Source organism: Geotrypetes seraphini, chromosome 11, assembly GCF_902459505.1.
Source record: "Geotrypetes seraphini chromosome 11, aGeoSer1.1, whole genome shotgun sequence".
Taxonomy (NCBI): domain Eukaryota; kingdom Metazoa; phylum Chordata; class Amphibia; order Gymnophiona; family Dermophiidae; genus Geotrypetes; species Geotrypetes seraphini.
The window spans coordinates 73783925-73913171 of NC_047094.1; the positions used below are offsets into that span (position 1 = coordinate 73783925).

The 129247-nt window shown below is 42.4% G+C and overlaps 1 protein-coding gene across 1 annotated transcript; it reads right to left on the reverse strand.

Moving 5' to 3' along the window:
- Window positions 1–2597: 2597 nt before the first annotated feature.
- Window positions 2598–117536, reverse strand: LOC117345759 (phospholipase A2 inhibitor and Ly6/PLAUR domain-containing protein-like). Its single transcript, XM_033914878.1, has 5 exons — window positions 117436–117536; window positions 105505–105624; window positions 105132–105284; window positions 31475–31621; window positions 2598–2948 (listed from the first exon to the last, which is right to left on the reverse strand). The coding sequence occupies exons 1-5, from the start codon at window positions 117485–117487 to the stop codon at window positions 2830–2832; spliced, it is 591 nt and encodes a 196-aa protein (XP_033770769.1). The 5' UTR covers window positions 117488–117536; the 3' UTR covers window positions 2598–2829.
- Between the last annotated feature and the right edge of the window lie 11711 nt (window positions 117537–129247).

A 129247-nucleotide genomic window follows, 5' to 3' on the forward strand; every position in this document is an offset into this window, starting at 1 on the left:
TCAATATATTTGTGAGTGACATTGCTGAAGGGTTTGAATGTAAGGTTTACCTTTTTCTGGATTATACCAAGATTTGTAACAAAGTAGACACTCTGGAGGGAGTGGAAAACATGAAAAAGGATCTGTACAAGTTAAAACAATGGCCTAATGTCTTGCAACTAAATTTCAATGCAAAGAAATGCAGAGTGATGCACTAGGGAGTAGAAATCCAAGGGAGCTGTATGTGCTAGGCGGTGAGAGGCTGATATGCATGAACAGGGAGAGGGACCTTGGGGTGAATGTGTCTGAGGATTTGATAGTGACAAAACAGTGTGACAAGATAGTGACCATAGCCAAAAGGATTCTGGGCTTATAGAGAGCAGTATAGCTAGCAGAAGAAAAGAGCTGTTGATGCCCCTGTACAGGTTGTTGGTGAGACCCTCTTTGAGTACTGTGTTCAGTTTTGGAGGCCGTATCTGGCTAAGGATGTAAAAAGTCTTGAAATGGTTCAGAGGGAAGCGACCAAAATGGTATGGTACTTGTGACAAAAGACATACAAGAAGATACTGGAAGACCTGAATATGTACAGAGGAGAGGAGGGACAGGGGAATTATGATATAGAATGTTTAAATACTTGAAAGGTATTAATATAGAAACAAATCTTTTCCGGAAAAGGAAAAATGGTAGATATAGGAATAATGTTAGGAAATTTTCATGGAGAGGGTGGTAGATGCCTGGAATGTCCTCCCGACAGAGGTAGTGGAGATGAAAACAGTGAAGAAAGTCAAAAAAGCTTGGGATGAACACAGAAGATATCTAATTAGATAATGAATGCTATAAAACAAACTCTGGCCAGTATTGGGCAGTCTTGCAAGGTCTGTGTTCTGTATATGATGATTTGGTTTAGGATGGGCTGGGGAAGGCTTTGATGGACCTGGGGGTACTGATAGATAGGACCCTGAAACTGTCGGCACAATGTGCGGCAGTGGAAAAGAAAGCAAATAGAATGTTGGGCATGATAAAGAAGGGAATCACTAGTAGATCGGAGAGGGTCATAATGCCGCTTTATAGAGCAATGGTCAGACTACACTTGGAGTACTGTGTCCAACACTGGTCTCCCTACCTAAAGAAGGATATAAAACTGCTGGAGAGGATGCAGAGGCGAGCAACGAAGCTAGTTAAAGTTATGGAAAACTTGAACTACAAAGAACGACTTAAAAATCTGGGACTTTTCTCCCTTTAGAAGAGGAGACTGCGAGGGGATCTGATTGAGACTTTTAAGATAATAAAAGGAATCGACAAGATAGAGCAGGATAAAAAGTTATTTATGATGTCAAATGTGACCAGGACAAGAGGTCACGGACTGAAGCTGAGGGGAGACAAACCCAGGACAAATGCCAGGAAGTTCTGCTTCACGCAGTGTGTGGTGGACACCTGGAACGCTCTCCCGGTGGAAGTTGCTGCGGAACCCACCGTTCTTGGTTTTAAGGGCAAGTTAGATGCACATCTCCTTGAAAGATGCCTAGAAGGATACGGGTGACTAAGTTTTTGGGGGGTTTGGTTTTTTTTTTTTTGTTTCGCCAGGTTACACCTGGGTGGGCCTCCGCATGAGCGGATCTCTGGACTTGATGGACCTAGGGTCTGATCCAGAGATGGCAGTTCTTATATTCTTATGTTCAGTGATTTGGAATAGAGAATGACACAGGGACAAAATTTTCTCCGTCCCCGCTGGAACTTATTTTCCCATCCAGTCCCCAACCCATTCCTGCAAGCTCAGTCCTCATCTGCGCAAGCCTCAAACACTTTAAAATCATAAGTGTTCGAGGCTTGTGCAGTTAACGCACAGCTGACAAGCATGGGGCAGGGATAGGGACAGCGACAAAACTTGCGGGGACAGGGCGGGGAACTTGAGTTCCTGCAGGGATGGGGACAAATTTGTCCCTGTGTCATTCTCTAATTTGGAACATGAGAGCAGTGCTAGGCAGACTTTATGGTCTGTATCTTGCAAATGACAAGATGGTTAGGATAGGCTAGTGTAAACGGCAACACTGGTGGACTTCTATAGTCTATGGCCCAGAAATAGCAAAGAAAAAAGCCCAAAACAATTTAACCATAAATATATAATGCATGTGACTATTAGGCAGATTGGATGGACCATTTATCTGCTGCCATTTACTTTGTTACTATCCCCTTCCTTTACTAATGCGTAGCGCCGGTTTTAGCGCTGGCAGCGGCAGTAACTGCTCCGATGCTCATAGAATTCCTATGAGCATCAGAGCAGTTACTGCTGCTGCTGGCGCTAAAACCCACCCTACACATTAGTAAAGGAGGGGGTATATTAGGTAGTAACACTACAAGTGTCAGCAACATCAGTATAGCTTATCGGCACTTGGACGACCTGTCTTTTAGGTTGTCCAAGTGCCAATTTAGGCGGGTTTTTAGACGTATTTCTGTTTCAATTGTGAACCTCTTAGCTCTTAAAGTTAAAAACATAAATCCTTTGAATATTAGGTCTAAAGCTTTTATCTGCTCAGTGTATGTTAAAGTGTCTGCGTGTATGGTATGTTGATTAACAAAGCAATAACACATGAATGATAAGGACAAAAGATTATAGTCAATCATTTATTTATTTTTTCCTTTGAGTATTTAATTAACTATTGATTTTAAGGTAATTCCATACAAATCTTGAGAACTGACAAACTCCAGGATCTAGGACTTCAAGTATGGCTGAGTCCAGTTGGAATGATCATAGTAGTTAATCTTAGTTTAATCTAATCAAAACAATTGCAAAGGGAAAGAAAAGGCAGCATCTGATCAAGATATGAGATTGAAGAGATGCTTTCTGATGTGTTACATACAGGTGAAATTCTTAATTTCAGTGTACGTCATTCCTTTTAGCAATGGAAGGCAAATCTCACAGCATCCAGTTGAAATGCATCCCCGTGAGGCATGTTTTCCAAATGGAAGACCTGTTCAAAGAGAGAAATTATAAGTCATTTTTACTGCTCAAAGCATGTTCAAATGGAAGTTTCCTCCTACCTACTGTATTATGTTACCCATCCTCTTATTTAATCATATGACCACCATGAGCTCACTGAACCAGTCGTTTAGAAGTCTTGTCGATGTGCTTGTTCATCCAACTACTATATACTTACCTGGCCAAGCTAGTGCATATATCATAACTGAAATCGATCATTATCATCCTTTGTTCCAAGATGTACAATAATGCTTGATCTAGCTTAATTATAGACCATCACTGGTACATTTTATTTCTACCAAAAATGTAAATATGGCTTGAACTATGACCTATGTTTATAACATATAATCACCTTGATTTTCTATGTAACAATTGTAACTCCTTTAAGCTATATGTTTTAAAAAGAATTGGGGGGGGGGGTATCTTCACATCAGTGAATTTTTAAATACCAAAATAAGAACACATCAGGTTAATAATGAGTGAAAATATCAAATGGCCTGTGGCTTTTGTCAAAGGTGTACAAATGCTTTAGTTGGACTACAATGGATCCATCCAAAACCAGGAAATATATATTGAAGTAATAGGAAGAACAGTTTGTGACTCAACATATATAATGTATTTAATATAACATCCTTGTCAAAAAATATATGTTGGGTGCACTCTTCGTTCAATAAAATCAGATTAACTGAACATAAATCTACAGTAGAGTCTGCACGGAGAATGATATAGTTCCCTTAGTCCACCATTGGCAATTAATGAGACACTCTATGACATCAAATGGTGCATATTGGGTACAGTGGAAATCAGGTGGGAGGGTGGTAACACTGAGAAAATATTTAATTGGAAAGAACAATTCTGGATTTTTCTTTGAAATGCCCTAATCCCGGGGGGTCTGAAAGAAGAGTTGGACTGGTTGTCGCTGATTTAGATATCTGATTGGTCTGCAGTTCGCTGATGTTACAAATAAGGTGTCAGTTGATTAAACAGCAGATAAGTTCTGAAAAATGCTGTGGTAATTTGTAATGAGTGACATGAGCAAGTGGGCATATGATGTCTTTTTTAACGGCAGTGCTTGTGCCGTCTTATTTAAATGTCTATTTAAAAGAACATTAAAAGAACGATTGTTAGAATGAATTTATAGAAACATAGAAAAACAGAAACATAGGAACATGATGGCAGATAAAGGCCAAATAGCCCATCTAGTCTGCCCATTTGCAGTAACCATTTTCTCTTCCTCTCTCTAAGAGATCCCACGAGCCTATCCCATGCCTTCTTGAATTCAGACACAGTCTCTGTTTCCACCACTTCTTCCGTGAGACTTCCACACAGCTACCACCTTTTCTGTAAAAAATGTATTTCCTTAGATTATTCCTGAGCCTATCACTAGAGAATGACACGGTGGCTGTTACCCATGGCTAGCCGCCAGTAGCCGCGGGTAACCGCCAAAACGGTAGGGAGAAAGTGCTCACCACGGGTATGGGGACAAGGCCATCCACCACCACATAGAGCTTAATCTCTGCAATTAAGGGAGGGAACGCGCGTGGTCACCAATTGCATGCAGCCCCCTCCCTCTTTCCTACCTACCAATCGCCATCATATCTATCTCCTTCCCTCCTACCTACTGATTGCCTCCCTACCTACCTATCGATCGCCACCGCATCTATCTCCCTACCTCCCTTCTCCTTACCTTCGTGGCGCGTTTTAATTTAATTTGTTGAAGCAGCCCAAGCCTGAAGTCGTGTGCATCTGTGGAAGCTTCTCCTCTGACGCAACTTCCAGTTGCGTCAGAGAAGAAGCTTTCACAGATGCACGCGACTTCAGATTCAGACTGCTTGAACAAATTAAATTAAAATGTGCCACGAAGGTAAGGGGAAGGGAAGGAGATGCACCGACTGTGCGAGGGCTGCTGAAGGGGGGTGGAGAGAGGGAAGGAGTGGAAAGGAACAGAGGCTGAAGGGAAATGGGGAACAGAGAGTGGGACTGAACATCTCTTTCTCTAGTTCAGCAACCAGAACTTTGATTTATAAATGTCAATTGTACAGAATATTGTTTCTTTTTATACTTTAAGAAAATAAGTTCAGTATAAAACTATTCAAGGCTTGTGTGTATGGGATCAGATGATTTGCGGGGATGGGGACGGGGACTGAGCTCGCGGTGCCAGGATGGAGATGGGAACAAATTTTTCCCCGTGTCATTCTCTACCTATCACCTCTTAACTTCATCCAATGCCCTCTCATTCCAGAGCTTCCTTTCAAATGAAAGAGACTCAACTCATGCGCATGCATATTTAGGAAACTACTCAAGATGCAACTATTTGTAGATGTCTTTTTCTAATCAATAATTGCCCTTCCTGGCAAAGCTGATGAACTATTTACGACCTTTATTAACATGGTTTTAGTTTGTAGATATGATTTTTGAGGATTATTTGTATGTCTATGTCATGATGATTTTGTTTTTAAATTATGCACGTAATTCTGCAAACCATTTAGTTTTAAATGGTATAGAAAACTTTAAAATAAATAAAATAAATATCTTCCCTCTCCCACTTTTCCTCTAAAGTATACATATTGAGATCTTTAAGTCTGTCCTGATATGCCTTATGATGAAGACCATTTTAGTAGCCTTCCTCTGGACCAACTCAATCCTTTCTATATCTTTTTGAAGATGCGGTCTCCAGAATTCACAATATTCTCTTGGGGGGCATGGCTTGGATGCAGAGCAAGATGGACAAGTGATCTTACAGCTCTTCCCTCAAGTTCACAAGTCAGTTAATTTATCAGTGAGTTAGATTCGATTTTCCTCCTAAAAACATAAGAACTTGCTCTATAACAACTTTATAACAATTTATGGCTTCCAGGAGGTAAACCAGACTGGATGCAGCTTTTGCTGCGGCAGGCACAGCCAAACGGCCTAAGCCGGATCCGAATACGCCTTTAAAAGTGCCTTTCCTGAAAGACTTGGCTGTAATCCTAGAGCAAATGATGGTGGAGCTGCGAACCATAAAAGAAATGCTCCAGGAGAATTCAGCGAAGTTGAACACTGTTCAAGAAGAAGTGGTTAATCCCTCACAGCAAATGACGGTATGCAAAGCTCATACGGAGCAACTAGAACATCATGTATCAGAAACTGAAAGCAGTTTAAACCAGTGCAAATCTGATCATAAAATAGTGGTGCGTCTAACAAAGGAACTTGAAGATGCCAATAATTGAAGTAGAAGAAATAACATACAATTATTGGGTCTTCCAGAAGGGGTAGAGGGTCCAAGCATGATACATTTCTTAGAAGAATTTTTACCTAATTTGCTCTCCCTGAAGCTGAAGTTTCCGTTGGAAATTGAGCAGGCCCACCGCATACCATCGCGTGCAACTAACAAACAAAACGGCACTAGATGTATGATTTTCAGGGTTCTTCGCTTTCAACATGCTTTGGAAATTTTAACTGCTACCAAGCAAACTAAAACCCTGAAATGGCAAGAAGCTAAAATTTTGTTGTTACCTGACTTTGCTAAATTTACAGCTAATTTGAAGAAACAGTTTCTACTCCTCCATCCTCAGTTGCGGCAGCTGGGCGCTACATACGGGTTATTATATCCAATAGTTATGAGGATCACTCATAACAACAAAACTACATTACAAGATTACATAAATCAACATTTGGAACCCATGACCTGAATATATAAATTGTAAAGTTTTTCAGTGTTGATGAGGATATAAATAAAATCTACAAACTTTGTCCTGCTTTTACAATTGGATTTCTCTGTTCCTGGGGATGCTTCATTACAGCTTTAAATCATAGATGACAGTTGGTTAATACTCTACAAAGGCAGCGATGCCCTACTGGTCCTACTTGACCTCAGCGCTGCCTTTAATGCTGCCGACCATCATCTCCTCTTATCCAGACTCTGTGACCTCGGAATCAAGGACTCAGCCCTCCAATAGTTCACCTCCTTCCTTCACCAAAGAACCCAAACAGTCCTACGAGGGCCGATCAAATATGACCCCAAACCTATCAAACACAGTGTTCCCTAAGGCGCCTTTTATCCCTCCTCTTTTTTAACCTCTATATCAGACTTGTCCTAGATACCCATCCAAACACACATGCAGAACCCACCTGTTCAGCTCTCCTACTCTAAAGGCCTGACGCTACAAAAGATATCTAAATAGAACTCTCGCCTTTCAAGCAGGTCAGATCAATAACTGGCTGGCCCACATCATCTCATGTGCCCCATCCTACCTAAACTTCAGGAAACTACTAAAATCTAATCTATTTACCAGATTTACAACCTAAACGCCCATATCCACTATATATACCCCCTTGTTATACCTACATTTTTTAGATTTATCCTTTATGCAGATTGTCCTGATCTTCTTTATTGTACTTTTTTGCTCTAATTGTGCCTTTTCTCTGTTTACTCCATCTTTCGCTGATTGTACCATTTTTCGCTGATTGTACCATTTTCCCTGATTGTACCTTTTTTTTCTCTGGCACTTAGTTTCTCTGACTGTACCATTAAAAACCTTCGCTGACTGTCCAGCCCTTCTTCACCGCCTCAAACTACTATGGCTTTTGCGGTATATAAGAAATAAATTATTATTATTATATAGCCCAGAAGTACAACATCAAAATTCACTCTTATGCCGATGACATCCAGCTACTCCTCCCACTAGGTAAAAACTGATCATCTCAAATTGATAACCTCCAACTCTGCCTCTCTTACATAAAAACCTGGATGTCAAACAACAAACTACAGCTGAACACCTCCAAAACCGAACTCTTATGGATTAGGAAAAAAAGTACCAAATACACACGCCCAGCTCTATCATGGGACTCTACCTCACTAACAGCAGCAGATCAGGTACCTAGCCTAGGAGTAACATTAGATGGTCACCTGTCCCTGTCCACCCACATATCTCAAATAGCCTCCACCTCCTTCTACTACCTCCGCCAACTGAGAAGAATCAAGCCTTACATCTCCAAATCTGACCTAGCCCAACTCCTCTACGCCTATGTTATCTCCAGGATGGATTACTGTAACTCCCTATTTAATGGAATGGCCAAAAAAGATCTCAAATGCCTCCAGTGCGTAAAAAACACAGCAATCCATCTCCTGCACAACCTCAACTACCATGACCATATATCCCCAGTTCCCCACGCAGAGCACTGGCTCCCGATCAACCAAAGTTGTGCTTTCAAGGCCCTGGTGATAGCACATGAAAGAATCTACGCCACCATCCCAGCATACATAGGATCCAAGCTAACCCTGTACACCCCCATCCGCCTCCTCCACTCTGAAACGGAGAAATGCCTATGTACCCCCAGGAAGGTCTCTCCTGTCAGAAATCGCCCGCAAACGCTCCTACAGCCACTTCATCCCCCATCTATGGAACCAACTTCCCCCACAAATCATACTACAGAACTCTTTGATGACCTGGAAAGCAGTAAAGACCCTCCTTTTCAACTGAAATTCTAACTGCAAACTACCCCTTGACCCCCTTATATTCCCCCTCCTTTCTGCATTCTCCTGTACTTAAGTTGCTGTGTAGTCTTTGAACTGTCCAAATTGTACTTATCAAAGTTATCGAATACAAAAGAATGATCAAAGAGAAACGCTCCAAATATTATGCCCAATCAATCAATAGCCCATCCCTGAACAGCAATAAACTCTTCAGATTAGTCAACTCCTTATTTGACATCAACTCATATAAAAGCTCACCCACAGACCTTCCTCCCTCCCCAACAAACCTAGCCAAGTACTTCGCCAAAAAAATTCATAACTTAAAAACCTCTCTTGCAACAACAAACACCACCCCACTAACCAACCTACCTGCCCCAAACAATGAAGGTTCAACTGCAGACATGACGTGGAATCGCTTTGAAAACCCAGACTGGAACCTATTTCTCAAGCTATACTCTAAATATTCCAAATCCAACTGCCTACTAGATAACTGCCCACCCTCCATCATGAAAATAGCTCCCCCCCCTTCAAAGTGGAGCTCTTCAACTGGGTCACTTTCTGCCTGTCCACCGGCTACTACCCGCTGGAACTCGGCCACATCCTCATATCTCCAACTATCAAAAACCCCAAAGAACCACTCTCCACAGCCACAAACTACAGACCCATTGCCAACATACCCCTCTTCCTCAAAATCATGGAAGGCCTTGTCAACCGGGACCTCATGTCATACCTCGAGAAGTTCGACATCCTTCATGACTCCCAGTCTGGATTCCACACTAACTACAGCACGGAAACCGTCCTAGCATCACTAACAGACTACCTCCTCCAACTATTCTCCCAGGGAAACAGCGCTCTGCTACTACAGTTCGACCTCAGTAGTGCCTTTGACCTGGTAGACCATGACATTCTGCTTAGTTGCCTCGATTCTATAGGCATTTCGGGACAGGTACTAACTTGGCTCACAGGCTTCCTAAAAAACCGCACCTACCAAGTCCACAATGAGGGAACCTACTCCCATACCTGGTCCAATCCCTGTGGAGTTCCACAAGGCTCCCCCCTATCACCCTCCCTATTCAATATCTACATGGCTTCACTGGGACACATGCTATCTGCCCGAAAGCTGAAATCCTACATTTATGCAGATGGCATTACAATTGTCATCCCCATCTCCTCGCTATCACAAGAAACAGAACAGCACATCTCTTCAGTACTCACCATGGTCGAACACTGGACCACCCGGTTCAAACTAAAACTAAATCCAGAAAAAAATAAACCTTTCCTTGCAAGTCCCAACCACAAATTAACAACCACCACCCTACAACTCAACGGTCTAACTTACCCTATCAACCCCACCATCAAAATCCTGGGAGTCATCCTAGACCGCTGCCTGACCTTCGAAGACCACACCAATGCTCAGGTCAAAAAATGCTTCCACACCCTCTGGAAACTCCGTACCATCAAACATTACTTTGACCTACCTTCCTTCAGACTGCTGGTCCAATCCCTAATCTTAAGCACCCTGGATTACTGTAATATCATATTTGGGCTCCTACAAGAAAACCATCAAACGTCTGAGACTCATTCAAAACACCGCCGTTCGCCTAATCTATGGCCTCAAAAAGTCAGACCATGTCAGCCCTTACTACAGAAAACTTCACTGGTTGCCAAAAGAAGCGAGAGTCATCTTCAAATTCGCCTGCCTCTGCTTCAAAATCTTAACTGGCATGTCCCCGATATATCTGTCTCATCACTTCACGTTCCCAGGCACCAATCGAACGCGCAATGCCTATCTGTTTGCTTACCCATCCCCAAAGGGATGCACCTACAAAAGATTCCTTAATAGAACTCTCTCATCTGCCCCATCTTACACATCCTTCAGGAAATCTCTCAAATCTTACCTCTATGATAAATTTCTCAAACCCCTCCCCCCCGAATAACCAAACTCTAACAGAATAACCAGAATATAACTTTCTTTGCATAGTAATACATTTCAACCGCATTATACAGTCTCTTGCATCATATCCTGTTCTATAAGTCTCTCGCACTGTATTTTCACTGTATAAATATCTCCGCTGTATATGCACAGACTCTTGCATTGTAAATTTGCACTGTATCTTCGCTATATAAACACCCATGCTGAATATGTACAGTCCCCTGCCTTGTAAACTGCTCTCAACTGCATAGTACATTCCCATGCATTGTATCTTCGCTGTGTATGTACAGTCTCTTGCATTGTAAACTACTTTGAACTGTTTGTGGTATTGCGGTATACAAAAATAAAGTTATTATTATTACTTAAGTTGCTGTATAGTCTTGTACTGTCCAAAATGTTTTCCATTGTGAATGTTGACTTGTAACCTCTTCTGAGCTACTGGGAAGATAGGATAGAAATTGAAATAAATAATAACTATTAGTTTCTCTTCCCAGAGACATTATAACGATACTGCTGAAAAGATAAGAACAAGAAAAGAAGAAGGAAAGATGCTATTCGAAAGATTATCTGATTTAAAAAAGGGGGGAAATTGGCATTCATTGAAGCTCCATGAAAATTAGGAGGATTCCCTCGTTGTACTTTGATTTATTTTATCTATATCATTTGGTTAGTATCTTTTGGGTACATTATTTGAGATACTTTAGGATTGGCTTTTTTATTTTATCTCAATATTCTATCGCTTTTGTTTAGTAAGATATATGTATAACAGATTAATGTCTTGAGTTTTATTTAATCTGTTCATGTTATGACAATATCTTACATCATTGTAATATTAGTAATTTTCTTTTAATTATTATTCCTTATCTATGATTTATGATATACTTCTTTAGTTTAATTTAATTCTGCTACAATATTTTCTAAGTTATCCTGTGTGGTTACTACAGCTATTTATGATTTCAATATCTCATCCTAATAGATTAATGTCTTATACTCATTTAATCTATTAGTAACACTGTTAGCAGTAATTTGTAATTCCAACAATTTTTTTATTCTATTTGTTTAATTTACAGGCTTTCTTCATTATCATTCCTTGCTAGCAGATTAATGTCTAGCTTATTTAATCTGTTAGCATCAATAACACCCCTATTATTTTTTTTTTACTTTTTTAGTAATTATTTATTTCTTATTTAATTAGTTGGTTAAGTTTGTTAAGTTATTGTGGTTTATAATTTTAAGATATCTTCTTAACAGATTAATATCTTAAATTTATTTAATCTATTAATAATAATAATACCATTATTAAGATATCTTTCATTTATTCATTTTATGGTCCTTGTTTATTCTTCTACTTTTTGTTATTAGATTTTTCTAACAGATTGATGTCTTTAGCTTATTTAATCTGTTAGTAGTATTAACATCATTACTACAGTACCTTTAATGTATTTATTTAATTTTTCCTGGTTTATATTTTAAGATATCTTCTTAACAGTTTAATGTCTTTAGTCTATTTAACCTGTTAGTAACAATAACACCATTACTAAGATATTTTTCATTTATTTAATTTATGGCCCTTGATTATAATTTAATTTTTCTGGGTTTATAATTTTTGATATTTTCCTAATAGATTACCGTAATGTCTTAAATTCATTTAATCTGTTGGTAGTAATAATACCGATATTAAAACATCTTTCATTTATTTAATTTATTGTCCTCGGTCATCCTCTCTCTTATTATTGTATTCATCCTAATGGATTAATGTCTTTAGCTTTAATTATCTGTTAGGATTAATAATACAGTTATTATTCCTTTAGGATATTCATTCCTGTTTAGATATAACCTTTCGGTATCATTTTAGATCTTTCCATATCAGACCAAGGACCTTAATTTCATTTAATTTCTTAGTATTAGCAACATTATTATTAATATTTCTTTTTTTGAATTCATTTATTTTAATTTCTGGTTATTATGTTTTCACTTTACATCTAATCTAATTATAGAATGATGAGATTTGTTCCAAACTGATTAATGTCTTTAGCTAGATTTAAGCTATTAAGGGAATAGAGTTTTCTCCTTATTCCAAACAGATTGTGTCCTTAGCTACATCCAGTCTATTTTGGGAATAGCAGTTTGTTTTTGATCTAAATAAATTAATATCTTTAGCTTATTTAATCCCTACATTGATAATATCATATCATTATTATTGTTAAGGTTTTTCCTTGTTACAGCATCATTACTATACCATTATTTCTTCTTTTTTGATTGAAGATCTGGATGACTAAATTTTATTTGGTGTATTTTGAACTGTGTTCAATTTTGCTGTTTGTGGGAATGGCATTCATTGATTGTTATATCTTTAAGCAATGATTGGTTAGAGTCAGCTCCTTAAAATTTAAAATTTAGTTTGAATTTAATTTTATGAAAAGGGCAAGATTTTTGTAGACTTCTTAAGGGAGAATTCCTGGTGTAAGGGGGAAGATGGAGAATGTGAGTCTTCATGCATGCACCAAAGTATATGGGTTATTTCAGAAGGGTGGATAAGAGTGGGAAATGGGGTTTTAAAAGGTTGGGGTCCTGGATGCATGTGGAATTATATTTGAAGCTGGTGGGAACTAATATGCGTATTAAGATTCTAGTTCCTTTGAATCTAACTAAATGGTTTTAACATTTTTCTCATTAAATGTTAATGGACTCAATCATCCCATCAAAGGGAAAAAGATACTTACCTTTTTGAAAAAACAACAAGCTGATATATATTTTTTGCAAGAGACTTATTTGTCTGCAGGAGAAGCATTGGTTTGTTTTTTGTTGTTTTTTTTTGCTTCAGCTGTAGGAAAAAAGGCTGGTGTGGCAATTCTGGTTAATAAGAAGATATCTCCTAATTTTGATGACGTTCATGCTGATCCAATGGGTAGATGGTTCTATGTTACTATGGCTTTAGGAAATGATACTCTGATGCTTTTTAACCTTTATGCTCCTAATACTAATCAGGTGGATTTAAAAAAAAAACTCCCAACAAGTAATTCTTTCACTTGCTACGCCTAACTTAATTATTGCCGGATGCTTCAATGCTGTAGTGGACCCATATATGGATAAGCAACCTAGTAGACATATGAAATCTTTGGGTTTAAATCATTTTATGAATATTTGTGGTTTAAGAGATATGGCGGATTCGTAACTTTAATGCTCGAGAGTTCACATTTTGCTCTCAAGTACATAAATCATTCTCAAGAATAGATTAGTTTTTAGTATCAAATCATTTAATTCATCAGGTTTTAAAAACAAATATAGACCTTATTATTATTACAGACCATGCAGGTATCTGAATCAAATATCAATTTACTAAAGAAGAGCCTCAGATACCTGTCTGGAGATTTAATAATACATTGCTTGCTGACTCAAAATTTCTTGACGAAATACAAATAAAAATTAATGAGTTTTTCAGATTAATACCTCTGTGGAGATATCTTTAGAATCCTTGTGAGATGCCTTTAGGGCAACTTTAAGAAGGCAGATCATAGCTTATTCAGATCATGTTAGGAAGTTCCTTAGACTTGAGTTTTCTAACTTAGAAGAGATTATTTCTGACCTAGAATCAAAATTGGCTTTACAATGGAATCAAGTAACTTTAAATGCCCCGATGGCTGCTAAATACAAATATAATACTATTAGCTCACAAGTGGCTAGGAAAGATTTGTTCCTTCAACAAACAGTGTATTATAGAAGCTCGAATAAGGCGGGGAGAGTGTTAGCAAACTATCTTAAGGCTAGAAAACATAGCGAAAAAGATTGTGGCCATTAAAGATGAAAAGGGTAAGATTCATACAAATATTTCTGATGCTCTTAGCTTCCCCTAAAAAGGGGAGGCAACGGTTGACTAAAGAAGCAGGAGCCAGCACTAAGAGAGAAACGAGCAAGAAGTAGAGAGAGAGAGAGAGAGAGAGAGAGCCAGCAGTAGCGAGATAAGAGCAGGGAGCAGAGAAAGAGAGGAAAAGCAGAGAGAGATCCAGGGGCAGAGGCGAGAGTATGCTCCGTCCACCACCACCGAGTCACCATCCGACCTCCCCCTTAAAAAGGGAGGAGCCAACGGCTGACTAAACAATCAGGAGCCAGCACTAAGGGAGAAACGAGCTGGGAGCAGAGAGAGAAAGAAAGAGAGCCAGCAGTAGGAAGATAAGAGCAGGGAGCAGAGAAAGAGAGGAAAAGCAGAGAAATATCCAAGGGGAGAGGTGAGAGTAAGCTCCGCTCACCCCCACCGAGCTCCCCCTTAAAAGGAGAGGAGCCAACGGCGCGCAGCCATTGGGCGCGTGGCAAAGGCGCTCACCTTAGCGAGAGCGCCTTTGCGAAGGAGGCTCAAGAAGGAGCCAGGAAACCAGGCCGCCCAGCAGAGTGACCTAGAACGTAAGCTACAAGTTCTATGTTTTTCTTTTTTTTAGCTAGCTGCAAAGCAGACACCACTTTTCACACACCACACACCAAGAGAGGAACCAAGCACTCACCAATAACACAGCAGCACCAGCAGAGGAACCAAGAGAGGAGGACTGAAAGCAGGAAACCAGGTCACATCCAGCCGACAGAAACTGAAGGTTCGCAACAGATAGCCCAGACAACTTCAGAAGGGGAGCAGGAAATGATAGCCCAAGGAAGTCAGACGATGAGCTTTCCAGTCTTCTGCACCAGCTGCAATATGTATGACTACTTCCCCTCAGGGATTCGGGCATACATTTGCACTCGGTGCATGGAGCTGGATAGCCTGAAACGGCAAGTACAGCGGCTAGAGGAGACAGTGATGGAACTAAGAGAACTCCTCACCTTTGAAGATGAAATCCTAACAGGAGAAGTTACTAATGGAGTCCAGTACCAACACAGAGATCAATGAGCTAGAGAGATTCATTGAGGAAGCCCACCAGCAACATGTGGAGGCCCCAGGGCTGGAGAACTATACCCAAACAACCCAGGAAGAAGGCCTAGATGAGACAAGAGGAGACACCACTACAATTACTGATGGGTCTGAACCAGAGATAGAGGGCGACCATTCACTTAAAGGAAGAAGGAGACTGCATGGGGATGTATCACAGGAGAGAGAAGATCAGCCCTGCACCATGGATGTGGACTTATGACCCCCAAGGAACCCCCAAATAAAGAAAATGGGGATCATTGTAGGAGACTCCATTATACGACATGTGGACAGCCATACCACAGGAGGAAGAGAGGATAGATTCGTCACTTGCCTGCCCGGAGCAAGAGTGAAAGATGTGGCCAACAGGATCACCAGAATCATAGACAACGCAGGAGGAAAGGACACTGCTGTGCTTATCCACGTGGGAACCAATGATGTGAACGGACGGAAGTATGACAGGGAAGAAATGAAGGGCCAGCTCCATTCACTCGGAAGAAAACTGAAAGTCAGGGAGGTGAGGTGGCCTTCTCCGAGATCCTCCCAGTATCAAGAGCAGATGAGAAGAGGCAAGAGGAACTGCGAGCGATAAACGCCTGGATGAGAAGATGGTGCGAAGAAGAAGGTTTTGACTTCATGCACAACTGGACGGCGTTTTGGGGAAGAAACAGGTATTACAGAAAAGACGGATTACATTTCACCAAGGAAGGAGCAAGAGTATTGGCAGGCAACATGAAGAGGGCCATTGAAAAGGCTTTAAACTAAAGGTCAGGGGAAAGCCGACGGTACTGACACAAAAATTGGCCTTTATTATCGACCCCCAGGACAGGCGGAGGAGACAGACTTGGAAATTATAGAGGAAATCAAACAAGGATGTAAAACAGGCAGTGTGATGATCATGGGAGACTTCAACTTCCCGGGGATAGACTGGAACCTGGGAACCTCGAACTGCGGCAAAGAAACAAAGTTCCTAGAAATGATAGGGGACTGCTTCCTAGAACAAATGGTGGGAGAGCCGACGAGAGGGAATGCCACTTTGGACTTGGTCCTAAATGGCATTACTGGTAAGACTAAAGAAATTGAGGTCACGGTCCCGCTAGGGACGAGCAATCACAACATGATCAACTTTAAACTTGACATCGGGAAGGGAAAACATATCAAAACCTTAACCACGACCCTCAACTTTAAAAAAGGAAGATATAATAGCATGAGAGCCATGGTAAAAAAAAGGCTCAAGAAAGGATATACACAATTAAAATGGTAGCTCAGGCATGGTCCCTACTGAAAAATACTGTCACAGAAGAACAAAATTTCTACATTCTGCAGATATCCAAAGGACGGAAAAATAAAAGCAAAGGAGAACCAGCATGGCTCACTAAAGAGGTGAAGGATGCCGTAAGAGAAAAGAAGAACTCCTTAAAAAAAATGGAAACGAGAAAGAACAACAGAAGCTTGGAACAGCCACAAAGACGATCAGAAGCAATGTCACAAGGCGGTGAGGGATGCCAAAAAGGTCTATGAGGAGAAAATAGCGCAAGAGGCCAAAAACTTCAAGCCCTTTTTTAGATATGTAAAAGGGAAAAAACCGGCAAAAGAGGCAGTGGGTCCGCTGGATGACCAGGGAAGAAAAGGGTACATCAAAGAAGACAGACAAAATGCAGACAGACTAAAATCCTTCTTTGTGTCTGTCTTTACGAAGGAAGACATTACATCAATACCTGAAACAGTGAAAGTGTTCAAGGGAGAAACAGAGGGCAACCTCACCACAGCAGAAGTGGATTTGGACCAGATATACTACCTGATCGACAAACGTAAAAGTGACAAATCCCCTGGAATGGATGGAATTCACCTGAGAGTTTTAAAGGAACTGAAGGTAGAAATCGGAGAACTACTGAAAAACCTTGCTAACCTGTCAATTAGAACTGGACAGATACCGGACGACTGGAAGATAGCAAACGTCACCCCAATTTTCAAAAAAGGATCAAGAGGAGAACCGGGCAACTACAGACCGGTGAGTCTTACGTCTGTCCCTGAGAAGATGATTGAAGCGCTGATTAAAGATAGCATAATCCGGCACTTGGATACACACAACCTGATGAGAGCCAGTCAACATGGCTTCAGGAAAGGGAAGTCATGCTTGACAAATTTACTACAATTCTTTGAAACAGTAAACAAACAAATCGATAACGGGGAACCAGTGGACATATTATACTTGGACTTCCAGAAAGCGTTCGACAAAGTCCCACACGAAAGACTTCTCAAGAAATTACAAAGCCATGGAATAGAGGGAGACATACTAATATGGATAGGCAAATGGCTGGAAAACGAATGCAGAGGGTGGGCATAAATGGGAAGCTCTCAGACTGGGAGAAAGTGACTAGCGGTGTGCCCCAGGGATCGGTTCTTGGGCCCATCTTATTCAATATTTTCATCAACGACCTGGAAGAAGGAACATCCAGTGAAATCATCAAGTTTGCAGATGACACGAAGTTATGTCGGGCAATCAGATCACAACAGGACAGCGAGGAACTACAGAGAGATTTGAGCCAGTTAGAGAGATGGGCAGAGAAATGATAGATGAAGTTTAATGTGGAAAAATGCAAGATAATGCATTTGGGCAGAAAGAACAAGGAGCACAAGTATAGAATATCAGGTGCAACTCTGGGTAAGAGCGATCAAGAAAAGAACCTGGGAGTACTGATAGATAGGACCCTGAAACCGTTAGCACAATGTGCGGCGGCAGCGAAGAAAGCAAATAGAATGTTGGGCATGATAAAGAAGGGAATCACGAGTAGATCGGAGAGGGTCATAATGCTGCTTTATAGAGCAATGGTCAGACCATACTTGGAATATTGTGTCCAACACTGGTCTCCCTACCTAAAGAAGGATATAAAACTGCTGGAGAGGGTACAAAGGCGAGCAACAAAGCTAGTAAAAGGTATGGAAAAATTGAACTACAAAGAACGACTTAGAAAAATGGGACTGTTCTCCCTTGAGAAGAGGAGACTGCGAGGGGATCTGATTGAGACTTTCAAAATAATAAAAGGAATCGACAAAATAGAGCAGGATAAAAAGTTATTTATGATGTCAAATGTGACTAGGATAAGAGATCATGGACTGAAGCTGAGGGGGGGACAAACCCAGGACAAATACCAGGAAGTTCTGCTTCACACAGCGAGTGGTGGACACCTGGAATGCTCTCCCGGTGGAGGTTGCGGAGGAACCCACCATTCTAGGATTTAAGGGCAAGTTAGATGCACATCGCCTCAAAAGATGCATAGCTGGGCCTCCGCGTGAGCGGATCACTGGACTTGATGGACCTAAGGTCTGATCTGGAGATGGCAGTTCTTATGTTCTTAAGTTTTGTCCCAGTTTCTGAAATATTACAAAGCTCTGTATTCTTCAGGGACAGGTTCAAGTCATTTTAAGAACATAAGGACTGCCACTGCTGGGTTTAGACCAGTGTTCCATCATGTCCAGCAGTCTGCTCACGCGGTGGCCCTTAGGGCAAAGACCAGCGCCCTAACTGAGTCTAGCCTTACTTGCGTACGTTCTGGTTCAGCAGGAACTTGTCTAACTTTGTCTTGAATCCCTGGAGGGTGTTTTCACCTATAACAGCCTCAGGAAGAGCATTCCAGCTTTCTACCACTCTCTGGGTGAAGAAGAACTTCCTTACGTTTGTACAGAATCTATCCCCTTTTAACTTTAGAGAGTGCCCGCTCATTCGCTCTACCTTGGAGAGGGTGAACAACCTGTCATTATCTACTAAATCTATCCCTTGGTTTGTAATACGGTTACATTAGTAACTGCATCAATATTTGATACAATAAACATAGCCTGCATCTTGTACATTTTGACCTGCAGTTTTTCTTTTGTTTTTTGCTTGTGTTTACTGCAGACCCTGTTGGATTTTTTTGTTATGGTTTGTACTTTAGTAAGTCATCATAGTTTGCCCTTTTTATTTTTCCAAGTGGATTTCCACTAAATGGTACAAACTAATAAATAATTATCTTTCTAGAAAACCAAAAACAAGTTTAAGGGATATATGGATTATGGAAATACAACAAAATATCACTGTTACTCAATGGCCCCGAATTTGGACTTGAAGGATGCGTTGTACAGCATCAGCATCTGAAACAAACTTTATTTTTTCTATTATATAGAATATTTTGGACCCCAGTGGGAACATTAGATCACTTTTTATTTTATTATCCATTGATACTTAGGGCTCCTTTTATGAAGTCGCATTAGCGATTTAACACGCGTAATAGTGCACGCTAATTTGCCGGCTGTGCTAGCCGCTACCGCCTCCTCTTGAACAGGCGGTAGTTTTTCAGTTAGCGTGAGGGTTAGTGCGCGCTAAAAAGGTGCATGTGCTAAAGCCGCTAACATGGCTTCGTAAAAGGAGCCGTTAATTTCTGAAAATTAATTTGGGGCAAAATTAGTTTTGTTTTAGGAGTCTCTCTTCCATTGTCTTATGATGTGTTTCTTTTTGGTTCATCTTTGAGACCTAAAAGCCCAATTGATAATAATAAAGATAGACTTCTTATAATGACTGGTGTGGCCATACAACTAATTATTATAAATTGGAAAAATTGGGATAGTCTAAATTCTACATTTTTGTGGGAAACGCTCTGTTTATATTACTGGTATGAAAGAATGTTAGCAGAGCAATCAGGCAGGATCAAGAATTTTGAAGAAATTTGGGGTCCATTGGATTCATTTGTTATATAACTTTAGGATTAGTTAATTAACTACCAGATTCAATTTGTCTTTTTTATTTTTCCACACACATCCAGGACGGGAGAGGGGGGAGGGGGGAAGGTGGGTTGGGTAAATAGATGATTCATGATTAAACAAGTATGCAAGTGCTGTTTATTGATTATTGAATGTAAATGTTGCACTTTTTAAAAAATTTATTCATTTATTATTATTTCAACAAAATAAACTTATTGAACAAACAAAAGCTTTTCCAAAAATAAAAATATTCAAAGAAAATGAAATTGGCTCCATCGCTTTGTCTACCTTTAATTTAGCTAGACCCTCATGAATACAACCCTCTGAAAATCGATCAGGGTCTACCACTCTTCTGTCCCTATTCTCATTTGTCTCCCGCTCCCAGTGCTTCAGTCAGAACAGAAATATTTGTTAAACAATTCAGACTTTTCTTTATCAGCTTCTACATATTCCTCCGCTTCACTTTTGAGCCTCACAATGACACTTTTGCACTTCTTCCTATTACTAATATATCTAAAAAAAATCTTGTCTCCCCATTTTACCATGTCAGCTAGTTTTTCTTCCATTGGTATCTTTGTTTTCCTGACTTCTCGACCAGCCTCGCTTAACTTTTCCAGATATTTTTGCCCGTCTTCCTCTTTCTGCAATCTTTTATAGTTTATGAAAGCTAACCTCTTATTCTTTACTTTTGAGAACCAAAGCAGCCTTCTTTTCTTCTTACTTTTAATTACTTGTCTCACAAATAGGTTTGTCACCCTTACAATAACTTCTTTCAGTTTTGCCTATTGCATTTCGACTCCTTCCAGACGTTCCCATTCAGATAACAATTCCTTGATGTAATCCCCCATCTGAACAAAGTTAGTTTTTTTAAAAGTCTACAACTTTTTCTTTCGAATGATTCCTCTCTATAACCGTCTTAATATTAAACTGTACCATGCAGTGATCACTAGATGGCAGATGATCACCCACTGTAACATCAGAAATACTTTCCTCATTTGTAAGCACTAAGGGGCTCGTAATCAAAATTTTAAAAGGTCCAAAAACCAGCCTAAGTTAGCACTTGGACGTCCTAATAGTAGGGATGTCCAAATGCCGATAATCAAAATGAACTTTCTGGTTGTGCAGCTGCACTTCAAAGCTGCTGTGCATCCAGAGAGCAAAAGGGAGTGTTGGGAGGTGGGTTATGGGCGGGAATTAGGGAGACTTCAACCTGGACATACCCCAGCCATAATCAAAGCTTTCTTAGAAAGAACTTAGAAGCCGGCAGTTAGATCTGTTTGAGTTGTGTCTAAGTTCCACAAAGGTGCCCAAAAAGACAAGAAGACCACAGGAGGATTTAAAGCATGACCCCCTTACTTCGCCAGTGGTTACTTACAACCCCCTCCCACCACCCAAAGAACAAAGAAAAAACCAAAACCCATAGGCTTCCCATCAGCTGATCGCAGCAGAAGGAATCACCATCAGCTGAAGGGTTTCGAGGATTCCTGGCGGCTCAGCTGATGGGGATTCCCCCTGCCAGGATTAGCTGAGCTGCGGAAACTTACACCCTTCCCCTGAAATCCCCCCGATATCCTATATAAGCCAAGAAAGGATTCTCAATTGCAGCAATAAGGGTAGAGTCTCATAACCCTTGAAGGAAAAGAACCTCAGAAACCCACTCAGAATCCGACACAAGGTAAAATTAGTCTGAGACTTATCGATTCTGACTTTCTATCATTGGTATTGTTTCACAAAAAACTGGAAGGTTTTGCAAAATCAATGCTGTGAAATACTACCTATTAGAAAGTTGCAGACACTGAATGTAGAACTTGATTGAATGTCCTTAAGTTAATAATACTATTGATAATCTCACTTAATAAGCTTTAAAATCGCTGTTTTTTTTTTTGTAGCTTGAATGGAGTGACCTTTGAATGGATAAATATTAGTGATTGTGATCCTATGGTTGATTGCCACGCAAACAATGAAAGCAGTAAGTCTTTTTAATGGAATTTAAGACACTGTCATGTCACAGCATATTGGCGATATGAACAATGTAAACGGAATGAATACAAGTAAAAAGATCTTGATATTTATATATGTCATTGGATGAATATGATGGATATTATTTCATAGACACCTATATATTTGTTTCAGAAGACCGTTCCCTGATGTAGATTTTGTTGTAAAACATGAATGTCAGCTACGGGCCAACATTTCAACTCAAAGTTAAGTGCTATGATTAATGGTCATTTTTAAGAAAATTAAGAATACAATAGTAAAAATGCTTTAGTACAACTTTTGAAATATAAAAAATGCTTTAGAAAGATTTTTGAATATATTTTGGGTTAATGAGGAAGCCGAGCGGTGATAGATCAAAATGAAGAAACTTAGGACTGGATTCTGCAACCAGTGCCATTGCTGGTGACTACCTTAAAAGCACTGCCAATCTCGTGTCAGTCACTTAATAGTGCAGGGTATAGAATTGCATATCCAGCAAACATAAGCGCTGGAAATGTAGGCCAGGGTTTTCTAGGCATATGTTTTTGGCACCTACCTTTGATGTGAATAGTGCCTGTGTAGGCGCTTTAGACCACCAAGTGCCACTTCCGGCGTTAGCCATGCCCACGGTGGTATTAGGCAGCCTGCAGTGCCTATAGAGACGCAATTCTGGTGCTGAATTTTTAGGTACTGGAAGGCGCTTTGAAACTCAGTTAAAAACGTTGTTTCAATGGTGTTTTTTTTTCTGAGCTTGGACACCTACTGACGTCTAAGAAGTCAGCACTGGTTAGAGAATCTGGACCTTACTTTTGAGTGTCACTTCTGAAGCCATTATGAAAACAATAGATGAATTAATATCTGCCTACCTGTTAAAGAATTTGCTATAGTTTAAGTTATTTTGATGATTTATAGAAGCTGACTGAAAAAAGATTTTGACCAACTTTAAAGGATTTAGCAGGCTGAATATCAGTTGGTGTTTCTTTTTTTTTTTTTTTTTTTTTTAAAAAAAGATATCCAGGTATGGGAAGGTTTCAGTCATAATTTATTTTGAATTTCAAATTAGCGTGCCATGTATTTAACCACTGGTAGAACTAGTGAAATTTCTGTTCACTGTCTCTCCAAAGTAGAAAGATATCATATATATATCACTTATATAATCTTATTTAATTATAAAAAAAGGATGTTCTTTCAAAATGTTTTTTTTTTCTGACACCAAGTAACATATAGCACATCTAAAGCTATTGAGACCTCCATTGTCATGCCTTTAAACTGTTGGAAAACATTTTCTCAAAAACAAAAATAGTTTTTGGTTAAAGTAAAGGAATACGAAATATTGGGAATACAGGCAGTCCCAGAGTTACAGATGCCTGACTTAAGTACGACTCGTACTTAAGAACGCAGTTGCAGCTTCATTTGATGTCACTGAGCAGTATTTCCAGTGCAACAACCTTAAAATCTACATGTTCTGAGTTACATACAAATCTGACTGAAGAACAGCTTTAATAAATGTAACTCATTCTACATAAATATGTGGATCTCTTTCTTAGCGTCTCCTTAATTATGGACAACTAGTGTTTAAGCCCGTTACATTAACGGGTGCTAGAATAGATGTCTGTCTGTCTTTCTCTCCCTGCCCCCTGTCTCTTTCTTCCTTTCTTTCTCCCTCCCAGTGTCTGTTTCTGTTTCTCTCCCTCCTGCTGTCTCTTTCTTTCTTTCTTTCTGTCTCTCTCCCTCCCGCTGTCTTTCTATCTTTTTTTCTTTCTGTCTCTTTTCCTGCCCAGACCCTCAGTGAAGCCACCTTCCAGCTGTGCTAGCTAAGGGAACCCTTGCCCTTTCCTCAATCCAGCTGTGGCCAGCTGCCCACACACCTGCCCAGCTACACAACGGGCAAACGTGTCTCGTCCCTCCAGACTCTGTTCGTTCACCCTTGGTGCTGGATCGCCACCTGATGATGCTCTGCAGGATGCTCATGAACTGCTGGGACATGGCGAGCCGAACTGAGCATCAGCGCACAATTCCGCACTCCTCCATGCTTTCACTTTCTCCGGAGTAGGGGGGGAAGGCTCTTTTAGCCCTCCCTCGCCGAGGTGGTGGTGGCCCATCCCATTCGTGTACTCTCTCTCCTACCTGCCCTCCAAATGCCCGCTTCTCTCACCCACCCAAAGCCTCTCTTCTCCCATGTTTCTCTTTTCGTCACCAACCCAGGCCCCAACTCCTACTCAGGCATCTGCTTCCTCCCCCACTCAAATATCATTCTCCTTCACCCTCGTCTCATGATTAATTATCTTGCTCCTGCCCCCAGGTGACCATCTAACCTGATGGTTCCTTCTTTGGACAGTTGGAAGTGATCTCCCCCTCCGCCCTTGCTCCAGGACAGTTTACTTTGGGTGGGGGGAGGGATCACAGCCGCAGGCATCAGGAGTTTTTGTTGTTGCTTGTGGGGGGGGAGAAGTCCCATCCTTCCCTGCCGCAACCGGAAGCGCCCCTTTCCCCTACGTGCCAGCGATTGTTGTTTTTTTTTTCTTTTGGGGTTTTTTGGCAGACAGAGAGAGGGCGGGAGGGAGGAGTGGCCACCGTGGTCATCGCCAGTGGCTCTGGGTTCGCAGCATCACCGAGGGAGAGCAAAGTGTAAACTGCCGCATGCCCCTTCTATTCTACTGCGCATGCGGAGGCATGGAGAAACAGAGTTTTAAGTGCACATGCGCGGCTAGGGTTTTATTATTATAAATGCTTCTTTTTGTGGAATGTTTGTGTATAGTGAATCTATATCCACTGTTACTAAATGATGTCAGACACCAGTGGAACAGCCAGTCAGCCAATTTAGAGTGGGTCGGAGCCCAAGAAAGTTGGGCCCAAAGATTTACCTCTTCCTCCCCTCCTCTAGCATTCCCCTTCCTCAAAGCCCCACCAGCATAAGACTTCCACCTGGCAGAAAGAGCACTATCACCCTATGCTTCTGGCAGCTGTGTCCCAGAGTCGCTGACACTGCCAGCCTCTGCGCCTGTATGCAAACTGAGCAAGTTTCACATTTATTTAAATTTTGATACAAACGCTTATAAAAAAATTTCAAAAGCGAGTTACATATTAACAATAAGGGAAACAAATAAGTCATAAAAGCATTCTAATGAAAATTTAATCTGAATCTGATAGTTTTAATTTTCGAATGCATCCTTATAAAGAAAGATTTTCAAGGAGCTCTTGAACTTATCTGCTATAGATTCTTTTCTAAGGGCTCGTTTCACTAAGCAAACCGATCGTGTACCAATCGGTTTGCGACCTGATTTCCCTCTGACCCGATTCACTAACCTGTGTAGTGATCCGATCCCGATCCTCCCATGCAAATTAGTAAAACCCCATGCAAAATAGCCAAACGATTGATTCACTAACAATTGCTTGGCTATTTTAAATCGGGTTTGAGTTACCAACAGGTCTGCCTATCTTTTTTATTCATTTTTTTCCTTGGCACAGATATTTTGCGTGTGTTACACACGCAAAATATCTGCCCCATTAAAAAAATGAAAAGACAGCAGACCTGTCAAAAATTGGCCTAGGCCCCCTCCGACATGCGATTCCCCCCAGCAACCCACAAATAGCAGGAGGGATGTCCACTCCCTCTTGCCACCACCAAACGCTGCCCTCCCCACCTGCGTGAATATGGCAGGAGGGATGCCAACTCTCTCCTTCCACCAACCGACTCACCCCCCCGACCAGGACGGGACTCACCCCCCCGACCCCCCTAGCCAGGCTCCCCCATACCTCTAAGTTGGGAGCAGGAGGGGTGCGCAGCCCTAAGGAAGTCCCTGATTGGCTCAGGTGCCTCAGGCCCCTCCCAAGGGGGGAGGATCCAGAGGTACCTGAGCCAATCAGGGCCTTAGGGTCCTCCCTGTGCATCACATGATGCACCAGGGCAGGGCCTAAGACCCAGGCAGATGCATCGCTGGAGTCAGGAGGAACAGGAGGGACAGAGCACCCCTCCTGCTCCTAACTTTTAGGTACGGACGGTGTCGTGCCGGGCTAGGGCTGGGCCGTGCCCATCACAGGAGGGGAGGCCTATGAAGCACGAGGGACTGAGCACCCCTCCTGCTCCAAACTTTTAAATACGGGGATGTCGGGTCAGGCCATGCTGGTCAGGGGATGTGCCAGTCGGGAGGCTTTTTTTTTTTAACATAAGAACATAAGAAACGCTTTCACCGGATCAGACCGAGGTCCATCTAGTCCGGTGCTCCGCACACGCGGCGGCCCATTTAGGTACTCCTTTTTGGAGACCCGACTTTACCGTATCCCTCAATATGATATGCAAGAAGGTGTGCATCCAACCTGTGCTTGAATCCCAATACAGTAGTCTCCGCCACAACCTCCTCCGGGAGAGCATTCCAAGCACCCACCACGCGCTGTGTGAAACAGAACTTCTTGACATTTGTCCTGAACCTGCTGCCACTCAGTTTCAGGCTATGACCTCTTGTCCGTGTCACATCAGAAAATGTTAGCAATGCAGCTTCTTGGTCTATTATATCAAATCCTTTTAATATTTTAAAAGTCTCTATCAAATCCTCTCTCATTCTTCTCTTCTCGAGGGTAAACAATCCCAGTTTCCTGAGTCGTTCTTTACAGCTCAAATGCTCCATTCCTTTGACAAGTTTCATGGCTTGCCTCTGCACTTTCTCCAACAGAGTTATATCCCTCTTGAGGTATGGAGACCAGTGTTGGACACAATATTCTAAGTGCGGTCTGACCATTGTTCTATAAAGTGGCATTATGACATCTTCCGATCTACTCGTGATCCCCTTCTTAATTATGCCTAACATCCTGTTTGCTTTCTTCGCCGCCGCCACACATTGTACCGATGGCTTTAGGGTACTGTCAATCAGTACCCCCAAATCCCTTTCTTGTTCGCATTTTGCTAATGTCACCCCCAACATCTTATACTCGTGTTCTTTGTTTTTCCTTCCTAGATGCATCACCTTGCATTTGTGTATGTTAAAGTTCATCTGCCACTTTGTTGCCCACGTTTCAAGCTGGTTCAGATCTTTCTGGAGGTCCTCGCAGTCCCTTTGAGAGTCAACCGCCCGACATAGTTTTGTATCATCTGCAAACTTTATTATATTGCATGTTGTTCCCTCTTCTAGATCGTTTATAAAAATATTGAACAAGATAGGCCCAAGAACCGAGCCCTGGGGCACGCCGCTAGTCACTTTCTCCCAATCCGAGAATTTCCCATTTATGCTAACCCTCTGCCTTCTGTTTTCTAGCCATTTGCCGATCCATCTGTGCACTTCTCCTCCTATTCCATGGCTTAGTAGTTTCTTCATAAGCCTTGCATGTGGGACCTTGTCAAACGCTTTCTGGAAGTCCAAGTAAATTATATCCACTGGCTCTCCACTGTCCATTTGTTTGTTCACTTTCTCAAAGAATTGTAGTAAATTTGTCAAACATGACTTCCCTTTTCTGAAGCCGTGTTGACTAGCCCTTATTAGATTGTGATCCTCCAAGTGTTGTACAATGTTATCTTTTATCAGTGTTTCGATTATCTTCCCTGGAACCGATGTGAGGCTCACAGGTCGGTAGTTTCCTGGATCTCCTCTTGATCCTTTTTTGAAAATTGGGATGACATTTGCTATCCTCCAGTCTTCTGGTATTTGCCCAGTTCTAATAGACATGTTAGCTACAGATTGTAATAATTCGCCAATTTCCACCTTAAGTTCCTTTAATACTCTTGGGTGAATTCCATCCAGTCCAGGGGATTTGTCGCTTTTTAGTTTGTCAATCTGAAAGTATATCATGTCCAATGTCACATTTACTGTTGTGAGGCTTTTCTCTATACCCCCGGTGAGTATCTTCCCTGTGGTTGGCACTGTTGTAATGTCCTCGTTTGTGAAAACTGAGGCAAAGAATGAATTTAACCTATCGGCAACCTGTTTGTCCTCTTTGATTGACCCTTTCCTTCCCTGTTCGTCGAGAGGGCCCACTGACTCTCTTGCTGGTTTCTTTCCTTTTATATATCTAAAAAAAGGCTTGAAGTTTTTGGCTTCTTGCGCTATCTTTTCCTCATAGACTTTTTTGGTGTCTCTTACCACTTTATGACACTTTTTTTGGTCGATTTTGTGACAGTTCTAGGCTTCCGTCGTTTTTTCTCGTTTCCATTTTTTAAACGAGTTCCTCTTCTCCCTCACTGCATCTTTCACCTCATTGGATAATCAAGCTGGTTCTCCTTTGTTCTTTTTTCGCCTTTCTTTGGATATCTTCGGTATGTGAAGATTCTTTGCTTCTGTGATGGTGTTTTTCAGTAGAGACCATGCTTGATCAACTGTTTGGATGTCCGCTTTGCCCTTCTTGAGCCGTTTTCTAACCATAGTTCTCATGCTGTCGTAATTTCCTCTTTTAAAGTTAAAGGTCGTGGTTCCAGTCTTAATTGGTTTCCCCCTTCCGATGCCAATGGTAAAATTGATCATATTGTGATCACTTGTCCCTAGCGGGGCCGTAACTTCTATATCTGCTGCCCTACCAGTAATGCCATTTATGACCAAGTCCAGGATTGCATTTCCTCATGTCGGTTCTCCTACCATTTGTTCAAGGAAGCAATCTCCTAATATTTCAAGGAATTTTAACTCCCTTCCGCAGTTTGACGTTGCCAATTTCCAGTTGATCCCCGGAAAGTTGAAGTCTCCCATGATCGTCGTATTTCCTGATTTACATCTACGATTAATTTCCTCCATCATTTCTTGGTCTGTTTCCTCAGTCTGTCGCGAGGGTCGATAATAAAGTCCAATTCGTATGTCTGCTTCCTTTTGTCCAGGAATCTTTATCCAGAGTGACTCTAGTTTACCATTTGCTTCTGTCTCTCCTTCTCTAACAGACTCAATTTCTTCATGGACATACAGGGCAATACCTCCCCCTTTTTGCCCAATCCTATCTCTTCTGTAGAGTTTAGATCCTTTCAACACCGTGTCCCATTCATTCTCTTCATTCCACCATGTTTCTGTTATTCCTATGATACCCAGTTGTTTTCTATTTGCTAATTCTTCCAGCTCGCCCATTTTGTTTCCCAAGCTTCTGGCATTCATGTACATACATTTAATTTCTGTTCATGCCAATTTACTGGATATAGTGGTTCTCCCATCCTTTTTTGTATCCATTTGATCTTTTTCATCGGCTCTTGTAGTGTCCTCGTTTTCTTGCCCTATATCAGTGTGGTTGCTTGAATTTGCCTCCTCAGGATATCCTGGTGTCCGGGCCATCGACCGATTGTCGACTGTCGGCTCTCCCCTGATCTCTAGTTTAAAGCCTTCTCAATGGACTTCTTTATGTTCTCAGCCAGGACTCTCGCTCCCTGTTTGGCGAGGTGTAGTCCGTCCTTTCTATGGAACCTGCTTTTTCCCCAAAATGTTGTCCAGTTTCGCACAAAGTCGAAACCCTCCTCTTTGCACCAACGCCTCATCCAGGCGTTCACAGCTCTCAGTTCGTCCTGTCTCATTGCATCCGCTCTCGGTACCGGAAGGATTTCCGAGAAAGCCACCTTCACCTCCCTGACCTTCAACTGCCTTCCAAGTGAGCGAAGCTGGTCCTTCATTACTTCCCTGTCATACTTCCGTCCGCATACATCGTTGGTTCCCACGTGGATGAGCACTACAGTATCCTGTCCTCCTGTTCCATCTATAATCCTGGTAATCCTGCTGGCCACATCCTTCACTCTTGCTCCAGGCAGGCAGGTGACCAGTCTATCCTCCCTTCCTCCTGCAATGTGGCTGTCCACATTTCTTATTATAGGATCTCCGACTATAATCCCAATCTTCTATAGTTGGAGGTTCCTCGGGGGTCTTAAGACCGTATCCTCAGCGTAAGTCATATCTTCTTTCTTCTGTGTCACATCCTCAGATGGTCTTTCGTCTGTGCTGATTGGATTGGTGCCACTTTCTGCTTCAATTATTCCACCCTCCTGGGTTGTTTGGTCGCAGATCTCAAGCCCCGGGATCTCCACAATCTGCTGGTGGGCATCTTCGATGTATCTCTCCAATTCTTCAATCACATCACTAGTGCTAGACTCCACAATCAACCTCTCCTGCGTTCGATTTAACTCTTTATTGATGAGAAGCTCTTCTAGTTCCTTCATCGTTCCCTCCAGCAACTAGACTTGCTGTTTCAGGATTTCCAGCTCCCTGCACCGGCTGCAAATGTATGCCATAGTCCCCGAGGGGAGGTACTCATACATACTGCAACTGGTGCAGAAGACTGGAAAGCTCATCTTCTGGTTTCCGTAGGTGCTCATAACCTGTTCCTCCTCCGAGCTGCCTATGCTGTATGTGTGATGTATGTGTTAACCCTCTGTACCAGTAAGTACCCACGAGTCCTCCTACCAAATTAATTGTCCTCCCTTTGCCTCGACCAACCACACGAGTTTGTATGACAGATTACTACTTAGTTTTGGGATTAATTCATTTGATAATTTGTTGGCCTTGCTTCCTGGCACTTCCCTAAGGCGTCTTCGCAAAGGTGCTCTCGCTAAGGCGAGCGCCTTTGCCGCTCGCCTTCACCGCGTGCTGAACGGCTGCGTGCCGTTGGCGCTCTCCCCTTTAAGGGGGAGCCGAGTCGCAGTGCTGATGACGCGCTGGGGTGGGCGGAGCTACCTCTCGCCTACCCCACACTGCCTGCGACCGAGTTAGCCTCCCTTGCTGCTTGTAATTAATAAAACTAAAACTTCTCACAGTGCCACTGCTCCGTTTTCTCCTTCTATTTTGTGGCCTATTAAAAAAAATGAAAAAAAGAAAAAAAGCTGGCAGAAGCCCTGACAGCAATGACAGGAGGCTGCTTCTCCCGTTACTACTGTCAGGGTTTGCTCATGCTCAAAGATCGCTTTCTACCGATCTGTGCCGTGGGGGGGTGGGGGGGGGTGTCAATGATCATCCCCATTTGTATGCAGGCCTTTTGTGAATTTGTCAGCCTGCATGCAATCAGAAACGGATCGGACACGGAATCGGGGATTAGTAGATCTAGCCCTAAGCTAGGCCGGAAGTGAGTTCCATATCAGAGGTGTGCTGACAGAAAAGATCTTGTTACGTCTGGTGCCAATGATCTTTAAAGAGGGTACAGAGAGGAGATTTTGATTGGTTGAACATAGGGATCTAGGAAGTGTATGAGGTATTAACAGTCTGTCTAAGAAAATAGGAAAGTTTGTCTGACGAATCTTGAATGATAGTAGGGCAATTTTATAGAAGATATGGTGAGGGATTGGCAGCTAGTAGCACGAGAGATGAGGCAGCAGTTGTTCAGAATCACTGCTCTTTCTGCTTGAAGGAAATCTTTGCTGGTGGGGCTTGCCACTTGCGTCCCTTTCAGCCATGCCAACAGAGCATTGATTTTGGGTGGGCCTGAGAAAGGCCTCATGGACCTGCACTTTGGCAGATAAACTTTTTGAAATGAGTAGAGCATAAAGTTATACAATATTTGTTTCTCATTATCTGAATGTGAGGACTGCAGGGATCAAGTGAGCATGTCTTCAAACCACATCCTGAAATCTGCAATACATACCTGGTCTCCTGATAGTAGCACTAAAATAGTAACATTGTTCCTCTTTCCCAGTACACTTCATGATTCCATTTGGACTACATTCATACGAACTATTAGTATAGCAAGTAGGGCACTCCAATCCATTCTCAGTGAGGTTTAAGGGTGGCACTAAGAATAAATAAAGAAACAAATTTCAGTGGATTTATGTGTTATAATATAAAGTAACTAGTGTTTAAACCTGTTACATTAACGGGTGCTAGAATAGATGTGTAAACTTTTAGTACAATGGGGCACTTTCTTTCTTTGCTTCCTTCTCCTCCTGTCCAGCATTAGCCCTTCTACCTTCCTTTTACCTCCCCCTGTCCAGCAGCACTCCTTCCCTGCTTCCCCTGTCCAGCAGTAGCCCTTCTCCCTTACTTTTACCTCCCCCCTGTCCAGTAGTACCCCTTCTCCCTTCCCTGCCCCCCCCCCCCCCCTCTGCAGCATCCGCTAGCACACAGGTTTTGGCTTATTTGAGAAGTCTCCCGTGTTTCCGGAAGCAGCCCTGGCAGGGCTCGCCTCAGGCTTCTTTTTCAGCTGGGGAAACCGCCGCACACAAACCACCGCAGGCTCCTTATTTCACAAACCGCAACTGCCACAGGCTCCTTATGTTGCAACACACAAACTGCAGGCTCCTTTTTCAGCTGGGGAAACCGCCACAGGCTCCTTCTATTGCGCATGCATGGCACGGCACTACGGAGGCACGGAGCACAGAGATTGACGTGTGCATGCGCGCTAAGGGTTTTATTATAGTGGATATCTATCCAAAGTTTCTTAATGTGAAGGCCCAAACCTTATTTAAATGTTAAGACTATTTTTGTGTGTGTGTATTCAATATTTTTATTGTGAAAATTATTTGAAGAATCAGAAGCAGAAATAAAGAAACATCGTATAAGCGGTAAGGAACTGAAATACAGTAAAACCTTGGATTGCAAGTAACTTGGTTTGCAAGTGCTTTGCAAAACAAGCAAAACATTTTATTACATTTTAACTTGATATACAAGCAAAGTCTTGCAATACGAGTACATATAGTATACACACATCACAACTGAGCCGATGGTTCTTCTCTCTCTGACGCTGCAAGAATGTAGTAACTGTTCTAAATGAGCGAAGTCTTGCAATACGAGTATATACAGTATACACTCATCACATCATCACAACTGAGCCGATGGTTCTTCTCTCCAACGCTGCGGGAGTGTAGTGACTGTTCGAAATGAGCGAGGTCTTTCAATACGAGTATATACAGTATACACTCGTCACATCATCACAACTGAGCCGATGGTTCTTCTCTCCAACGCTGCGGGAGTGTAGTGACTGTTCGAAATGAGTGAGGTCTTGCAATACAAGTACGTATAGTATTTTGTATTAAAGTTTTTGGGTTGTGGAACAAATTGTCTGAGTTTCCATTATTTCCAAAGGGGAAATTCACTTTGATATATGAGTGCTTTGGATTACAAGCATGCTTCTGGAACGAATTATGCTCACAAAACCAAGGTTTTACTGTATACAGCAATAGTTATCTAATGTCCATCAATACAATACTAGTCAACATTCATGCATACAAGAACACAATCAGCAGGTATATACAATCACAGATACAAATAAAAGAAACATCAGTAGAACACCCAGTGAGTAGCTAGTAAAGCCCAACAGTCCAGCTGCTCAATATTACAGCCCCAATCTTAGTGCCTATTTGACAAGCAGGGAGAGTCCAGCCGTGATCTTCAAAGTGGTCACGTGACCGCTCAATATTACAGCCCCCAATCTTAGTGCCTGTCTGACAAGCAGGGAGAGTCCAGCCATCATCTTCATAGTGGTCACGTGACTGCTCAATATTACAGCCCCAATCTTAGTGCATGACAAGCAGGGAGAGTCCAGCCGCAATTTTCAAAGCAGTCACGTGACCGCTCAATGTAAGCCCGGTTCGGGAGGCATTTTAAAAGGAAACCGCTCAGCAGTTGGGTTAGCAGCTTTAGTCAAGTTCTGATCGGCAGGGTGGAGGTTATAGGAGGGTGGAAACAGGTATGTATACAACATTTTGCTATTAATTGTAGATCAGTAAAGAATAAAATCGCGGGCATTATTTGTTAGTAAATAAAGAGGTGGAGATTGTATGTTTTACGGAAACATGGATAAAAACAGATGAAGAAGCTTATTTATATCAAGCACTCCCTTCGAATTTTGAGTTTTTCTCTCGTTTAAGGTCATATAGGAGAGGGGGGAGGGATAGCTATTGGTTATAAATTGTCGCTACACTTGTTTGAATTGAAGGTAGAGTCTTTTTTATATAAGGAATTATTGTTGGTTCAAATTGGGAGGAGAAGGCTGACTTATTTTATTGTCCTCCGTGATTGCCAGTCAAGACATGGAACAATATATATCAGACTATAGAGAACTTATCAGTGAGATTCAAGGTTAATGATATTGTGAGATTTTTAATATTCAGGCTGATATGGTGAATGACTATAAAACAAATTATTTTCAGGCCTTGTTAGTGGATTTGAAGTTGGAACAATGGGTTAAGGTGACAACACATCAAAAAGGACATACATTGAATTTAGTTTTGACTTCTCATAATATAGGAGATAATTCTATACAGGTAAAGAGTGATCCAATTTCATGGAGTGACCATTATGTAATCAGTTGGAACATAAATTTGGATATTCAACCTGATAATAGTTCTAATTTAGAAGGGTTAAAAAAATACAGATCAATACTCTCTTGAGTTAAATGAAATTTCACCTCTCTTTCTTAAATTCCCTCCGGACTTTAAGAGGCCCCATTAATGAACCAGGCAGAAACATGGAATCAGGTGTTACATGAATTAGCACCATTAAAGGTAGGAAAATCAAAAATAACAAATGGTTTCATGAGGGTTTGCTGTTACTTATATAAACTAAGCCAGACAGTGGACCATTGGTCGTCATCTAATTGCATACCCATGTCCTTATGCCACACTTCTCTAAGACCTTTAGCAGCACAGAATTTATGGCATCGCAGACCCTTATACCTCCCCTCGCTTATACGTAATCTGATTAGAGTGAGAAAGAAGGGAGACTTGTAAGTAAGTATAACAGTTGTCAGAAGCTTCCGCAAACAATGCGTAAGTTGCAGCCATCTGAAGAACTGATTGTGGGGGGAGGCCATGCTGACGGCAGATATCCTGGAATGGAGTCCAAGCATTATCCTTGTAGAGCTGATCCACACACCAAATGCTGCATCTTCTCCAGATAAGCCAAGAAATTGGCTGTTTTTGAATTTGTATCATGGGGTTACTCCATAGCAGGATAGACTAAGTGCTCGCCCATCGAATTATGGATGAGGAATGCACGTCTATGATAGCTTGAATAGTAAAGTCTAAAACAGGGGTAGGCAATTCTGGTCCTCAAGAGCCGGAGCCAGGTCAGGTTTTCAGGATATCGACAATGAATATGTACGAGATGGATTTGCGTGTACTGCCTCCTTGAGATGCAAATCTATCTCATGCATATTTATTGTGGATATCCTGAAAACCTGACCTGGCTCCGGCTCTCAAGGACCGGAATTGCCTACCCCTGGTCTAAAATAACAGAAGGGGAAGTTGAAGGTGTTTTTTCCATGAAGGGGCGATAGCACAATGGAATAGTGTCATTTTTTTATTCAAGCAAGTACCAGGTAGAAGATGGCACCACATGGAAAAACCATCTTGCGCCATATCTAAGTATATAGGCCAAGTGATAGGTGTAGAAGCAAGGAAAACCAACTCCCCCCTTCAGAACTCTAGCCTTCCAAGAACATCATCTAAAGCTGAGCAATATTTTCTCACGCTCCTCATCCTACCTAAACTGCAGAAAATTATTAAAAATTAATCTATTTAACCGATTTGTAGCCTGACACCTTACCCTACTCTTGCTTCCAAAGACCTCCCTCCGTACATTCCTTCCCGATCTCCTTACTTTGATCGTTATTGTACCAGTTCCTTGCTTACATATATTAATTGTATCTGTATCTGCTGATTGTACCCATTCGCTGACTGTATCTGCTGATTATACCCTTTTGCTGATTGTACCCATTCGCTGATTGTCCAGCCCTTCTTTATTGTAAACCGCCTAGAACTATTACGGCTTTGGCGGTATATAAGAAATAAATTATTATTATTATTTGTGACATTTCAGTTTATGGACACTAATTTTAGGGGTCTTGTTATCCCAGAGGAAAGAGAGCAGTAAAGATTCCATCTGTTTATAGGTAGCAAGTAAGGTAGCATGCTGAGGACATAAGTGACTATTGGAGTGACCATCATCTTGATAGTATCAAGTCTGCCCCACCAAGTGAGCTTGAGGGGAGACCATGCAGGTAGTAGACGATTGATGTTAGACAAGATGTATTCAACATTGTATGATACAGTCTTATCCATGGTGGGTTCAAAGAGGATGCCAAGATATTTGATTCGATTAGCAGTCCAATGAAGACCAACAGATTCACTCAGGGCAAATGATAGGCATGATCTCGGTTTTAGATAAATTAATTTTATAACCGGAAACCAGCGAGTAAGCTTGAATGGTCCTTAGAATATGTTCAATTGAAGTCAGAGACCTATATTGTACATGAGAATATCGAGCTTCACTTCAAGTGCATCCATGCGGAGTCCCACGATTTCAGGATTTGTCCTAAGGGCTATCAAACGAGGTTCCAGGGTAATATTGAATAAAAAAGGTGACATCCCTTGAGATACTGGACCAGTTGGTGTCTGAACTTATTCACAAAATTTTACTGTACTGTTACCATTGTAGTACTTGCACTTACATTCTCTCTTCGTCCACTGTTTCACTGCTGTACTAAGATGTTGTACATTGTTCTTTCTTTTTGTACCATACTTAAAACAATAAAACTTATTGAATTTAAAAAACCTGAGATCTTCAAACAAACTTCCTAACATTCACTTTATAAAATTCTATACTCTGAATGTCATTCCATTTCATGTTTTATTTAATTACTTTTATTTGCTAAAAGTTTTTCCAACTATGTCTACAATTTATACCAAAAATAAACAAACAATTACAATTATAAAGTGCAGATATAAGGTGCAACGTGTAATCATGTGCAAAAGGAAAAGCAAGACTGAGCTGTGGTTATGGTAAATTCATACAGTTCATTTAGTTCATTAGTTAGTTTTCAAATGTTCACTTTTGTATCAATAAGCACTTACCTCTCTGCTTGACCAATCCAAATCCTCTTCTTCTCAAATCACCGCGGCTCATTAGCTTGACCCAATATGTGATCAATAGTGTCCAAAACCCATGAGGTCAAACAATGTTAATGTTCATTGCAAAACGCCAGTTATATGTTCCACTCTCATTAATCGCCAAAAGCTTCCAATTCCAGATGAGTTTCAGTTTTGTCCATCATCAGAGAGGTTTGGAACGTAAATACTATCATAATGATAACATCCATAAACATTCTAAATTGCACTTCATTACTATAATTCATATGCTGCAATAAAACCTAACAATTTCTATAATTTAATTTAATTCATTTTACCTGACAATGCTTCTAATTCACTTATTCGGTTGAGAGTTCCAGCTAGGTTAATCGTTGAAATGGGTAACCACCAAGGAGCTCCTTTTCAGTATAGAGACTCCCGGTCATTTGACCGTCAATGGACCTATCCACTACTATCATTTTTATCCTCAGGGCTGTAATCCAATGGGGTTCTAGCTTATTTTGGCAGGCCATTCAACTTCATGGTTGAGGATCCATGGTTGTACGGTGTGCCAATTAAAAGATAGCTTCTGTTCCTTATAGAGTAAAGACTGGAACAAATCACCACCATGAGGTAAAATTACCTTAATCATAATTGTATAATGTAATTCACTTGACGTATTTCCAGCAGTGATCCAATGCTTAGTTAACGGAGCTTCCATTTTTCCTGTTCTAATGGTGCTTAAATGTTCTGTGATTGTACTCTTAATTTGGTGTTGGATATGACCTACATAGTATAAGCCACAGGGGCATACTATGGTGTATACCACCCCCCGGAGGGGTAATCTGTGCGTGATCTTAGCTTAAATGTTTTTTGCGACCGTGGTATTTTTATCTCGGTAATATGCATAGATACTGAACACACTGAGCACTGCCCACAAGGGGCGTGTCCCAGATTCTCTTCTTCTTTTAACTGCGGTGTTTTAAGTATTTCACCCAAGTTTCTAGCACGTTTATATGTGAATTTCGGATACTTATTCAAATTAGGGTGAAGGCTCAGTATGTGCCAATGTTGACTTATTATCACTGTCAGGGCCGCCATCAGGGCAGTACTAGCAGTCCTGCATTCAGGGGCCCGGAGCTGACAGGGGACCCGGGCTCCCCCAGGGTCCTAGGCCACAGTTCTTCAACCGCCGGTCCCAGTGGCATACCTAGGGGGGGGGGCGGTCGGCCCCAAGGGGGTGCACAGGAGAGAGCTGGATGGGGGACCCGCGGAGTTCAATACATCTCGAGCCGCAAGGCTCGTCTTCTTTTCCTACCTGCCCTGCTGCTCACATATAGCTGATTGGAAGTGTTCCCCGATGTCAGCGCTGACGTCGGAGGGAGGGCTTAAGCAAAGCCGGCCTTCCGACGTCAGCGCTGACGTTGGAGAATACTTCCGGTCGGCTATTTGTGCGCGGCAGGGCAGGCAGGAAACAGGAGACAAGCCGCTCGGCTCGAGCTCCGTTTTGCTGAAAAAGTTACAAAGATGGGCTGGGAGGCAAACGCGGAACACATAAGGGGGGAGGGAGTGCGTTTTGGACACAAGGCATGGACTTAAGAACATAAGAACATAAGCAGTGCCTCTGCCGGGTTAGACCAGAGGTCCATCCCGCCCAGCAGTCCGCCCCCGCGGTGGCCCAACAGGTCATGACCTGCCTTAATCACCAGAAGGGGCCCCCTTGCCCCCTAGGTTTCTCATCGAAGTCCTATCTTCCCATCAATGTCCTAACCCTCCGGCCTTGCACCTGCACGACCTGGTGAGCTGTCTATACTTATGCAACACCCCAGCACCTCCCTCAGTACCCCACAATCCCCTTTTCCCTCAGGAATCTGTCCAATCCCTGTTTGAATCCCTGTACTGTACTCTGCCGGATCACTTCCTCCGGGAGCGCATTCCATTTGTCCACGACCCTTTGGGTGAAGAAAAACTTCCTTGCATTTGATTTGAACCTATCTCCCTTCAGTTTCTCTGAGTGCCCCCTCGTACCTGTCGTCTCTTTTAGTCTGAAGAACCTGTCCCTGTCCACCCTCTCTATGCCCCTAAGTATTTTGAAGGTCTCTATCATATCCCCCCTGAGCCTCCTCTTTTCCAGAGAGAAGAGCCCCAGTTTATCCAGCCTCTCAGCATATGGGCAGTTTTCCAGATGCTGAGAGGCTGGATAAACTGGGGCTCTTCTCTCTGGAAAAGAGGAGGCTCAGGGGGGATATGATAGAGACCTTCAAAATACTTAGGGGCATAGAGAGGGTGGACAGGGACAGGTTCCTCAGACTAAAAGGGATGACAGGTACGAGGGGGCACTCAGAGAAACTTGGGAGAGAGGAAGGGAGGGAAAGAGATGCTGAGGTGGGGGATTGAATGGGTTTTTGGACACAGAAGGCATGGACTTGGGAGAGAAGAAGGGAGGTAATGAGATGCTGAGGTGGGGGATGGAATGGGTTTTTGGACATAGAAGGCATGGACTTGGGAGAGAGGAAGGGAGGGAAAGAGATGCTGAGGTGGGGGATTGAATGGGTTTTTGGACACAGAAGGCATGGACTTGGGAGAGAAGAAGGGAGGTAATGAGATGCTGAGGTGGGGGATGGAATGGGTTTTTGGACATAGAAGGCATGGACTTGGGAGAGAGGAAGGGAGGGAAAGAGATGCTGAGGTGGGGGAGGGAATGGGTTTTTGGACACAGAAGGCATGAACTTGGGAGAGAGGAAGGGAGGGAAAGAGATGCTGAGGTGGGGGTGGGAATGGATTTTTGGACACAGAAGGCATAGACTTGGGAGAGAGGAAGGGAGGGAAAGAGATGGTTATGTACACGAGGAATAGAAGAAAGGAGAATTTTTGGTCAAGGGAGGGAGTGAGGTACAGATAGTGTCATACCAAGGTGGGGGAGGGAGGGAGGGGCGATCCGCCCCGCCCCAGGTTTACATCCCAAGGGGGTGCACAGCTGGCCACCCTCCAGTGTTCTCCCTAGGCCGGCAAACTGCGGCTCTTTAGCCACTTGAGTGCCACCGTCGCCATCGGGAACAGGCCGGCGCCAAGTTCTCCCTGCTTTTCCCTGTGGGGCTGACCAACTCTCGCCACTCGCGTCAATTCTGTCGTTGGAGAGGACGTTCTGGGCCAGCCAATCGCTGCCTGGCTGGCCTAGAACGTCCTCTCCGACGTTAGAATTGACGTCGGTTGGCGAGAGTTGGTCGGCCCCGTGGGGAAGAGAAGCAGGGCGAACTCGGCGCCGGCCTGTTCCTGATTGGCAGCCTATTCCCCAGTGGCTGTGGCAGCATTTTCCCAATGGTGGTGGCATAGGGGAGGGCAGGGAGAAAGAAAGAAAGGGGGGGGCAGGAAGCCAGAAAGAAAGAAAGGGGGCAGGGTGAAACAAAGAAAAATGGGGCACGGAGAGAAAGAGAAAGACAGACATACAGAACGAAAGAGGGTGTGGAGAGAGAAAGAAAGAAGGGGGCAGGGTGAGAGAGAGAGAGAAAAACAGACATACAGAAAGAAAGGGGGTATGGAGAGAGAGAAAAAGAAAGAAGGGACAGGGTGAAACAAAGAAAAAGTTTGGGGAGGGAATGAGGTCTGGAGGAGAGGAAGCATACAGGAGGCTGAAAGAAGGGAAGAAATATTGGATGCACAGTCAGAAGAATAAAGTGCAACCAGAGACTGATGAAATTACCAAAGGTAGGAAAAATGATTTTATTTTCAATTTTGTGATCAAAATGTGTCTGCTTTGAGAATTTATATATGCTGTCTATATTTTGCACTATGGCCCCCTTTTACTAAACCGCAATAGCGTTTTTTAGCGCAGGGAGCCTATAAGTGTTGAGAGCAGTGTGGGGCAGCGGAGCTCCCTGCGCTAAAAAACGCTATTGCGTTTTAGTAAAAAGTGAGGGGGAATATTTGTCTATTTTTGTATAGTTACTGAGGTGACATTGCATAAAGTCATCTGCCTTGACCTCTTTGAAAACCCCCGGAATATAAATGATAATTAACATTTTCTCTGTGTACAGCATGCTTTGTGTTTTTAAAATTTTATTGTTGGTAGATCATTTTGACTTGGCCACAAAGGTAAGGGGGAGGGAGGGAGGGGAGCTGCTGAAAGACATCTAGTAATCCTTGCAGGCTTGACTGTGCAGGGAATTATTTTTGTAAAATCATGTTTTGTTATGTGACTGGCATTATTTAGACTTTAATTTCTATGAATGAATAGAATGAAAATGATATAAATTACTTGTTTGTTTTTATGTGCGTGCGCTGAAGGAAAGTGGAGAGAGAGCGTGCTGAGGAAGCTGAAGGGAATTGGGGAAGAGAGAGTGGGAAGAAGACGCTGATTTATAAATTGACAATTGTACAGAATATTGTTTCTTTTTTATATTCATCCATAGCTGCATGTTAATGATGTGCTCATATGCACTTATTTATCATCATAACATATACATCATCATTAACATGCAGCTGTGGATGTGTAAGGACAGGCTGAGGAGGATGGATGGGAAGGAAGGAAGGTGCACATATCAACATATCGTACATTTTTAACATGCATGATGCAGCTATAGGCAAGCTGAGGAGGATGGGATCATTCAGATGTGTATGTTCAGATATGCGCTCAGATGTGTAGTTTTTTCTGATATATTTATTAAGCTTACAGTATTTATAAAAACACATTTAATACTTGTTACAAAAAATATTGTGATCTACTTCTGGCCTACAAAGGTCATTAGAAATCCTTAACTGAGATTTTACATTCAAAAGTGAATTATAGCTACTAGCACTATTATTTATTAGTTATTTATTATGCAGATGTTTGTTAGTTTGTTATTAGTTCAGTATTAGACATATGTTAATTTAGAATAGATAGGTATAGATTAGTTTAGTTTAGGTTAGGTTAGGGGCCTGCTGAAAGAGTCTACCTTGACGTGGTTGCAGGCTTACAAATCTTTTGGTCAAAGAGTGCGGCGACAGAGAAAAGTATGTGTGTATTCGGCCCATGGAAGAAGAGGGGTCGGGGGGGGGAGGGGTGCATGGGGGGCCCAATAGGATTGCTCAGTAAGGGGCCCAGAAATTTCTGATAGCGGCCCTGCTCACTGTATGTGTTGAGCCTTGGTGGAGTAAGATAATACACATGTAAGGGAATTCTGTGTGCCTAATTCTCCTGACCTATTCCATTGGGCACGTGTGTATTTGGTCCTCTTATATGCATTTTTTACCGTTTGTGTGGGGTATCCTCTTTGATTGAACCGTGATGCCAAACTTATAGCATTGTACTTAAAAGAATCTTGTGTGGTGCATAATCTCTTTATCCGTACTTATTATTCTCCATGTAGTAAGTAGCATGTCGAGACAAGATCCAAGCAGAGGCCCTTTTGCTCTATAGGAGGTTGTATTCCAGTTTATGAGAGCAAAGTTTTTCTAAGATTGGATAATTAAAAGGGTCATCTACGCCGGACAGAAAACAAGATGGCTGATGGACGCTGACATTTTACTTTTAAGCTCTTTGATGGTGTGGTAATTTTATTACCTGCTTTCATCATGATGCCTCATTCTAAAAGAAAAGGAGCGATGAGAGCGGCGATGCCACCAGTGTTCTCATCCTCTCTAATCCAAACAACTTTGCTACAATATTTGGAGCGGCAGCATACCGAGGGCACTCAGCTACAGATTCAGAGGGCAGGATCCATGGTGGAATTGAGCGAGGGAGCGCTCAATTCTCTGGAGCAAGTTTCACTCTCGCCGCTGATATTGGCCACACCTCCTTGTCCAGCGGGGACAAGGATTATGGAGTCGAGTCCCAAATGTTAGGAGGAGGAGACCCTGGACACAGTTCTGAAACTGGGCAAGGTCAGCACACTGATTTTCTAAGCCCCTGTGAAAGAATAGTGAATCATTCCTTCTCTCCCCCTTGCCTGTCACAAATTAACCCTTATCTTATTCGCGTAGTCCTTATATGGGCAGCAGACAGATATTGCCTACGTGTCATGCGCTGAGCTTAAGGATGATCACGAGGTGCATGCATTATAACCTTTAGAATGTCACATGCGATGGTAAGCTTTTTAGAATCATTAAATGTATAAACAAGGGAATCACTTTATTGTAACCTTTATATCACGTTTACAATCTGGAGGGCTTTATACCCCAGATAAGTTATATGGAACAGGAAATTTCTCTACTATTCCCCAACAAGTTTCAAGTTTAATAGAGATTTGATTAATCGCTTAATCATAATTCTAAGCGATGTACATAATAATAAAATTTCAAAGTATGGTGAACAATACAATGAATAACAAAGACCAGGTCTAACAAAACTATTGACAAACTTATGAAAACTAAGAACATAAGGGAAGAGAGGGATAAGAACTACAAATTATTTAAAAGTTAAAGAGACATATAAGGGGGATACATAAGGAAAGGGAAGTTAAAAATTACTTCAATAAAATTAGAGAGAAAAAGTAAAATTGGTTGGAAGACTAAATGGTTAATTTTCAAAGGCGTCTTTAAAAAGAAAGCTCTTTAGTTTACTTTTGAATTTTTCTAAGTTGTGTTCTTCCCTCAAGTGAATAGGAAGTGAGTTCCAAGTTTGGGGGGCTGTAACAGAAAAAAATCAATTGCCATCTAGTATTAATAATTCTAAGAGAGGGAATCTTCAGCAAATGCTGTTCAATAGATCTTAACGTTCTATTGGAAGTATATGAAATTAATAACTTATAAATGAAAGTTGGAGTTTTGTAAAGAAGGTGTACTTCCAACAGAAACGCTGACGATAGGGAGTCAGTGTGCCTTCAGAGCATATCATAAGGTACCAGCCTCAGGAACACCAGTTAAAAGTTATGCAAGCATCAAACAGGGAGCCACCAAGCCTTATATAGAATTTATAAACAGGTTACAGGAAGCAATACAAAGCCAAGTAGATAATAAGGAGGATCAAAGTGATTTAATGATGAAATTAGCCGAAGACAATGCCAATTTAGATTGCCATAAAGCATTGCAAGGCTTAGGCAACAGGGCAGATCTTACCTTAGCCGATATGCTGTGAGCTTGCGCTGACATTGGTACTCAAACATATCAAATGAGCCTTCTAGCAGCTGCAGTACAAAAAAGATCCACTCCAAAAGACACTTGTTAGGGCTGTGGGAAACCAGGAAACTTCAAAAGAAACTGCAAGGCACATATTAATAAACTGCCTATATTGAACAGAGGGCAACCACCTAGTATTTGTCCAAAATGTAAGAAGGGATATCATTGGGCTAACCAATGTCGCTCAGAAACACAACCCATCGGGCAGGTCTCTTGCCCCGGTACAAACAGAGACTACCCTACCATGCCCCTTGAAATTTCAAGTGCAAAGCCAACTGTATTAAATTCAAAATCTGAAACAACTCAAAGTGCAGGCATAGACTTATATATTCAAGCAGAACAGGAATTGAAAATAGCAGGAGAAATATATCGATTGGAATCTCAGCTTTCGGGACCTTTACCTCCTAATTCTGTAGGGTTGGTATTACCCAGATCTTCTGTCTCCCTAAAGGGTATGTTTATAATTCCTGGAGTGATAGATGCTGACTACATAGGAAAAATAAAGATGCAAACTTGGACTAACATTCCCCAAACTGTGTGTTCAGGAGAATCATTTGCACAGTTATTGCCACAGTTCTTGCCATTTCTCTCACCTGCAGGAGGAAAAGAGGTGTTGCGTGTGAATCAAAGATGTGGTTCAACTACAAAGCAAGTATATTATCTTACACAAATAATAGGTAACAGTCGTCCTTTTGTGAATGTCTATCTCAATAACATTTTGTTTCAAGGGTTATTAGATACTGGAGCAGATGTCACGGTAATAGCTCTGAATCAATGGCCATCAGAGTGTCCCATTGATCAAGTGAAGCAAGTGTGGGGAATTGGGGGAAACAAGGAAGCGATACAAAGTAAATACTGGCTGACAGTCACGGTAGAAGGAACACAGCAGACAGCCACTGTCAGACAATATATCTTGCCAGTCCATCTAAATCTCTGGAGAAGGGATTTGTTATCATAATTCAACACTTTGCTGCAGATACACTAATGAGTCACACAGCATTGCCCTTAAAGTGGCTTGCTAACACTCCATTGTGCGTTGATCAATGGCCATTAACCCAGCCAAAGTTAGAAACTTTACATCAATTAGTTCAAGAACAATTGAATGGTAAACATATAGGCCCTGATTCTACAAAGTGCGTCCAGATTTTAGGCAGCTGTAGGCGTCCTACAGCTGTCTAATCAGCCAATCGGGATGCACGTTTTTTTAAAAAATGCTCCCCAGGCAGGCCGCCTATATTGAAGGCGCCTCCGGGAGCCTAGAGAGGCCCGCAAGATGCCTAAGCTCGCCTAAGGGCCTTAGGCGGGCCTTAGGCGAACCAAGGCGGCCCTACGCGTCTCCCTAGTAGAGGAAGAGACGCTTAAAATGTAGGTCAGCAAAATGCTGGTCTACATTGTAAGTAGACGCAGCCGCTATACTTATGGCAGCAAGGGATCTCCCTGCTGCAATAAGTATAGCGGCCGCGGCCGCCTGTCCCATCGCCGGCAGGAGGATGCCCAATCCTCCTGCCGGAACCCCTCTGGAACCCCCCTCCCCCCCAAACTGGTAATCGCTGGCAGGAGGATGCCCAATCCTCCTGCCGGAACCCCCCTGGAACCCCCTCCCCCCAAACTGGTAATCGCTGGCAGGAAGATGCCCAATCCTCCTGCCGGAAAGCCCAACAACCCCCCCCCCCAAAGCTAACCTCTCTCCCCCAACTAACCTTTAAATGTTGGTCGGCTGGACGGGTCTTGCTGCCGTCCAGCCGACAGGCCCACTTCATGGAAATGAGACGGGCCCGCCCCTTCCCGGCCCATCCCCGCTAAATCTAAGGCCTGATTGGCCCAGGCTCTAGAAGCCTGGACCAATCAGGCCTTAGGCATAGCGGGCCACCTTTCCCCACTAATGCTAAGGCCTGATTGGCCCAGGCTAGGCACCTAGCCTGGCTAGGTACCAAGCTAAGCACCAGGTTACAGAATCGGGGTTTAGTGTAGGACCAATTCTGTATAGGACACCTCTCCTGGGTGTCGTATACAGAATCAGGGCCTTAGAGCCTACGACAAGCCCCTGGAATTCTCCGGTGTTTGTAATAAAGAATAAAATCAGGTAAATGGCAATTACTGCATGATCTTAGGAAAATAAATCAATGCATTCAGCCGATGGGCCCTAACATAATTCTGATAAAATGGGAGGTTTTGGTAATAGATCTTAAAGACTGTTTTTTTACCATTCCTCTACATCCAGATGATAAAGAAAAATTTGCGTTCACTGTGCCTGTTCTTAATCATAGTCAACCAGTAGACAGTATTACCACAAGGGATGTTAAACAGTCCCACTCTGTGTCAGATATATGTTTCACAGGCATTACAAAGCTTCAGAGCAAATACTTCCGAAGCGTTAATTTATCATTTCATGGATGACATATTAATAGCAGCACCAAAAATAAAAACAGAATGGATTTCTGAATTGACCACACATTTAAAACTTTACGGATTGTGCATTGCACCTGAAAAAATTCAGAAGCATTACATTATATTATATTAATGACTTCTATTCCACCCGTACCTTGCAGTTCTGGGCGGATCACAAAAGAAACTAGCTGGACATTTCCAGGAAAATTATGATTTAGGGTTTTGGATTACAAAAAGATGACTGGACAGTTCCAGGAAATTTACAGTTTGGGGAGCTGAGACTTTGAGGAGAAAGAATTACGGAGAGGGAGAGACTTTGAGGGGGAATTTGTAAGGAAGGAGGAGAACAGGGGGTAGAGTTAAGACATCTGGATAAATTTTTTGAATAGCAGGGTTTTAATTTCTTTTTTAAATGATTTGAAGTCGCTTGTTGTTAATAGCAAGTTGGAGATGGTGTGGTCAAGTTTCGCTGCTTGCATCGCTAGTAGGTTGTCAAACATCTTCTTGCGCTGAGTGCCTTTGAATGGGGGGAAGATAAATGGGGTCTGGGTTCTTCTTTATCTAGTAGTGAGGTTTTGATTTAGGTAGTTGTTTAGGTAAGTGGGGGCAGTGCCATTTATTGCTTTGAATAATAGACAGTATAATTTGAATTGAATTCGTGCTTGTATTGGTAACCAGTGTGAGTCTAGGTAGGCAGTGGTGATGTGGTCAAATTTACTTAGCGAGTAGATCAATCTGAGAGCCGTGTTTTGTACTGTCTACAGTTGTTTTATCAAGTTTGCAGGGCATGGTAGATTGAGGATGCTGCAATAGTCCACTAGACCTAGGACTAGGAATTGGACTATGAGCCTATATTGTTCTTTGTCAAATAATTTTCTAATTTTTTGTAAATTACACATGATTAAAAATGGGTAGTCTGGTTGATTTGGACCAGCATTGTGCAGCATCTGTCTAGCGTTACTCCTAGAGTATTCTCATTGTACGCTGGTGGACCCAAAATCTAATCTAAGAAGAAATCTAAGAAGGAGTTTAAGAGTGGACTGTATTGGGTATTTGGTGGCATTTATTTCTAGTTCTGTGATGGAAGGGTTTTTGTCCTTTTCGAGCAGTAGAAATTTTGTTTTGTCTGAGTTCAGTTTCAATTTGTGGTCTATCATCCATTTTTCCACTGCTTCTAGTGTGTTTTTCAGTTTTTCTGTTGAAGTGGGGTCTGGATAATCGAAGGGTAGGAGTATAGTGATGTCACCTGTGCAACTGAACGATGTCACATTTAGATTATCTAGGGTGGTCCCTAGGGAGGATATAAAGAGGTTGAAGAGTGTAGGCGAGAGTGGTGAACCTTGTGGAACTCCACAGGGGTTGGACCAGGGTTTTGATTTAAGATCGTTTCTCTTTACATGTATCCTTATATCTATTTGGATCACAAATTACTACAATCTTATGCAGCTCCGACCATTATTACTTTAAAACTTAATTCTACAATCACGTATGTTGAACTGCAACAAATCCTGGGCACTCTTAATTGGGTACGCCCCTATTTTAATATATCTACTAATCTTCTCAGCCCCCTTATTTCATCTTTTGACTAAAGGCAAACAACCTTCAGTTTGATCTATATAACACCAGACATTCAAAAAGTGATAGCGATTATTAACCAGCATTTATTAATGCAATGGGTTGATAGGATTCAGAATAATATAGCACTTTCCTTATTAACCCTTCCGCAGAAACGCCAACCTATTGCGGTTTTAGGCCAGCTAACCCCAGATGATCGTTTACATATAGTGGAATGGATCTATTTACAACATACACCCCCTAAGAATATCAGCTCTCCTCAATACATGTATAGTTCGTCAATTTGTAAGGCAAGAAATAGAGCCTTAGACATTATGGGATTGGACTTGGGAACGGTGATAGATACCATTTCACAAGATCAATGGGAATTTCTTTTTAAATATAATGAGGCATTGTAAATTGCATTAACAAATTACATCTGTCATATTTGTCATCATTATCCTAAAGATAAACGATTAATTCTAGTTGCAGAAGGCGTTTTGGATTTTCATTCTGCACTAAACTTAACACCTATAATTGATACACTTAGGCCGTGATTCTCCAAAAGTGCTTCCCGATTTTAGGCAGCTGTAGACGTCCTACAGCTGTCTAATCAGCCAATCGGGATGCACGTTTAAAAAAAAAAAATGCTCCCCAGGCAGGCCTGAAGGCGCCTCCGGGAGCCTAGGGAGACCCGCAAGATGCCTAAGCTCGCCTACAGACCTTAGGCGAACTTAGGCGGCCCTACGCGTCTCCCTAGTAGAGGAAGAGACGCTTAAAATGTAGGCCAGCAAAATGCTGGTCTACATTGTAAGTAGACGCGGCTGCTATACTGATCGCGGCAAGGGATCTTCCTGCTGCAATAAAGTATAGCGGCCGCGGCCGCCTGTCCCATCACCGACAGGAGGATGCCTAACTCCTCCTGTCAGAACCCCGAACCCCGGAACCCCCTCCCCCCCAAACTCGTAATCGCCGACAGGAGGATGCCTAACTCCTCCTGTCGGAACCCCGGAACCCCCTCCCCCCCCAAACTCGTAATCGCCGACAGGAGGATGCCCAACTCCTCCTGTCAGAACCCCGGAACCCCCTCCCCCCCAAACTCGTAATCGCCGACAGGAGGATGCCCAACTCCTCCTGCCGGAAAGCCCAACGACCCCCGCCCCAACTAATCTCTCTCCCCCAACTAACCTTTCAATGTTGGTCAGCTGGACGGGTCTTGCTGCCGTCCAGCCGACGGGTCTGCCTCGTGGAAATGAGACGGCACGCCCCTTCCCGGCCCAACCCCGCTAATCTAAGGCCTGATTGGCCCAAGCTGTAGAAGCCTGAACCAATCAGGCCTTAGGCATAGCGGGTCCGCCCATCCCCACAAATCCTAAGGCCTGATTGGCCAAGGTGCCTAGCCTGGGCCAATCAGGCCTTAGATTTAGCGGGGATTGGCCGGGAAAGGGCGTGCCGTCTCATTTCCACGAGGCAGACCCGTCGGCTGGATGGCAGCAAGACCCGTCCAGCTGACCAACATTGAAAGGTTAGTTGGGGGAGGGAGATTAGTTGGGGCGGGGGGTCGTTGGGCTTTCCGGCAGGAGGAGTTGGGCATCCTCCTGTCGGCGATTACGAGTTTGGGGGGGAGGGGGTTCCGGGGTTCCGACAGGAGGAGTTGGGCATCCTCCTGTCGGTGATTACGAGTTTGGGGGGGAGGGGGGTCCGGGGTTCCGACAGGAGGAGTTGGGCATCCTCCTGTCGGCGATTACGAGTTTGGGGGGGAGTGGGTCGGGGGTTCCGACAGGAGGAGTTGGGCATTCTCCTGTCGGTGATGGGACAGGCGGCCGCAACAACCGAGGCCGCTATACATATTGCAGCAGGGAGATCCCTTGCTGCCATAAGTATAGCGGCCGCGTCTAATTTAACCCGATTCTCTAAAGACGCCGGTTACAGAATCGGCGTTTAGTATAGGACGCCTCTCCCGGGCGGCCTGCCTGGGGAGCATTTTTTTTTAAAAAAACGTGCATCCCGATTGGCTGATTAGACAGCTGTAGGACGTCTACAGCTGCCTAAAATTGGGACGCACTTTTGGAGAATCAGGGCCTTACTGTCTATATAGATAGAAGCAAGACACGTGGAGTCGTGCACTGGACCCAAGAAAATACTTCTCAGGTCTTATTCACTGCCCCGCAACAATCCGTTCAACGATCAGTAGTAGCCTCTGTCATTCTTGCACTGCAAACCTTTTCCAACTGTCTATTGAACCTGATCACAGACAGACTTTACGTTCGTAATTTAATTTACCAGCTTCCTGGTGCCTACGTCACCCCGTCAATTAATGACAACTTACTATCCTTGTTTCTTGAATTACGCTCGTTATTGTCGACATGTAAACACTCTTAGCGTGTTTCATATTCGTAGCCATCAAAATCTTCCTGGAGTCATTTCCACAGGAAATAATATTGCAGACACCGCAACCAGGAAGGTTTTTGCACAATTTATCACCCCCATAGACAGTCATGCATTCTTCCACCAAAATGCTAAAGCCCTGGTAAAAATGTTTAAAATTCCCTTAAATCAAGCTACAACTGTAGTTCAATCTTGCCCACAATGCTCACAGCTTCATTTTGCTGCTGAGTAAGGGGTAAACCCCAGGGGACTTGCAGTAAATCAAGTATGGCAAATGGATGTCACACAATATCCCCCTTTCAGGAAATGGAAATATCTACACGTTACTATTGACACCTATTCTGGTTATCTTTGGGTAACGTCACAAACTGGAGAAAAAACTAATCAAGTAATATGTTACAATGTATTGCTGTTATGGGAAAGCTGAAAACTTTAAACAGATAATGGTGCTGCATATTTTTACAATGCTTTTTCTGAGTTTTGCTTACAATGGGATATCCAATTGATTCACCGTTTGCCTTATAATTCTACAGGACAAGCTATTGTAGAATGTGCAAATGGTACATTAAAATCATATTTATTAAAACAGAAACCGATGAAATATGCTGTTCCTGGGAAGAGAGATCCAAGATGGCGAAGGAGTGAGTCGCGTCTGCAAGTCACTCCTGCACTTTACCGGCAATTTACATTTCAATCAAACATTTTTACCTCTTGTTATGCTTAAGCGCAGGGGCAAACAGAGGGGTGTTCTTCCAGTTTCCTCTGCTACTTCGCTGTCACGGCAGGCGGCAATAACATACGCCGTCCCGGTTGGAGCGGGCTTATCTGCTGACTGAGGTGGGCAGACCTCGGTCTTGGGCAAGGTGTCGTTCAGCCCATTGGGGCCTGGAGTTCCTCCGCGTCCCGGAAGGATGTTGGGGATGCCTTCAGCAGCACAGGAGGCGCTGGAGTTGATGTCTCCGTCGGCATTGCAGATTTCACCCCTGACCCCGGATGAGGTCCACAGCTTGTCGACTTCATTACAGCCGACAGAGGACAGAGGAACTGAAACCTGCATTGAAGCAGGGAAGGAGGAGGTGGAACCCATTGGGGTAGTTCCCGTAATATCTTTTCCTGCTCCTTTAACAAGACCTGAAGTAATCGACATGGAAGCGATCTGGAGCGGTCTGGAATCTTTACATAAGGTATGCTCTCAATTTGTTACCACAAAACACTAATACTCAATTTAAATCTTTTGAAGAGAAATTTCAAAAACAGTCCGATAGAATGGACAATTTAGAAAAATCAATGGCCGAAGTAAAGGTTTCCATAAATTCACAATTGAAGGAAAAGTGTTTGCTTACTAGGAAAATGGAAAATTTGGAAAATGCAAATAGAAGTTTGAATCTTAGATTTTTAAATTTCCTGTCTCCAAATTTCAAACAGAGAGATTTATTTCATTCCTTCTTAAAATCAGTATTGAAATTTCCTGAAAACAACATGCCATCATTACAAAAGCTATATTATTTTAATATTCCTAAAGAAGATAAAGGCAAAGGAACTGTACCAGGAGATTTGGATCTCACTGGTATGTTGGAAACATCTCAAGAAGAAATAGTTATTATTATTATTAATAATAATTTTATTTTTTCTATACCGCCACAATCTTGCGACTTCTAGGTGGTTCACAGTGAAGAGAGCTGTACAATAAGTGAATTACAGAGTACAAATAGGGAAGATGTCATTGAGCAGTCAGTGATTACAGAGTGCAAATTGGTGAGAAACATAATAATATGTTAAACATAATATTAACATGTTACAGTGAAGAGGGCTAGACAACCAGCGAATTTCAGAATACAAATGGCGAAGATGTCACTGAGCAGTCAGTGAATACAGAACACAATTAGTGAGAATACGCAGTATCAATATGTTGAGTGATAGTTTTTAAAAGGGGGAGAGGGGTTATGTGACTAGGAGAGAAATCTATCAAACAGAGCTGTCTTAATTTCTTTCCAAAAAGCGCCATAGGTTGACCTGGCTCTATCGATGAAATTGCCTAGCCAGGTTTGCTGTCTGCTAGCTTGAAACTTAAAGGTTCTGTCCAGAAAGGACCTGTATTTGCAATCAGTGATCTTTGGATAGGCAAAGAGATTGCGATTTCTGGTTGTCCTCATGGGGATGTATAGTTCGAAGTGTGGTAAGAGATAGGTAGGGGCCATTCCCCACTCCAGTTTATAGCAAAAGCAAGATAATTTGAATAATATTTGTGCCTCCATTGGCAACCAGTGTAGCAGTTTGTAGTAGGGACTAATGTGATCGCTTTTCTTTAGACCAAATATTAAGCGGACGGCCGTGTTATGCACTATTCTTAATTTTTTCACGTTTTTTTTAGGTATACCCACATAAATGATGTTGCAGTAGTCTAGGGTAGATAGAATCATTGACTGTACCAGTAGTTTGAAAGATAGAGGGTCAAAATATTTTTTGATTGGTTTTAATTTCCAAAGTGTGGAGAAACACTTTTTTGTCACCAAGTTCGTGTGTTCGATCAAGGTCAAGTGGGTGTCTAAGGTGACTCCTAATATAGTTTTTGATATTGGGTGATCATGACCATTTAGGTGTATTAATGCTATAGTGATTTTGTCCTTTGGGCTTGCCAAGAATATTTTTGTCTTTTCTGTGTTTAATTTCATTTTAAAATTGATAGTCCATTGTTCAATTTCAGTCATGATATGGGAAATGCGTTTTAAAGTTTTGTTGGTTACGTTGGTCAGAGGAATTAAAATAGAGATATCAGCAGCATATATATAGTATTTTAGGTTTAGCTTTTGTAATAGGTGTCCCAAAGATGAGATGTAGATATCAAACAAGGTGGGAGATAGAGGGGAACCCTGAGGTACTCCCGAAGGGCTTTTCCAAGAATTAGAGTATTTCCCGTCGCAGATCACTTAATATGATCTTTTGGTTAAAAAGCCCTGGAACCAGTTCCAAACTCTTCCCGAGAGTCCCATTGCGTCTAGGTAATTCAGCATTATTTCATGTTCCACTAGGTCAAATGTGCTGCTAAAATCTATTTGTAAGATCAGAGCGCTGGTACCTTTACTAATAAGATCATATAGGTGGTTGAGGATTGAGCCTAAGACTGTCTCTGTGCTGAATCCTTTTCTGAAACCTGATTGATGTTTGCTGAGGAGGTTAAATTTGTCTAGGTGATTTACTAGTTCCAGGTTGACCAATCTTTCCAGTAGTTTGGTGAATAAAGGGGTACTCGCTATGGGTCTATAATTGGATGTCAGTGCAATTGAGGTCCATGGTCTTTAGGGATGGGTGTGATCAGGATGTGTCCCATTTTTTCATGGTATGTCCCACTTATGAGAGTGGTTGTTATCCAGTTAAATAGATCCCTTTTAAATTCAGGTACTGCAACTTTGATGATCTTCAATGGGCAGTGGTAACCTTCATTTTTCTCCAGGACGAGGAGGCAATTCTTTGTCTATTCTATAAGACTGAAAATGAGTAATTTCATGGTTATAAAATTTCAGTGTTTCCTGATGTTTTGAAATGGACGCAAGCCAGACGGAAGAAATTCCTGGCTTATCGTCAGTCAACTTTGAGTATGGGAGCAACTTTTCAGTTACATTTTCCTTGTAAATGCTGCGTTACCTATCAGAGTATTAGATATATATTTTATGAACCTGATCAGTTAAACTTTTTTCTTGAGGGTAAGGCAGCTGGAAGAACTTCAGAGTAGAGAATGACATGGTGGCGGTTACCCGCAGCTAGCCACGTTTAGCCGCGGGTAACCCGCCGAAACGGGGAAGAAAAAATAGTGGCCTCTGCGGGAACGGGGACAAGGCCATTCACCGCCCCGTGGAGCGGTGAATGGACTTGTCTCCGCAGTGAGGCAACCAAGGATCGTGCGGTCCCCACCCGGCCATCTCCCTCCCTCCCTCCACCTCACCTTTGATGAAGAGCACTGTTCCCTCAACTGCCGATTGAATTTCTGCCGGTCTACGCAAAAAAAAAAGCCTCTCCTTTTCCCCTGCTCTCAGTTACTAAAGCGGCAGCCGACAGGAAGTCTTTCCGACGTCAATTCTGACATCGGAGAGGACGTTCTGGGCCAGCCAATCGCTGCCTGGCTGGCCCAGAATCCCATTCCTGAATTCGACTTCATCTTATGGAGACAACAAATTCCCATACCACAGCAAGACGACTGGAAAAGAAAACGTTATTCTAAGACTGATCCTGTGACTTGGGGACACATTAAAAGCTTAAGTGACCAAGCCATTCTCACATTGAAACAAAATGACAAGGACATGACTCCTGAAAATTCTACTGCTGCTATTTTTGCACAATTAACTTGTAATTCTTTAATGATTGTTATTTGTTTGTTAACTTTTCTTAGTCTTCCTTTACCTTCTGCTGGGGAATCATGGGAGCAAAGAAGCAATATAACATTTTGGAAAAAATAGCAGATATCTCAGGGAATGACAACTTCTGCTTACAGCAGAGCATAGATGCACACACTTTGCTAGGCTCTTGTTTAATTCCAGTATGTAAAGCGCCCGGGGGAATAGGAAATATTTCCCAACTAACCAATTTTATGAGTGAGGATGCAGTATCATATACCATGTTTATATCATGGGGACAAGTAGCCCAAAAATTACCCTGGGATGCCATGACCATTTATACCCCCATAGTAGCAAATCACAAAAATCTGTCATGTGCTAGAGTACAAAATTGTACTAAAAATTGCATTAACAGTGGACTAGCTTTATGGAACTGTTCGCATTTTGTAAATATTTCATATATTAATGCTCGCCTTGTCCTGCCTGTAGGTTAGTTTTGGGCATGTGGAAAGCGAACATGGAATTATATTCCAGCTAATTTAACACACAATACCCAATGCTGCCTGAGTAGATTGGTGGCAGCATTGGTAAATAAAAAGTAATTGATTAATCCCAGGATTACTAAAGAAAAATGCTCTGCCTCTATAACCTCTGATAGTTATGCCTTAAATGACCAGTGTGATAGTAATATTAACTTGCTCTCAAAAGCTGGAATTACCTCTTTGGCAATCTCTTTAGTTGGTGTACCTGGGTTAGCATTATATAATCAAAAACCTTAGCCCGATTAGCTTGTGCATTAGCTAAAAACATTAATCATACCTCACATGCACTTAGCTTGCTAAATCAAGAACAAAATGAACTACAGACAGCTGTGTTAGACAACAGAGCCGCTATAGATTATCTCTTACTATTACATCATCACGACTGCGAAACCATTAAAAATATGTGCTGTTTCAACCTAACCGATAACAGAAACAGTGTGAAAGAACAAATTCTGCAGCTACATGAATTGGCCTCTAATATGCGTGAAGACATCTTACCTCAGTGGTGGAATGCTTTATGGTCCTGGCTTCCATTTGGCCAATGGATCCTGGTTCTTTTGCAATATCTACTCATTGGAATAGGTCTCTTGATTACTCTCTGTCTTGTGCAATGCCTACCTTCTTTGGTAAACTTATTCATAAGTACATTTCATGGTCGATCCCGCAAATTATCCCGAGCAGATTTGCCTTATCTCTATAAAGCCCTTAAAAATAGTAAAGTAAGGGGAAATGAAGGGACGCAGTTCTGAAATAGGGCAAGGTCAGCACACTGATTTTCTAAGTCCCTGTAAAAGAATAGTGAATCATTCCCTCTCTCCCCCTTACCTGTCACATATTAACCTCTTATCTTATTCCTTATCTTGCTTGAGTAGTCCTTATATAGGCAGCAGACAGACATTGCCTACGTGCAAAAGTAGGCCTCTGTCACACGCTGAGCTTAAGGGTGATCAAGAGGTGCATGCATTATAACCTTTAGAATGTCACATGCGATGGTAAGCTTTAGAATCATTAGATGTGTAAACAAGGGAATCACTTTATTGTACCCCTTATAATGTATTCAGATGTCATGTGAGATTGTAGCTTTGAGAATCGCATTAGATATGTAAACAAGGGAGTTACCTTGGTATAATCCGCATTGTAAATGCATGTTGAGATTGTAACCTTGCAAATCATTAGATAAGTAAATAAGGGAGTTAAGATACTCAATAAAAGGGTTAGAGACTTTCCATATAGGGACATCTCATCCCGATCTGAGTCCTGTGTGAAGCCTCATCCCTACACCGGAGCCCAACTCGCAAGAAGGCTCATCTGAAGGAGAAATTCTGGCTGGGAAGACCTACAAGAATGTTGTATTGCAGCAGGAGAAGCCAGAAATAACACTGGGAGCACTTCTAGAGGCAATAAAAGCCCTGGATGTGAAGGTGGACAAGACTTCAAATGATATGGGGGTACTTGTTTCCAAAGTAGATGCTTTGTCTTTAAATATAGAAAAAGTTAAACAGGAAAGTTTTCAAAAAATTCAATCTGAATCAGATGGTCTGAAAGATTCTATATCTTCAATTATAAAAGATCAAAATTTCCTTCAGAAGATTGAACAGATAGAAAACTTCAATGGACGTTTGAATTTGAGGATTTTAAATTGCTCAAAGATTCCACTTTTGTCACCAATTGAAATATTCAAAAAGTTTCTTCTAGATAATTTGAATTTTTCACCAGAGTCAATTCCACCTATCAATAAAGTCTACTTTTTACCATCTACTGCGGGAAAAAAATAGTCCCTCCACAAATGTTTTACCTCAAAGTTCTGATGGTGTACCTCAATCTAACAGGGTTTTTGGAAGATTCCTCAGATGTAAAAGGACGTTCGTGAGTTTTGTATTTGAACAAGACTTTGCGTCTGTGATGTGGATTTTCTTTAAGAAGGGAGCAGTTCCCTTCTGTGGTCAGAAAATATGGATATATCCAGACGTCACAAAATCCACTCAGGAGAGAAGAAGAGAATTTCTTTTAATGCAAGATGAAACAAGAGCATTGGGTGCCTCTTTTTTGTTAGCATATCCCTTTAAATGCATTGTCAGATATATGTCTTTAAATATGTGTTTTTCCTTCCCAAACATCTCAGGTCTTTTATAGACCTGAAGCTGACTGATGCTACCGGATGAAAAAACTTTATATTAGCTGAGATAGTCCATCAAAGCTTTTCCTATGATTTAAATTTGTAATTACTCCCTTAAATTGTTGTTTTCTCTCCCATTAATTGAGGCCTAAGGAAGAGAAATATTCCAAAGTTTTTTTTGTTTCTCACTGTTTAATTTTCTTTCTATTTTAGAAAATTTCAGTTTGGAATATACTGTTTTACTTAAACAAGTGTATAACGTGCAAGATTTAATAAATGAATTAAAATTAAAAAAGAAGGGTCATCTACATGGGCCCGCTCATCAAATCTAATTTGGTTTTCCATCTCAATCAGTTGTTCATTTTCCTTCCTGAGATGATCATGCCTCATATAAAGGCTTTAAACGAGTCCCAAACAGTAAACCAGCTGGTATCCTCCACAGCATTCCGCAGAAAGAAGTCATAAATGGTTTTATTGATGTAATCTGTGAAGCCACACTCCTGTAAAAGGGAACTATTAAATTGCTACTGTCTGCAATGGGGTGTGGCCCCTAATCGTGAGAGGTGAAGAACAATGGCAGCATGATCAGAAAGCAGGATTTCTTTTATATCTGCAGAGGAAAGGAAGTTAGCAAGGGAAGCACTCACCAAGAAGTAGTTGATTCTGGTATATGTCAAGTGTGGTGAAAAGAAGATAAATTTACAGGTTTCAGAGTGTAATATGCGCCAGAGATCTATGAGATCAAAATGAGAGATCAAATCTTGGATTTTGTACCATGATCTAGATTTCCTATAGGCAGTAGTGGCTTTCCTCTCTAAAAGAGGATTTAGTACCATATTAAAGTCTCCGCCAGTTATATAAGGAAGATCTTGGTCCAAATTGAGAGTCGCATAGATAGCATCAAAGAACTTCGGGTCATCCTTATAGGTCCATATAAATTGAGACAGATTATAGGTTTGCCATTAAATTCAATTTTGCCTTGATTCATCGGTCATTAACGTCTGTACTGTGAGAAATAAGTTTGAGATCTCTTCTGCACTAAGAAGCATGGCCACCCCATTTCACTGGGTTATTCAGACCTTTCACATTCAAGGAGCATATGGATAAAGACATATCACTGGGAATTGAAATGCATATTATAAGCGATGCAGAAATTACATACTAAATGCACTGCAGACATAAGGTATGCACTTAAACTCAATATTTCAAGACTGTGGAAAGATAAATATAGCAAAACTAAGAACAGACATAATAACATGTCAGCAATTGTGTGGGATAGCGGACCACAGAGGCAGCAAGGAAAATGGCCTCAGGGCATATACCAGTAGTTTAAGCAATAAAAAGAAAATCAGCATTAATTACCTAACCAAATAACAAGGTAATGCAATTTACAACAGGTAAATCGTCATGTGGGCTAATTGTACAGCAAGAGAACAGTATTATTCAAATACAGTGCTGAGGCAGAGAAATACTCAAAGCCTAATAGGAAAGTAAAAGGTACTTCAGGTAAACCAAGGTAAAGTCCCGCGTGAGAGAAAATAGACGGTCCATAGAAGTTGAGGCAGGATCCTGGTAGAAGTAGGCAAAATGGTGTCATCGCCCAAAGCAGAGTAGGCTCAAGAGTTGTCGATGGGGCTGGGAGCCACACGCTTCAGATAGCCAGCTTCAGTGGGTTAGTGAAGTTTTGTGGTGTTATTGTAAGTAACCCTTAAGTTGGCAGGGTAGTACATTCCATACTTGGCCCCGATCTGTTTGAGCTTAGGTTGGTACTCCAACAATAGCTTCTGGCATTTTGCACTGGGTCCCCTGAGATCGGGAACAAATAGTACCTATTTTGCCTTCATACTTCACCGGGAAATGTAGCTTCGTCTGCTGCATATCTTCAATAACCTGTGCATAGCATAGCAAACACACCACAATGGGACGGAGATATTTAGCAGGTACTAGTGACCTGGGTTGACTACCGTGAAGAAGGGACCATTGGTCTGATACAGTATGGCTAGGGTTACCAGATGTCCAGATTTACCTGGACTTCTCTTTTTAGAGAACAGTCTGGCAGATTTTTAAAAAGCAGCAGTTCGTCCAGATTTTCAAGTATGGGGCCATGTCTAGAGGGCCTCCAAGCATGCATAGGTGTGATGTGATGACATCACATGCATATGACATCATTGCATCACATCTATGCATGCTCAGGGGCCCTCCAGACATGACTCCGAGCTCAAGGAGGCAGGAGAAAAGGTTGGGGGGGGGGCATGATGGGGCAAGGCTGGGGTGGAACAGGGTGTGACATCAGCAGTACTGGATGGGGCTTGGGGCAGTGTTGCACGTTCAAGTTTTAGCTGAATAAAACCTGGGAACCCTATGTATGGCTATTCTTAGGTTCTTGGCATATATGTGACATCTGGGGCCAATCATTTTTTAACACCATCCTCTATTTGACAAAGATGATTGTTAACAATCCACAACTCACACAAAAAGAGTGTACGTAGCTAAGAAAAGGCAGCATCTTATGTACTGCAGTGAGCACTAGAACATCAATACACCCATTGTAAAATGAAACAAGCCAAATTAGTACTGATCAATCCTGCACAGTCAATACACATAGAAAACAGAAACACCATCACCAAATATGGAATAAGTAATCGCAAACTAAAAATAGAAATGTGGAAAAAAAAACTGAACCATCAAGAAGCCAGACTGCATACAATGTGACACCACAGAAAAAGTGGATGCATGTCCCCTAATATGTATATTTGAAAAAAAACTGAAAACCAACAATCACCACTTTACAAATTAACAAATAACAATAAAACAAAAATGGAAGTTAAAATAATATCCATTGGACTAATACATTTTTCTGTTAGCTTTCAGAGGCCAAAACCTCCTTCCTCAAGTCAGTAAAGTATACTGCTGTTATGGTATCCTGTGCTGACCTGATGAAGGGGGTTTTGGCCTCTGAAAATTAGTCAAAAATGTATTAAAATTAGTCCAATAAAAGCATCACCTTATTTACATTTTCTATTTATAAATGTTTTATCAACATAGCTACAATACCATTTTATACTAAAGCACATAAAGGAAACAGGATTTTTTTTTTTTTACCTTTGTCTTCTCTAGTTTCTGCTTTCCTCATCTTCTCATCACTCTCTTCCTTCTACTCACTGTCTGCCCTCCTGTCCTTTCCATATGGCATCTGCCATCTTTCTATGCCCCTTCTAGAAACTGTCTACCTCCCCCTTCCATCTCTCCTTCCCTCCCCCATTAGTCTGGCATCCATCTTTTTCCCTCCCCTCCCCATATGGTCTGGCATCTCTATCTCCCTCCCTTTCGTCTCTCCCTCCCCCCCAGATCTGGTATCTCTGTCTCCTTCTCCTCATGCTCTGGCATCTCTCTCTTCTCCTTCCCTTCCCTCTTTCCCCCCTAGTCTGGCATCTCTCTCTCTCCTCTCCCTTATCAATTTATTTTCTGCCTCTGTCTAGATTAAATTCTCTCTTACTATCCAAGTTCCCAAGTTTATTAATAATTTGATATACCGACCATCGACATGTATCTGATTGGTTTACAATGCTAAAAATATAAAGTATAAAATTTTAAGGTAAAAAAAGTAAAATAAATGAAAGGTGGGGTAGAGAAAGTTGAGACAACTACATTGACAAATGATACAGAAGGAGTTTGAAGTGGGGAAGAATAATTACATCATAAAATAAAAATAAGAGGAGGTACGAGGGGAGGGGAAAGAACTTCAAGGAAAGGGAGGTTGCTTCTTAGAAGCGGTTCTCTTGAAAAATATGCTGCAGTTGGAAAAGGAGTTTATCTTTTGCTTTGGTTTAGTCTTGAAACAAGAAGGTTTTGAGATTGGCTTTGAATTTGAGAGAATTTTCATGGTGGAGATAAGAAGGCATGGCATTACGGAGAGCAGGGGCTGTGGCAGAAAAGATTGTGTTTCTGGTGTAATAGAGATTTTTTAATTACAGGAACAGTTAGTAGGTTCTGATCGCCAGATCTAAGGGTCCTGGATGAGGAGTAAGGAATTATATATTTATCGAGAAAAGCTGGAGAGCGAGTGAGTTTTATTTTGAAGACGAGCAAAAGAATTTTATATGTGGTACGATGTGAGATTGGTAGCCAATATGCTTCTCGAAGGAGAGAAGTGACATGGTCGGACCTCCTTGCTTTATAGATAAATTTGATGGTGGTGTTTGGATTTTCTGAAATCGACGTGTTTCCTTTTGAGTAATTCCGTGATATAGAGAGTTGCAGTAATTAAAATGAAAGATAATTAGAGAGTGAATTAGAGTTTGGATAGAGGCGGTGTCAAGTACAGAGATTATAGAGCGAATGAGATGAAGTTTATAGAAGCATTTTTTGGTCAGAGAGCTGATGTGATCATGATATGTAAGATCTTTATCTAGGATGACTCCTAGCTATTTTATTTTGAGTTCCATTTGAATTGGAGAAGAATCAGTGCATATTTGTCCTTTAGGGTTTCATTACTTTTGGCCGAGAAGAGTTAGCCTTGGGATTTGGTTATGTTAAGCAATAATCTGTTTGTTCGGAGCCAGTCGCTGATTATGTTTAGTTTGGTGTTGATTTCTAGGATGTCAGTGATATTAGAGGGATTAATGGGATGTAGAAGTTGGATGTCATCCACATAAGCGAAAGTGGTGAATCCAATTGATTGGGCTAGAGTAAGTAGAGGAGCAAGGAAGATGTTGAAAAGTAGGGGAGAGAGAATTGAGCCTTGTGGGACGCCATAAGATTAGGTGATTGGGGAAGATGAAGTTCCTTTGCAGTGTACTTTGAAATTGCGATCTTCAAAATAGGAGGTGAACCAGAGGAGAGCAGAGCCTGAGATTCTGAAGTTTTTAAGATGAGCGACTAGACGGTCATGGTCAATGGTGTTGAATGCTGCTAATAGGTCAAGTGATATTAGAAGGACGGATTTGCAGTGGTTTTGAAAATAGTAAATGGTAGTGGTGAGACTGAGAAGAGACAGTTCTGTAGAATGGTTGAGATATAATCCTGTTTGATTGAGTGAAGAGCATTAGTTTTCTCAGTGAATTCAGAAAGTTGGTTAAACACTATTTTTTCTGTGAGTTTGGCAATAAAAGGCAGATTATCAATAGGTCAGTAATTGGAGAATTGGGTTTCATCTGAATTTTGTTTACTTTGGGGACTACATTGGTTGAGAGGCTCTTGGTTATCATTTCAAGAATGAAGGGACTGAAGAGAGAAAAGAATATTTTTGGATGGAGGGTGGGATGTTCCCAGTTGGGTTGCTGGAAAGGTTTGTTGACTGTATGACTTTGAGTAGATCTTGAAGAGAGGGTGGCTTGTATTTGGAGTGTGCTAAAAAATAGATGGTCTGTCTGATTGATAGGGTCTGGAAACGTTATAGATGTAACATGTCCTAGGTTTGATCTAATGTCTTTTTTTGGTCAAAGAAGTTGGGCAGTTCTGTAGCAGTTGATTGATTGATTGAGTGATGGAGGAGGGCTCTTTTTTGAGTATGGAGAGAGGGATTGTACAATGCTATATAGCGCAGAGGAGTTGCGGGCATTGGTTATGTATTTTGAATAGTGATCTTTTTTGGCTGTTTGTATTGAATGTTTGTAATGTGTTGCAAGTTCTTTGTATTGGCAGAGGGCAATGGCAGAGCAGGATTGCCGCCATTTCTGCTCAGAAGATCGAAGTTGGCGATGAAGAAGGGTCAGATTTTCTGTGAACCATGGTTTCTTTTTAGGGTGTGGGTATGAAGTTTTCTTGGAATGGGGCTACAGAATCAATAAGAGAGTGTGTTGTATCTTTTCATAGAATTGATTAGCAAAATCTTGTATGTCTAGGTTAAGAGAATTTTGTATTGCAGAGGCGGTGATTTTATTAAAACCTCTATGTAGTTGAGTAGTATAGGGCTGGAGAAGGGTCTGTGGACAAATGGAGATGAAGGTTAATTAGGACATGGTCTGACCATGGAAGAGAGTGGGTTGTTTGATTTTGGAAGATGTGGGTAATGATTTTTGGTTCGACGATCATGTCGATGGTATATCCCGTTTGATGAGTGAGGGATGAGATCAGGGGTGTTAGGGATATGTCTGAGATTAGTGTTAGGAGCTCTGAAGTGTTTGGATGGTTTGGCTGGACAAAATGTATATTGAAGTCTCCTAAGATGATTGGGTTTGGGTGAGAGATACTGAAATCCATGATTTCAGACAGAAGAGGAGTAAGTTAACCTTTGGTAACCGGAGGGGGTAAGTAGATAAGGAGGCTTATAGGTGTGTTATAGAGAAGTGAGAATTGGAGAATTTCAACAGGATAAAAATTAGAGGTTTGGGAGAAGTCAATTTTGAGTGGGATTGAGGCGTGAAATATCACCGCTAGGCCGCCACCTTTTTTGTTTGAGCGACAGTGGAGTTTGAATTTGTAATTGTTGGAACAGGCTTGGTTGATGTGGGCCTCTTCACCTTCAGTTAGCCAAATTTCTGTTAGGCAGAAAATATGTAGGTTGTGTTGAAGAATAAGATCATGAATAATATGATGTTTGTTTTTAATTGAGCGGACATTTAAAAGGCCGAGTTTTGGGTTGTCAGAATGGATTTTTTTGTGGGAGGAGTGGGATGGAATTGTAGGAATGGCTGTAAGGCATCTGGGGCGAGGGCCGGGGAAGGAACGAGAAGGTCGATGACCCCAAGAGATGGGAATTGAGGCCATGGAACTGGGTAGGAGAGGAAAAGTGGAGGAGGGGTATGAAGAGTGGAAAAGAAAAATGAGTAAGCAGATGTGTAGTAGAACGGTTGCTGTTAGATGGGCTAAATTGCTGTAGATTTTTTCAGGGAACCGGCTTAGAAAGGGTGTTTTGGAGATGGAAAAAAGTAACTTATGAAGGAGCACATAAAGGAGCAGACCCCTCCCCTTAATCTCCCAGTTGTCACTGACACCCTCTGACCCAAACCTCAGATATTATGGCCATTCCTATTATATCAGCAAGCTAGTCCCAGGTGTGGTAAGTGCAGTGGACTGTAGAGAAAAGACCCAAGTCCATATCCCTTTCTAACTAGTACACTTGCGGTGAAAATTGTGAGCCTTCCAAAATCCACAAAATACTTGTTGTACCTATAGATAGGAGACACCTGAAGACCTGAGGACCTTTGTAGCGGTGTACAGTTAGGTCTTTGAATGTATGACATCATTACCTGTCAGCCAATCCATTAACAGAGGCTGTCCTTAGCTTTGGACAAAGGAAATTCCTTTACAAGTTTTTTCCAAACTCAAAGACATAGTTTTTAAAATCATATTTTTGTTTACATTAATTTCTGAATATGCATAAACATATTATAACATATCCAATACCCTTTTTGTCATTCTCAAAAAGGTATTTCAAGAGAACCTGCATTTGTTGAAAAGTGCTGAAAAGTTTATGTCCCTGTCAGCAAAGAAAAGGAGGAGGAGGAGGGGCTATTGCCCCTGCTCTGAGCTTTACAAAAACTGACAGTTTCAAGTTTCACTGACACACACACAGAAGACCCAGATCCCTTCCTATACTAGAGGTCAGAGGGTTTCCATGGTAACAATGTTCCTGGCTTTAACCTAACCATTTCCAGATGTTGCCAAAGGATTTCTTCTTAGAGTTTCTTACATCTTATATAGATAGATAGATAGATAGATAGATAGATAGATAGATAGATAGATAGATAGATAGATAGATATAAAACATTTAAATATAAGTACAAATCATTTTCTCACATCTCATTCATAGCATCCATCATTCATTCGGGGCCCCATTCATACATCCAACATGGTATATTGCATTCATACTTAATACATGTTATACTCCATTTTGGGATACGTAATCTAATATGCTCTTCCTAACGAGCTCAAGCACATCTGTTATCAATTAGAACCACGAGGGAAACTGAACAGACACAGAAGAGACATAGGCCGAACACAAAATGGAGTCAAGCCAAGCAGAAGATACAGAAAGACAGAGAACCAAAATGGAGTCATTAGAGTTCTTTACCTGATTTCCTCTATGATTCTGGCCCACCTAACACCTTACACAAATAGTGAATTCCCCTTTTCCTATGCTATATATCGATTTCCTGGTCTTTTGTTAATTATCCTGACTTTTTCAAAGTTTTAAATGTCTTTGCATGTATATAAGACCCTCTGATCAGAACTAGGGATGTCTCTGTCAGGCCTGCTAACGCTTCTGCGTAGTATGCGCCAACCCAGGCCTCTTCAGAAGGTATTTACCTGTCCTTGTTTTACTTTTTCTTAAATGGACAGTGCATTGCACAGTTCTGAGAGTCAGCTTGTGCAATATAACAAGTTTTAATAAACTATAAATAAACCAGTAGGTTTTTAGGTGTTCGTGGAAGGCTCACAAAACAAAATAAAGGTGTTGAAGTGGGATTTGTACCTGGATCCCTTTATGTGAAGTCCACTACACTGACCACTAATCTGCACCTTTGCTCTGCTGGGATGTCTGTGGCCAGTTTACTAAGATGGTGCCACACAGTTATTCCTATGGTTTGATTTTGTGTTTCTTTTCCTATAAATTTTTTTTTTTTTTTTTGGGGGGGGGGATGTTGAAAATGATACCTAATGAAATACGTATGGAACATAAAAATATCTGGAAAATGGCAATTTTTGAAACAAAAAAGACATTTTTCTGATTCAATAATTGCTATGTTCAGGATGAGAATTTTAGATGTTTTCAGCAAAATATCTTCAATTAGACTTAAATTTTATATCAAAAATGTTCCTCAGCAATAAAAAACAAAATTACTGAACACAAAGACAAACATGGTTTAAAGGGACAGAGTCAATATAGATTTAGGTAAGGGAAGTTTGCCTCAATCAACATTTGTTCGAAGGTATGAGTAAACACCTCAATAAAAGTGAGCCAGATGATGCAGTTTATCTAGATTTTCAGAAAGTTTTTGGCAAAGGTCCTCATGAGACTCCTGAGACAATCAAAAAGTTGTGGTATAAAAGGCAATGTCTTATTGTGGATTGAAAAATGATTAAAATAGAAAAAACAGAAGGAAGACTTAAATGGACAATTCTTTCAATGATGAAAGATATGTAATGGACTATCACAGGGATCTTTACTGGGATTGGTGCTTTTTAATATACAGTACAGCCCATTCTCTGTATTATTGATCTTTAAAATCTGACAATCAAATACACCTTTATTTCTCGACTGTTTTCTTATACCATATATCCCATTTAGGACACTCAGATCAACATATCAGCATCTTTTGACGATCCCCTCCCTAAAAGTCATAGGCACTAGGAGATCTTCCATTTTTTCAGTTATAGCTCCCAGCTCTGGAACAACTTACATAGTAACATAGTAGATGACAGCAGATAAAGACCCGAATGGTATATCCAGTCTGTCCAACCTGATTCAATTTAAATTGTTTAAATTTTTTCCTTTTTAGCTATTTCTGGTCAAGAATCCAAAGCTCTACCCGGTACTGTGCTTGGGTTCCAACTTCCAAAATCTCTGTCAAAACCTACTCTAGCCCATCTACACCCTCCCAGCCATTGAAGCCCTCTCCATCCCATCCTCCCCCAAACAGCCATATATAGACACAGACCGTACAAGTCTGCCCAGTACTGGCCTTAGTTTAATATTTAATACTGTTTTTTGAACTCAGTCACCATTTTCTTCTTCACCACCTCTTTCAGGATCGCATTCCAGGCATCCACCACCCTCTCCATAAAGTAGAATTTTCTACCATTGCTCTTGAATCTACCACCCCTCAACCTCAAATTATGTCCTCTGGTTTTATCATTTTCCTTTCTCTGGAAAAGATTTTGTTCTACGTTAATACCCTTCAAGTATTTGAACATCTGAATCATATCTCCCCTGTCCCACTTTTCCTCTAGGGTATGCATATTCAGGGCTTCCAGTCTCTCCTTATACGTCTTCTGGCGCAAGCCTCCTATCATTTTCATCATCCTCCTCTGGACCTCTTTAAGTCTTCTTATGTCCTTCGCCAGATATGGTCTCCAAAACTGAACACAATACTCAAAGTGGGGCCTCACCAATGACCTGTATGGGGGCATCAACACCTTCTTCCTTCTACTGGCTAAGCCTCTCTATATACAGCCCAGCATCCTTCTGGCAGCAGCCACTGCCTTGTCACACTGTTTTTTCGTCTTTAGATCTTCGGACACTATCACCCCAAGGTCCCTCTCCCCGTCCGTGCATATCAGCTTCTCTCCTCCCAGCATATACGGTTCCTTCCTATTATTAATCCCCAAATGCATTACTCTGCATTTCTTTGCATTGAATTTTAGTTGCCAGGCATTAGACCATTCCTCTAACTTTTGCAGTTCCTTTTTCATATTTTCCACTCCCTCTTCGGTGTCTACTCTGTTACAAATCTTCATCTGCAAAACGGCACACTTTTCCTTCTAACCCTTCAGCAATGTCACTCAAACATATTGAACAGGATCAGCCCCAGCACCGAACCCTGAGGGACTCCACTACTCACCTTTCCTTCCTCCGAGTGACTTCCATTAACCACCACCCTCTGGCGTCTTCTTTTCATTTCTCTCTTTTTTGTTTATTTTCTTTTTTAATTCAATCTTCCTTTTCATTCTTTGCCCCCTAATGTGTTACTCGTATATGTCCTCTTTCTACTTTAATAATTGTAGTTCACCCCCCCCCCTTTCCTTTTGTGTCTGTATTGAATTTTGTATGTATATATTATTTGGTAATAAATTGTTGTAAAGTTTATCCCCTATTTTAATCTGTAATACGCTTTGAAATATTTGACATTGCATACACATCAAATTTTAGTAAAACTTGAAAACTTGAAACTTTGCCTGTTCCCGATCTGCGATTTCACTTATCTGCAATTAGAATGTTCAAGTGCTGATTTAGGACAGTTTTTTGCATTTATGTTTTGATTATAAGCTCCATAGTTGTTGGTGTTCTGTTATAGAATTTTCCTCCTTAAGCCACAGGGTTATATCTTATGAAATGGGCCCTAAGGCAGGTGAGATACAATAATTGTACTAATGCAGACTAGCTGTTGGTAAATGACCCCAGACTTCCTAGTGTTTTTCCAGTGTTTTCCTTTCTACTACTCTCTTTGTTTCTTTTTCCCACCTATAGATGGCCAGATCACAGCAGTCAAAAAAGTTGTATAGTGGAGCTGATAGGAAGAAAAAGAAAGCGAAAGCCTAGTATTTTCTGCAGCTGATGAACTGACTGCACAACATGTGTTAATTATACATGCCATTTTATGCATATAAATAGGATCTTATATAATTATCATATAAACTTGCATGTAGGATGCAAAATATTTCACCACTTCTAAGGACAAAAATCAGATGAGTGGCCAATACACAAGTCTACTGGCCTTACCCACCCCCTACCCACTCATGGTAGTTTCAGTATCTTCCCTTCACATTCCTGATCCTGGAGGTTCTCCACTGATCCTGCTGGCAACAGCCACAAGTGCAGTGTCCCTCTCCCCCACACCATTTATTTCATCTATACCTATTCCTGGAACTCCCATGATACATTTCCTTTTGAAAAGAGCTCATAGCCTGACAGTACGTCTGAGCACGTGCCTGTATGGAAAGGGCCACAGTGGTGCTGACACTGCTTTGCAGCACCAGGAAAAGGTATGAAAGCAATAGTGAAGGGAAGGGTGGACATAATATTGCCAGTAATATCGGGGTAGTCTCTTGGGGGAAAGGGAAGAGGAGATGCTAGAAATGGCAGGGAAGAGTTGAGAAGGGAAGGAAGAGCACAACCCAGTAATATAGCGAGAGAGGGAAGCACCCGGGGCTTCACCATGCCATGCACCTCCCCACTCTTCCTTGCCACTCGAGTGCCCCACCCTCCACATACCTCTTGAAATGTTCACTGGCATGAGCAGCATCTTTCACCTCCTGCTTCCACCAGCCTCGGCTCGAGTGCCCCACCTTCCACAAACCTCTTGAAATGTTCACCGGCATGAGCAGTATCTTCCACCTCCTGCTTCCACCAGCCTTGGCTCCTTTCTGATATCACGTCCTGGGCCTGCTACCAGGAAGTGATGTCAGAAGGGAGCCGAGACATGCAAGAGATGAAAGATGCTGCTCGCACAGGCAAACATTTCAAGAGGTACATTGTGGGGCGGAGAGGAGGATCCAGCAGCACCGGGACCCCCCACTGAGACAGCGGCTGGCTGGGGGACCACTGGGGTAATCTATTTGAAAGTCATCACAAAGCCATAGAAATTAAGGGGGAACATGGGGATGTGTCCTATGCCTGTAAATAAAAGGTTATGCCTAAAACTACATGTCATGCAAACTAGTGAATAATTGTATACAGGGGAGGAGTTTAGGTAGAGTGTGATTAGAATTTTTATTTATCTGTTCAAATATATTTTATTGAGCTCAACATGAAAACAAGCAAATACACAGGGTGAATCAAAAACAAGCTCAAGTTACAGCAAAATCCCCACAACACCACACCCCCTCTATCCAACCACCCAGCCCCCCAAACAATCCCCCCTACCTCCCGGTCCTCCTTACAGTTACAACCCCTAGAATGAACTATAGTACAGTACAAAAATACTTAGACTTACATAAATGAACATAATATATAAGAACAAGATATCAGCAGTTAAGCAAATGGCTTCGAGCCAAGGGAATCATGGTGGTCCAAAAGGGTTCACAAGTGCGCTGAAAAGAGCGCCCTGGGAGGGAGGAAAAGTCCAGAACATCCCATTGTTCCCACACCAGGAGAGTAATCATCCGGCATCGCCAAAGAGAGTAGTCCGGCGCCTACCCCTCAAGCCATTTAAGTAAGATACATTTCAAGGCAAGGAGGACTGTCCACTTGAGGAAGGCAGCAGCCCCCCTTTTACAGGGGGAATAATGGGGGACAGCTTGAAAGAGAAACAAGGGAGAATGTTGAATAGTAATGTTCCAAATACGCTCCACAAAGAGAAATATGGTATCCCAAAGGAGCGAACGGGGCAGGTCCAGAACATGTGTCCCAAGCCCACCTCAGGGGTACGACATCTAAGACAGGCTGCTGATTCATGAAACCCATAAAGATAAGCTCTCCTAGGAGAAATGTACAAATGGAGGACCAGCTTATAATGTTCCCAAAAAGTAGTATATTTATGAAAAGCAGGCAACCTGCAGACAGCTTGTAAAATCACATCTTCAGGTAATTCTACAGCAAGGTCCCAAGCCCAGGCATCCCTTAATATAGAATGGTCAAACAAGGGGGATTCATCTTTCAAGTGACGATGATGGAATTTGAGAGGAACAGGAAGCTGGGAGCCAATGTTAAAGGCCATGCATAACAACTCTTGACAAGAAGTTGGTAAAGAACCAGAGGGTAGAGAATTAAGGTAATGTTGAATTTGCATATAAGCAAATTGAGAGAAAGACCAGAATAAAATCCAAATTCAGAAATGAGGTATAACGCTATCGGCAAGGAATCTTCAGGCCTAGTAAGAATCAGAAACATATCATCAACGAAGGCCAAAGTCTTCAATTCTACCCCATCAACACTAAGGCCCTGCATCTCTCCAAACCTACCAAGAGTGCAGAGTAAAGGTTCCAAAGAAAGGAGAAAGAGTAAAGGCGAGAGGGGCACCCCTGTCGAGTGCCCCTAAGAATAGGAAAGGAGTCCGTACACGTCCCATTAACCAGCAAAGAGGCCCTCGGATTAGAGTACAAAGAACACACTGCATTAAGATGGAAGCCTCCTCCAGCCCAACATATTTGAGGGTACGAAACAAAAAGGACCAATGGACACTATCAAAGGCCTTAGAGGCATCCAAGCTGACAAGCAAAGCTGGAATACGGTGATATTGACAGTGAGCTAATGCAAAGAGGATATTACGGACATTAGACGGATTGGCGACCATGGACAAATCCTACTTGGTCCTCCTGAATAAGCATGGGGAGATGAGGAGCAAGACGATCCAGCTAACAGACGAAATAGAAGCTTTAGATCAACATTAATCAAAGAGATAGGGCGATAAGAACTGGGAGCCTCTTTACCAGATTTCAGCAATAAAGTAATAAGCGCCTCATTAGCATAATGAGGAAATGAGCCTCGAGTAATAGCTGCGTTGAAATAAGCCAGCAAAGGACCATAAAGACGAGAGGAAAGAATGCGGTAAAATTCCCCTGAAAAACCATCCGGGCCCGGGGCCTTACCGGAGCGAAGAGCTTTAATAGCAAATTCTAATTCCACCATCCAGAAGGGACTATTGAAAGAAGACACGACATCCTCCGGGAGGCGAGGGAGTCCAGAAGACTGGAGATAGTCCGCCAACAATTCCGGAGAAGCATCATCAGGAGCTCCATACAACTGCTGAAAAAAATCAAATAAGGCCCCCAGAAACTTCTGACGTATGGGTCACCCTACCCCCACCCGGGGCCCGGAGAATCAAAATTGGTTTCCTATTGGTCTCAGCTTGCACTAATCGCACCATAAGGCGCCCTGGCTTATTACTAAAGCGGTGGAAGCAATGTTTGTGATAGGCCACCCATTTCTGAGAATGCAAGTGAATAAGCGAATTGAGAGCATCCTGGGTAGACAAATAACGTTCCTGAGTTTCCTTCGATGGAGCCAAGTGAAATGATCGCTTAGCAACACATAAGGCCCGTTCCAAGGTGATAGTTCCTCTATGGAGACACTTATTTCTTGCGCACAAGAAAGAAATAATGACCCCGAATCACCATCTTAGCCTCCCAGAACAAAATGGGATCATCCATATGAGGAGCAATATTGGTGGAATAATCATCCCAAAAAAATTTGAAATTTCACATCCTGAGCAAGATAGAATGGAAAGCGCCAAGGTGGTGAGTGGAAATAGGCAGCTTCCAAATGAACATCTACCCATATCAGGGTATGATCCGAAATATTCAAAGGGCCAATCTCTGCTGATACAATGGAAGGAAAATGCCGAGGACATAAAAATATGATCAATCCGAGACCAAGTATTGTGAGCCCGAGAAAGATGAGTGTAGTCTCGAACCTCAGGATGGAGAAGGCACCAAGGGTCCACCACAGAAAGAGTATCACAAAAATTTGAAAGGAGATGACTCGGGCCCCCAAAGAAGTAGAAAAAGTACCTGACTTATCAGAGGCAGGATCTAAAACCAAATTAAAATCTCCTAAGAGAAGAAGCAGGTCCCCAGAGTAATGAGAGCAAAGCTGAGTCAGCTTCTGCAGAAAAGAAGAATCCGACGAATTGACCACTAGAAGGTAGCACTAGTCACCCAACGTCAGGCGCAAAAGAAGATATCTACCATCAGTAGCTTTATCAAGGACCTGAACTCCAAGCGGCGAAGAATTGCAGACCAACAAGGCAATGCCACCATGATGGCCCAGTGAAGAAGCAAAATAGACCTCTCCCACCCAAGAGCGACACAACTTAAGATGTTCTGCGTCCGTTAAACGAGACTCTAGTAAACAGGCAATATCCAAACAATATCGCTGTAAAGCTGCTAAAATTTTAGACCACTTAACCGGCGAAGTTATGCCCCCTACATTCCAAGAGGTAAGTCTAAAAGGAGTTCTCAGGTTGGAAAATCAGGGAAAATATGGAAAAAAGAATGCAGAAAAGAGACAGAACAGTAACCCCAGGAGCCCAGCCTCCAGCCGGGTAATACGTCCATGTAAAATGTACAATCAAAAAAGTATTTAAAACAGTTCAATATACCAAGAAGCCAAACACTAGAACTAAAGGAGGACTGCCCACCCCCCACCCAACATCCCAACCCACCAACCCATCCCCCACAATACTAACCCTCCCCCCCCAAACCTATACTTTGGGAACTCGCTCTGCACCAAAGTAACATGAAGTGAGGGAGTCACTACATCGTGAACAGTGCCCCCAGTACCCCCCACCCAACACACACAGTGTAAGTAAATACAAAAACAGCAATAGCAATTCCCCAACACTTTAGTAACACACCAAACTGAAAACACCCAGCTGCCCCCCCTCCTTGTCACAAAGGAACATAGGGTGGCGCCCAAAAAATAGAAAAAGGCATTCCCAATGCCGTAAATGCAGCCAAAAGCCACTGTCGGTAATCAACTCAGGCCAACCCTTACTGAATCTAAGCAGACCCACACAAAGCACCAAGCATATAGAGCCCAAAGCACAGCTGAGGAGATAAAGACAAAGGAACCAAAAGTGATAAAGTTCCAAGAGCTATATATTTAAAAGCAACCAAAATCCAAACAAACCACTGTCACTCCCCACCCCTACATACATACCAATAATGCCAAAAAGAAATATACCCTGAAGAGACCCAAGATAGAATACAAACACACAAGACACACACATACGCCCTCCCCCCCCCCCCCCCCCTGCATACAAGCCACCAGATCCAGGAAGAGGTATAACCCAAAAAGACCCAAACTAGAGTAAACACACACATATTTCTATTTATAAGAACTGCCGCTGCTGAGTCAGACCAGTAGTCCATCATGCCCAGCAGTCCTCTCAAGCAGTGGCCCTCTGATCAAAGACCAGCACCCTGCGTATGTTCTGGTTCAGCAGGAACTTGTCTAACTATGTCTTGAATCCCTGGAGGGTGTTTTCCCCTATGACAGACTCCGGAAGAGCGTTCCAGTTTTCTACCACTCTCTGGGTGAAGAAGAACTTCCTTATGTTCGTACAGAATCTATCCCCTTTCAATTTTGCGGAGTGCCCTCTCGTTTTCCCTACCTTGGAGAGGGTAAACAACCTGTCCTTATCTACTAAGTCTATTCCCTTCAGTACCTTGAATGTTTCGATCATGTCCCCTCTCAATCTCCTCTGTTCTAAGGAGAAAAGGCACAGTTACTCTAATCTTTCACTGTATGGCAACTCCTTCGGCCCCTTAACCATCTTAGTCGCTCTTCTCTGTATGTATTTTATAAAATATGCTTATTTGCAGAAAAAGCTTCTGCTAGTATTTACATTTCTCTTGAGTAGGCATGTTTCCACTTTGAATGCAGACATTGTTGTTAGATATTCACAAATATGTGATCATGAAGCTCATTTTCAAAAAAGAAAAAACATCCAAGAAATGGCAAATGGATTTTCTCTTCAAACCCTTCCAATTTGTTGTTTTCAAAACCTATTTTCTACACTGATTTTTATGCTGTTCATCTGCAGTGTGTATAAATCTCAAGGGGCGTGTTAGAGCCAAGAACTGGGCAGGAATAGGATGAGTTTATGAGGGACATTTTTAAGCAATAATCGAACATTTTAGAATATATCCAGAGCGCAATTTGTAAATCATTACCTGTTTATTTAATTGCTGTAAACCGAGTCGAGCCTTCTCAGAATGATGACTCGGTATACAAAGTTAAGCTTTAGTTTAGTTTAGTTTGGGACTAGACCCGTTTTAATAACAAGTGCCAAAAAGGTGACCAAACTGACCAGATGACCACTGGAGGGATGTAAGCATTACCCCCTGTACTCCCCCAGTGGTCACTGACCCCTCCCACCCCCAAAAGAAATGAATAAAACAGTACATACCTGCCTATATGACAGCTTCAGATGTTATGGCCAGAACTATTAAAGGGGAAGGGGTAAAACGCAGACCTCATGGACCTGACGGACCTCGCGGATCTAAACACGTACAGCCTTAAAAATCTGAGGTCCGTGTCGGTCCGTGTCCCTGCCTTTTGTAGTTTCTGTCGCTGACAGACCTTGATTGAGATTTGATCGCTGACGGATCTGTCTCAGCATAGGGAGGGAAAAGTGTTAGGATCCGTCAGCACTAAAAATCTCTTTGAGGTCTGTCAGAGCCAGAGACTAGTGCTGGACTTTGGAGACTTCTTTTCCATAACCCACATCCAAAACCTATGTCCCCGCTCTCTTGGCTTCTGCTCTGCTGCTCCAACACTAGTCTCTAGCTCTGACAGACCTCGAAGAGATTTTTAGCGCTGACGAATCCTAACATTTTTTCCTCCCTATGCTGAGACGGATCCATCAGCGCTCAAATCTCAATCAAGGTCTGTCAGCGACAGAAACTACAAGCAACAGGGACACGGACTGACATGAACCTCAGATTTTTAAGGCCGTACGGGTTTAGATCCGCGAGGTCCGTCAGGTCCGCGTTTTACTCCTTCCCCTATTAAAGTATAAAACAGGTTCCTGGAGTAGCCTAGTGTGCAGTGTAGTGAACCACAGAGATGGGGACTCTGGCCCATACCCCACTCTACTACAATTATGGTGGAATATATGAGCCTTCCACAACCCACCTAAATCCAATTGTTCCAACATATAGGTGACATCTGCAGGTATAAAGTACAGTTAGGCCCAGTATGTTATGGGTGGGTTTTGGAAGGCTCACCATACATTATAAGGGGGTTATGTTGATATATACCTGGGACTTTTTTATGTGAAATTTACTGCATTGCTCCCTAGGATTCCCCACTGCTCTGCTAGGATGTCTTTGTAGCCAGTCTACTAAAGATTCTGGCCCCTCCTATATTCCAATGGCTTGTTTTGTACAATTTTCTTTAGGAATTTTTTTTTTTTAAATATATATATATAATGGTTCAAAAAGAAAGAAAGATGCACTGAGGACAAGTGGCCATTTTGTAAACCAAAAGATGGATGTTTTCTTGTTTTGAAAATGGTCATTATTTGCTATTGGATTTTTCTGCATGTTCCGCAAAATGTGTAATTCAGATATAGAAATCAAACCAAAAATGCCCCTCCACCTCTGTGAAAAGTTAACTAAAGTCACCAGAAACAGTAAATTAGGTTTTAATTAATTCTGTTAGAGCAAGCAATTTGTAATATAACAGTCCAAATCCTACATTTTTATGAGAAAAAAACCCAAGATACAGATGTTCAAACGTAACTTTTTCAGACTGTTTATGGACCCATGACATCAAAAATTGGCCATTAACATTTTGGATTTGCTACTTTAGTCACATTTTTCTAGAAATGGTCGCTTATTTTATAGTCATATATATGGGGCCGCTGAAAAGTTCTCAGCCCAACCAAGAAGAGATTGATGTGGAGCCAGGAAACCTACAAGTTATTCCACACTTTTAATACTTTTCATATCATTGAAACAAAATGTGTCAAGAATAACTTGTAAATTTCTTGGCTCAACATCATTCTCTTCTTGGTTGGGCTGAGAACTTTTCAGTGGCCCCTAGTAGGTGCCTTTGTGTCTATATATCATAGTGCCAAAATAGGCATCTTCTTCCCAGTTAAATCTGGACACATACCTGTAGTTATAAACCTACTACTACTATTTATAATTTCTATAGCACTGAAAGGCATATGCAGGCTGTACATTTAACAAGCAATAGATGGTTGCTTCTCAGAAGAGCTTACAATCTAATTTGGACAGACAGGATATATAGGGCTGGGACGTTTCTTACAGAGAGAATGATAGGATAGACATAGGTGAGTGGGAGTTAGGAGTTTAAAGCAGCTGTGAAAAAATGGGTTTTTAGCTTGGATTGAATACTGCTAGAGACGGAGCTTGATGTGTTGACTCGGGCAATCTGTTCCAGACATAGATAGAAGGGACAGAGTCTGGAGATGGCAGTGGAGGAGAAGGGTACAGATAAGAGGGCCTTACCCAATAAACAGAGGGAGGTGAGATATTTGGGGTTGCAGAGTGGATGGACTTGTAAGTCAGTAAAAATAGTTTTAACAGTATACAGACTTGAGGAAAGAGGTAACGTAAGTATGGTGACTCTGGTGGAATATGTCGTGCAGCAGAATTTTGAATAGATTGAAGGGGGGGAAGAGATGGTTGAGTGGAAGACCTGAGAAAAGCAAATTGCAGTAGTCTAAGCAAGAGGTGATAAGAGTGTGGATCAGGGTTTTGGTTGTGTGCTCGGAAGGGAGATGCTGGATTTTGGTAATATTATTGAGGAAGCAGCAACAGGATTAACAGTTTGTTGGATCTCTGAGTGGAGAAGGAGAGAGGAGTCAAAGATGACCCCGAGGTTGCAAGCTGATAGGACAAGGAAGAGGAGCGTGTTGTCCAGAAACAGAGAACAGGAATAGTAGGGATCAATGTTCCCTCTAAGGATTGATGAGGTGTGTGCAAAAAAAAAATGCATGAGCGACAAGTTACATACTCCACAAATTTATGAGCAGGCGCAGAGGACGAGTGCCCGTGAGATTGTGGGAGGGTTAAATACTCAAAACTTAGAAGAATAACAATTTACTTAAAGTTTTTGCTTCGCCAGCTTTCTGGTATCTTTACATACAATGGCGTACCTAGCATATGTAACACCCGGGGCCCCTCATTTTTTGGCACCCCCCCCCCCATCTGTACAAAAAACATGATTTTTTATAACAAGCCACACGTCAAACATGAGTACCTAGGAAAAGGCAGCATCTTATATATTGCAGTGAGCAGTACATCAATACACCCATTGTAAAACTAAACAAGCCAGACCAGCACAGATCAATCCTACACCGTCAATCCTAATAGAAAACTATGTCTTTCGAACACACAGAGTACAGAAAACACCTTCGCCTAGTATGGAATATGTCATCACAAACTAACCCCTCCCCCTTTTACAAAACTGTAGTGTGGATTTTAGCCACGGTGGTAACAGCTCTGACGCTCATAGAATTCTGAGCATCAGAGTTGCTACCACCACGGCTGCTGCTAAAATATGCTCCACAGTTTTGTAAAAGGGGGGATAAAATAGAAATACACAGCTTCAACGCTTTAGCTTAGGGTTGCCCAAACTTTTGGGGCTTGAGAGCTACTTTAAAATGACCAAGACAAAATGATCTACCAACAATAAAATTAAAAAACACAAAGCACACTATACGCTGAGAAAATGTTAATTATCATTCCTATTTTGGGCTTTTTTTCAAAGAGGTCAAGGCAGATGACTCTATGCATTGTCACCTCAGTAACAACCATACAAAAATAGACAAATATACCCCCCTTCCTTTTTATTAAACCACAATAGCAGTTTTTAGCACAGGGAACTGCTACTCTCGACGCTCTTAGGCTCCCTGTCCTAAAAAACATTACTGCGGTTTAGTAAAAGGGGGCCATATTGCAAAATATAGACAGCATATATAAATTCAGACACAGTTTGATCACTAAATTTAAAATAAAATCATTTTTCCTACCTTGTCTGGTGATTTCATGAGTCTCTGGTTGCACTTTCACCTTCTGACTGTGCATCCAATCTTTCTTCCCTTCTTTCAGCCTGTTTGCTTCCTCTCCTCCAGGCCTCATTCCCTCCCCTAACTTTTTCTTCCTCTCTCCCTGCCCTTTCTTTCTTTTTTCTCTCTTGATGCCCCCTTTCTTTTTTTCTGTTTCCCTTCTGTCTCCCTGACTGCCCCCTTTCTTTCTTTCTTTCTCCCTACCCTCCACAAAGCCACTGCTGCCACCATCAGGGGAAACAGGCCCCAAAGCCACCACCACGGCTGCCCCAAGCTCTCTCTGCTTCCCACCGTCGGGCCGACCAGCATTCCCCCGACGTCAATTCTGCCGTCGGAGAGGAAGTTCCGCCCAGCCAGGCAGTGATTGGCTGGCCCGAACTTCCTCTCCGATGGCAGCCTTAGGGGAGGTGCACAGCCGGCCAGATCCGGACCTGGCCGGCTGTGCACCCCCCCTAAGGCTGCACCCGGGGCGGACCGCCCTCCCCCCCCCCCCCCTTGGTACGCCACTGAAGACGTGATAGCGGCTCCTCTCACGATCCCCACCTGCGTCTGAAGTGCGTCGGGGATCTTACTATGCAGTCCTCAGTTTCCCACTGCGTATTTTAGTAAGCGACACGAGAAAAATTATGAGCGACGCCAATGAAAATAGTGAGCGATCGCTCATGCGCTCAGCTTAGAGGGAAGATTGGTAGGGATGTGGGTTTAGGTGGAAATATAAGGAGCTTGGTCTTATCCATATCTAATCTAATCTTTAGTCTTATATACCGATTCATCCCTACAAGAGGGCTCGACTCAGTTAACAACATTTTAATAAAATATACAAGAGATGGGGGCGCTGTTGAGCCCGATGAAGATGGCTGACTGAACATTCAGCTCCAGCAACCCTTGCCACCTTTTCTCTCTCTGGCTGCTCTAATCTGGTGATTGCAATCTTCATCCAACTCCATCCGCACTACTAAACCATGGCTACAGCCTCAAAAGGCACAAACCTGACCCTACATCCCCAGCAAAAACCTCAACATTGGAGACATCTGACAAACCTGAGGCTCCCTCCATGTCTGATTTATGGGATGCCATTAAAATGGTGCAGGAACTGATGACTGACACTAAGGATGCCATCTCTGAACTCAAGGACGACCTTGCAACGATTCACACTGATCTGACCTCTTTTAAATCTAAAATAGTCGACTTAGAGATCAAAACAGCGACCGCAGATGCTAACATCAAAGCCCTGCAGGGCCACGTGAAACGCACGTTGACCCTGGAGAGGGAGATGGAAGATGCGAATAATCGCTCGCGCCAGAATAACCTGCGTCTTTTGGGAGGTCCGGAGGGTCAAGAAGGTAATAACATGGTGGCGTTTTTGGAATCCTTCATCCCAAAATTATTGGATCTGCATTTTAAACATGACTTTGAAATTGAGCGTGCTCACCGCTCGCCATCTTCCCAACTACCACGTGACTGCCGACTAAGACCCATTGTTATGAGGATCCTCCGTTTTCCGTAGGTCCTTGAAATCCAGCAAAAAGCATGATCCGCGGAGCCTGTAATCCACGAGGGAAACAAGATCCTGTTCCTGCCTGATCTCCATAAGAACATAGTCAAAGCCCGCCAACAGTTCCTTGCCTTCCGACCCCAGCTGAAAAAAATGGGCGCCCGTTTCGGCCTGTTTTACCCCGCCCGAATGCGGGTCACTCATCTTAATCAAACTAAGGACTTCTCCGACCCTGAGCTCCTGGCCGCCTACATAGAAGAGAATTCGCCGACCCCGATCGACTCTGTTAAGGCCGCCCCCCACTGTGCCTGCTGCCCGACAGCCATGCTGATCTGCAGAGAGACTCTGAGTATCCTCGTGCCTTTTAAAATGTGCTTTTGCCTTGTAATGCTTTCGTTTTCTCACTTTCGTTTTCTCATTAATTCAGCAGTCTATTCTATTTAACTAAATAATCTTACTAATCTTAATATGCTGCTTCTATTTCACTGATGCTAACTCTCTTTATCATAAACGGATCCTGTTCTGCACGGCAAGGAAACTCACTTTCTTTTGCATTTAGATTGTACAGCTCTGCTCTCTCCCTCGGTTCAGTACAGCGTGCTGCTTTGATTGTCTGCTAGTGTTTACGAGTCATTAGCCACGCTTCACTGTGCTTCTGACTCACTGGTTCAGACTGGCTGCTTTTAATCAGACATTATTGTTTTATGATGTTTGCTTTAGCTCTCATACTTAACTTCCTGACTCTGCTGCTTGTAATTCTTAATAGAGCTTTCAGCCAGAGCTTCTATTGCACAACATATCTGTATTGGTTGCTGGAATGGATTTCTCTTGGCTATCTTTTTCTTGCTGCTCCAGCCTCCCATTGCTAGTGCCTTTTGCCTTAGTGCAAGTATGTTTCATTGTTATCTCTGCTTACTTTTTATATGCATTTTTCTGACTGTTACAGCTCTCATTTCTTCATTGCTGACAATACTTACAGTTTGTGCTCTTGTCTTCTGATATCTCATTTTTATACAGATGCTCTATTGTTCATGCAGATTATTTTGCAATATGTACAATGTCTTTATCCATAACTTCTTTAAATGTCAAAGGTCTTAATAATATGATCAAGAAACATAAAATATTATCTTATATTGATGATCTTAAATCTGATATTATTCTCCTACAAGAGACTCACCTCAATGACTCGGACTCAGCCAAGTTCATTAAACAGGGATTTTGCCCGCCTGTATTCTCTCCTGCATTGAATGGAAAGAATGGTGTTCTTACTCTAATAAGACAACACCTGTCCATTTCAATTATTGCCAGCTCTCATGATACATATGGACGATGGGTAAGTACCAAGCTATCTATTTCCAATCGCAATCTACGTATTATTAACATTTATGCACCAAATTTAGACTCCCCAGATTTCTTTCACAATTTAGCTAATCATATTTTACAAGATCCTGACACTCCTGTCATTGTAGGAGGAGACTTCAACCTTATTCTAGACCCATTGAAAGATAGAAAATCACAAGCCATTTATAAAAAACCTAAATCGTGGTATGCATTACATGATATATTGTCTCAGCTACAATTGACTGACCACTGGAGGCTCCACCATAAAGACTGATCAATTTACTTTTTTCTCTGCTCCTCATTCCACCTATTCCAGGATTGATTATTTTCTTACCAGCTCCTCTATCTTGCAAATCATCATCACTTCTCATATCCACTCCATCACAATTTCTGACCATGCTGCTATTTCTATCACATGTTCTCACTTTTCTCTTGTACCTCGCAGTAAGCAATGGAAGTTTAATTCCTCACATCTGGCTGAGGCCCAGTTTTCAGATTGCATAACGGCTGCTATTAAGGAATTTTTTCAATTCAATATCCCTTCACACACCAACTGGTCTACCACCTGGGACGCTTTTAAAGCTTACATACAGGGCGCCATTATTCAGTTCACTACACACCTTCATTCTTCTAGGAAACAAACACAACTGGATCTTGAAACTCATATTTGTGAAGCTGAATCTCGCCAAATTTCTGATATTTCTGATATTACAGCCTTGCCGAACCTGCGTAACCTTAGACTCCAATACAATTCTTTACTGAGTTCATCTGCTGCTAAATCGGTGTTTGCCTAATCCTCTACCTACTATGCGGACAGTAATAAACCAGGCCATTTACTTGCGAATTATCTTTAAAAATCCCAAGATAAATCCACTATATCTTCTATTAAGGACTCAGCTGGTCAATACCTCACGGACCCTTCTGACATTTCCTCCACCTTTTATAATTTTTATCAGCACTTATATTCCTCTGAAACCTCTCCTGCTAATGTCCACCTCAACTCTTTCCTATCTTTCCCTCACCCTTCTTTATCGCCACTGGAATCTACCTCACTTATCACTGACTTTACAGCCCAAGAACTTACAGATGCCATCAATTCCATGACCCCTAATAAATCTCCAGGCCTGGACGGCCTTACTATTGAATTCTACAAAGCCTTTCTCCCCTCCCTGCTACCATTCCTTTTATCGTTTTTTCAATATCTATGTGAGCAGGGCCGTTCCACAGGCTCTTTTACAGAAGCTACACTCATTGTTTTCCCCAAACCAGGTAAGGATCCTCACGACGTTATAAATTACCGCCCCATCTCCCTAATCAATGTCGATGCAAAAATTTTTGCAAAAATCCTTGCTTCCCGTTTACAATCTGTTCTTCCTTCTCTCATCTCACCTGATCAATCGGGCTTTCTGAACAATCGATATTCCTCCAATAACACCCGCTTACTATCTCACATTATACATCAAACCTCATCTCACTCCAACCGCCTACTGGTCCTAGCCCTTGATGATGAAAAAGCATTTGATTGTCTCGAATGGCATTTTCTTTTTCATATCCTTCATTGGTATGGCTTCCCTGAATCCTTTTTATCCATGATTAGAGTTCTCTACTCACACCCAACGACTCGGATTATGATCAATGGAAATCTTTCACGACCCTTCTTTCCATCCCGCGGTACGAGGCAGGGATGTCCTCTTTCCCCTCTACTTTTTAATCTTGCCCTGGAACCACTCTTAGCTGCCTTCAGATACAATTCAAGGATCGGGTGGTTTCAATCAGGCCCCTTCTCAGTTAAATTATCGGCCTACGCAGACGATATTCTTCTCTATGTCACTCCTGAATCCCTATTATACGTACTTGAACAAATTAATCACTATTCTACCATATCTGGATATAAACTAAATGTCACTAAATCTGAAATTCTTCCGCTCAACTGTATTGATGTTCAATCTGAATCTTCTAAATATGGGTTTATTTGATCCCCTACTAAGATTAAATACCTAGGCTTATATTTTGGATCCTCACTCGACTCCACCTTAAGTCTCAATTCTGATTTTATCTTTTCTATTATTCGTTCTTGCACTTCCAGATGGTCCCCTCTAAATCTCTCCTGGTGGGGCAGACTTTCTACCATAACAATGATGATCACACCCAAGATCAATTACATTCTCAGCATGCTTCCTTGTCTCTTCCCTCACTCGGTATACTCCCGAATTGAACACCTTCTCTCGTCTTTCCTTTGGCAGGGCAAACAACCTCGCATAGCATTGCGTAAATTGAAATGCTCTAAACTAGAGGGCGGAGTTAATTTCCCCAGCTTCCAGGAATATCACTACGCTTTCTTGTTATCTCAAGGCTCCATTTGGCTGACTCATTGCTCCACAAACACATTACCCACGTGGCTGTCTTTAAAACATTCGATTGTGGAACCCAATTATCTCCAGCATGCTCCTGCCATTCCTCTTCCTCCACTAGCCAAACAAAACCCAATTTTGCTTAACACATGGCAGGCGCTTCATCGCATAGACTCTATTTCAGAGAAAAAATTGGGTGAATCGGTACAAGCGCCGATCTGGCATAACCCCAAGTAGTATAATGGGTACACCTCATGTCAAACTGATTGACAGGTGAGATAAGATAAGGATCGACCAATCAGCGTTCACTTCCGGGTTAAGCCCCGCCCATTGTCCCGCCTTAGTCTCCGCCCATAGCCCCGCCCCCACCCATGGCCCCGCCCTAGTCTCCGCCCATGGCCCCGCCCCTCCCATAGGAATGAATGGTGGTAGCCCCGCCCATGGCCACACCCCCCGCCCATGGCCCCACCCCACCCTTCACCTAAGCCCCGCCCCTCCCATAGGAATGAATGGTGGTAGCCCCGCCCATGGCCACACACCCCGCCCATGGCCCCACCCCCTCAAGCCCCGCCCCCACCCCTGTCCCCACCCCTCAAGCCACGCCCCCACCCATGACCCCGCCCCCTCAAGCCCCGCCCCCGGAAATGCACTTTTGATGACATCACCGGAAATGGGGGCGTGTTTAACCCCGAAAATACGCTTTCTGATGACATCACCGGAAATGGGAGTGCCGGCCCCCTACCGGAAATGCGCTTTTCTGATGACATAGGCGGAAATTGGGTAAATGACGCGGCGGAAATGCGCTTTTCTGAACACGTAGGCGGAAGTAGGGTAAATGACGCGGCGGAAATGCGCTTTTCTGAACACGTAGGCGGAAGTAGGGAAACAGACTCGGTCAAAACACCCACCCAGAAAAGAAGCGTCTTTATTTTAACAGTTTTTAGTTAAAAGACAGGGTTTAAGAGCTCACAGATAGAGCAGAGCACAAAACAAAAGGCATTCACAAAATCTTTCCTGCTTTTTAAAACAGAGTAGGGGCAGAAACAAACGAGAAAAAAAAAAAAAAAAGTTGCATTTGCTTTTAACACCCTTTTCAGTAGGAATTCTGAGCTAATGGTTAATGGGTCAGCTCCCCTATTGTCATGGTAACAGCTGATAAGACCCTTGCAACACCCCTCCCCCTGATAAAACCAAGGGGAGAGATGCGGAAGTGTGTTTAAACATGTCTGAACTTGTCCCGGCCCCCCCTACTGTTGTCTTAACAATCTGAAAAAAAAAAAACACAAGGCAAAAGTCTTTATTGAAGCAAATTTATTATGATCCACATGCGGCAGGAAGCTATGGAGGCATTAACCCTCTACTTCAAGCGGCTAAAAAGAGTGATATAACAGTTCGGAGAAAAGATGTGGTGGATTGGGTCACCGGTCAAAACGCATACAATTTACACAGACCGGCTAGAATCCATTTTAAAAGAAATAAAACAACAGACAGTGGCAAAGTGACTTAGTCAACATGTCAGCCTTTGCCCCCCTTATAACAACGGTTACAAATACATCTTAACGGTAATAGATAACCTGTCAAAATATGCACGGGTCGTTTCTTTAAAAACAAAAACCGGTCGTGAAGTTACCGAAGCCTTTGAAACAATATTTAATTTAGGGCGTACATCTGAAAAACTTCAAACAGACAAGGGTAAAGAATTTTGTGACCCATAATGATGTTAAAGCAGCTGTAGTGGAAAGATTTAACAGGACTTTAAAATCCATAATACCTTTACTTACCAAGACGTCCTACAGGCTATGGTGTACATCCGTATGGGCACGCGTTTCCGGTTGCCGCGCGGCGGCACACGTACGGCACAAAGGAAACATAAGTTTAACCCCCACCCTGACAGGTAACACCCCCGGAAATACGCTTTCTGGTGACATCACAGGAAAAGGGAGTGCCTGCCCCGACAGGAAATGCGCTTTTCTGATGACATAGGCGGAAATTGGGTAAATGGAGCGACGGATATGCGCTTTTCTGAACACGTAGGCGGAAACAGACTTAGTCAAAACCCCCCCCCACCCGGAAATGAAGTGGGGTTTAAGAGCTCACAGATAGAGCAGAGCAGAAAACAAAAGGCATTCACAAAATATTTCCTGCTTTTTAAAACAGAGTAGGGGCAGAAACAAACGAGAAAAGTTGCATTAGCTTTTAACATCCTTTTCAGTAGGAATTCAATGTCTGTCACGAAGGCTCGTAGATTGAGTTACTTTCTTAAAGATCGTGATGTAGAAAAAGAGGGTTACCCAAAGACCGAAAAACTGTACGAATCAGACAAAGAAAATATGGATCCCTTTAACACGCAGGTAACTGAAAAAAGGCCTACCAAGAGGCCTCGTAACTTTCTTAAAGACTGTAATGCGGAGAAAGAGGGTTACTCACCGTCTGAAAAACCGATTGACTTGACGGCAGATACCGGGGAGCATACGCACGAATTAACAGATTCTGAAATACAAGAGTTTCCAGATGCTCAAAAGCTATATGATTCAGACATAGAAAATGAAGATGTAGGCTATGAACTACCAGAGGATAATGCTTCAGATATTGAATTTTATGAAGCCACTGCTGAAGCCGAAGCAACAGACATGTTGGAAAAGCCAGGATCTTTCACGGTAAGAGAGAGAGAGAGAGACACACACGCACTTTTTATTACCAGTGGTCGTTGAAGGGGTTTATGAAGCTGTATGTGTTCATGTGTTTTAAAAAGGAAAATTTATTTCTGTATGTTTGTTTTTTTTTGTAGGGAAGTGGCGGATCTTCACGATCACAGAAACCTGTGGACAAGGTGTACAAGCCGATGATAAATCTATCATGTTTGTGTTTTTTCTGCTCGTTTCAAAGAGAACCGGCGGTGAATGTGCGTAAACCTGAAGATTCTTGTGATTATGGACTGTGGACAGGCATAGGCCTTTCCAAAACACCAACAGAACTTAAATCATTTATAAAGGTCGTTGTATACTGCGTTCTAAATAAATGTCTGCAAGGCGTGAAGGATGAAGATTGTGGAGCCTGCTTAATACGTACTGGGGGGCAAAAACACCACGATTGCTTGATATGGGGACATAAGGAAATACAGCAGAAACTCAAAAAAAACTTGTGACATGCTATGCCTAGGACGTGTGGTAAATGTAGTCACATTTGTAGGCTATAAAATGAAAATATTGATGCTTTGTAATGAAAGCATTAATATAATCATTGATTTAATCAGAGATATTAAAACCTCTATAAATGGGCCACGGCTACTCAACAGAATGGTCAATGTCATGAGAGATGGTACATATGTAGAGATTGTAAATGATTTAATCCGTGACACCGATTATAAATCATTCTTCAAAAGAAATGCTTTTTAAAACATGTTTTGTTTTTTTATTCTCGGGATTGTGGGAAATACAATGTGTAATGGTATGTTTGTTTGTATAAAAGTTTAAACATTTTATTGTTGTAAAATAAAGATTTTCTTAAAAAAAATAAAAAAATATAAAATGTGTGGTGTGTTTTAGAAATGTATTATCAACCCAAACTAAAACAATAGAAGGTGTGACAGGTTATAAGGAACTAAGTTCTAGACACGTAGGGGTCATTTTGGTGTCTAAATTGACTAACCAAGACAAACAAGTTCTATCAGAGGTCTTAGACATACAATAAAGCCTTTGTGAAGGGATAACCTCTATAGAGGGGATTGTATGTGTATAAAATAAACTATGAGAAGACCAGCAAGCATTCTGGTTTTTGTGGGTGCTACGCCGGGCCCCCGGATACATCAACTGCTAACATGGTGTGTAGAAAAGGGGCTTTTATTTTTGGTTTTAGGGATATCGTTTTTTCTTTCTCTGAATCTATCATTGCATTTAAAAACAGGAACGGGGATCTGATGGTAGAAATAAACTATCTCTTACCAGAAAAAGACAACGGATATTAAACAGTAAGTGACAAAAGTATTACATGGCACATATGTTGGTTTTTAAAAACAGCATGTACAAAACATTCTTTTTTCGTTATGATTAGACCAAGAAACGGCTGGAGAGCCCACATCTTCTACATCGACATGTTCTAACCAACAACCGGCTCCTTACCGGAAGCCAAAAGATAAACGAAATAGTAGGTATCCTGGTTTTGTAAGGAGACTAGGGTTAAAAGAAAATGTCATTACTTTTATAATGGTTGATGGGGAAAAAGTATTAACGGTTATGCTATGTTATAAATTGTAGATCGGGAAAATGTTAGAAAGTCACAAACAGACACCGTGAAGCCGACAGAAAAAGTTTAACAGCACAGAAGCACAGCCGGACAGCACAGAAGAAGGAGAATGTTATGAAGTTGATAATTATTCTGATAGCAGCAAAAAGTGTCAGAGGATGGTTCAAATAAGGGTGCATTAGGTCCTTCTGAAGATTCAGAACCAATCAACTATGTCCAATTTGTGAAAAGATGGGATCGTAAACTGGACAAGTTTCATGGTGTGCTTTATTCAGAAGAATTTCGTTTCATTAATTTAGACAGGATAACATCATTAAGTGATGCTCAAAATGCTATACGCCAAGGCACCCAACATATCCTGGACGATGTTAACAGCAGAGTATCGCCCGGTGACTACGTACAAGTGCACCTACATTCGTCACTTTTTCACAACTCCTTGTTTTCTGGTAAATTAAATCCCGAATCGCTAGATGCTGATGATTTCTTAGACCAGGTTGCTAAAATCCTTCAAAGTCACAGAGAAACACAGGTCTGTGATTTATACCGTGTTGTTGTACTTGTAATAAGAAACAAGGGTGGTGGGGGGTCGTAGGGTGTTAAAATCTATACTGTTTAGCCAGATTTTGCAGAAAAAAGGATGTATTTAATAGATTTGAATAACACAGGTAATAACCTGTGTTTTGCCGGTAGCCTTACAACCCTTATATCCCCCGTAAAACTCACAGATGCTGAACTGTTAATAGGTGCTGAAAAGCTACATAATGATTTGGGGTGGTCGGTACATAAAAAAGTCATGCTCGATGATGTAGCAACCATAGAACAACATTTAAAGATAAATATAAGAGTTGTGTTTTATACAAACTCTTGGTGTTGCTTTAAAACATCAGACCAGCCCATTTATCCAAAAAACGGTTTTCTTATCGCTACATGACGATCATTTCTACGGCATAACCGATGTCAAAAAATTCTATGGTGAGCGTAATTTCTGTACTTTTTGCCAGAAGCCCTATAGTCACGACCACTCCTGTACATTATGGTGCCGTCTTTGTTCGACACAGACATGTTTGAACAATGACGGTATACAGCAGAGGTGTCCTAACTGCAAGATGTGTTGTCGCTCTAAAGACTGTTTAGATAGACATACGCAGCTGGCGCAGAAAAAAGAAGTGGAGTGTTTATCTAAAACACTGTGTCCATCTTTTCCTTTAACAGTTGGCTAAGAACAAAACACCCGTCATAGCCTTTGGCATTATGGGCTATGAAGGTATAGTCTTTAAATTTTTTTTTTTTTTTTTTTTTGTCACAAAAAAAAAAAACCTGTATAAAAGCAAAAATACACTCTAGACCCTTGAATTCCCATTTTCTTGTATCGTACAAGTCCTCGGCATATATGTAATTAGGAATGTGCCAGCCTGTTTCCTGCATACACTCGCAATCGTAAATAATATACTTTTCAGATGTTTTGAGTTTATCGATGGGTGTCATAAAACATAAGTGTATGTCATCACCGCTTAAGGGTTCACGGCATAGCTTACACATCCTACCCTTACATTTATGTTTTTTCGTTCACATAGGACTCACATTTCAGACACAGTGTTTTAGATAAACACTCCACTTCTTTTTTCTGCGCCAGCTGCGTATGTCTATCTAAACAGTCTTTAGAGCGACAACACATCTTGCAGTTAGGACACCTCTGCTGTATACCGTCATTGTTCAAACATGTCTGTGTCGAACAAAGACGGCACCATAATGTACAGGAGTGGTCGTGACTATAGGGCTTCTGGCAAAAAGTACAGAAATTACGCTCACCATAGAATTTTTTGACATCGGTTATGCCGTAGAAATGATCGTCATGTAGCGATAAGAAAACCGTTTTTTGGATAAATGGGCTGGTCTGATGTTTTAAAGCAACACCAAGAGTTTGTATAAAACACAACTCTTATATTTATCTTTAAATGTTGTTCTATGGTTGCTACATCATCGAGCATGACTTTTTTATGTACCGACCACCCCAAATCATTATGTAGCTTTTCAGCACCTATTAACAGTTCAGCATCTGTGAGTTTTACGGGGGATATAAGGGTTGTAAGGCTACCGGCAAAACACAGGTTATTACCTGTGTTATTCAAATCTACTAAATACATCCTTTTTTCTGCAAAATCTGGCTAAACAGTATAGATTTTAACACCCTACGACCCCCCACCACCCTTGTTTCTTATTACAAGTACAACAACACGGTATAAATCACAGACCTGTGTTTCTCTGTGACTTTGAAGGATTTTAGCAACCTGGTCTAAGAAATCATCAGCATCTAGCGATTCGGGATTTAATTTACCAGAAAACAAGGAGTTGTGAAAAAGTGACGAATGTAGGTGCACTTGTACGTAGTCACCGGGCGATACTCTGCTGTTAACATCGTCCAGGATATGTTGGGTGCCTTGGCGTATAGCATTTTGAGCATCACTTAATGATGTTATCCTGTCTAAATTAATGAAACGAAATTCTTCTGAATAAAGCACACCATGAAACTTGTCCAGTTTACGATCCCATCTTTTCACAAATTGGACATAGTTGATTGGTTCTGAATCTTCAGAAGGACCTAATGCACCCTTATTTGAACCATCCTCTGACACTTTTTGCTGCTATCAGAATAATTATCAACTTCATAACATTCTCCTTCTTCTGTGCTGTCCGGCTGTGCTTCTGTGCTGTTAAACTTTTTCTGTCGGCTTCACGGTGTCTGTTTGTGACTTTCTAACATTTTCCCGATCTACAATTTATAACATAGCATAACCGTTAATACTTTTTCCCCATCAACCATTATAAAAGTAATGACATTTTCTTTTAACCCTAGTCTCCTTACAAAACCAGGATACCTACTATTTCGTTTATCTTTTGGCTTCCGGTAAGGAGCCGGTTGTTGGTTAGAACATGTCGATGTAGAAGATGTGGGCTCTCCAGCCGTTTCTTGGTCTAATCATAACGAAAAAAGAATGTTTTGTACATGCTGTTTTTAAAAACCAACATATGTGCCATGTAATACTTTTGTCACTTACTGTTTAATATCCGTTGTCTTTTTCTGGTAAGAGATAGTTTATTTCTACCATCAGATCCCCGTTCCTGTTTTTAAATGCAATGATAGATTCAGAGAAAGAAAAAACGATATCCCTAAAACCAAAAATAAAAGCCCCTTTTCTACACACCATGTTAGCAGTTGATGTATCCGGGGGCCCGGCGTAGCACCCACAAAAACCAGAATGCTTGCTGGTCTTCTCATAGTTTATTTTATACACTTACAATCCCCTCTATAGAGGTTATCCGTTCACAAAGGCTTTATTGTATGTCTAAGACCTCTGATAGAACTTGTTTGTCTTGGTTAGTCAATTTAGACACCAAAATGACCCCTACGTGTCTAGAACCTAGTTCCTTATAACCTGTCACACCTTCTATTGTTTTAGTTTGGGTTGATAATACATTTCTAAAACACACCACACATTTTATATTTTTTTATTTTTTTTAAGAAAATCTTTATTTTACAACAATAAAATGTTTAAACTTTTATACAAACAAACATACCATTACACATTGTATTTCCCACAATCCCGAGAATAAAAAAACAAAACATGTTTTAAAAAGCATTTCTTTTGAAGAATGATTTATAATCGGTGTCACGGATTAAATCATTTACAATCTCTACATATGTACCATCTCTCATGACATTGACCATTCTGTTGAGTAGCCGTGGCCCATTTATAGAGGTTTTAATATCTCTGATTAAATCAATGATTATATTAATGCTTTCATTACAAAGCATCAATATTTTCATTTTATAGCCTACAAATGTGACTACATTTACCACACGTCCTAGGCATAGCATGTCACAAGTTTTTTTGAGTTTCTGCTGTATTTCCTTATGTCCCCATATCAAGCAATCGTGGTGTTTTTGCCCCCCAGTACGTATTAAGCAGGCTCCACAATCTTCATCCTTCACGCCTTGCAGACATTTATTTAGAACGCAGTATACAACGACCTTTATAAATGATTTAAGTTCTGTTGGTGTTTTGGAAAGGCCTATGCCTGTCCACAGTCCATAATCACAAGAATCTTCAGGTTTACGCACATTCACCGCCGGTTCTCTTTGAAACGAGCAGAAAAAACACAAACATGATAGATTTATCATCGGCTTGTACACCTTGTCCACAGGTTTCTGTGATCGTGAAGATCCGCCACTTCCCTACAAAAAAAAAACAAACATACAGAAATAAATTTTCCTTTTTAAAACACATGAACACATACAGCTTCATAAACCCCTTCAACGACCACTGGTAATAAAAAGTGCGTGTGTGTCTCTCTCTCTCTCTCTTACCGTGAAAGATCCTGGCTTTTCCAACATGTCTGTTGCTTCGGCTTCAGCAGCGGCTTCATAAAATTCAATATCTGAAGCATTATCCTCTGGTAGTTCATAGCCTACATCTTCATTTTCTATGTCTGAATCATATAGCTTTTGAGCATCTGGAAACTCTTGTATTTCAGAATCTGTTAATTCGTGCGTATGCTCCCCGGTATCTGCCGTCAAGTCAATCGGTTTTTCAGACGGTGAGTAACCCTCTTTCTCCGCATTACAGTCTTTAAGAAAGTTACGAGGCCTCTTGGTAGGCCTTTTTTCAGTTACCTGCGTGTTAAAGGGATCCATATTTTCTTTGTCTGATTCGTACAGTTTTTCGGTCTTTGGGTAACCCTCTTTTTCTACATCACGATCTTTAAGAAAGTAACTCAATCTACGAGCCTTCGTGACAGACATTGAATTCCTACTGAAAAGGATGTTAAAAGCTAATGCAACTTTTCTCGTTTGTTTCTGCCCCTACTCTGTTTTAAAAAGCAGGAAATATTTTGTGAATGCCTTTTGTTTTCTGCTCTGCTCTATCTGTGAGCTCTTAAACCCCACTTCATTTCCGGGTGGGGGGGGGGTTTTGACTAAGTCTGTTTCCGCCTACGTGTTCAGAAAAGCGCATATCCGTCGCTCCATTTACCCAATTTCCGCCTATGTCATCAGAAAAGCGCATTTCCTGTCGGGGCAGGCACTCCCTTTTCCTATGATGTCACCAGAAAGCGTATTTCCGGGGGTGTTACCTGTCAGGGTGGGGGTTAAACTTATGTTTCCTTTGTGCCGTACGTGTGCCGCCGCGCGGCAACCGGAAACGCGTGCCCATACGGATGTACACCATAGCCTGTAGGACGTCTTGGTAAGTAAAGGTATTATGGATTTTAAAGTCCTGTTAAATCTTTCCACTACAGCTGCTTTAACATCATTATGGGTCACAAAATTCTTTACCCTTGTCTGTTTGAAGTTTTTCAGATGTACGCCCTAAATTAAATATTGTTTCAAAGGCTTCGGTAACTTCACGACCGGTTTTTGTTTTTAAAGAAACGACCCGTGCATATTTTGACAGGTTATCTATTACCGTTAAGATGTATTTGTAACCGTTGTTATAAGGGGGGCAAAGGCTGACATGTTGACTAAGTCACTTTGCCACTGTCTGTTGTTTTATTTCTTTTAAAATGGATTCTAGCCGGTCTGTGTAAATTGTATGCGTTTTGACCGGTGACCCAATCCACCACATCTTTTCTCCGAACTGTTATATCACTCTTTTTAGCCGCTTGAAGTAGAGGGTTAATGCCTCCATAGCTTCCTGCCGCATGTGGATCATAATAAATTTGCTTCAATAAAGACTTTTGCCTTGTGTTTTTTTTTTTCAGATTGTTAAGACAACAGTAGGGGGGGCCGGGACAAGTTCAGACATGTTTAAACACACTTCCGCATCTCTCCCCTTGGTTTTATCAGGGGGAGGGGTGTTGCAAGGGTCTTATCAGCTGTTACCATGACAATAGGGGAGCTGACCCATTAACCATTAGCTCAGAATTCCTACTGAAAAGGGTGTTAAAAGCAAATGCAACTTTTTTTTTTTTTTTTTTCTCGTTTGTTTCTGCCCCTACTCTGTTTTAAAAAGCAGGAAAGATTTTGTGAATGCCTTTTGTTTTGTGCTCTGCTCTATCTGTGAGCTCTTAAACCCTGTCTTTTAACTAAAAACTGTTAAAATAAAGACGCTTCTTTTCTGGGTGGGTGTTTTGACCGAGTCTGTTTCCCTACTTCCGCCTACGTGTTCAGAAAAGCGCATTTCCGCCGCGTCATTTACCCTACTTCCGCCTACGTGTTCAGAAAAGCGCATTTCCGCCGCGTCATTTACCCAATTTCCGCCTATGTCATCAGAAAAGCGCATTTCCGGTAGGGGGCAGGCACTCCCATTTCCGGTGATGTCATCAGAAAGCGTATTTTCGGGGTTAAACACGCCCCCATTTCCGGTGATGTCATCAAAAGTGCATTTCCGGGGGCGGGGCTTGAGGGGGCGGGGTCATGGGTGGGGGCGTGGCTTGAGGGGTGGGGACAGGGGTGGGGGCGGGGCTTGAGGGGTGGGGCCATGGGCGGGGTGTGTGGCCATGGGCGGGGCTACCACCATTCATTCCTATGGGAGGGGCGGGGCTTAGGTGAAGGGTGGGGTGGGGCCATGGGCGGGGGTGTGGCCATGGGCGGGGCTACCACCATTCATTCCTATGGGAGGGGCGGGGCCATGGGCGGAGACTAGGGCGGGGCCATGGGTGGGGGCGGGGCTATGGGCGGAGACTAAGGCAGGACAATGGGCGGGGCTTAACCCAGAAGTGAACGCTGATTGGTCGATCCTTATCTTATCTCACCTGTCAATCAGTTTGACATGAGGTGTACCCATTATACTACTACCCCAACCTTAAGATTGATAATGCAGTTATGGTTTGGAAAACTTGGCATCATCAGGGCTTTTTGGAATGTATCTCATCTTATTGTAGATGACAAATGGATTACCTTCTCCAATATTATGGCAAAATTTAATATTCCCGCTTCTCAGTACTTTAGATGGGTACAACTACACCATTGTCTTACTGCGAAATTTTCTTCTCCTTCCTCTCTTCATACTAACCCGCACTTACATTCTAAGATTCTCACTTTTCCAGCCTCCAGGGGTCAGTCTTCCAATTGGTATAAACTTATTCAATCTATATGTTTTCCTGCACTCCTGGAATCCAAAACCAAATGGAATCAGATATTGAAGTCTCCTATCACTGATGGAGTCTGGATTACTATATGGACCAAAATTTTTAAGTCCCTTCATTCTGCCTCTTATAGACAAACAGCGATTTTCCTTTACCATCGAACCTTTTGGACTCCCGCAAAACAGCTAAAGTCATGAGATCCTCGGATAATCTATGTTAGACCTGCAAGTCCTCTGAAGGATCCTTACGCCATATGTTATATGAATGTCCTCATTTACAGATCTTCTGGACATCTATTTGGCAGATGATTACCAAAATTTTTGCGCTTACTAACCCCTTATCTTTTGATATTATAATTCAGGGATCTCTAGCTCTCTCCACACCTCTCTCTATGTATCATGACCGCCTTTTAACCTTTTTATTATTTCTCGCTCTTCAAATAATATTACAAAACTTCGGCCGATGCGGGAGAAGGCAAGCCCTGGACAGCGGCGGGAGAGAGAGAGAAGAAGCAGGAGACAGAGGCAGGCAGCGAGCGGTAGCATGGGGGAGCGTGAGGGAGCTCCGCCCACCCCCAACGCATCACCGCCAGCGTCACCACCAGAGCGCCAGACTCCCCCTTAACAGGAGGAGAGCGCAGCGCTACACAGTGCAGCTTCGGCCAGTGCGGGAGAAGGCAGGCCCGGCGAGGACAGCGGCGGGAGAGAGAGAGAGAGAGAAGAAGCAGGAGACAGAGGCAGGCAGCGAGCAGTAGCGTGAGGGAGCTCCGCCCACCCCAATGCGTCACCGCCAGCGTCACCACCAGAGCGCCAGACTCCCCCTTAACAGGAGGAGAGCCAACGGCGTACAGCCGTTCGGCCGCGCGGTAAAGGCGCTCACCTTAGCAAGAGCGCCTTTGCAAAGGAGCCTGCAGAAGGAGCCAGGAAGCTGGGCCAACTAACAGGGAGCCCCAATACGTAAGTTACATTCCGGTTATTGTTCTTTTGTTTACTATTACCTAGCCACACAGCACACACCGAGACAAGCACTCTCAATCAGCTCAACAGCACCAACACAACCGAGACCAACAATCAACAGGAGGACTGCTATCAAGAGGGCAGGACACACACAATTGAGAAGGAGAACAAGACATGAGCGCCCACGGAAGCCAGAAGATGAGCTTTCCAGTCTTCTGCACCGGCTGCAGTATGTATGACTACCTCCCCTCGGGGACTAGGGCATACGTTTGCAGCTGATGCGAGGAGCTGGACAGCCTGAAACTGCAAGTTCGGCTGCTGGAGGGATCTGTGATGGAACTCGAAGAACTCCTTGCCAGGAAGGAGGAAAACTGCATGCAGGAGAAGTTGCTAGGGGAGCCCGATACCAGCGAAGGGATCGTGGAACTAGAAAGATTCATCGAGTAAGCCCACCAGCAACATGTAGAGATCCCAGGGCTGGAAAGCTGTACCCAAGATACCCAGAAAGAAGGCCTGGAAGAGAGGAGAGAAGACACCCATGCAAACACAGAAAAAACCGAAGATGACGTAGGAGACATCCACACACCAGGAGGAAGAGAGAGAATGCAGGAAGACGTCCCCCCATCTGAAGAGCCGAAAACAATTTCAAGAGTAGCACTGGAGGAAGAAGACTGGCCCTATACCATAGACGTGGACTTACGACCCCCAAGAAACCCCCGAATAAAGAAGATGGGGATCATCGTAGGCGACTTCATTATAAGTCACGTGGACAGCCACACCGCAGGAGGAAGAGAGGACAGAATAGTCACCTGTCTGCCTGGAGCAAGAGTGAAGGATGTGGCCAACAGGATCTCCAGGATCATAGACAGCGCAGGGGGAGAGGATACTGCTGTGCTCATTCACGTGGGAACAAATGATGTGAGCGGACGGAAATATGACAGGGAAGAGATGAAGGGCCAGCTCCGCTCACTTGGAAGACAGCTGAAGATCAGGGAGGTGAAGGTGGCCTTCTCCGAGATACTCCCAGTACCAAGAGCGGATGGAAAGAGACAAGGGGAATTGCAAGCTATTAACGCCTGGATGAGACGATGGTGCGAAGAAGAAGGCTTTGACTTCGTGTGCAACTGGACGGCATTCTGGGGAAAAAGCAAGTACTACAGAAAGGATGGACTACACCTCAAGAAGGAAGGAGCAAGAGTACTGGCAGGCAACATGAAGAAGGCCATCGAGAAGGCTTTAAACTAATAAATAGGGGAAAGCCGACAGTCGACCACCAGTCGATGGCACGGATGACAGGATGCCCCGATGAAGGAACCATGGGCTACTACTCATACACAGGAGGGGACGACCTCACAGAAAATAAGGAAGATAAGGCAGGAAGGGACAACTCAGACACAGGAGGGGATGACCGCACAGCAAACAAGGGAGATAACACTGGAGCGGTTAAGGATACCGTGAAAGAAACAGTAGGGACAGCAAAGAGTAGAAAGTCCAAAAAGGTACCACAAAGAGAACTCAAATATATGTATACGAATGCTAAAAGTCTAGGAAACAAAATGGGGGAACTAGAGACAATAGCAAGACATGATAAGTTGGAAATCATTGGCATAACGGAAACATGGTGGAATGAAGAAAACAAATAGGACACAGTACTACAGGGATACAAACTATATAGAAGAGATCGAGTAGGGCAGAAAGGTGGAGGTATTGCCCTATATTTTCAGGAAGGAGTAGAATCTGTTGGAATGGCTACGACGGAAATGAAAGAGAAGCTGGAGTCCCTCTGGATCAAGATTCCTGGCCAAAACAGCGCAGACACGAAAATTGGCCTTTACTATCGTCCCCCAGGACAGGCAGAGGAAACTGACTCAGAAATGATAGAGGAAATCAAACAAGAATGCAAGATGGGCAATGTAATAATATTGGGAGACTTCAATTTCCCAAGGATACTAGGAACCTCCAACTGCGGAAAGGAGGCCAAGTTCCTGGAGGCGCTAGGTGATTGCTTCCTGGAACAAATGGTAAAAGAGCCGACAAGAGGCAACGCCACCCTGGACTTGGTACTAAATGGCCTCACGGGACCGACAAAAGAAGTAGAAGTTACGGTACCGCTGGGGATGAGCGATCACAATGTGATCAACTTTAAGCTTGACATCTGGAATAGAAAATGTGCCAAAACCTTAACCACAACCTTAAACTTTAAAAAGGGCAAATACGATCGCATGAGAGCCATGGTGAAACAACGACTCAAGAAAAAAGTGGACAAACTTGAAACGGTAGACCAGGCATGGTCCCTACTGAAAAATACTATCACAGAAGCACAAAATCTCCACATTCCGAGGATTTCCAAAAAAGGGAGAACCGGCATGGCTTACCAGACAGGTGAGGGAAGCCATAAAAGAAAAGAAGGACTCTTTCAAAAAATGGAAACACATGAAAACAACCGAAGCATGGAAAAAACATAAAGATGATCAGAAGAAATGTCACAAGGCGGTGAGGGATGCCAAAAAGGACTATGAGGAAAAAATAGCGTAAGAGGCCAAAAACTTCAAGCCCTTCTTTAGATACGTGAAAGGGAAAAAACCCGCAAAAGAGGCGGTGGGACCCCTGGACGACCAGGGAAAAAAGGGTACATCAAGGAAGATAAACAAATTGCAGACAAACTAAATTCCTTCTTTGCGTCCGTCTTTACGGAGGAGGATACTGCAAAAATACCAGAAGTAGTGAAAGTGTTTAGTGGAGTAATAAAAGACAGCCTCACCACAGTTGAAGTGGAGTTGGACCAGATATACTACCAGATCGACAAACTTAAAAGTGACAAATCCCCTGGACCGGATGGAATTCACCCTAGAGTCTTAAAGGAATTGAAGGTTGAAATCGGAGAGTTATTGCAAAAACTTGCCAATCTGACAATCAGAACTGGATAGATACCAGACGACTGGAAGATAGCGAACGTCACGCCAATTTTCAAAAAAGGATCGAGAGGAGAACCGGTGTGACAAACCCAGGTCCATTTCGGGTCTTACCCACAATAAACCCGGATCCGTTCCTGGTTTTGTCCCAGTGAGCAGGAATGTGCACAAGCCACCTAGGTGCAGGAGAGCGGATCAGGTGACTGACCAATTAATTAATCAAGCTGACTCTAGCTCTGACTGGGAAATGGAAATAACAGAAACAGGGCAGGATAAGTGTGAAAGTTTCACTCTAGGCAAACCTCATCCTGACACTGTTAAATACCTCAGGAAATTTGAACAGCCAGTTAAAACCAGGGCTAGAAAGTATCCCGTTTGTGAAGGCAGGAAGCAAGTCAGTGGGTGGAAAACCCTTCCCCCACAGTCTCAGAAGGGGAGTGGTTTTCCACCAGATATAATGAGCCTGCTGGGAACAGAGAGGGGGAGGCAGCCAAGGGAAGCCAGACTCACGAGGCACCCGGGAGAGGAATACCCAGGAGGGTATGAAGCTGGAGAGAGCCAGACTCTCTCAGACTGGCCCATGCTAGAAGCAGAGGATGCAGCTCATATCAGGGAGCCTTGGGAGCAGCCAGAGAAGGAAGCAATGGACACCCAGGCAAGCCAGGCAAGCATTGAAACTCAGCCATTGCCTATGGAAATATAGTGAGTTTAAACCTGGATGGTTTCTCATGCTGTTCATTCCTCTGTGCTGCTAGGGAATCCGAAAGTTTAGAAACTTCAGTTTTAAAACTCTCCCTGAAAGCTTAAATGCAGAAGATTTCTTTAAAGCCCTGAATTATATAACGTGGTATGAGTGGTTGTACTTCCTGGCTGATTGCCAAGCGGAGCCAGCACGTTGTTTTCTCTCAGCTGTGGCTAATCCCAAGTGCACTATTGCAGAGAAGGGAAACGTACATGTGCTATTGAAGACTTGTGATATATCAATGATTTTTGAACATAACAATGAACTGTTTGGTCCAAAAGAATATTGATTTAAAACACTGTTGCTCTGGTGAAGAGAACTGAGACCCATAAGCTTGCAAGCCCAGAAGCAGGGACTGTTGGTAATTACAGTGTTATTCGAGTTTTTGTTTTTGGAACCTTTATGAGTTTGATGTCATGTGCTGTGACTGCATATTGCACTGCAAGGCTGATGCCTGAATGTTTTTGAATTATGTTACCATTACTGAAATAAAGCTACTTTTGGTTTTTCACATTCTGACTGAAACCTGTATTCCTTGCATGCATGCCTAAAAGTAAGACCTGGAGGATCCCTTAGTAGCAAGGGGCACGTGGGACTGGAGTTTTGGTCATTTTCCTGGGGCTTGCAACATCGGCAAGAACCCGGGGTGTGACACCGGGCAACTACAGACCTGTGAGCCTTACGTCTGTCCCTGGAAAGATGGTTGAAGCACTGATCAAGGATAGCATAGTCCGGCACTTAGATACACACGACTTGCTGAAACCCAGTCAACATGGGTTCAGGAAAGGGAAATCATGTTTAACGAATTTACTTCAATTTTTTGAGACCGTGAACAAGCAAATTGATAGTGGAATGCCGGTGGACATAATATATTTGGACTTCCAGAAAGCGTTCGACAAAGTTCCACATGAAAGACTTCTCAGGAAACTACAAAGCCATGGAATAGAGGGAGATATACAAAGGTGGATAGGCAAATGGCTGGAAAACAGAAAGCAGAGAGTGGGCATAAATGGGAAGTTCTCAGACTGGGAGAAAGTGACTAGTGGTGTGCCCCAGGGCTCGGTACTTGGGCTGATCCTATTTAATATTTATATCAATGACCTGTAAGATGGAATATCCAGTGAGATCATTAAGTTTGCAGACGACACAAAGCTATGCCGGGCAATCAGATCGCAGGAGGATAGCGTGGAACTCCAGAGCGACTTGTATCAGTTAGAGAAATGGGCAGAGCAATGGCAGATGAAGTTCAACATGGAGAAATGCAAAGTAATGCATTTAGGTAGTAAGAATAAGGAACATGAGTATAGAATGTCAGGCGCAACTCTGGGTAAGAGCGAACAAGAAAAGGACCTGGGTGTACTGATAGATAGGATCCTGAAGCCATCAGCACAATGCGCGGCAGCGGCAAAGAAAGCAAACAGAATGTTAGGCATGATAAAGAAAGGAATCATGAGTAGATCGAAGAAAGTCATAATGCTGCTTTATAGAGCAATGGTCAGACCACACTTGGAATACTGTGTCCAACATTGGTCTCCCAACCTAAAGAAGGATATAAAACTACTGGAGAGGGTGCAGAGACGAGCAACGAAGCTAATAAAAGGTATGGAGAACTTGGAATATGAGGAACGACTCAAGAAACTGGGACTGTTCTCCCTTGAGAAGAGGAGGCTGCGAGGGGACATGATCGAGACGTTCAAAATACTGAAAGGCATCGATAAAATAGAGCAGGAAAATAAATTATTTACATTGTCCAACGTGACACGGACAAGAGGACATGGTTTGAAGCTAAGGGGGGACAAGTCCAGGACAAATGTCAGGAAGTTCTGCTTCATGCAGCGAGTGGTAGATGCCTGGAATGCTCTCCCAAAGGAGGTTATTAAGGAATCCACTGTGCTAGGATTCAAAGGCAAATTAGATGCACATCTCCTTACGAGAGGCATAGAGGGATATGGGTGACTAAACCTACATCAGGTGTATACCTGACTGGGCCGCCGTGTGTGCGGATCGCCGGACTCGATGGACCATGGGTCTGATCCGGAGATGGCAGTTCTTATGTTCTTAAGACTTTACAAAACTTGACTTCAACCAGTGGTGGAACTCTGTTTGTCTCCATAATAAATACGAACGTCATATAGCGGGCCGTTGTAAATTATCGTTATCCTATAATAAAACTTGGTCGATAATAATGGAGTTTTGTGGTTTGGACCTTTGACTATGATCATACCTGATCTCTTTTTATCATATTCATATTAATATTCAATGGCCCTGATTCTCTAAAGTGCATCCCGATTTTAGGCGTCCTACAGCTGTCTAATCAGCCAATCGGGATGCACATTTAAAAAAAAAAAAATGCTCCCCAGGCAAGCCTGAAGGCACCTCCGGGAGCCTAGGGAGACCCGCAAGATGCCTAAGCTCGTCTAAGGGCCTTAGGCGGGCCTTAGGCTGAACCTAGGCGGCCCTACGCGTCTCCCTAGTAGAGGAGAAGCTTAAAATGTAGGCCAGCAAAATGCTGGCCTACATTGTAAGTAGAAGCGGCCGCTATACTTATCACGGCAAGGGATCTCTCTGCCGCTATAAGTATAGCGGGCCGCGGCCCCCTGACCAGGAGGGGGCCCAAACCCTCTGCCCGAAGACGCACCCCCCCACTGACACTAACGACCGCCCCCCCCCGACACTAATGACCGCCCCCCCCGACATTACCGATCCCCCCCCCGACAATATCGATAGCTGGCAGGAGGGTGCCCAATCCCTCCTGCCCAAAGATGCACCCCCCCCCGGCGCTAACCACCCCCAAACCTCCACTCCACCAAACCTGTTCTTAGATGGGTCTTGCACGTCTTGAGCCGGCAGGCACGCCTCATCGAAATGAAGCGGGCCCGCCCCTTCCCGGCCCATCCCGCCGAAGCCTAAGGCCTGATTGGCCCAGGCTCTAGAAGCTTGGACCAATCAGGCCTTAGGCATAGCGGGTCCGCCCATCCCCACCTTAATCTAAGGTCTGTTTGGCCAATCAGGCCTTAGATTAAGTGGGGATGGGCGGACCCACTATGCCTAAGGCCTGATTGGTCCAGGCTTCTAGAGCCTGGGCCAATCAGGCCTTAGGCTTCGGCGGGATGGGCCGGGAAGGGGCGGGCCTTCTTCATTTCGACGAGGCGTGCCTGCCGGCTCAAGACGTGCAAGACCCATCTAAGAACAGGTTTGGTGGAGTGGAGGTTTGGGGGGGTTAGCGTCGGGGGGGGTGCGTCTTTGGGCAGGAGGGATTGGGCACCCTCCTGCCAGCTATCGATATTGTCGGGGGCGGGGGGGATCGGTAATGTCGGGGGGGGCGGTCAGTAGTGTCGGGGGGGCGGTCGTTAGTGTCGGGGGGGGTGCGTCTTCGGGCAGAGGGTTTGGGCACCCTCCTGGTCAGGGGGCCGCGGCCCGATATACTTATAGCGGCAGAGAGATCCCTTGCCGCGATAAGTATAGCGGGCCGTGTCTAATCTAACCCATTTCTCTAACCCGCGTCTGTAACATGGACGCCGGTTACAGAATCGGGGTTTAGTTTAGGCCGATTCTGAATAGGACGCCTCTCCCGGGCGTCCTATTCAGAATCAGGGCCTAGGTGTCTTGCGGGCCTCGCCTTCAATATAGGTGGCCTGCCTGGGGAGCATTTTTTTTAAAAAAACGTGCATCCCGTTTGGCTGATTAGACAGCTGTAGGACGCCTACAGCTGCCTAAAATCGGGACGCACTTTTAGAGAATCAGGCCCAATATGTCTACTATGAGCATTCATTCTGTTGCTGTATTTTCTGATATGATAGTTTTCCGTATGATTTAACATGATTACTGTCAGTAATATTTATTCCTGCCATTGTACTCACTTGTCACTTATCATCTGATGTTTCTTCTCCCTTTTTCTGTCTACGTTCTTTATCGATAGCTGATGTATTAACATATACTTGCTGTATAGTATTTTTGTTTGTTTTCTATTGCCCGATCTCTACCTCATGCAATGTGATATACTTGATGGTGTCCTTCTCTTTTGATTACTTCCGTAGTTTTTTCGGAAGCTTCTCTTATATTTCTTTATTATACTGTTCATAAAACCAATAAAATTACTGGAACTAAAAAAAAAAAAATACACAAGAGATTAGAGAAAAAAAATTTTAACTTTTAGGCCTGAAATTTTATTTTATAGTTGTTAGTTTGAAGAGGAAGAGTCATTAATACATTTCTGAAATATGTACGTCTTCAATACTTTAAGGAAAGTTGATAGATGAGGGAGAACTATAGAAGGAAGATCATTCCAAATTTTTACAAACAAAAAGGAAAAAGATCAACAGAAATTGGCCATAGTATTTATTCTCTTTACAGTGGGAAAGCCAAGTTTAAATTTCTGAGAACTCCTAAAGTTAGAGTTTTCATGAATTAAACGAAACAGAGACCAAAGGAAAGAAAATCCTATGTAGGATTTTAAAAATTACAGTTGCACACTTAAATTGGATTCTCCAATAGACAGGAAGCCAGTGAGACATCCAGATGGCAATATTGGACAGGCAGGCTGAGATTTGGGCCTGGATTAGATGTCTGATGTGGAGGGGTAGATCTTGCAGTCATCAGCATAGAGATGATATTGGAAGTTATTGGAGGAGATCAATGGACCGAGAGAGTAAGTATATATGGAGAAAAGTAGAGGGTCCAAGACAGAGCCTTGAGGTACACTGATAAAGAGTGAGATAGCAGTGGAGGATTCACATATGCAAATAGTGAAAGTGTGTTGGGAGAGCTGGGAACAAAACTAGAAGACAGCAGAATCCTGGAATCCCAGGAAGGGCAGCTTATCGAAGAGTAGGTGGTGATCAACAGCATCAAAGTCAACAGATAGATTGAGAAGGATGAGGATAGAGTACAGGATCTCGCCAGGAACAGGTCATAAGAGACTTTAGTAAGGGTAATTTCTGTGGAATGGAGTGATTCAAGTGGGTAAAGAATAGCTTGAGATGAAAGGAAGTCCAGGCAATGGGATGAACACGTTCAAGTTGCTTGGAGAAGAAGAGGAAGAGGGAGATAGGGTGATAGTTGGAGGGGGTTATGGGATCTAGTGAGGGTTTTTTGAGGAGAGGTGAGACTACGGAATGTATGCAGACATCAGAACAGTTGCAGTGGAGAATGATAGGTTGAGGATGTGACAGATAGGAGGGATGACAATGGGAAAGATAGCACTGAGTAAGTTGATGGGAATTGGGTCAGAGGACTAGGTAGTGGGCTTGCAGGAGAAGGGAAGATGTGCAGTTTTCTCTTCAGTGATTTATGAAAAGGAGGAAAAGATAGCAGGAGTTGGAGTGGCTGACAGAGTGGATAGCTGGAAATAGAGATGGGAGGGAGGTGACCTGGTTGAGAATGCAAGGTGAATCTTGTGAATCTTGTCATAGAAAAACTCTGCCATCATTTGGGTGGAAAGTGAAGGGGGATTAGAGTAGACAGTTGATTATGCCAAAGAGATGGTGAGCCTTAAACAGATGGAGACCCTTAAAATATGCAAAAACAGTATGTGTTGAGGATACTGGGTTGATGCTGTTTATTTAATGAGCACCAAATCAGTAGTATTGTTATTATTTTGCACTGGTGTGTTTTCTTGGTGTCTACTAGTTAGTCTAAAAGGGAAGCCCAAATATAAACCAGGCTTCACTGGTTTCCCTTCTAGTAGAGGGCTATAAATAGTCTCCCTAGCAGGAATCATAATATCCCTCTGACCTGGAGTATCCTGCATGATTTGATAGACAGAAACAGAGATCCTACCTGTGAAACTTTCTCTGTTGCAGTTGTCTTCCTTGCAGCACTTATTGTATATCATATTTTGAAATCTATCATTACCGCCATGTAAAATCGTGTCACAGATATTGGGGTCATACTTCATACACCCTTTGAACATTGACAAACGCGAATCATTTTCTATGAAAGTAAGAAGATATTAATAAGAATTACACATAGAGAAATTCTGAAGGTATATGAACAGAGGTCAGCATTTCATCTTGCGGGGATCTTTAGTTGAATCTATAACATTTATATTTGAGGATTTTTTATTTTTTTTTAACAAGGCAGAAAACTGGAACCAATCAGTAATGGAATGGCCTCTGACCTATCAGCATCTCCCTGGAAAGACAGGACTCACCTATTGTGGTGTTTTCTGTTCTGCTAACACACACGGCCTCATCTTCTTTGCACTTAACAGAGGCTCCCGAGCATGAACCACCATGAATGTTCAGGCAACGCTCACAAATCAGACAGAGTCCTGAGGAAAGGGAGAAACCATGTGATATACACACTACTGAATTTCTGTCACAGTTCTTTTCCTCCTTGTTTGCATATCTGCTATAGCTTTCTCTCTTCTCCCCATCTTACTTTTGTCACTTTGTTCTCTCTCATTCATCCTATTCTTCTTCCATGTCCCCACATCTTGTTTCCTGTACCCTGCTGTTTAGTGTTCTACCACAGATGTTGTTAAGGGCTTTGCAGGTTACTCAAAATGCTGCAATGCGAGTCATTAGGGATTATCAAAGATGGAGCATATAAGTCCCTTGCAATCTAAGCTTCATTGATTGCCAAATGTTATGGTTTGGCATTTTGTCCTACATGAACATTGTATTCTCATTGTAGAGTAATGGGCACATTCTTTAAACGGCGTCCCAACTGTAGGCAGCGGTAGATGTCTAAGCAGCCAATCAGGGCACACGTTTTCCAACCCCTCCCACCCCCCCCCCCCCCCGAGGAAGGCTGCCTATACTATAGGCATCTGTTGAGGGTGCAGGGAGGCACCTAGGGATGCTTAAGCTCACCCAAGGCTGGGAATGGGCATAATTATGCCCAGAAGTGGCCTTGGGTGAGCTTAAGCAGCCCTAAGTATCTCTTTAGGACCACACTAAGCACCTGACACCCTAATATACCCTAACACCCTCCCAACACTCACCTGACATTGCTTAACACCCAACTGACACTTCCCAACATACCTCAATACCCACATGACATTCACATGACATTTCCCAACACACACCGACAGTCCCTCACACCCCAACACTCCCCCCCCCAACATCTTCCGACCCCTGAAACCTTTAGAAGATGACCAGCAAAAGTGCTGCACATTTATTCCTACTGACAGACCTGCCTCTTCCAAAATGTTGGGCCTTCCCCGTTCCCATGGGTTGGGCATCTGTCCTTAGCGCATATGCGATTTTGTGTAGGACACCGGTGTGCAATTCTCAGTCACTTCTTAGGTGCCTGCAGAAACAGGCATCCTATACAGAATTTCCCCCTAAATGTCTTTTGGAGATTCCCTCATTTCAAGAAATTCATTTTTGGCCGGTCTATCTATGTGGAATGAATTGCCTTTGCTGTGAAGGATGCGGTGATTATGGGGGAAGGGGGGTGACAAAGAGGAAAGAAGGGAAAGGAGAAGGAGAGGAAATGCTGTGTACGATGGGGGGAGAGGGGAGAGAGAGAGAGAGAGAGAGAGAGAAAAGACTATAAAGAAGGGAGGGAGAAGAGGGAAGAGGAAGAGAAATGTTGCACCCAGTTGGGGAGAGGGAGGGAAGGAAGGAAGAGCAATGAAAGGAGAGGAAAAGGAGATGCTAGGCTATGGGGAGGGAAGGAAGGAAGGATGAACAGGGAATGGAGAGGAAAAAGAGATACTAGGTCAAGGGGAGGGAGGGAGGGAAGGAAGAATAGGGAAGGGAGAGGAAAAAGAGATGCCAGGTCATGGAGAAGGAAGGGAGGAGAGGAGATGGGGAGAGGGAGGGAAGGAAGGAAGAGCAGGGAAAGTAGAGGAAAAGGAGATGATAGGCCATGGGGAGGAAAGGTAGGAATGAAGAACAGGGAAGGGAGAGGAAAAAGAGATGCCAGGCCATGGGGAAGGAAGGAAGGAAGGGAGAAGAGGAGAAAGGTGCCAGGGCATGGGGGTAGGGGAGGGAAGGAGATAGATGCCAGTCCAGGGGAGGGAAAGGAAGGACAGGAGATGCCAGAGCAGGAAGGGGGAGATGGAAGGGAAGGAGAGAGATGCCATAGCAATGGAGAGGGGGTGAAGCAGTTGCATACCTAGCATATGTGACACCTGGGGCCCATTATTTTTGACCCCCCCCCCCCCCCATCTATATGAAAAATATGATTTTTAGTAACAATCCACATATCGCACAAGAGTGTACCTAGGAAAAGGCAGCATCTTAAACACTGCAGTGAGCATTAGAACACCAACACATACATTTTAAAACTAAACAAGCCAGATCCCGCACAGTCAATTGATCCTGCAGTCAATGCCAACTGAAAACTATGTTCTTTTCATACACACAGAACAGAGATACACCCTCGCCCAATATGGAATAATCACAAAATAAAAATAGAAATATGTAGACAAAACCAAACCACCAAGAAACCAGACTCTGCATACAATGCAACACCACAAAAACAGTAATACATGTCCTCTAATACTGTGCAAAATATAAAGACAGTAGATGTAAATTTGAAAAAACTGATACATAATCACCACTTTACAAATTAACAAATAAAGATAAACAAATAATGAGAAATAAGAAAATACTATTTTATTGGACTAATCCCCGTAAGCTTGGTCCCCATCCCCGCAAACCACCTGATTCCATCCACACAAGCCTTGAATTGTTTTATCTTGATCTTATTATATTAAAGTATAAAAAGAATCAATATAGGGGGGCGCTGTTGAGCCCAACTAAGATGGTCATCTGAGCACTCAACTCCGGCAACCCATACTATTTTCTTTATCTTTTGCTGCACTCTATTCGATTTCGACTCCTGAATTCTACACTAACTACCATATAAACGATGGCTACAGCCAAAACAGGCAAAAGACATAAACCCGAACCTCAATCACCGGCAAAAGGATCGACATCGGAGAAACCAGAGAAACCTGATGCTCCTTCCATGATGGACCTCTGAGAAGCTATTAAAACGGTCCAGGACACCAAAGATGCCGTGTCTGAAATAAAAGATGAATTAGCCATGATCCACACGGATCTCATTACTTTCAAGTCCAAAGTCACCGACTTGGAAATTAAAGCGGCAACTGCAGAGATCAACATGAAGGCGCTGCAGAGCCACGTGAAACGCACGCTGGCAATTGAAAAGGAGCTGGAAGATGCGAGTAAACGTTATCGGCGGAACAATGTACGTCTTTTGGGGGTCCCGGAGGGTCAGGAGGGAAATAATATGATTGCCTTCCTAGAGACTATCATCCCTATTCTACTGGATCTTCACTTTAAGAAGAACTTTAAAATTGAACAAGCGCATAGATCGCCATCTTCACGCCAACCTCGTGATCGGCACCCGAGACCCATCGTACTCAAAATCCTCCACTACCCTCAAGTACTAGAAATTATGCAAAAAGCACAATCCCTCGCACCTCTCACTCATGAGGGCAACAAGATTCTTTTCCTTCCGGACCTGCACAAAACAACGGTAAAAGCTCAATAACTTCTCGCCTTCCGCCCACAACTGAAGAAAATGGGTGCCCGCTTCGGCATCTATCCGGCACGGATGCGGATCACCTATATGAATCAAACTAGAGACTTCACAGATCCAGAGCTTCTAGCCTCATACATCGAAGACAAATCTCCGACCCCGATCGACTCAGTCTGACCTTTTCCACTTCTTCTCCATCTGACTCTTCAATGCAAACAGATAAAAATTACCAAGTGTGACTATTCTGCCGTTGTGCATTTCAGCTTAATCACAATCAAAACTGATTCCTTTTCTTTCCTCGATTGTTTCTATGTCCTTCTCACTCTTATTTACTAACTGTTTCCCCATTGATTGTGTACTGTGCTGTTTATTCTACATTCATTAGTCATGCTTTATCGCTCTTTTGGCCTGTTTGTGTTGTGGGATCACCTTCCACTCAGCCATTGTTTGCTCAGTTGTTTACTTTAAACCTCACCACTTGACCCTGTTGAACTTGTTGCTTGTTATACCTAATTGAGTGTGCAGTATTGTTTATTGTTTATTTTGTTTTTTGATTAAACGCTTTCTTGGTTCTTCAAAGCGTTGTACAGAGTATAAAATAACATTTCAACAAACAATGTAATTAGTTAAAACATACTTTCTATAAACTACAAGGCTAACAACGATACTAACTAAATTATTATCGACAAACGTACAATGGACAGTTACATTGGACACAAATTGGGAAGGGGGGTGAAATACAATTGAAATAGTAAATGAGAGAAACGGTTAAGGAAAACACAAAAGGGTTAGGAATAATTAGAAAAAAAAAAAAGAACTGGTTTAAATACAAAAGGATCTTTTTTATTTATGTTCCTGCCTATTGCTGCTTTTTTGCAGTCAGCTTTTCTCACTTGTTCTTAATATATCTTATTACTTCTGTAGTGTTTTATCTCTCGTGATGTATACAGCATTCACCTTCCCTTCGACTGATTTAATTAATGATGTTTGTTTAACCCTACTAATGTTTATTTTTTCAGGTATACCATTGTACATGTAGATCAGTTTTCAATCCTTGAAATGTCCCTCTCCATACCTTCACTTAATGTCAACGGTCTTAACAATATAATTAAGAAGCGCAGGATCCTATCTTATATAGATGATCTCAAATCTGATATATTCCTCCTTCAAGAAACACATCTTAACGATGCTGATTCAGCTAAATTTATTAAGCAAGGATATTGCATTCCTTTATTTTCACCCGCCTTCAATAGGAAAAATGATGTTCTCATATTTATCAGACAACATCCATCCCTATCTGTTATGTTCAGCTCTCATGACACATTTGGCAGATGGATTAGTGTCAAACTCACAATTTCAAATCATACACTACACATTATTAATATTTATGCACCCAAGTTGGATTCACCTGAATTTTTTCATCACCTAGCTAATCATATACTCTAAGACCCGGATACCCCCCTTATTATAGGAGGTGATTTTAACCTCATTTTAGATCCCCTCAAAGATAGGAAGTCCCGTGCTTCTTTCAAAAAAACAAAGGCGTGGTTTACCTTACATGATATCATAGCTCAACTACAACTTATTGATCCATGGAGACTCCAACATATCAATCCAGATCAATTTACTTTCTTTTCAACCCCTCACTCTACCTTCTCCAGGATTAACTACTTCCTCACCAGTTCATCCCTTTTGGAACACATCACCACAACTGACATCAAATCCATTACCATCTCTGACCATGCTGCCATCACATTATCCTGTAAACATTTTTCTCTTGAGCCTCGCATTAAACAATGGCAATTTAACTCCTCCCTCCTTGACGAAACCCAGTTTAAAGATTGTATCAATAATGCTATTGCGGAATTTTTCAACTTTAACATCCCCGATCACACTGATTGGACTATCACCTCTGATGCCTTCAAAGCATTTATTCAAGGCACTATTATTCAGTTCTCCGCCCATCTCCACTCATCTCTGAAAAAACTACAATGAGATCTAGAATATCGCATTCAAGAAGCGGAATCCCAGCACTTATCTGATGTATCCAATATTTCCACCCTTCTTCATCTACGCAATCTATGCCTACAATACAACTCCCTTCTCAGTTCCTCAGCCGCTAAGTCTGTCTTTATTCAAGCTTCCACCTATTATGCAGATAATAATAAACCCGGACATCTTTTAGCGAACTATCTTTTAAAAACTCAGGATAAAACCACTATATCTACCATAAAAGATGCCTCAGATAAACTGGTTACGGGTTCCTCTGCAATTTCATCGTCCTTCCTTTCTTTTTATAAACATTTATACTCTTCTGAATCACCTTTCTTAGCTCCCCTCATCAATTCTTTATTATCTTTTCCTCACCCCTCTCTCTCACCAGCAGAGACCCTCCCACTTGATACACCCTTCACTGCACAAGAACTCACTGATGCAATTATATCACTTGCTTCTAATAAATCCCCTGGTCCGGATGGTCTCACTACTGAGTTTTATGAAGCCTTTCTTCCTGCGTTACTTCCACATATGCTACTCTTCTTTCATTCTCTCTGTTCTCAAGGCCAATCTACTGGATCCTTCACGGAAGCTACCCTGGTTGTTTTCCCTAAACTGGGTAAGGACCCCCAAGATGTCAAAAATTATAGACCCATATCATTAATCAATGTCGACGCTAAAATCTTTGCAAAGATTTTGGCAACCCGACTACAATCCGTCCTTCCCAAACTTATTTCTCCAGATCAATCAGGCTTTCTAAATCATTGCTATTCTACTAATACTAGATTATTATCCCACATTATACATCATAAAACCTCTCATACTGATAGACTCTTGATTATGGCCCTTGATGCTGAAAAAGCTTTTGATCGTATGGAATGGCATTTTCTCTTTCATATTCTGAAATGGTATGGATTCTCAGACTCTTTCCTAAATATGGTTAAAGTTCTTTACTCTCATCCAATGATAAGGATCATGATTAATGGACACCTATCACAACATTTTTTCCCGACCCGAGGAACAAGACAGGGATGTCCTTTATCCCCCTTACTCTTTAATCTCGCCCTTGAGCCTCTCTTAACTGCTATCAGACATGATACTATAATTCATGGCTTCCACTTGGGTTCCTTCTCGGTCAAATTATCAGCATATGCTGATGATGTACTTCTATACATCAATCTTGACTCCCTCATTTATGTTCTTGAACAAATTCATCTCTATTCCGCCATATCGGGCTATAAATTAAATATCAATAAATCCAAACTTCTACCTTTAAACTGTATTTATGTTCAAACCGACTCGTCCAATCACGGCTTTCTTTGGCCTCCTACAAAAATTAAATAACTTGGTTTATATTTTGGACCTTCTCTTGACTCCACCCTTCAACTTAACTCTGACTATATTTTCTCTATTATCCAAACATGTACAAATAAATGGTCTCCCCTTAACCTTTCCTGATGGGGCAGACTCTCCACCATCCACATGATGATCACCCCTAAGATTAATTATATTCTTAGTATGCTACCCTTTCTTTTTCCCCACTATGTTTACTCTCGTATTGAAAAACTTCTGGTAGACTTCTTATGGCGAGGAAAACAACCCCGAATCGCACTACCCAAATTGAAATGTCCTAGAGATCAAGGAGGCGCTAACTTTCCCAGTTTTCGCGAGTATCATTTAGCCTTTTTGATGTCACAAGGGTCTCTTTGGTTGAATTTGTATTCTCCACTTATGCTTCCCACATGGCTTCATTTGGAACACTCTATCATGGATCTATTTTTACTACAATATGCCCCCGCCTTACCTCTGCCTTCATCAGCCAAATCAAATCCTATTATGCTCAGTACCTGGCAAGCAATCAATCATATTGACTCCATCTCGGATAAAAAATGGACAGATCTTGATATTGATCTTAGCTCTGATATGGAACAATCCCAAACTCAAAATTAATAAAGAAATAGTTATATGGAAATCTTGGTAATGTCAGGGAATCTGGAACCTTACACACCTAATACAGGCAGACAAGTGGATCTCTTTCTCTGATACAATGGCCAAATTTCACATCCCTCCATCCCAATCCTTTAAATGGATACAACTACACCATTGTCTCCAGGCGACTTTTCCTTCTCCCTCTTCTTTACATACATCTCCGGATCTGCAGTCCATGACACTATCCTTCTCAACATCCAAAGGGCAAGCTTCCAAGTGATATAAATTTATCCAATCCAAATGCTTTCAATTCTTACCAGACTCCATAACTAAATGGGACCCAATGCTACAATCCCCCCTCACTACTCATACTTGGATGGCCATCTGGTCTAGAATACAAAAATCTCTTCGCTCTGCTTCCCAGAAGCAAACGGCCTTATTTCTCTTTCACAGAGCTTTTTGGACACCTAATAAGATGGCCAAATTGACAAGGTCCTCTGATGGTTGTTGTTGGACCTGTAAATCCGGTGATGGCTCTTTACGTCATATGCTATATGATTGCCCCCATGTCATGGCCTTTTGGTCTCCTATTTGGCATATGATTACCAAAATTTTCCATATATCTGACCCTTTTTCATTTGATGTTTTAATCATTGGCCAAATGGCCCTTACAACGCCTTTCTCCATATATCAAGATTACCTACTAACATTATTGATATTTCTTGCTATTCAAATCATACTTCAAAATTGAAAAGACTCCACGAAACTTGAATTCAATCACTGGTGGAACTCTGTTTGTTTACAAATCAAGTATGAACGTCATATTGCGGAACATCATAATTCAATACCCTCTTATAATAAAACTTAGTCACTGCTGTTGGAACACTGTAAGTTAGACCTTTGATCATGGAATGATCAACCATATTTGCAATGATCTGTTTTATATTTTGATAGACCTTTTTATTTTGATAGACCTTCCTGACTGTGTAAAGACCCTTTTTCCAAAGGGTATACCTCTCTTAACTCATACTTCTCTCCACTACAGATGTTATTTTCTTTATCCAAAATATTTATTCAATCTCCATACCTTATGTACCTAGATTTGCTGTACTTTCCAATACCTTCAACCTTTTATATGTATAATTACTCTTTATCTGTAATTTGATATACTTGACAAGTGTTATTTCCATTTGTTTTGCGCTTCTCCGGAACCCTATGTTGTATCACTGTTTCATAACCATAAAACCAATAAAATGTTGTGAACAAAAAAAAAAAAAAGAATCAATATTCTGTATAATTGTCAATTTATAAATCAGCGTCTTCGCCCCACTCTCTCTTCCCCATTTCCCTTCAGCGTCCTCAGCCCACTCTCTCTCCACTTTCCTTCAGCACACGCACGTAAAAACAAGCAAGTAATTTTATATCATTTTCATTCTATTCATTCATAGAAATTAAAGTCTAAATAATGCCAGTCACATAACAAAACATGATTTTACAAAAATAATTCCCTGCCCAGTCAAGCCTGCAAGGATTACTAGATGTCTTTCAGCAGCAACCCTTCCTGCCTCCCCCTTACCTTTGTGGCCAAGTCAAAATGATCTACCAACAATAAAATTTTAAAAACACAAAACATACTGTACGCAGAGAAAATGTTAATCATCATTTATATTCCGCGGGTTTTCAAAGAGGTCAAGGCAGATGACTTTATGCAATGTCATCTCAGTAACAACTATACAAAAATAGATAAATATACCCCCTCCCTTTTTACTAAACTGCAATAGTGGTTTTTAGCGCAGGGAGCTGCGCTAAATGCCCCACGCTGCTCTCGACGCTCATAGGCTCCCTGCACTAAAAACCGCTATTGCGGTTTAGTAAAAGGGGGCCATAGTGCAAAATATAGACAGCATATATAAATTCTTAAAATGGACACATTTTGATCACTAAATTGAAAATAAAATCATTTGTCCTACCTTTGTTTGGTAATTTCATGTCTCTGGTTGCACTTTAGTCTTCTGACTGTGCATCCAATATTTCTTCCCTTCTTTCAGCCTCCTGTATGCTTCCTCTCCTCCAGACCTCATTCCCTCCCCAAACTTTTTCTTTGTTTCACCCTGCCCCTTATTTCTTTCTCTCTCCATGCCCCCATTCTTTCTGTATGTCTGTCTTTCTCTCTCTCTCCGTGCCCCATTTCTTTCTTTTTCTCTCCATGCCCAATTTCTTTCTCTTTGTCTGTCTTTCTCTCTCTCCATGCCCCATTTCTTTCTTTCACTCTGCCCCCTTCTTTCTTTCTCTCTCCATGCCCCCTTTCTTGCTGTATGTCTGTCTTTCGCTCTCTTTCCGTGCCCCATTTCTTTGTTTCACCATGCCCCCTTCTTTCTTTCTCTCTCCATGCCCCCTTTCTTTCTGTATGTCTGTCTTTCTTTCTCTCTCCATGCCCCCTTTCTTTCTCTTTGTCTGTCTTTCTCTCTCTCTCCATGCCCCATTTCTTTCTTTCACCCTGCCCCATTCTTTCTTTCTCTCTCCATGCTCCCTTTCTTTCTGTATGTCTGTCTTTCTCTCTCTCTCCGTGCCCCATATCTTTCTTTCACCCTGCTCCCTTCTTTCTTTCTCTCTCCATGCCCCCTTTCTTTCTGTATGTCTGTCTCTCTCTCTCTCACTCTCTGTCCGTGCCCCATTTTTTTTTTCTTTCTTTGTTTCACCCTGCCCCCTTTCTTTCTTTCTGGCTTCCTGCCCCCCCCCTTTTCTTTCTTTCTTTCTCCTTGCCCTCCCCCATACCACTGCCATTGGGAAACATGCTGCTGCAACTGCCGCTGTGGAAAGCTGCCACTGCCGCCATTGGGAACAGGCCAGCGCTGAGTTCTCCCTCCCTGCTTTTCTTTCCCATGGGGCTGACCAACTCTTGCCGCCCGATGTCAATTCTAATGTTGGAGAGGACATTCCGGGCCAGCCAATTGCCAGAACGTCCTCTCCGACATCAGAATTGACGTCGGGCAGCAAGAGTTGGTCAGCCCCATGGGGAAGTAAAGCAGGGAGGGAGAACTCGGCGCCGGCCTGTTCCCGATGGCGGCAGTGGCAGCGGTAGTCTATTCCATGGCAGCAGCCTATTCCCCGGTGGGTGGCCAGTTGTGCACCCCCTTGGGGCGTGCACCCAGGACAGACCATCCCCCCGCCCCCCCCCCCCTTGGTACACCACTGGGGTGAAGCTGAAATGAATCGTATACAAAGGAAAGAAGGAGCACAGGATAGACAGTTTATGGAAGGGACATAGAAAGAGGTAAGATGCCCTATGGAAGGGGAAGAGGGTGGACATTGGATGGAAGGGAAAGTGCAGCTGAGTTTCAGTGTGCGTTATCAGGGAGAACCCATCTGTGTCAGTTGTACAAAAAACACACTGCTCAGCAATAGTTCAGGTGTTAATTACTGAGTATGAAATTTCAAAGTCAATCTCTTCTCATTTTCCGAGACAAATATATATATATATATTTACTATCATCAAGTTAATATTGTGTCTTAAATGTACTCTGCGGCTGTGTGCCTGCCTTGAGCTTTTCAAAAGTGAGGGCTGTCATGGGAAAAATGCTGGGATCGCTGTATACATTCTCAAGGGAACTACTTCGAAGGAGATTGTGGAAACTAGGAATTTCAGTTAAGCAATTTTTTTTTTTTACAATTGAATTCCCCAAACTTTTGGGTAGCACCTCGTAAGTTGAGACTTCGAACAACGCACATGAAGAATGTATACAAGTTAAGACTTTGGTGAATGTATACAAGTTGTGACGTTTTTGGCAACGAGCACTATTAAAACACTATTACTTTACAGATTTGAAACAGTACCATTGGGCAGGACCTGAATTGGAATACTGCATTGCTGAAAGAAAGTTGTCCCAGATAAGTATTCACATATATTCCTTTCACATTATTTGAAAACATTGTTGATGCTTCTAGCTAAGATATCCCAAATATGGCTGAAGTAGTGAATGCTTGTACCAGTCCCAAAATGTGGAAATGAATGAAAATATCAAAAAACTGGACTAGTGCATAACCATTTCAATAACAATGCTTTCAATTTTTCATGAGTATGCCTCAGCCCCACCACTCCACCGCTGTGCTATCTTGTGACTGCGTGGAGATTTATGTGGCACTTCATCATCGGCTGCTCATATCTTTTTTATTTTTATGGAATCGTGAAAAATCCTTCATATATACTTAAAAATGTTTTTCTTAACATTTTTAAGTATATATGAAGGATTTTTCACGATTCCATAAAAATAAAAAAGATATGAGCAGCCGATGATGAAGTGCCACATAAATCTCCTTAACATTTTTAAGTATATATGAAGGATTTTTCACGATTCCATAAAAATAAAAAAGATATGAACAGCCGATGATGAAGTGCCACATAAATCTCCACGCAGTCACAAGATAGCACAGCGGTGGAGTGGTGGGGCTGAGGCATACTCATGAAAAATTGAAAGCATTGTTATTGAAATGGTTATGCACTAGTCCAGTTTTTTGATATTTTCATTCTAGCTAAGATATAGCAGTACAGAAGAATGCTGTGTATTTAAATAAAAATTTTCCCAAGTATTTGATATAGTATAAATATATTAGATATGCCACTGGAAGTAAGAAGATGGGTTGTGAATAGAGATCATCCTGTGAACAGTGGCAGAAAGATTGCAGGGAAGAGCCTTACCTGTGGCTGTCAGAGCAAAGATGATGCATATGCTGGTGAGAAAAGCCCTCATGATGCTGGAGAGGATGGAGCTAGCTGAAGAATATGACAGTCTGAGCTTACACTCTGGTCCCTACAATCCTTCAAGCTCAGGATGCAGTATTTATAACCTGGTATATAAAAACACCTGTTCCAACCAGGACATTTGCTTGTGAGAAATATCTACTGTTGAATATGCAGTCAAGCAGTGTTACGCCAGAAGCTCTAGGTCAAGTAAAATGGTCCCTGTGAAGTGGTTTTAAATTTTCCTTAAGTGAAGACATTAAGGAGGAGGAAGATCCTCCACATGACATGATAAATTTTCTCACATATTAATTATGTATATGTTTGTTAAGAGCAGAATATTTATACAGCACATATTTCAGATCTTTTAAAATCCCAATCCATCCAGAATCCGATTAAACAAATTCCTGTGTTTTAATTATGAGAATATGAGATGATGCTTTCCCAGAGAATCATTACTCCATATTCATGTATTATCAGCCTTGTGACCACACTATCCCTCTCCAAAGCTTGAGTACAGAAAGATTGACTTGCTAAAGAATGCTATTTCAGAATTATTTATTTTTATAATTTATTAATTGCTTACAAGTAATTTAGGGATTCATTAATAAGACTAGCAATACAAAATAATGTAAAGGTCATCATTAGCTGGGTATATAATAAGTTATTTTTAGGATAGCTATTTTTTGTGATGTACTTATCCTTTTAGGCAGCCTCAAAGTACTACTAGAGTTCACGACAGCCATTTTTTTGCAAGGATCCACACCAGGCAAGAGCAAGTGGGTATCAGTCCTGCCCATAGGATTTCATTAATCTAATCAGAAATCTTATATTACACTGCTTTTCAATTCAGATTCAAAGTAGATTACAACAAGAGAAACCCTACATTAAGGGGAGCGCATATGAGGGCTGTTCAAAAAGTATCCGGCCTTTATTCATAAAAAAATACTCATATTCAGATTCAACAATCTTATACTAATCTCATTCAAAGAAGTCCCCTTGGGCTGCCACACACTTCTTCCAACAGTTCTACCACTGTCAGAAGCAGTGCTGGAACACCTCTTTTGATATTGCTCACAACTTCTCTTGACTGAAATCTGGTCCCTTTCAGGGTCGTACTCATAAACCCAGGACTCATCGCCAGTGATCACTGTGCTGAGGAAGTTGGGATCACTGTTCAGTCTCCAGCATGTCCTGTGCTATCTCCAAACGGAGTTGCTTCTACTCGATCGTTAGCAGTTTTGACACAAATTTCGCTGAAATGCTCCTGAAGCCCAAATCCTCAGTCAAAATGGAATGAACGGATCCAATGCTGATGCTTGCCTCTTCTGCAGGTTCTCTGATCACAATTCAATGATCCTGCATCACCAGGGTCTTCACTTGGTCAATGATCTCATTTCTGGATGTTGAGTGCCTACCAGAGCATGCTTCACTCTCCACTGATGTGCAACCATCTCTGAAGCGGTTGTACCACTTCTTTATCTGTGTGGTGCCCATTGCTTCATCCCCAAAGGCCTGTTGAATCTAGCAGATCGTTTCCTCTTGGGAATCGCCAAGCTTTACACAAAATTTAATGCAGTAGCGTTCAAGTTTTTCTGTCATTTTGTCAAAAATGAAAATCAAACGTCACTTACTTAAATAAACCGTGCCCTGTACATCATGATTACCCTTATTTCAAAATGTTTGACTAATAGCATTAAATGAATATATAAATATAAAGTGCAAACATGGGAAAAAAAGGAGGGGAAGGTATGTTTGAAATCCCCACAAAAATCAATCACAAAAAATCAAAAATCAGTGAAGAAACAATCATTTGGATTCAATCTTCATAAGTTCATATCACCACAATGTCTTTGTTCGCCAATCAATGAAAGATAAATAGTAAAAATCATAAGAAAACGCTTAAGGAATCATTAAACTTAGCTGAATCTTCCAGTTCATAAGTTCATGTCGTCACCATATCTCCACTCGACAAGGCCCTGTTTCGGTATCTTCTTCAGGAGAGGGGATTAACAAAGGGACAGCTTTGCGAGTTTTATTTGTTTTGTTCTGTTTCTCTGCCGTTTTGTACTGTTTCTACTATTTCTACTGTTTTTACTATTTGTACTTAGCATATGTGATTGTATGGGCGGTGGTCCCGTGTGCAACCCGTACTAAAATGGTAAAACCAGAGGGCATAATTTGAGGTTGAGGGGTGGCCCAGAAATATCTAAGAAAAAGAACTAAAACTAAATTAATTTATGGAGCATGTATGTTTGGGCAGACTGGATGGACCATTCGGGTCTTTATCTACTGTCTGTTATTTACTATGTTACCATGTATGTTATGTACTGATGTCTATCACGTTTAGCACAAGGTTGTGGGTCTGAGCACTTCACTTCATAATTTTAGATAATTTGATTAACAGAGTTACTGAGTAGAAAAAATAGAAACTGTGATTTGAGTGAAGTATTGCTTACAGTATCATAGAGGTCATTGATTATCTCCCATATAATTGAAGAATTAAAAATCAGTGCAAAGAACTGCAGAGTGATGTATTTGAGGATTAGAAACCCAAGGGGGCCATATGTGCTGGGATGTGAGAGGCTGATATGCACGGATGGGGAGAGGGGCCTTGGGGTGATAGTGTCCAAAGATCTAAAGGCAAAGAAACAAGTGTGACAGTGCAGTGGCTATTGCCAGAAGGATGCTAGGCTGTATATAGAGAGGCATAACCAGTAGAAGAAAGAAGATGTCAATGCCCCTATACATCATTGGTGAAGCTCCACTTGAGGTATTATATTCAATTTTACAGACTGTATCTGGCAAAGGATATAAGAAGACTTGAAGCAGTCCAGAGAAAGGTGCTGAAAATGGTAGGGGGTTTGCACCAAAAGAAGTAAGAGGAGAGACTGGAAGTCTTGAATATTGTGACGGGGTCCAGCATGTCACGCACACACGCACGCTCAGATCTAGTCCCCACAGAGTGTCAATGAGGTGTGTAGGTTTCACAAAATAAACAGTCGGGAGGTTTTTTTCTTCCTTTTTGCAATTTCAAAACCCAAAAAATTATTTTCCCTGATATTTCTTTATATAGGAAAACTAGCAGCAAAAACCTGTTTGCTACTTTCAACACAGTCTATGCTTCAAAAATACAGCAAACTTTCCAAATATCTCCCACAGTTCAGGATTTCTATATTCTTCAGTCAAAACAGCAAACTTATTTCACAGCTTTTGTCCCCTGGGCTGCTGCTCTAACACAGTCCAAGCAGTCTTTGCAAATAGGACCAAAGTTTGCTGCTTCTTGCCCACAGGCAACTCCAGGCAACGCTCCTGCCAGCCCTCATTTCTCAGGCTGCTACTATGATCCACAGTCAAATAAAAGACACTCTCTTGCTCTCTCAACTTACTGCCCTGACTCTCTCTAGCTGGGCCAGTAGGTGTGGGAACAAGCTCCACCCAATTACAGAAAAATGGACCCTATACACCTCCTGTGTTCTCAATTAATCAGTGTCTAAGGAAAGGAACAAACTTTGGGAACTTGAAACAGCCTTGGTTTTAAATCTTGCTTTCTCTTCAATAATACTGGACTTTCCTCCCCCCCCCCCCCCCCCCCCCCCCACTGCACCAAAGCTCATTCGCACACCAGTCCCCACACCCAGACAAATCTCCATTTCAAATCCCTTTAGCAACAGGATCCTTGCTCCACTTTTAAACAGGAAGGTTTCTTATTTAAATCAGGTTTATTCACACATGCTTTCATCACACATGAGAGAGATCTGCATATAATGGAGGTGACAGGCATGCAACTTTGCTCCATGCATATTCATTAGGGTCAGTGGCGTATCAAGGGGGGGGAGGGAGGGGCGGTCCGCCCCGGGTGCCAGCCCTGAAGGGGTGCTCCCGGCCTTGCCGTTCAGTCCCCCCACACCCCCGAAGGACCGCTCACCCCACTGACCTTCCTGCACCACCTGTAAAGCAGCAAGCAGCAGGATCGCGAGGTCAGCTATCCCTAAGCTGCTTGGGCGTTGCTTCCTGCGCCGCGGTCCCACCCCTCCTCTGACATCAGAGGAGGGGCGGGAACGCGGCGCAGGAAGCAGCGCAGGGATAGCTGACATCGCGATCCTGCTGCGGCTGCTTCATAGGTGGTGCAGGAAGGTTAGTGGGGCGAGCGGTCCTTCGGGGGTGGTGGTGGTGGTGGGGACTGAACGGCAAGGCCGGGAGCATAGGTAGTGCTGCTTCATAGGTGGTGCGGGGAGGCCAGGGGGCGAGCGGTCCTTCGGGGTGGGGCGGGTGGGCAGGCAGGCAGGCATTCAAGGGGGAGGGGGGTGACAGGCAGGCAGGCCTTCAAGGGGGGGGACAGGCCTTCGGGGGGGGTGGTGTGCAGACCTTCAAGGGGGAGGGACAGGCCTTCAAGGGGGGGGCAGGCAGGCCTTCAAGGGGGGACAGGTCTACAAGGGGGGACAGGCCTACAAGGGGGTGGGCAGGCCTACAAGGGGGTGGGACAGGCCTTCAGGGGGGGTGCAGGCCTTCAGGGGGGGGTGCAGGACTTTGGGGGGGGTGCAGGCCTTCAAGGGGGGGACAGGCAAGCAGGCCTTCAAGGGGGAACAGGCCTACAAGGGGGGGACAGGCCTACAAGGGGGGGACAGGCCTACAAGGGGGTGGGACAGGCCTTCAAGGGGGGGGACAGGCCTTCGGGGGGTGCAGACCTTCAAGGGGGGGGACAGGCCTTCAAGGGGGGGACAGGCAGGCAGGTCTTCAAGGTGGGGGGACAGGCCTACAAGGGGGAGGGACAGGCCTTCAGGGGGGGTGCAGGCCTTCAGGGGGGGTGCAGGACTTCGGGGGAGTGCAGGCCTTCAAGGGGGGGGACAGGCCTTCAAGGGGGGGGACAGGCCTTCAAGGGGGGGACAGGCCTACAAGGGGGGGGACAGGCCTACAAGGGGGTGGGACATGCCTTCAAGGGGGGTGCAGGCCTTCAAGGGGGGACAGGCAGACCTTTAAGGGGGGACAGGCCTTTGGGGGGGACCCTGGTTTAGAAGTACACAGAGGGAAGGGGGTGTTCAAAGAGACGTGCATATGCCAAACTTTGGGGGGGGATGAAGAAATAATGGGTCTGAAAATAGAGGAGAGGGAGAGAAATGATGGACCATGGGATTTAGGGAGGGAAGGAACTGAAAGGGAGAGAAATTGGACACAAGGGATGGTGTGGAGGAGGGATAGAGATACTGGATAGGAGGGTAATTGGGAAAAGAAAGGGAGAAATGGTGGACTCTGGGGTGGTGGGGAAGGAGGGAGAGATGCCGGATGAAAGGGTAGTTAAGAAAAGGTGGATCTGTGGAGGGAGATGAAAAAAAGGAAAGATACCAGACTTCCTGGGGAGGGAAGGGAAATGGAAAGGGAGGACAGAGTTGGCAGATGGATGGTTAGCACGCAGAAAGAAGAAAGAAGGAGACCCTGGCAAGCAAGTTATCAGAAGAAAACCAGAGCCTTGGACCAACAAGATTTGAAATATAACCAGACAACAAAAGGTAGAAAAATTAATTTTATTTTCTGTTTTGTGATTATAATATGTCAGATTTGAAATGTATATCCTGACAGAGCTGGTGTTGGACTGCAAACGTGAGCTAGGATTTAACAGAGAGAGGAAAAGTCCTTTTTGTTTCTTTATTTTATTTACACCACAGCACCAGTGTGGTTAGGAGAAGCCAAAGGGGGTGAAAAAGCTATAAAACCCACCAGGAGTTTTGAAAAAAGTCACCCAACTGGGCAGGAAAATCGAATTGAAAAACCAATTCAATAGGCTGAATCGAAATCAAAATTTTTTTTCCTGAATCTGGAAGCATTAGTTTGCGCTACTGTCTTAGACTTTAGGACCTGGGATTGGGGAGAGATGGCATCCTCAGTACTTTATAATGCAAGTGAAACGAGGATTTGGTCAGACTTTTGAAGGGTCTGCAGAAAAAAAATATTGTATAGGCCGGGGACATGAAACAGCAGGAAATGGGAACTTTTCTTCCTTCTATTTTTGTGAATGGAAAGGCTGAGGATGTCAGAGAGTTCAGTTAAAATATGTGCTTTATAAGAAAATATAATAATGTGTTTTATAAAGTTTATAGCATAGCTGGCCTACCCAGTGAGGTGTTTCTAGTGGTGGTGGTGGCAGCGTGTCAATGTGTTGAGAGGAAGAGGTGGTCTGGGAATTCTGCTGAGCAAACTCCGGGCCCATTTCCACCCCCCAGTTAGTCCACTCCACTCAACTGGTTCACACACTGAGTGGGTCATTGGGTGTTGTGTTGGGATCTCTTCCAGTGGTTTATCAGTATCTCCTTCTGGTCCAAGGAAGGAAACTTTGTTATCCTTAGCATTGACCTACAGAATATGTTTGTAACAGCGCTGCTTGTGTGGCATTAGGCTATGTAGTGATCGAAAGAAAAAAACAGACCTTTGCACATTTTTGCACTATATGGTGGGTGTATGAGGAGATTCACATTTCCTGCACAGCTAAGTCCATGTGAAGTTACCTTGTGCTGTATTTGACATCTAGCAAGGTCTCTGTTTGAAAGGAAAGATCTAAACTTAAAAATGAAGTGGCCAGAAGTTATGGTAAAAGCAGATAGTGTAGCTGGTTTTAAGAAAGATTTGGACAAATTCCTGGAGGAAAAGTCCATAATCTGTTATTAAGACATGGGGGAAGTGTCAGCTTGCCCTGGATCGGTAGCATGGAATGTTGCTACTCTTTGGGTTTTGACCAGGTATTAGTATCCTGGATTGGCTACCATGAGAATGGGCTACTGGGCATGATGGACCATTGGTCTGACCCAGTTAGGCTATTCTTATGTTATGTTCTCATCTGTAGGGGCCTTTGTTTTCACTTCTTATTTTTCTGGGAACTTATCAGTGTTTTTTATAATGGGAACAAAAATGGAAGAGAATTAATGTGTGTGGGATGAGGGGGTAACTAATTTCTTCAGCTAAATAATTCAATCCACTTCAAACAGACATAGGAGAACTCACGCACCATTCACACACCCTCCAACCAAAAACGTCAAAAGGAAAAAACTGTTCGACAACCTCCTAGCCATTCGAGCTGCAACACTCGACCCCCAACCCTACAACCAATTGACATCGACCACATACTGCAAAACCTTCAAAAAGAAATAAAAACCCTTCTATTCAAAAAACACATAAAACCGAACTAACACAATCAGAACTGTCCCAAGCATCACCTGCAACTACTCCATATGTACTTCTGATGTCATGACAATTCAGACATAATTTATGTTATTTTATGTTATGTTTGGAATATAAGAAAATTTTCACTGCCTGTTTCTATTCTGACCATTTATTCCGTTTCATGGTCATTACAAAAAATATTTTTTTACATGGGGGGGGGTGTCAAAAAATGATGGGCCCCGGGTGCCACATACCCTAGGTACGCCACTGATTAGGGTTATCCTGAAAACCCGACTAGCCTGGTGGTCCTCCAGGACAGGATTGGGAACCGCTGGTCTAGAGCAGTGTTCTTCAACCACCGGTCCATGGACCAGTGCCGGTCCACAGGGCCAGCACATACATCAGGCCCAAAACAGTGTTCTTCAACCGCCAGTCCACGGTGCGATCGATGCGGCGTTATCTTCGAGCCAGCTCTTTCTAACTGATTCAGTGCACAAAGCCATGGGCAGTGGCTCCTACGGGCGTCCTGCGTCTGAACCGGAAGCCTTTTCTCTGACGTTGCAATGTCAGAGGGAAGGCTTCCAGATGAGGTACGGGACGTGCAAGGTGCAATTAGTACTATTATGGGGGTGGGGTCTGAGGTGGAGATTGGGTAGAGATGGGCGGGGTCTGGCCCACGACTTAGCCCAGTGTTCCTCAACCGCCGGACCCGGTACCGATGCCGGTCCACAGAATAATTATTTTATTTCTGCCGGTCCATAGGTGTAAAAAGGTTGAAAAACACTGCTCTAGAGGACAGGAGGGACAGGGGAGATATGATTTAGAAATTCAAATACTTGAAAGGTATTAACATAGACACAAAAAGGAAAATGGTAAAAACAGAGGACATAATTTGAGGATGAAGGAGAGGATGAAGTAGAGAGGAAAATGGTGACAGAATTCAAAAAAGTGTGGGATGAACACCGAGGATCTCTAATAAGCTCAGTAGCAAGAAACTGTTTTTACAGACTTCATATGATAAGATCAATTGCGAAGGTCTTACACCCCCATTCACTCTCTTATCATTTCCAGACTGGATTTCTGTAACTCATTATATAAAAACATCACCCAGATTCAACTAAGATGATTACAGTTAATCCAGAATGCATCTATAAAACTCATCACAAACTCCCAAAAATTTGACCAAAATGCACACTGGTTGCCAATTTCCCATCGAATGACATATAAAATTATTCTGCTTTGTTTTAAAACACGACAGTCAAACTTACCAGCATTCCTTGACAAACTCTTAATCCCATACACACCATTCAGGACCTTACGATCCGCAGACCAAAATTTGCTTGCAATCCCCTCTTTAGAAATAATTAGTACTAGAAGAAATGAAATATTTATAATATACGCTCCGCAGTTATGGAATACTCTTCCCTCTTTTCTCAGAGAAGAATGAAATCTTGATAGATTCAAGAGCTCCCTGAAGTCCTTCCTATACAAAGACACCTTTTAAAATTAAATCTTTAATTGAATAACGTTTCTCTCTAAAGAAACATAAATCACAGGAGGCTCCAGACATTTCCCTTGTTAACCCTGTTTGTATTTCCCATGCCTGTTTCTTTCCTATAATTATTGTAGTTCTACCCCTGACCTTTCTATATCATGTTGGTCCTTATTTGATCTTGTCTATGTTCTTAAACTTGTAATATTGTATACCTGCTTGAAAAATGTACATCGCTTAGAAGTATTATAAGCGATATTATCAAATTTTAAATAAACCTGAAATATTCAGTTCAGGATGGGCTGGGGAGGGCTTTGACAGCTGGGATGATTTAGATTGGCTAGCGTGAGCTTCGACAGAGACTCCAGTAGCTGGAACTTAAGCACAGAACTGGTCTCTGGGCCAGAAATATCTAAGAAAATAGATAATATAATTTAGATCATGAATTTTAATACATGTACAGTTGGGCAAACTAGATGGACCATTCAGGTCTTTATATGCTGTCATTTACTATGTTGCTAAGTATCATTCTATTACCTTAAGCTCTTTAAAAGTTCAGGTATTTCCAGATGTTGCAAAAGCATACAAAGTGGAGTAAGCAATTTCTTTTGATGAGACCCAGGGTGTTAGCCTTGTGTATACTTCTCTTTTGAAATAATTTCCTTGCAAATGTGTGCTCAGATATCAAACTCAAACATATATTCTTTGATCTTGGGTGCAGAGCCTGGCAGGGAACATGAATATTAAGCCGCCCAACTTATATTTGAGTCAACCATTTTTCCTCCTTTTTTGTGGGAAAATAAGGGTTCTCGACATATTCGGATTAACTTATATTTGAGTATATACGGTATTTTCTTCCTTTCCCCCCCTAGCAGGACCCTGCCAAACAACCTTTTTCTTCAGCTTTCAACTCTTGACTTGCATGTAGTACAACCCCCAGTGAAATAGAAACAAATGCATTTCTTCCTGTACAGTGCAAAATATAGACAGCAGATGTAATTTTTCAAAACAGATTCAATTCAATCACTAAATTGAAAATAAAATAATTTCCCCTACCTTTGTTGTCTGGTGATTTTGGTTTTCAAGCCATCTTTACTAGTCTCTGGCTGCACTTCCCTCTGTCTGTGCTCTTAACAGTGTATCCAGGGCCAACTTATCCATTTGTTGTCTCCTGAAGCAGGAATCGAAACGGGGCCACGTTGGTACCCCATAAACCCTGTCTATGAGCTAAGTGCAAATCTCATCAATCTTAAAGTGCAGTGACGGTTGCATGATATAAGAAGGAAAAAATAACTGAAATGCTTCAAGAATTAGATTGTATTTAATCAATAGCCTTTGAGCATGTGATCAAAGATCTTTTATGAAATGACAATGACTGGAAGGTAAACTCTTCATCTAAGGGAGGTTTTTCAGCCTTCCCTTCAGAGTTTCACATCTCTGAGCATTTTTATATTTTTTTTTTTTCATCACTCTCTATAGGCTAGTTACCTTTAACAGGTCAGTTGTGCTCTATATCAATTATAAACTTCTTTCTGACCTTGTCCTTATATCTCAGTATCTCTGAAATTATTATAGGAAATTAAAGATGGATATATGGCAGAAAGTGAAGTAGAGAAAAACAACAAATGGATAAGGTGGCCCTGGATACACTGTTAAGAGCACAGACAGAAGGAAGTGCAGCCAGAGACTAGGAAAGATGGCTTGAAAACCAAAATCACCAGACAACAAAGGTAGGGGAAATTATTTTATTTTCAATTTAGTGATTGAATTGAATCAGTTTTGAAAAATTACTTTTGCTGTCTATATTTTGCACTGTACAGGAAGAAATGCATTTGTTTCTATTTCACTGGGGGTTGTACTGCATGCAGAGTCTTGTATCTTAGGATTTTGTTTGTATATATTAGTACTTTTAGTTTGTGGTCCTGTATTGGCATAGTGATTATCTGTGTTCTGCATGTGTGACCAAGGCCAAGTGTTCTGGTAGAAATGAATGTTGAGAAACATTTAATTTTTGTAGTTTACCATTATATATTGTTAATAAGATTATATTGTGTGTATTTATGAAAAATGAATGGTATTACAATTATGGGGGCGGGGTCTGGGGCAGACATTGGGCGGGATCTAGGGCGGAGCTTGCAGAGCCTCCAAACAAAAAAGCGTTCCGCTGCCTATGAGGCCAATAACCATCTTTTCTCCTCTGGAGCATTATGGACTTGTTTACAAGATGTGTGTGTTCACAGCCAAGGTCATCTACCAGCACTGGGCCCCTCTTGCAATGGAAAGATGTGTGTTGTGCAGGCAATGCTATGGACTGGGTCTTGTTCTCTTATCACCTTGGCAAAACATGCTATCTGACCAGTGAATTCTACAAGATGCCTATTCATTATTATTCTGTGTCTGACAATACCCCTTCTGGACAGGTTCTGATTGCTCCCTCTAGAATAGATAGAGAATCCAGGCAAACTGGACTCGGTCAAGTTTGAGCTTGGATAAGTTTGTGTCTGAACTTGGAATTTTCCTATGCATTATAGGAGAAACAAAACAAACAAGAGAAGAATCTTCTGGAGTTGTGCCTCCCATCGGCTGATGGGCAGAGACTGTGCCTGGGCACTAATGAATTTTATCTCTGGACTACGACCTGTTCCCTGGAGAATCTGCAGCTGAGTGCTGTGGCTGTTATAAATTGCTATCTCAATTATTTCCATTCTACCTTTTTCCTCACTTCAAAATTTTAGTCCATTTATTTTAAGTCTACTCATTGCTCTGGTTTATTTACTTTTCCCAATCCCAAAAATTGCCGTTATAAAAAGCTTTTTGATAGGACCTTGGCCTATCAAGCAGGTAAAGTCCAGGCTTGGTTAGATGATATGATTCAACAAACTGCATCCTATTGCACTTTCAGGAAATTAGTAAAGACCCATTTGTTCAAGAAATTTGTTACTTGATTGGTGATTACATCATAGTATTCATACTATATTGTACTGTTGCTTCTCATATGTTCTCTATTTCATCACTGAATTGTCCAATTCTCATATTTTGTGAACCGCCTAGAACTCTTTGGGTGTTGGCAGTATAGAAAAATAAAGCTATTATTATTTTACTGTGGCTGAACTATGATTCTACTAG

Bases quoted from the DNA above. Each gene is read 5' to 3' on its own strand.
- LOC117345759 (XM_033914878.1), bottom strand. From the start codon at position 117,487: ATGAGGGCTTTTCTCACCAGCATATGCATCATCTTTGCTCTGACAGCC. The intron at 105,285-105,504 runs GTGAGTCCTGTC...TTACTTTCATAG, and splicing joins AACAGAAAACACCACAATAG to AAAATGATTCGCGTTTGTCA. The intron at 2,949-31,474 runs GTATGTATTGCA...CTCTTTGAACAG, and splicing joins TGCTACTATCAGGAGACCAG to GTCTTCCATTTGGAAAACAT.